Source organism: Pituophis catenifer, unplaced genomic scaffold (genome assembly GCF_029215685.1).
Source record: "Pituophis catenifer annectens isolate HBS135680 unplaced genomic scaffold, rPitCat1.0.hap2 SCAF_12, whole genome shotgun sequence".
Taxonomy (NCBI): Eukaryota; Metazoa; Chordata; class Lepidosauria; order Squamata; family Colubridae; genus Pituophis; species Pituophis catenifer.
This window is the reverse complement of record NW_027256892.1, coordinates 20892380-21035004: the sequence shown is the minus strand read 5'-3', so window position 1 is coordinate 21035004 and position 142625 is coordinate 20892380. Positions and strand designations below refer to the sequence as shown.

Here is a 142625-nt window from a genome sequence, read left to right as displayed (position 1 = left end):
GATCTTTGTTAAGCTGACGAGCCTGGAGCCCTCTACACAAGACTTCAAGCCTGTAGACATGACGTGAGTTTTTTTTTTTTGCTCTGGAATCTCAAGATGGTATTGTGAGTTTGTGAAGCCCAACGGGTGTTGAGGGCGTGGAATCGAGCAACGCTAAATGTTCTTTCCCTGAAGATAATAGACTTAATCTGCAAACATTTCACTCTGTGTCACGAAATCCATCCAACAGAGAACTTTTCCTTTGGCTGCAGGACTATTTCCAGAGCCAAGTATGTCTCCGAGCTTGCTTACTTCGGCCTACGACTGTTGTGTTCCCCACTTCACAGCCTAGGAGACAAGGTAAAGATTGTGTTCATCCATATTGTTCTTTGTTGGATTCTAAATGCATGGATCTATAAAACTCTCCTTTCTATGGAAGTGGCCACGGAAATCCAGCTGTCTCTTAATAGGAGATCTGGTGGCTTCTCCTCCTCATTTTCTTCTTCTTCTCCTCCTTCTCCTCTTCTTCCTCCTCCTCCTCTTCTCCTCCTCCTCCTCATTTTCTTCTCTTCTTCATCTTCTTCCTCCTCCTCTTCTTCTCCTCCTCCTCTTCTTCCTCTTCTCATTTTCTTCTTCTCCTCTTCTTCCTCTTGTTCTCCTCCTCCTCTTCCTCCTCCTCCAACGATATGGCTCTGCACGTCACCTGTGGCACACGTGCCATAGGTTCGCCATCACGGATCTATTCCCACCCCCCCAAATCTGATGTCTAGGATCATCAGGGAAGCAGGTATGTGGTAATGATTTATTTTATTTTTTTTGGCCAATTTTTTTCAATCTCTTTCCAAAACTAAAACTCCTACCATCACTTCTTTAGTTTTTCTGCTAGATGGAGCTTTAATACTGCTCTGCAGGCTTGGCTGGTGGGTGTTTTACAAACAGGGAAACGGTGCTAATTTTCCAGAAGCATTTTTTTTTCGTGACCTTTTGACTTCAACAACCCTTCCAAAAATTCTTTTCCTTGACTTCCTGCCCAAATCCCCCCCCCCAAAAAAAGGCAGAAATGCTGAAATAAATGCTTCCTTTTGAAAAATATTGTCTTTATAAAAGATTGCTTTAATAACAGGGAGTGCATTGATTTAGGGATGGGGACATTGAACAAGAACAGAGCTAGAAATAATCGTGTTTTTCTCTTTTTCTCCTGGGTTTTTTTTTTCCCCCTCAAAAAAAGCGGAAGAAGTATAGCATGCCAGCCTGAAACCTGTTCTACAGAGCTTTCTAAAATAGGCTAAATAAAACAGATAGTATGATTTGTCCTCTGCCTGTATCTCAAAAAAGTCTCAATCATTCGGGCCAAAGGTGTCTAAATGTAGAAGGTGACTCTTGTAGCAAAGCGGCTAATTTAACTGAGATAAGTGGGACTTTTGTTGTTGTTAGTCACGAAGTCGTGTCCGACCCATCGCGACCACATGGACAACGTTCCTCCAGGCCTTCCTGTGCTCTACCATCCTCTGGAGTCCATTTAAACTCGCTCCGACTGCTTCAGTGACTCCATCCAGCCACCTTGTTCTCTGCCGTCCCCTTCTTCTTTTGCCCTCAATCTTTCCCAGCATTAGACTCTTCTCCAGTGAGTCCTTCCTTCCTTCTCATTAGGTGGCCAAAGTATTTGAGTTTCTTCTTCAGGATCTGGCCTTCTAAAGAGCAGTCAGGGTTGATCTCCTCTAGGACTGACCGGTTAGATCGCCTTGCAGTCCAAGGGACTCACAGGAGTCTTCTCCAGCACCAGAGTTCAAAGGCCTCCATTCTTTGGCGCTCAACCTGGGACTTTTGTTACCTTTGTAGAAGGAATCCCCAGCTGTCTGTTCTCCCATTTTTTTTCCTTTCCCTTCCTTCCCTAGACTTTGCGCCAAGTGTTCTATCAACTTCTCAGGGTCATCCTGATGCTGCCAGGGAAAGAAGGCGGCGTCTCTCTCCCCATCCCTTCTCAGATCATCGATGCAAGGAAACTGGCCCTCAAGTTCCTCAGGTAAAACTCCACCTGCCTGTTTTCACTTCTTCTGCATCTGTGCAGAACTGCTTTTTGGGGAATGATGGAATAGAATGGAATAGAATAGAATAATGAATGGAATGGAATAGAATAATGAATGGAATGGAATGGAATAAATAGAATAGAATAGAATGAATGGAATAGAATAGAATAGAATAGAATAGAATAGAATAGAATAGAATAGAATAGAATAGAATAGAATAGAATAGAAAAATGAATGGAATGGAATAGAATAATGAATGGAATGGAATAATGAATGGAATAGAATAGAATAGAATAGAATAGAATAGAATAGAATAGAATAATGAATGGAATGGAATGGAATGGAATGGAATGGAATGGAATGGAATGGAATGGAATAATGAATGGAATGGAATGGAATAAATAGAATAGAATGAATGGAATGGAATAAATAGAATAGAATGAATGGAATGGAATAAATAGAATAGAATGGAATAGAATAATGAATGGAATGGAATAGAATAGAATAGAATAATGAATGGAATGGAATAGAATAATGAATGGAATGAAATAGAATAATGAATGGAATGGAATAGAATAGAATAGAATAGAATAGAATAGAATAGAATAGAATAATGAATGGAATGAAATAGAATAATGAATGGAATAGAATAGAATGGAATAATGAATGGAATGAAATAGAATAATGAATGGAATGGAATAGAATAATGAATGGAATAGAATAGAATGGAATAATGAATAGAATGAAATAGAATAATGAATGGAATGGAATAGAATAATGAATGGAATAGAATAGAATGGAATAATGAATGGAATGGAATGGAATGGAATAATGAATGGAATGGAATGGAATAAATAGAATAGAATAGAATAGAATAATGAATGGAATGGAATGGAAAGGGACCTTGGAGGTCTTCTAGTCCAGCTCCCTGCTCTAGCAGGAGAACCTATACCATTTCAGATAAGTGACTGTCTAGTCTCTTCTTAAAGTGAGTTTGGCTCCGTTTTACGACTTTTCTTGCTGCCGTTGTTAAGTGAATCATTTCAGTTTGATAAGTTAGTAACACGGTTGTTAAAGGGAACCCAGCTTCCCCCATTGACTTGGCTTATCGGAAGGTCGCAAAACGGGGATTCGCACGAACCCCGGGGACGCCGTGGCCATCATAAATATGAGTCCGTTGACGAGCATCTGAATTTCGATCGCATGACCATGGGGATGCTACAAGGATTGTCAGTGTGAAAAACGGCCACTAAATGAACTGTCGTAAGTCGAGGACTACCTCTATTTGCATCTCTCCTATCTAGCTCTCTGACTGAAGAACTGAAAGAAGTTGCCTTCCCCGTACTGAGGATCTTGCTGCAGCATATTTGTGTCAAGGTGAGGTGTGTTCTTTACCTTTCTATCAACCTGTTGGTTTGGAGGGGGTGGGACAGGGATGGAGGAGAATTTTCCTGACAACAGCAGTCAACCGAGAACTGATGACTTGGAGTAAATGTTGGAGAAGTTTGAAGATTTTTTTTTTTTTTTTTTTGGGTAAATATTTTTTATTATTTTTCAAACATAAGCATAAAATATAACTTTCAAGAGCAAAAACTCGATCCGGTCATAGATGGTTATACCACGCTTACATTTCTTTGACTGACTCCATTCACAATTTCCCATTGCATCTTTAACAGGTAAAAGTTCAAAACATAAGAAGAATAAATTTTAACATAAATTCTAACATCCTTATCTATATAAATCTATTATATCAATACAATTTTAATTTCATATTTACTTTAGCTCATTTGTGTCTAAGTATCAATCCTGCTTATATCTGGTTCTTCTCCACATTGTCTTTATCATCTCTTTTACCATCAGTTGCAAACTACTTTTTAACAATATTCTAATCTCTTATTCTAATTATTAACCACAATTTTATCACTTCAAATCTTAATTTCAAATACAATACATCTCCATTTTTCTTACCATTTATACAACAAAATTCCAACTACATTTCTTAGACTCTTGACCCATTCCATCAAATCTTGATATCTTAAATTTTATCATTACTTTTACACATTTCAAATTACACAGATTCACCCCTAAAATTTTAAGATTTTCTTGGGCATCTTTTAAGTTTCTCTTCTGGCTGTCTTTGCATCCTGAACTCGGGTCTTGATTTTAGAGTTGCCCTTTAATATATGTGAGGCAGCAAACTCCAAAAATGGGGGGGGGGGAAATAACTCAGAACAGATCTCTGGTATTTGACATTTCCATTAGTGGGTCTTTTGATTTAAAAAAACCTCTGTCCCATCAACCCCTTTTATCATTCTGGCTCTGCCATTTACATGGTTCTTCTTTTCTCCACTGTACCAATCAGGGATTCGCATTAAAACTATTTTAATAATTCAATTGAAATATTAATTAGCATTAAAACGGAGATTCATTTGGGGTGGCCATCTCACTGGGATCTTCTTTCATGAATCAGTTGCAGCAGAAAACAGAAAAAAAATATATATACACAAATACTTAAGCATTACATATATATATATCTAACGCTTAAGTAATTCTTAAAGTAGGAAAAGGATATTGAAAATATATTTGAGAGTACTTGTATTAAGAGAAAGTTAAAGAAAAGGATGTACCAATTTAAAGAAAAACTGTTAAAAATGATATTTAGAAAAAAAAATTCTATAAGGGTAGTTTGGAGGTAGGGATCTAAACGTAATACTGAAATTTAAAGTTTGTATGTTAAGCCAAAGACAAAGATGTATTAGAAAGTTTTGATTTAAAAATTAAAAAAAAAAAAAGTTTAGTACTTAAAAAAGAAGGGTGAAAAAAGAATTTTTTTTTTCCTTTTCTTTTCCAGTAAGGTCAAAGATTTGAAAGACTACAATGAATTTTGTAAAGAAAAATGGTGACAGTTGACAAAGATTACTAGGTGCCAATAGAAATACACATTATTTCCGTAGCAAGGAAGATAAAGCAGGAACGGTTCAATTGATTATTTTATTCCAAGAGGAAAATTTGTTTTCATTTGGATATCACTTCTGGAATTTGTGCTTGTGAAGACAAAAAAAAATGAAACTTTGACTTTGGTTTTGTTGATTAGAAATATTTGGCATTATAGGAATGGTTAGTTATATGTTAATGTGTAAAAGCAAAAAGTTGAGTTGGAGTGTTTTTATCTTGTACTGTGCTAAGAAGAGTTGGAAGTTAATGCCCCATTTTTTCTTTCTTTTTTTTTCTCTTTCCCTTTGTATCTCACACCCTCTTTTCCCCACTCCTTTTCCTTCCCTTAATTTCCTATTTTTTCTTCTTCTTCTTTGTATTTTATATAATTTTTTTTTTAAAAAAAACCTTAATTGAAAAAAAATAACATCTAGTAACCAGCTCTGTGTGGTATTCACTGCGATGGAACATCTCACTTCAGCTAAATTTGATCGCTCCCTTTATGCCTTTTCATTCCAGGTTCCGGATAAATCCGAATACCGGACCTACGCAGCGTTGTCTTTGTCCCAGTTGCTTTACAAACTCCCTTGCGCTGAGCATGCCAGATTCATTGCTTGGCTGTATGGATACTCCCGCAATAATAAGGTGAAGAAATGAACCCAATGAACAAATTTTGGAATTTCCAACCTCATCCAAGAAAATCAAAACGTTACCAGAGTGGATTCTGCAGCCGACAGAATTTATCCTTTAATTGATTAGCTCCTTCGCTATGCCAGGGGTCCCCAACCCCCAGGCCACGGCTCACTACCGGGGATTCGGAACCGGGCCACGCAAGTAGCGGGCCAGTGCATATGCAGCTCAGAGTGGTGCAAACGGCAGGCCGGCAGACGTATACATCAGAAGTGGTATTCAGCAGCTTCTGACCAGTTCTGGTAGTGGAAATTTTGAGTAGTTGCGGAGAACTGGTAAATACTACGTCTGATTGGCCCAGCCTCCAGCTGCCTCCCGAGTCCCAGCTGATCGGGAGAAAATGGGGATTTTGCAGTAACTTTCCCCTGGAGTGGGGAGGGAATGGAGATTTTACAGTATCCTTCCCCTGGAATGGGGTGGGAATGGAGATTTTACAGTATCCTTCCCCTAGAGTGGGGTGGGAATGGAGATTTTGTAATATCCTTCCCCTGGAGTGGGGAGGGAATGGAGATTTTACAGTATCCTTCCTGTGGAGTGGGGTGGGAATGGAGATTTTACAGTATCCTTCCCCTGGAGTGGGGTGGGAATGGAGATTTTACAGTATCCTTCCTCTGCCACGTCCACCAAGCCATGCCACGCCCACCAAGCCGCACCCAAAGAACTGGTAGTAAAAAAAATTTGAATCCCACCACTGATATACATACATGCGCAGCTCAACTTCTGCATGTCAGGGTGTGCACACATATACGTGCTGGCCCGTCATTTGCACAAATCGAGATGCGCGCGCTGGCCAGCTGCTCGTGTGGCCCGTTTCCCCACTCCGCACCTGTCGGGCCACCAAGCCACAGAGGTTGGGGTCCGCTCCGCTATGCGACTTCCGAGGGGGATGAGGGGTTCAAAAATGTGAAAAATAAATGAATATGAGCCACGGTGGCGCAGTGGTGAGAGTGCAGTACTGCAGGCTACTTCTGCCGGCTGCCTGCAATTGGGCAGTTCAAATCTCACCAGGCTCAAGGTTGACTCAGCCTTCCATCCTTCCGAGATGGGTAAAATGAGGACCCAGATTGTTGGGGACAATAGGCTGACACTGTCAACCGCTTAGAGAGGGCTGGAAAGCACTGTAAAGCGGCATATAAGTCTTATTGCTGTTGCGGGCAAACTCTGCCCACAGCCACAGTTCGATTCTGATCAATTCAAGGTTGACTCAGCCTTCCATCCTTCCGAGGTGGGTAAAATGAGGACCCAGATTGTTGGGGGCAAAGATGCTGACTCTGTCAACCGCTTAGAGAGGGCTGTAAAGCACTGTAAGTGCTATGGCTATGGCTAATATACCTCTTATTTCCTTCCATAACAGACTTCCTACAGGGTATTTGCACTCGATGTGGCCTTGGCTTTGTTAGAACATCCAGAGCGGGTTCAGGACGTCGTTTTGACCGAAGAGGAGCAGGTGTTTCTGAAACACAAATTCCTGGTTCAGGTCATGATCTTCGGCCGGTGTTCGGACAAAGTGCCCACCGTTCGCAGCAAAGCCCTGTCCAGCTTCGCTCAGTGCCTGGAAAACAAAGTTGTCTCAAACGTACAGGACATTCAAGAGCTGTTGCATGGCAGTAAGTATGAGCTCTCAAAAGATAACCGTTACGCATATGGCAGTAGCACTTAGACCAGTGGTTCTCAACCTGTGGGTCGGGACCCCTTTGGGGGTCGAACGACTCTTTCACAGGGGTCGCCTAAGACCATCGGAAAACACATATTTTCAATGGTCTTAGGAATAATTTTATGGTTGGGGGTCACCACAACATGAGGAACTGTATTAAAGGGTCGCAGCATTAGGAAGGTTGAGAACCACTGACTTAGACTTAAATACCACTTCACAGTGCTTTTACTGCCCTCTCTAAGCAGTTTACAGAGTCAGCCTATTCTCCCCAACAGTCTGGGTCCTCATTTTACCGACCTTGGAAGGATGGAAGGCTGAGTCAATCTTGAGCCAGTCAGGATCAAACTCCTGGCCATGGACAGAGTTTGCCTGCAATACTACATTCTAACACTGGGAGGGAGGGAGGAAAGGAAAGGAAGGAAGGAAGGAAGGAAGGAAGGAAGGAAGGAAGGAAGGAAGGAAGGAAGGAAGGAAGGAAAGAAAGAAGGAAGGAAGATAGCAATTGCAGTTAGACTTATATACCGCTTCACAGTGCTTTGCAGCCCTCTCTAAGCGGTTTATAGAGTCAGCCTATTGCCCCCAACAATCTGAGTCCTCATTTTACCCACCTCGGAAGGATGGAAGGCTGAGTCAACCTTGAGCCAGTCACAATCAAACTCCTGGCCGTGGGCAGAGTTTGCCTGCAATACTACATTCTAACACTGGGAGGAAGGGAGGAAAGGAAAGGAAAGGAAAGGAAGGAAGGAAGGAAGGAAGGAAGGAAGGAAGGAAGGAAGGAAGGAAGGAAGGAAGAAAAATAGCAATAACACTTATATACCACTTCACATGGCTTTTACTGCCCTCTCTAAGCGGTTTACAGAGTCTGCATATTGCCCCCAACAATCTGAGTCCTCATTTTACCCACCTCGGAAGGATGGAAGGCTGAGTCAACTTCGAACTGGTCAGAATCGAACTGTGGCTGTGGGCAGAGTTTGCCCGCAATAGCAATTAGACTTATATGCTACTTTACAGTGCTTTAAAGCCCACTCTAAGTGCTTTACAGAGTCATCCTCTTGCCCCCAACAATCTGGGTCCTCATTTTACCCATCTCGGAAGGATGGAAGGCTGAATCAACCTTGAGCCTGGTGAGATTTGAACTGCCAAATTGCAGTCAGCTGGCAGTCAGCAGAAGTAGCCTGCAGTACTGCACTCTAACCACTGCACCACCGCGGCTCTTATACCCACGTACACACACATATACAACACAAGAGAAACATCACGGTCTCGTTCGGATGTAGGCATATACATGGCGAAAAAGAAAAAGAATCCTGCAAATTTACAAGACGGATGGCATCAGGTCACATGACCCTGCAACCGTCATATATATACATGCCAGTTGCCAAGCACCTGAATTTCGACCCAGTGCAGTGTAAGCTCGGAAAACAATCATAAGTCACTTTTCCGGCGCTAATGCAACTTTGAACCGTCACTGAATGAATTGTTGTAAGTTAAGGACTACCTGTACAATTCCCTGCCATGAAGGGCTGTTGAAGTTTGTCGCTGCTCTGGTGTGAAATTCACAGGTGAACGGAGTAACTCATCCTTTTCATTTGTCTTCCTCTACAGCAGCTTGTTCTTCGGTCATGGATGCAAACACCCCTGCTGAAACATTCCTAACCAATGTGGAAGGTAAATAGTTTAGCCCCATGATGGCAAATGTCAAGTTTCCGAAAGATGCCCTAATTAATTCATGAGCCATGATCCAAACTTCAAAGGAAATACATTCATTTATTAGGAGCAACATTCCGGCAATACTCGGATGCAGTTAGGACTGATCCCACATAGATTTACGTTCCCCTATGACCCTGTCCCTCCCCTCCTCTCTGGCCATGTCATAAATCACATTCTCCAATTACCCACTTTGGCTGGCTGTGAAACCTAACACCCTCCTTCTGATTGCGGTCAGGAAGAATGTATGGAATGCACTTCAGTTCTTCCTCCCTCCTGCTCATGGCAACTTGAAAGCTTTGCAAGTTGACAGCAAACCTATGGCACGCGTGCCAAAGATGGCACGCAGCGCCCTCTCTGATGGCACGCGAGCCTTCGCCACAATTCAGCTCTGTTGTGCATGCGCGCGCACCTCCTGTCGGCCAGCTGGTCTGCTGTGTATGCGCAGGGGGCGTGCATGCATGCATGGCGGGCAGGGTGCATGCAGGGGTTTGCGCATACATGCACAGAGGGTGGAATGCATGCACGGGAGCGATGCACACATTGCATTTTGGGGGGTTCAGGCGCGCGTGCATTTGCGCTAACGTGCGTGCTTTGGACGTTCGGTCCGGAAAAGTTTAGCCATCAGTGGTCTAGCCTGCTAAAAGACCAGCCACCGTGTGCTGTCCCATTCTTTCCTCAATGTTGAAGCCTGTTTGAAATATTTCCTGGTGGAAAGAGATCTCCAAAACAAAAAAAAAATCAGCTTCTTTGAGCAATTGGTTTGAAAAACCAAAACCCTGAAAACCTCCCCCTGGATTTTACGATCTTCAAGAGGGAGCCATTTTAGGATCGTTCGGCACCGTTAAATAACTTTTGGAAAAAATTAGGAACTCGGTTGAGTTGATCATCGTTCTGGGAGCATCCGTTAAGACTCCTCTGTTTCATTTAACCCACCCGTCAAATCTCCTTGAGTAAATATAGCATCGTTTGAAATAATGCGGCTGGTGGTGCAGTCAGTGCCCCCCCCCCGTTTCTTCTTTCTCTTCGCCAACTGTTTCCCACCTTTAATTCTTTCTCTTGAAGATGTGTCACAGTTTTGTCACTCTAGCAGCCGAATAACGCAACATCGGTTTCGTTTCTGAGGCTGCGGCGTCATATTTCTGCCTACACCTTTGAGAATTTTCCCCAGTTGGTTTAATCCCTGCCCACTCCTGTGAGTAATAAATCTGCTTGCCTCGATTCTCGGTTTTCTGTAATAACTTATTGAGGGGGCTTCTTTTAAAGGTCGTACCAGCCATCAGCTGAAGACATTCCCAACCTTCAAAACCATCGAAGTGACCCACGAACGGGACTCCACCGGGTTTGACGGTACGCCGGGTTTAAAAATGTGGTGTGTCTTTCCCTGTATTGTCTTTAAAGAAAGAGAGAAGAAGGGAGACGATAATTTTATGTGATGTTTTAACTTCGGTTTGAAGAAAGAATGTCAGAAGATGGAGGAAAGGGGAAAGGAGGAATTTAGGAAGAAAAGGACTGAAAAAGATGAGGGAATGTTGTCCCAAAGGTGCTTTTTTTCAAGAGGCAACTGGACTTTTGGGTTTTTCTTTGAAGATGTTTCACTTCCCATCCAAGAAGCTGCTTCAGCTCTGACTGGATGGTGGGGAATGGAAGGATTTATACTCCTTGAGTATAAAGGAGTATAAAGAAGTATAAAGCCTTCCATTCCCCACCATCCAGTCCGAGCGGAAGAAGTTTATTTATTAATTAATTTATTAATTCAATTTGTATGCCGCCCCTCTCCGAAGACTCAGGGCGATGAGTCTTCCTCGATGAGAGGCGAAACATCTTCAAAGAAAAACCAGAAACTCCAGTTGCCTCTTGAAAAAGCACCTTTGGGACAACCATGACCTGGATGACTGAGAATCTCCATAGACATGAGAGAATGTTGAAGAGCAGATCCAGATCTGGAGTTACATGAGTTGCCCAACATACCAAATTTGAAAAAAAATAAATAAATAAAAAGTAAATAAATAAAAAAAGCTGTAGGGTTGTTTTGGCCAAAGATTTGAATTATTAACTTATAAGGTAAAGGTAAAGGTTCCCCTCGCACATATGTGCTAGTCGTTCCCGACTCTAGGGTGCGGTGCTGATCTCCGTTTCAAAGCCAAAGAGCCAGCACTGTCCGAAGACGTCTGTGGTCATTCCTGACTTGACTACTGCAATGCTCTCTACATGGGGCTCCCCTTGAAGTGCACCCGGAAGCTCCAACTGGTCCAGAATGCGGCCGCACGAATAATTATGGGAGCAACATGGCGCTCACATGTAACACCTCTTCTACGCGAGCTGCACTGGCTTCTGGTGGCCTTCCGAGTGCGCTTCAAGGTGTTGGTTCTTACCTTTAAAGTACTCCATGGTTTAGGACCTGAGTACTTACGAGACCACCTGCTGCAACCAATAACCTCCCACCAACCAATACGCTCTCACAGAGTAGGCCTACTCATAGTACCATCATTAAAACAATGTCATCTAGTAGTTCCAAGGGAGAGAGCCTTCTCTGTGGGGGCACCTACTCTTTGGAACAAAATACCCCCTGGAATACGAATAATCCCAGATCTTCGCACTTTCCGACATGCCCTGAAGACCTTTCTGTTTCAACAAGCAGGGCTAGCATAAACATCTAAATTCTATGCCAAGGTCTTAGCAGATACACCAAGTTGGCTCAATTTATTATTTACTGTTTATAAAGTATATATATGAAATCTTAATCTGTTCACCGCCCTGAGTCCTTCGGGAGAAGGGCGGTATAGAAATTCAATAAATAAATGAATGAATAAATAAATAAATAAATAAATGTGGCCGGCATGACTAAATGCCAAAGGTGCATGGAACGCTGTTACCTTCCCACCAAAGGTGGTCCCTATTTTTCTACTTGCATTTTTTACGTGCTTTCGAACTGCTAGGTTGGCAGAAGCTGGGACAAGTCACGGGAGCTCACCCTGTTACGCAGCACACTAGGGATTTGAACTGCTGAACTGCCAACCTTTCAATCGACAAGCTCAGTGTCTTAGCCACTGAGCCATCATGTACCTTTTATTAATTTATAGACAGCTTCAAAAATTGGGTCCCAGGGCTGGAAATCGCCCACCCTGTCTTGAGTAAATGTTAAATGCTTCTGATGCTCAACTGAGCACATGGCAGTTTTGAGAAATCTCCCTATTTTCCCTATTCAACAGGAAAAGAAATCATGGCCATCCTGAGGCAGAGAGCTATAGACGAGAAGACTAATGTGAGGAAATCAGCCCTCCAGGTAGGCATCTCACCTCTTCTGCTCCTGTCTAGGCCGATCAAAACCTGCAAGAGGGTACAATTTTTCAATGGTTCCTTTTAACCAGCGGCCACTAACTGGTGGTCGGTGGACCTACTGGTGGTCCACGAGAAAATTTTGGTGGTCTGCTGAAAAATTATTTGCATTTTTTATATTGCACTAAATCAGGGGTCCTCAAACAACGGCCCCTGGGACAGATACATGCAATGAATGTTTGTGTTGCTGCAGAGAGTCTCCTCTTTTTTTTTGGGTAAATAACTTACCCATCTTATCCCGATGCTGCCAGTGCTAAGGATCAGCCTTCTGCAATGCCCAGACTGTTGTCTGTTTATTAAATTTATATCCCGCCTGGATTGCTTTCAAAATAACTCAAGGCAGTGAATACAGATAGTACTCCTTCTTCCTCTTCTTTCACCCTCCCTAACAGTAACCCTGTGAGGTGCGTTGGGCTGAGAGAGAGAGAGAAAGAAAGAGAGATTGGCCAAAGTCACCCAGCTTGGTTTCACGCCTAAGGCAGGACTAGAACTCCCAGTCTCCTGGTCTCTAGGTCAGCACCTTCACCACTGCCTTATTATAGTTACAATTTTTTATTAATTCGTGCCTAAGGCGGAACTAGAACTCCCAGTCTCCTGGTCTCTAGGCCAGCACCTTCAGCACTATGCCATTATAGCTACAATTTTTCAATTGATTCGTGCCTAAGGGTAGGACTAGAATTCACATTCTCCTGGTCTCTAGGCCAGTACCTTCGCCACTGCCCCATTATAGCTACAATTTTTCAATTGATTCGTGCCTAAGGGTGGGACTAGAACTCCCAGTCTCCTGGTCTCTAGGCCAGTACCTTCGCCACTGCCCCATTATAGCTACAATTTTTCAATTGATTCGTGCCTAAGGGTGGGACTAGAACTTCCAGTCTCCTGGTCTCTAGGCCAGTACCTTCGCCACTGCCCCATTATAGCTACAATTTTTCAATTGATTCGTGCCTAAGGGTGGGACTAGAATTCCCAGTCTCCTGGTCGCTAGGCCAGCACCTTCGCCACTGCCCTATTATAGCTACAATTTTTCAATTTATTCGTGCCTAAGGTTGGGACTAGAACTCCCAGTCTCCTGGTCTCTAGGCCAGCACCTTCGCCACTGCCCCATTATAGCTACAATTTTTCAATTGATTCATGCCTAAGGGTGGGACTAGAACTCCCAGTCTCCTGGTCTCTAGGCCAGCACCTTCGCCACTGCCCTATTATAGCTACAATTTTTCAATTTATTCGTGCCTAAGGTTGGGACTAGAACTCCCAGTCTCCTGGTCTCTAGGCCAGCACCTTCGCCACTGCCCCATTATAGCTACAATTTTTCAATTGATTCGTGCCTAAGGGTGGGACTAGAACTCCCAGTCTCCTGGTCTTTAGGCCAGCACCTTCGCCACTGCCCTATTATAGCTACAATTTTTCAATTTATTCGTGCCTAAGGTTGGGACTAGAACTCCCAGTCTCCTGGTCTCTAGGCCAGCACCTTCGCCACTGCCCCATTATAGCTACAATTTTTCAATTGATTCGTGCCTAAGGGTAGGACTAGAATTCACAGTCTCCTGGTCTCTAGGCCAGTACCTTCGCCATTGCCCCATTATAGCTACAATTTTTCAATTGATTCGTGCCTAAGAGTGGGACTAGAACTCCCAGTCTCCTGGTCTCTAGGCCAGTACCTTCGCCACTGCCCCATTATAGCTACAATTTTTCAATTGATTCGTGCCTAAGGGTGGGACTAGAACTCCCAGTCTCCTGGTCTCTAGGCCAGCACCTTCACCACTGCCTTATTATAGTTACAATTTTTTATTAATTTGTGCCTAAGGCGGTACTAGAACTCCCAGTCTCCTGGTCCCTAGGCCAGCACCTTCAACACTGCCCCATTATAGCTACAATTTTTCAATTGATTCCTGCCTAAGGGTGGGACTAGAACTCCCAGTCTCCTGGTCTCTAGGCCAGCACCTTCACCACTGCCCCATTATAGCTACAATTTTTCATTGATTTTACTAGCCCTATATCTCTTTGTACTCCCTTGGTCGACCAGTTGGAGGCCAAGTATCTCAGTTCGGTGTTTGTGACTCCACTCCCATTTTATTTTTTTAAACCCTTGCAGTATTCTGGCTTTGGCTGCCGTTGAGCAGAGTTTATGGTTAAGGTTTAAAGCCTGCTGTTCCATCACCTGCTAGAGAATAAATCTGGAATCTCTGCGAAATGCAGATGTTCATTACTGAAATTGCCACCATCCTTCTTCTCTCTGCCTCCTCTTCATTTACTCCGTAATTTGTAACTAAAGGTGTATAAATACATAACCGGCGTTCCTCGTGGGCCATATGTCTAAATCAGTCCAATTGTTCTCTTATCGATATCAAGAATTCCCCTCCCTGGAAGTGACAGTGAGTAAAAAACGATGGGTGGGCGGAGTGAAACGTGACCTTAACTTAGGCAAATACTGTCTCTCCTGCCCAGAGATTTATTACTCGGTAATGAAAGTCGTAAGCTTGAATAAATCACTTTTAAACATTTAAACCGTCCCGTGTTTAGAATATTTATAGGGGTATAATGAATTTGGATGGCGAGCTAATGAATGAGCACTCATCTGAATGCAAAGTGGCACAAAATCCTGGTTTCTCTGAATATTGTAGATTTCGCTAGTTTATTTTACGGCCTTGATGCAGCCCCTCCCCCACAATTGGCAAGAAAGAGAGGTGGCCATTATAAGGGCTATGGAATTATATATCAGCAAAAGCTTTGTTCCTCTTTTGATCATCAAATTTTACAACTCACTATATTGCCAATCTTTGGCAGTGCTTCTCTCTTTGTCTATGGAGATTCTCAGTCATCCAGGTCATGGTTGTCCCAAAGGCAGGGGTGAAATCCAGCAGGTTCTGGAGAACTGGTAGCGGAAATTTTGAGCATTTCGGGGAACTGGCAAATACCACTTCTGGCTGGCCCCAGAGTGGGGTGGGAATGGAGATTTTGCAATATCCTTCCCCCAGGAGTGGGAAGGGAATGGAGATTTTGCAGTATCCTTCCCCTGGAGTGGGGTGGGAATGGAGATTTTGCAATATCCTTCCCCAAAGCACCTTTGGGACAACCATGATCTGGATGACTGAGAATCTCTACAGACTTCCAACACTGGAAGATTTGAAGAAGAGATTGGATAGTCATTTATCTAAAACGATATAGGGTGTAATGATATCCTGAACTGTGGGACAGCAGGTTTCCTGAGCAGGGGGTTTCCTGAGCGGGGAGTTGGACTACAAGACCTCCTTACAGAAGTCCTTTCCAACATCTTCTGTTATTCATAGAACATATGTAAAGATGTCAATTTCTCTGGCTCAGATTTCCTATTGTCCGTATACCTCACATTCCATACAAAACGAGAACCAGATTTGAAAACAGCTTCCTATAGTTTGGTCTTTTGTTTGGTCTTCTGCTCTGAGTTGAATTCCAAGATCAGCTTTTTTTTTCAACTCTTTGGGTTTTTATCAAAAATGGCTACAGCTGAGGAAAACGTATCCTATTGATCCCTTTCCCATCTCTACCTCTTTCACTCTGTTGTTTGATGTCCAGGTGTTGACCAGCATTTTGAAGCACACCGTGGTCCCGTGCACCTCAGAAGACCTGTCCACCGTCCAGGATCGTTGTCGTGATCCGGCTATCTCCGTCAGGAAGTTAGCGCTGCAGTCTATTACAGAGCTCTTACAGGTAACGGGGTAACTTTTGACCCCTTCTTAGCCTTCCCTTCCCCCAAATCCTAGGACAGTGATGGCTAATCTTTTTGCCACCGCGTGCCAAAAGCGGGGATCGTGAGGGGGGGTGTCGCATGCACGCATGCCCACACCCATAATTCAATGCGCCATCCCCCCGCGCATGTGCACATGACCTCCTCCCCGCATTCACCCCGCTTATGGCATGCGATGGCATGGTGGGATTGGAAGGCCCATTTTTCGCCCTCCCCAGGCTCCAGAGACTTTCTAGGAGTCTGGGGAGGGTGAAAACAGCCTTCCCCACCCCCTTGGAGGCCCTCCGGAGGCTGGAAACAGCCCATTTCCTGACTTCCGTTGAGACCGGAAGGCCTGTTTTTCACTCTCCCCAGGCTCCAGAGGCTTTCTAGGAGTCTGGGGAGAATAAAAATGCCCCGCCTCCCCCCGGAGGCCTTCCGGAGGCAGGAAACAGCCCATTTCCCGACTTCCGGTGGACCCAGAAGGCCTGAAAATCAGCTGGCCAGCCCGTGTATGCATGCTGGAGCTGAGCTAGGGCAATGCTCAAGGATATGGCTCGCGTGCCATAGGTTCGCCATTACGGTCCTAGGAGATTATACTAAATCCTTGGAATTTGGGACCCAGGGCCCAAGGTGTTTGACAGAGCCCCACCACTGGCCCTGCCAGTGGCCAGTGGATCTGGCAGCAGATTCGGACAGTGAGGAGGTTGGGGAGGAACATGGGCCAGTCCTGGAGTCTGGGGAAGGCTCTGTGTCGGAGGCAGAGATGGGGCCAGAGACGTATGCCAGTTATCAGCTGCCTTTGGAGTCAGACATCAGTGAGGCAGATGAACAGCTGGAGCCTGTTCCCAATGTGCGCATGCGCAGAGTTGCCAGATGAAGGGAACAGCTAAAGAAGAAGGGTTGACTCAGGAGTAAGGCCACAGGTGGACGATGAAGGGCCCCTCCCAGAGGGAATAAAAGAGGAGCGAAAGGGGAGTGGAGTTTGCAGGAGACAATTAGTTCATTCCTGCATTCTTGCCAAGTATTGCGGCCACTCTCCAAGCCTGATAAAGGTCGGTAATTGTGAACTATCTTGAAAGAGGAGAAGGAGAGAAGAGAAGACTTTGCTGGAGAGGAATTCACTGTCAATAAAATAAAAGGGGTTTTTGTCCTGACGAGGACTTAGCTTCGTGGCTTGGGAAAGCTTAGTTCAAAACACTAGCTCTGTTGAAGGCCTCTTTAAGTTTCTTCAGCTACTGTGCGTTTTTTTTAAATTTTTTATGTCTTTTATTTTTAAACGTTCTTTTGAAGTTGCACCCTGCCCAAGGTCATAGATATGAGGTGGGCATTAACAGATTAATACAGTTGGAAGGGACCTTGTAGGTCATCAAGTCCAACTCTCTACTCAAGGCAGGAGACCTTATACCATCCCGATCAAATGAAGGAATTGATCCGTTAATCCATACTATTGCTGATCTCTGCTTCTAATGATTCTGGCTCCCAGAGATGTATGACTCAACACTGGTCTAAGAAGATACACTTCCTGCAGTAGTTTTTTTCTGTAGGCTTTTGGCCTCATCCAACATGGCTGCCAAGAAGATTCTAGAAAGAGTGCAGAGAAGAGCAACGAAGATGATTAGGGGACTGGAGGCTAAAACATATGAAGAACGGTTACAGGAACTGGACATCATGGCTAGTCTAGTGAAGAGAAGGACCAGGGAAGACATGATAGCAGTCTTCCAATATTTGAGGGGCTGCCACAGAGAAGGTCAAGCTATTTTCCAAAGCACCTGAAGGCTGACAAGGAGTAATGGATGGAAACTGACCAAGGAGAGATTCAACCGGGAAACAAGGAGAATTTTTCTGACAGTGAGAACAATCAACCCATGGAACAGAAGTTGCCTTCGGAGGTTGTGGGAGCTTCATCACTGGAGGATTTCAAGAAGAGACTGGATTGGGGTCTCCTGCTTGGGCTCGGGGTTGGGCTAGATGACCTACAAGGTCCCTTCCAGCTCTATTAAATCTCAGCACGATTCGCCACGTGCGAATAGGCGGGCCATATAAATTTCCAAAAATCAAAATAAAATAAACCCGATTGGCCAGCCGAGCTTTCTAACCAGCATCTCTTCTCCTTCTTCTTACAGTCACAACCGAAGAACCTTCTGATGCAGAAGGCCTGGCTCATGGGCGTCATCCCCGTCGTTATGGACTGCGAGACCTCTGTGCAGGAGAAAGTCCTAGAGTGCGTAGATCACCTCTTGCTCCAACAAATGAAGCCCTGCCATAAATTCACGCATCAAGACAAGGACCAAGTACTAGCTTGGGATCTCCTTACCTTGCTCACAAAAGAGAGTCAAGAGCTGAGGTAGGGTTTCTAACGTCTGGCTGAGCCCAGAACCCTCCCCCTCTAATCATAGGCACAATATCTCAAAGCTGCTATTTAAATATATATATATATATATTGATTTTCTATTAAATACATTTTTTAAAAATTTATTTTTTAATTTGATTTATATGCTGCCCTTCTCTGAAGACTCAGGGCGGCTTACAATGTGCTCAGCAATAGCCTTCATCCTTCAACTCGATTTAAATCAAATCCACCCTGATTCCATGGTCACTCTCTCTCTCTCTCCCTCCCTCCATCTCTCTCTCTCTCTCTCTCTCTCTTTCCTCGCTCCCTCCCTCCCTCCCTCTCTCTCTTTCTTTCTTCAGATTTTACAGAAAGCAAAATAAGGGATGAGGTGCCGTTTCTGGAATGACAGGAACATATGCTGAATTAAAAACAGCGTCTGTTTATTAGTCAATAGCGTGTAACAGCTTCTGAAATAGAACATGTTGTGTTAGGATGGCTGATACCATCAAACCAATCCTAATTTTGGCCCGTGGATGAGACACTTGGAATTTTTAAATTGCCTGGGAGGTTTTCTGAATCATTTCAATATTTTTCGCCCTATTTTGAGACAAGTGAAAATGTGTACGGGAGGAAGACAGGTTTTTTGGCACGGAGGAATAACGTTTTTGAAGTTTAAAGGGTCACATGGGTGACGCATGAGAAAGATGAAGGAACTAAATCCAGATATTGCTTAGTCATGAAAAAAAAAAAAGCATAGAAAATGTCTGACGTGCCAAAATTTAATTTCGGAGCCTCGGGTTTCAAAATCTGCTTTTTGTGAATCTTTCGGTTAATCTGATAAACAGATTGTATGAACGTTGCATATTACTTTGAAGAAGGCTCTGGTAATCTGTGTGAATAGAATAGAGTAGAATGGAATGGAGTGGAGTGGAATGGAATAGAATAGAATAGAATAGAATAGAATAGAATAGAATAGAATAGAATAGAATAGAATAGAATAGAATAGAATAGAATAGAATAGAATAGAATTCTTTACTGGCCAAGTGTGATTGAACACACAAGGAATTTGTCTTTGGTGCATACGCTCTCAGTGTACATAAAAAGAAAAGATACATTCGTCAAGAATCATAAGGTGCAACACTTAAGGATGGAATGGACCAGGGGTAAAATACTCCCGGTTTGGACCGGATCGCCCAATCCGGTAGCGATGGCAGTAGGTGGTTCGGAGAACCGGTAGCAAAAATCCCTGCCCGTCCCAGGTGAGCCGCGCAATCATCAAAGGCTTTTTTTAAAAAAAAATTTTAAAAAGCATTTTTTTTCTACAACCTCTTCGGCTGAAAAAAATGCTTTTAAAAGTTTTTTTAAAAAAGCCTCTGATGATCGCGCGGCTCAGCTGGGATCGTCAGAGGCTTTTAAAAGTTTTTTTTTTTTTTTTTACAACCTCTTCAGCCCAAGAGGTTGTAGAAAAAATGTTTTTAAAAGAAAAAAAAAGCTTCTGACGATCAGGCAACTCAGCTGGGATCGTCAGAGGCTTTTAAAAGCATTTTTTTTTTTTTACAATCTCTTCGGCTGATTTTAAAAGTAAAAAAGAAAAGTTGCCCATGCCCACCCAGTCACATTATCCCCCACCAAGCTATGCCCACAGAACCAGTAGTAACAAATTTTACATTTCACCACTGGAATGGACCCTTCTGTAGTTCTTTGCACCTTGGCCCAGAGAGATTAAAAACAGCTCCTGCCTTTGTTGTAAATTAAGCTAGACTCCTGTAGTTTGTGAACCCTAAACTTTGAATAGCATGCATTAGCAACAGCACTTAGGTTTATATACCACTTTGCAGTCCTCTATGAGCGGTTTTACAGAGACAGCCTCTTGCCTCCAACAATCTGGGTCCTCATTTTACCCACCTCAGAAGGATGGAAGGCTGAGTCAACCTTGAGCTGGTCAGGATCGAACTCCTGGCAATTGGCAGAATTAGCCTGCAGTGCTGCATTCTAACCACTGGGAAGGAAGGAAGGAAGGAAGGAAGGAAGGAAGGAAGGGAGGGAGGGAGGGAGGGAGGGAGGGAGGAAGGAAGGAAGGAAGGAAGGAAAATAGCAATAGCACTTAGATTTATATACCGCTTCACAGTGCTTTCCAGCCCCTTCTAAGAGGTTTACAGAGTCAACATATGGCCCCGCAACAATCTGGGTCCTCATTTTACCCACCTCAGAAGGATGGAAGACTGAGTCAACCTTGAGCTGGTCAGGATCGAACTCCTGGCAATTGGCAGAATTAGCCTGCAATGTTGCATTCTAACCACTGAAAAGGAAGGAAGGAAGGAAGGAAGGAAGGAAGGAAGGAAGGAAGGAAGGAAGGAAAATAGTAATAGCACTTAGATTTATATACCGCTTCACAGTGCTTTCCAGCCCCCTCTAAGTGATGTACAGAGTCAGCATATGGCCCCCCCAACAATCTGGGTCCTCATTTTACCTCGGAAGGATGGAAGGCTGAGTCAACCTTGAGCCCATCAGATTCGAAGGAACTTTGAGCTGCAGTACTACATTCTAACCACCAGGGCTCCTAGTTACATTCAATACATCCATCCTACATTAGGATTTATTAAAATAAGCTAGCTTCATTAATCAAACTCTTTTCATGCATCTTAGTTAAAAGAAAAGGTGGCAGTTTTTCTGGACAAAACGAACAGCAAGCTAATGGAGTTTGGCTTTCTGGCAATGGTGAAATTCAGTGACCGTGGCATCCACCGAATGCAAAAGGCCCTTATGATTGATTGTTCTCTCTCTCTCTCTCTCTCTCTCTCTCTCTCTCTCTCTCTCTCTCTCTCAGCCGCTATTTAAGCAAAGCTTTCCACATTTTGGCTCAGAAGAACAAATTCTCCTCTTCGTTCATTAACGGCGTCATTTCCCATACCGAAACCGAGCGTGCCGCGGCTGCTTGGATGTTATTGGCAAAAGTGGCTGGTTCTTCACCCAAGTTGGACTATTCCAAAATCATTGATGCCTGGGACAGCATCAGCAGGTGAGTGAAAATTCCCACGAAAGCGGGAGTGAGCATATGGCTGGAGTTAAATATGGCAATCAAGTGCTTCCTCTGGTTTTGGCCTAACACACAGGGCTCCAAACCTAGAGACTGTCAACCCTGAAGCTGACCTGACCGAGGTCATTTTGAGGCTTTAGTGTTGCCACGCTGGAGCTGAGGGATAGGGAGAGGGGGAATAGAGATAGCTGGGGTTTTATTGTTGTGGCCCGTCAGTGGCCTGTGCAGTTAGTAGCTGATTCTGACAGCGAGGAGGCTGGTGTGGTGCTGCGCCAGCAGCCTGTGCAGCTGGCGCTCGAGCCAGACAATGAGGAGGCTGGAGAAGATGTGGTGCCAGAGGCGGGGATTCAGCCAGGGCCTTCAGAATCTCCAGAAGCTCCCATAAGTGAAGAGGAAGAGAAGGAGGAGCCTCTTCTCGACGCACGGGCATGCAGAGCTGTTAAAAGGCAGGAGTGGCTCCTCAGGAGGAGGTCTCAAGTGTAAGGCTTGGGGCTAATTGGCCACTCCCCTAGCCTATTTAAGGAAGGACGACGACTGAGGCAATTTGCAGGAAACAACTTCGTTCATATTCCTTTGCGTCTTGATTCCAGAAACGTTTGATTCGGCTCTTGTTTCTCGTCAGTTTTCCTGCAAATTGCTTCTGGGCATTCTGAAACCACAGTAAGATTACAGTTATCTGAAATACTGTGCCTCAGAATTGAGTTATTATTCTTTGGATTCTTGTCGGCTATTAATGAAGTTAAATTAACAGCCTTTCTTCAGAAAAGACTGATTTAAACTGTACTTGTGTTCGAACAACTACTAAGAAAGCTCATTAGTAGTCCTTAATTAGTAAACTAAGGTTTGTACGGATTTTGTGTGCGCTGCGTTCTTTGGGGTCCGTAGCTGGGGCAGAACATTTATAGCCAAAACAAAAGACTTTCTCCTGGGAACCAAGGACATTCCCACAGGTGGTTGGAGAGAGGAGGAGTGAAGTTACAAGGCAACCAGACGATGCCTTGATTGGACCATGTGACTGATTGTTTGGGGAAGGAGGAAAACTTTTACTTTTAATTGGGTGAAAACTGCGGGAACATTCAGAGTCGGTTTTCACCAGCCTGTGCCAATATGATATATCCAATAAAACTATTCTTTGAGGAATCTACCTGCCTCGGAGTTCTGTTTGCTATGGGTGTATTACTTGGAACCCTGACAGCGACTTTAAGACTTGTGGACTTCAACTCCCAGAATTCCTCACCCTGGCTGAAGAATTCTGGGAGTTGAAGTCCACAAGTCTTAAAAGTTGCCAAATTTGGGGACCCCTGGCCTAGCATGTTGACCCCAGCCCTTGGTTTACGGCCCAGAGTCAAATGAGCCACGGCACAACATATGAATCTAGTTGCTTTCATTCATTCATGAGAAGTGGGATCATTCATCATTTCATTCTTCTCCATTGTTCCAGACAGCCCGAAGCCAACCTGGAGACCATGGTGCACATCCTCAGCGTGATTGGAAGTGTTGCCAGACACCTGCCTAGCAGCACCCAGAGCAGGCTAATGAGTGAGAACTCACTAAACAGTCATTTGGGAGGGTACTTTTTCTTGTGGTTTGCGGAGCTGGCAGCAGTCGGACAGTGAGGAGGCTGGGGAGGAACATGGGCCAGTCCTGGAGTCTGGGGAAGGTTCGGACGAGGGCTCTGCATCGGAGGCAGAGAGGGGGCCAGGGCCATCTGGTAGTTATGTGCTGCCTCCGGAGCCTCTGGAATCTGACATCAGCGAGGCAGAAGTACAGTGTGAGCCTGTTCCCAGTGTCCGCATGCGCAGAGTTGCCAGAAGGCAAGAACAATTAAGGAGAAAAAGGGTGACTCAGGAGTAAGGCTTGGAGTTGATTGGCCCCTCCCATAAGGAGCAAACGGACATGAGCCTTTGCAGGAAGCAATTAGTTCATATAGTCAATTCAAGCTCAGAAGTCCGTTTGACTCTGTGCTAAATTTGGCCTTGCAAAACTAATTGGCAATTAGGTCTCTGGCAGCGTTTCAAGGGAGATAAAGGTGGGTTGCTTATCAACATTACCCTGAACGACTGTGTCAACTCGAGCAGACATCTGTCGGAAACTTCCCAGACTGTTTGTGAATCGTTACGGGCTGTGAATGACCATAATTCACAGCCGTCTCAACAAAAGAGGTTTTTTGGAGACTAAAATTGTGATTTATGCTTTCTTGGGAAGCTTAGGTCAGAACCCTTTTCTGGAAGCAACGGTCTCTCTTATGCAATCTTCTTTGTGATGAGGGGGAAGGGCTGTCTATGCCCCCCAACACCCATTTGCTCAGGGGGGGTTGGCCTTCTTTTGCAGATGATCTCAAATGTTGGCTGCAGGACTTCCGGTGTCCTTTGGAGGCGATCAGCTCAACTATCGAAACTCTGCAGAAGCTTAGCCAGGCCGTCACAGATGCCCCAAAGGAGATGCAGGTGAGACTCGCCGAGTCTTCTTCAAAAACTGTGGATTTTCTGTCCCAAAGGTGCTTTTTTTTTCAGGAGGCAACTGGGACTTCCTTGTTTTTTTTCTTTTGAAGACGTTTCGCTTCTCATCCAAGAAGCTTCTTCAGCTCTGACAGGATAGTGGGGAATGGAAGGATTTATTCTGTCTGTATCCTTACGATTTATATTGATTGTTTCCTAGTATGATTTGATTGCTTATTTGTACCCTTTGACTATCATTAAGTGTTGTACCTTATGATTCTTGACGAATGTATCTTTTCTTTTTATGTACACTGAGAGCGTATGCACCAAAGAGAAATTCCTTGTGTGTCCAATCACACTTGGCCAATACAGAATTGTAATCTAATCTAATCTAATCTAATCTAATCTAAAAATTTACTGAAATTCCATCCATGTCATGTTTGAACAGGAGCTGCTGAACAACATGTGTGGAGATCTTTTACCGACCTGTGAGCAATACATCTCAAAAATAGTCCTCAAAGAATTTGGCACGGAACAGCTGCAAGAGGACGTCTTGGTAAATAAAATTAGCGGGGTTGTGAGTGGTTAAACTCTGAATATCAAATTTGGGGGTTCAGCCAGCCCACCGGAGGAAGCCTTAATAAAAGATTGGTCAAGGCAACCCCTTCTTTCCATTTTTTTTAAAAAATTTGATTTATATGCCACCCTTCTCCGGAGACTCAGGGCGGCTTACAATGCGTTAAGCAATAGCCTTCATCCTTTTGTATATTTATACAAAGTTAGCTTATTGCCCCCACAAACTGGGTCCTCAATTTACCTACCTTAGAAAGGATGGAAGGCTGAGTCAACCTTGAGCCTTGGCGAGATTCGAACCTGCAGTAATTGCAGGCAGCTGGTCTTAATAACCAGCTTAATAACAGGGTGCCTTAGACCACTGTACTACCAAGGCTCTTTAGCTAGACTTTCACCGAATCATCATCATCATCATCATCATCATTTAATGATCCTATAATCCCTTACGGGATGGAGTCTGGGCAATTGAATGGAGCTAGCAGAGTGTTTTAATGGCCGGATGCCTTTCCTGTTGTAAATGCAGAGTTTTGTTTATCAGTTACATTCTCAGTATGCCCTGAGAGAGAAATATCTGCCTCTACCGAACTCACAGCCTCTTGATTGGGAGGCAAGAGCTCTACCTCTAAGCCACCGCACCACTCTTAAGACTTTCACCAAATCGTATTTTACTACCCATTGTAGGATTCTCTTTACAATTGATGGCTTTGTTTCGTTTGGCAGGTGAGGCACCTCTTCACCTTGGGTGAGATTGCGCAGCTCTGTCCAGCCAAAGTGGACAAACGCGTCTTCTTGTTGATCCAGTCCCTCTTGGCTAGTCCTGACAACATGGAACAGTGTAAGCTCTTCCTCCTCCTCCTCCTCTTTCGGATGACCACCTTGCAGAGGGCGTGGCCTGCCTCCTATCCCCAAAAGTCCTTTCTTTATTGTGTGTGTGTGTGTGTTGTCTTCTAGTGTCCAGTCCTCCGGAGAATGAGGACCTCCCGGCGTCTCAACCGTTGTCGCAATTCCAAGGTTCCGTGATGCCTTCTACAGTCAGAGCACATGCCTTCATTACTCTGGGTAGGACACCTAGGCATTTGGGGGGGGGGGGCAGGAAGGGGGTGGGAGAGGGGAGAAGGCTTGCCATATGCCCTCTTTTCTTTTCTCTTAACGCCCACTGACATAGCGTGTTTGCATACCTTAAAATTGTATCCTCTGGGTTTCCATTTCATCTGAGTCCATGATGAAATGAAGATAACAGACAGCAAGACAATCACAGAATATATATTCTGTGTTTGGCCTTCTCTTCTCTTCTCTTCTTTTCTTTCCTCTTCTCTCCTTTCCCCTCCCCTTTTCTCTCCCATATCCTCTCCTTTACTCTCCCGCCCGCTCCCCTCCCCTCCTCTCTCCTCTCCCCCATCCTCTCCTCTCCCCTCTCCTGCATCCTATCCTATCCTCCACTCTCCTTCTCCTCTCCCTTTCCCTCTCCTCCCCTCCCCTCTCCTCCTCCTTCCCCTCTCCCTCTCCTCTCCTTTCAAAATTAGTTGAATTAATTTATTAATTTGTTTATTTATTTATTTGTTTGTTTATTTATTTATTTATTATTATTATTTATTTATTTATTTATTTATTTATTTATTTATTTATTTATTACATGTATTTATATGCCGCCATTCTCCCGAAGGACTCAGGCCAGCGAACACAAGTTAAGAAACAAGTACAATAAAATCCCATTTTAATCCAAGTAATTAATTAATAGTAAATAATAAAATGATTTCTTATCCCTCCCAAAATATGAAATAATAGTCTCCGGTGAGTTCCTATGGCATTTTAGGCATGAAAGCTTGCTAGATGACTTTGGGCCAGTCACCAGGAGACTGGGAATTCTAGTCCCACCTTACACGTGGCAGGTGTGCTGGGTAACTTGGGGCAAATTGCTTAACGCATTGTAAGCCGCCCTGAGTCTCCGGAGAAGGGCGGCATATAAATCAAATTAAAAAAAAAAAAAAAATCACCAGGAGACCGCGAGTTTTAATCCCGCCTTAGGCATAATAGCCAGCTGTATTAAAAGTTAAAAAAAAAAAAAAAAAAGAGCTGGCCACGCCCACCCAGTCACATTACCACCGCCCCTAAGCCACGCCCACAGAACCGGTAGTAACAAATTTTACATTTCACCCCTGCAGGAAAGCTATGCCTGCAGCACGAGGACCTGGCGAAGAAGTGCATCGCGGCCTTGGCTCGCGAGCTGGAGGTGTCCAAGGACGTGGCCATCCGCAACAATGTGGTGATTGTGATGTGCGACCTCTGCGTCCGCTACACCACCATGGTGGACAGGTATATTCCCGACATTGCCATCTGCCTGAAGGATCCGGAGCCATTCATACGGAAACAGACGCTCATCCTCCTTACGAATCTCTTGCAGGTGAGGGGAAAGCAGAATGTCGGAATTTAAGCTTCTTCATTGTCTAGATTGGGCGTGCTCAGCTTTCAGGAAAATGTAGCACAGGGTGTTGAATTCATATTTTGTTGTTGTTAGTTGCAAAGTCGTGTCCGACCCATCGCGACCCCATGGACAACGTTCCTCCAGGCCTTCCTGTCCTCTACCATCCTCTGGAGTCCATTTAAGCTCATGCCGACTGCTTCAGTGACTCCATCCAGCCACCTCGTTCTCTGCCGTCCCCTTCTTCTTTTGCCCTCAATCGTTCCCAGCAGGTTCTTCTCCAGTGAGTCCTTCCTTCTCATTAGGTGGCCAAAGTATTTGAGTTTCCTCTTCATCATAATCAAAGTTAATACCACTTTATAATGCTTTGGTAAGACCTTATTTGGAATACTGCATCCAGTTTTGGTCTCCATGATAAAAAAAAAAAAAGATATTCAGCCTCTAGAAAAAGTGCAGAGAAGAGCAACAAAGATGATTAGGGGACTGGAGGCTAAAACATAGGAAGAACGGTTGCAGGAATTGGGTATGTCTCAGTGGTGAAATCCAAATTTTTTTACGATCGGTTCTGTGGGCGTGGCTTGGTGGGCGTGGTGTGGCTTGGTGGGCGTGGCTTGATAGGCATGGCAGGGGAAGGATACTGCAAAATCCCCATTCCCTCCCCACTCCTGGGGGAAGGATATTGCAAAATCAACATTCCCACCCCACTCTGGGGCCAGCCAGAGATGCTATCTGCCGGTTCTCTGAAGTACTCAAAATTTCTGCTACTGGTTCTCGTTGGCTGCTTTAGTGACTCCATCCAGCCACCTCGTTCTCTGCCGTCCCCTTCTTCTTTTGCCCTCAATCGTTCCCAGCATCTTCTCCAATGAGTCCTTCCTTCTCATTAGGTGGCCAAAGTTTTTGAGTTTCCTCTTTAGGATCTGGCCTTCTAAAGAGCAGTCAAGGTTGATCTCCTCTAGGACTGACCGGTTTGATCGCCTTGCAGTCCAAGGGACTCGCAGGAGTCTTCTCCAGCACCAGAGTTCAAAGGCCTCCATTCTTTGGCGCTCAGCCTTCCTTATGGTCCAACTTTCCCAGCCATACATTGCAACTGGGAAAACCATAGCCTTGGCTATACACACTTTTGTTGGCAGGGTGATGCCTCTGCCTTTTTTGTATGCTGTCTAGATTTGCCATAGCTTTCCTCCCCAGGAGCAAGCGTCTTTTAATTTCTGCTTCTGCTTTCACCTTTCAGCCCCAATCACAGGGTGCTACATTTTCATTAGGAACAAAAACCTGGAATTCACCTTTCCTAGCATGGACTCAGGACAAGCGTCCAGTTAATTCAAAGATGCCATCTTTGAAAACCTAAAAAAAGCTTCTGAAAAGGGGAAGATGCAGGGAGGGTTTGGGAAAACGTTTATGGCTTTGAGCAAATGTACATATATATATATATTGTAGGGAAGACAATATCCATCTTTTCTACCCAAAGGGCTAATTGTTGTGCTGTTTTGGTTTGATTAGGAAGAATTTGTGAAATGGAAAGGCTCTCTCTTCTTCAGGTTCGTCAGCGTTCTGGTGGATCCCAATCCAGAAATTGCCAGGTAAGGAAGGTCTTTTGGGAAGTTGGTAGGGTTCGAAACTTGGTGGTGTCTCCATTCCTTCTGAAAATCTGGCAGAAGGTTCCAGCTAAGCCTTTTGTCCTTCAGGCGGTTTTTAGAAATATAGATCTTCAGTTTCTTCTTTCTTTCTTTCTTTCTTTCTTTCTTTCTTTCTTTCTTTCTTTCTTTCTTTCTTTCTTTCTTTCCTCCCTTCCTCCCTCCCTCCCTCCCATCTTTCTTTCCTTCCTTTCTTCCTCCTTCCCTCCCTCCTTTCTTTCTTTCTTTCTTTCTTTCTTTCTTTCTTTCTTTCTTTCTTTCTTTCCTCCCTCCCTCCCTCCCTCCCATCTTTCTTTCTTTACTTCCTTCCTTCCTCCTTCCCTCCCTTCTTCTCTTTCTTTCTTTCCTTCCTCCCTCCCTCCCTTCCATCTTTCTTTCCTTCCTTCCTTCCTCCTTCCCTCCCTCCTTTCTTTCTTTCTTTCTTTCCTTCCTTCCTTCCTTCCTTCCTTCCTCCCTCCCTCCCTCCCTCCCTCCCTCCCATCTTTCTTTCCTTCCTTCCTTCCTTCCTTCCTTCCTTCCTTCCTCCTTTCCTCCCTCCCTCCGATCTTTCTTTCTTTCTTTCTTTCTTTCTTTCTTTCTTTCTTTCTTTCTTTCTTTCTTTCTTTCTTTCTTTCTTTCTTTCTCTTAAGTCTTGCATGTATTAGGGTGCTAGAGAAAGCAGACATTATCTTATTAAATCAAGTCAAATATCTATTACAGTCATAAACCAGATAACTCTCCTTCCTTCCTCCCTCCCTCCGTCCCTCTCCTTCTCTCAGCTCCCACATCCTATCCTCTCCTGCATCCTCTCCTCTCCCCTCCTCTCCTCTCCTCTTCCACAAGAATTCTTAAGCCCTCTTCTCTAGAGTGATTAGTGAGACTGGGAACATCTTTCAAGAAACAAACAATTTTTAAAAACGCTGACGATACAGGGAGCCAACTATTTTTTCCTTTCTCCACAGTATCTGAATTTAGGATGATATTATCCCATATCTTTCCAGCAGGGGGAAGTACAGCCTTATATCGTTCGCCTTCGCTTGGCTGAAATCTAGTTTAGATTGCTGGTGTTTGATTAAAAAGCAGGAGGTGTTGATACCCGCTGTTTTATTTATGCTCGGGATAGTTCTTTAAACAAACACTTGGCAACTGTACTTGTAGGGCTTTTCAGTCCATTGTGTAAACTTGCATCAAAGTACAGTAAAAATAACAATGGTTCCAGAGTCTGTGTGGGATTCTGTGTACAGAAAGAGGAGGAGAATGCATTTTCTACCATGGCACATGCCCCTATTTTTAAAGGAATCCCCAAGTATGAAGAACGGTTGCAGGAACTGGGCATGGCTAGTCTAGTGAAGAGAAGCACCAGGGGAGACATGATAGCAGTCTTCCAATATCAGGGGCTTCCACAAAGAGGAGGGGGTCAAGCTATTCTCCAAAGCACCTGAAGGCCAGAGAAGAAATAATGGATGGAAAGTGATCAAGGAGACATTCAACCTGGAAATAAGGAGAAATTTCCTGACAGTGAGAACAATCAACCAATGGAACAGAAGTTGCCTTTGGAAGTTGTGGGAGCTTCATCACTGGAAGCTTTCAAGAAGAGACTGGACTGCCCTTTGTCAGAAATTGTGTAGGGTCTCCTGCTTCAGCAGGGGGTTGGACTAGATGACCTACAAGGTCCCTTCCAACTCTGTTAATCTGTAAACTGTAACGTCAACGGGGGAAAACCAGTTTCACTTAACAACCCTATGACTAACTTAACAAAATGCAGCAAATCACTTTCAATCATTGCAAGGAAGGTCGTAAAATGGGGCAAAGCTCACTTAACAAATGTCTCGGTTAGCGACAGAAACGCGGGGCTCAATTGTGGTTGTAAGTCGAGGACTGCCTGTATGAACCTTTCGCCCAATAAGATTTAATTTTCCAACTTCCCTACTTCCCTTTTGTGTTCCCTCTTGCAGTTTCACCCTCCTCACTTCAAAAGTCTTGTTTATATACAGTAGTGGCCAAAATTGTGGAAAACCTTTTGGGAAAAAGTGTATTTTTGAGGTTTGATGGCTAATAGCACCATTTTTTATTTTTTATTTTGAGTTTCAAGATAATCCTATTCCACTGCTGGAATGGCCTGGGAATAGCCCAGACCTTCTTAACCCAATTGAAAATCTATGGAACCAACTAAAGAAACTTGTTAGTCAGAAGCAACCCAGCAAGAAAACCCAGTTCATAGAAGCAATCATTCCATCTTGGTTTCACATGATAGCAGCTGCAGAACTCAAAGACTTGGTTCACTCCATGGGAAGACGTTGTAAGGCCGTCATTCATGCTAAAGGTTACCCAACTAAGTATGAACTGATATGGTGATCATTTTTGTATATCTCGTTTTTTCTACGTGTTTCACTTTTCTTCTTTATACTGTAACTGCTATTCTAATAGCAAATCCTTCATAAAGGTTATTGCATTACATTCTTGATTAAATTATCTTTCCACTGATATATAATTTTATGGTACTACTCCAAAAAAAAAAAAAAAAAAGTGGTGTTATTAGCTAGTTTTAGAAAATACACGTTTCCCAAAAGGTTTCCACAATTTTGGCCGCTATTGTAATTAAATTAAATCTGTAGCCATGAACGTCTCCTCTGAGGAACTATATGTAAAAACTACCCAGCTGAGAATGGGAATATTGTTCAATAAAAGTCCACACATCGGGCTGGGAACAGGGGAAAAAAAATATTCATTTTCTTTCTCTTTAAAAAAACAACAACAAAATCCTAAATATTGAGGTTCTGAGATCAGACTCAAGGCAAGTAGACTCGGTTCTTAATAAGATTTAGTTATCGTGAGTGACTAGTTAATTACCTCAAACATTGTAATTACTGACGGTGTTTACTGTTCTATGGAGTTATTTCTCCCTTTAATTATGCTGGATTATAATTAGAAGGAAAATTGTAGGATGAGCCCTCAAAGCTTTTGCTAAAGAGTTCAGGGTAAGGGAAGGGCACCGAAACAGGCTGCCTGGATTTTAAGAATATTTTAAGCAAGGCGATTCACTGGAGGAGATTTTCCGAACTGGGAGAGGAGAGATCTCGGGTTTCAACACAGCTCTGATTTATGGTTGCTTTGGTGTCATGCCACTGCCCTCCCCCCCCCCCCCTTAGCATTGTGCCAGCATCCTTAATGTAGAGAAGAGTCCGCAGCTCTTATTTATTTATTTATTTATTACATGTATTTATACCGGAATACCGCCAATAGCCTCTCACCGGCCGGTACGCTCTCACAGAGAGGGTCTCCTCAGGGTGCCGTCGGCCAAGCAATGTCGGCTGGCGACCCCCAGGGGGAGAGCCTTCTCTGTGGCGGCACCTGCCCTCTGGAACGACCTACCGCCAGAGATACGCACGATACCAGACCTCCGGACTTTTCGTCGGGCCCTGAAAACCCACTTATTTCATCTAGCCGGGCTGGCTTGACCCCATCCTTGCGGTTTTAAATTTGAAATTGGTTTTAACTGGGTTATTTTAAATTGATGGCCAACATTATTTAATGTTTTTTAAACTGCTTTTAAATTTTATATGTTGTGTTTCACCGTGGCTGTTCACCGCCCTGAGTCCTGTTGGAGAAGGGTGGTATACAAATTAAATAAAATATATAAATGAATGAATAAATATGCCGCCATTCTCCCGAAGGACTCAGGGCGGCAAACACAAGTTAAGAAACAAGTACAATAAAATCCCATTTTAAACCAAATAACTAATTAATAGTAAATAATAAAACCCGGAATCGGAGTCAGCCTGTTTGTTTGAAGAGCCAAGTCTTCAGGTCCCGACGGAAGGAACGGAGATCAGGAGCTAAGATAAGTATCTTAGTTGATACTTCATGGGAAAAATTAAGCGGCTGCTACTCTAGCAGACCGTGTTAAAAAAAAACAACAACAATCAGGATTTCGCATCCAAAGGTCCAGTAATATTGGATTCCCTGAGTGATAGTGGATTCCAGAGGTGGGTTTCAGCAGGTTCTGACCCATTCTGGAGAACCGGTAGTGGAAATTTTGAGTAGTTCGGAGAACCGGCAAATACCACCTCTGACTGACCCCGCCCCCATCTATTCTCTGCCTCCTGAATCCCGGTTGATCGGGAGGAAATGGGGATTTTGCAGGAACCCGGACAGGTGTTTTCTTCAGTGCTGTCATTTTCTTGGCCCTTCTTCCCTCTCCAGCTTTGTCAGGTTCTGCTTGGTGCATCTCCTCCTCAAAAGGAATCCGGTCATGTTTTCTCAGCACTTCATCGAATGCATCTTCCATTTCAACGGCTACGAGAGGCACGAGAAGTACAACAAGTTCCTCCAGAGCGAAAGGTCGGTGAATATTGTTTATTTGCATCCTGCCTTGCTTTCTTTTTACAAATAACTCAAGGTGGCGAACCTACTTTCCTCTTCCTATTTTCCCCACAACGACAACTCTTGTGAGGTGGGTTGGGCCAAAGTCAACCAGTTGACTTTCCTGGCTGTGGCGGGACTAGAACTCACAGGCTCCTGGTGATTGGTTCAAAGTCACCCAGTTGGCTTTCATAGCTAAGGCAGGACTAGAACTCACAGTCTCCTGGTGATTGTCTCAAAGTCACCCAGTTGGCTTTCATGCCTAAGGCAACTCACAGCCTCCCACTTTCTAACCCAGTGCCTTAACCACTTAGACCAACCTGGCTTGAAGCCTAGTTGCTAGGAAGAAAAGAAGAAAATCAGTCTGGACCATGCATGAGAAGAAAAGGGCTGAAGCTGGAGACAGATGAGAAGCCTGGGGACAGGAGACATTCTCTGATTCTAGAGAAGAGGGCTTTCGAGGTAGCTCAGAGTTCACAGTTCTTTTTAGCTGAGAATCAGGGTTGAGTCTTTGAATAGGGGCGGGGGGTGGCAGGCCACGTTCTTAAGAACTGGTGGGGCCAGGATGGAACCTTCAGCTGAATTGAAATGAAATTTAATACACTGAATACTGTATTTTTGGGGCTATAAGAGGCACCGGAGTATAAAACGCACCAAGATTTCAAAGAGGTAAACAAGAAAAAAATAAGTTTTTGCCCTCCCCGGGCCCCAGGAGCACTCTGCAGGCCTCCGAAATCCTCTGCAGACCTTGTTTTCACAAAAACGGGGGCCTGCAGAGTGCTCCTGGGGGCTGGGGAGGGCAAAAACGCCCCCGTTTTCATGAAAAACGAGCCCGTTTTTGGCCTCCCAAACACCCCCCCCCATGTGTCGCATTTTTGCCCTCCCCAGTCCCCAGGAGCACTCTGCAGGCCTCCCAAACCCTCTGCAGGATCCGTTTTTTCGAAAAACGGGCCTGTTTATGGCAAAAACGGGACATGCAGGATGAGGTTTTGGGAGGCCAAAAATGGCTGTATTCGGTGTATAAGACGCACCAACATTTCCACCCTCTTTTTGGGGGGGGGGATGCATCTTACATTCCGAAAAGTACGGTACATTCCCTCCCCATGCATTTAATTATTTTCTCCTGCCTTTCTATGAACAATTACAAGGGCTGGTTGTTTCAGAAAAAAATTGCACTGGGGAGAGCCTCAGGTTCAGTTGTCCAGCTGTCAGGTGCATTTTCCCCACAACTCCACCTTAACAATCCTCAGGGGCCTCTCTCTCCGGCCATGAGTGAATGGAGGGAGTGGCTCTTTGCGTGTCTTGCTCAACTCCTGGATTTTGTTTCTCTTGCAACAGGGAGAAGAACCTCTTTTCCCTGAAGGGCAAAGCCAACAAAGGGCCCCGGATGCAGATCTACAAGTTCCTCCTGGAGCATTTTACCGACGAACAGCGATTCAACATCACCTCCAAAATTAGCCAGAACGTCCTGGGTATGGCTGAAGTTTTAAAGCAGGGATCCCCAACCCCCGAGTCGTGGCCTATTTGCAACCGGGCCACGGGCTGGTGCATACGCACTTGCACTCAAGCTGTGTGTGCATGCCGGTTTGTGCTGCCCGGTTCCCTCTCCTCACTCAAGCTGGGCTGCCAACCTGCAAAAGATGGGGACTGTGCTATTCAGCAGGTTCTGACAGGTTCTGGAGAACCGGTAGCGGAAATTTTGAGTAATTCGAAGAACCGGCAAATACCACCTCTGGCTGGCCCCAGAGTGGGGTGGGAATGGGGATTTTGCAATATCCTTCCCCCAGGAGTGGGGAGGGAATGGGGATTTTGCAGTATTCTTCCCCCAGGAGTGGGGAGGGAATGGGGATTTTGCAGTATCCTTCCCCTGGAGTGGGGTGGGAATGGAGATTTTGCAATATCCTTCCCCTGGAGTGGGGAGGGAATGGAGATTTTGCAATACCCTTCCCCTGGAGTGGGATGGGAATGGGGATTTTGCAGTATTCTTCCCCCAGGAGTGGGGAGGGAATGGGGATTTTTTACTATCCTTCCCCCAGGAGTGAGGAGGGAATGGGGATTTTGCAATATCCTTCCCCTGGAGTGGGATGGGAATGGGGATTTTGCAGTATCCTTCCCCTGGAGTGGGATGGGAATGGGGATTTTGCAGTATCCTTCCCCTGGAGTGGAGGGGGAATGGGGATTTTGCAGTATCCTTCCCCTGGAGTGGGGTGGGAATGGAGATTTTGCAGTATCCTTTTCTCCATCATCTAGGCAAAGGGTGTCAAACTTGATTTCATTGAGGACTGTATCAGGGTTGTATTTGACCTTGGGGGGCTGGGGTGGGCGTGGCCAGGGTACGTGTGGCCAACTCAACGTCACGCGTATCGGGGGCGCCTGTGGCGGCCCGAGCGCTCTGCCAGCGAAAACGGGCTCCCGAGCTCCGTTTTCGGCTGCAACGGCCTCCTGCAACCCTCCGCCAGTGAAAATGGAGCTCAGGAGGACCCTCCCGAGCTCTGTTTTTGCTGGCAGAGGCACCGCAGGCTGGTCCCTTGCTGTTTCCAGGGCAGCCCCGTGGGCCAGATCTAAGCACCCCGCAGGTCAAATTCGCCCCCCCCCCCCGGGCCTTGAGTTTGTCCCCTCTGCTCTGGGTCATGGTCATCCCAAAGGTGTTTTTCCAAGAGGCAACTGGACTCTCTGGTTATTATTATTCCTTCTCATCCAAGAAAGCTTCTCAGCATTTCATATTCTCCCTTTCCTTTCTCCAAAATCTGATGGCAGCCTGCTTTGTGGACGGCGTCCTCCCGCTCAATATGGAAGCCAGCCAGCTGCTCTCGGATACCTTTGAGATCTTGAGCTGCAAAGAGATCAAGCTCTCGGCCATGAGATCCAGACCAGAAGAAGACATCCAACCGGAAGAAGATGAATTGGCCATGGCCAATGCCGTCATGCAGGTGGCCCAGAAGAAGCTGATTTCACAAGTGAGTCTTAAAAATAGCGCCGCCTGGAGTAGGTTGTTCCCTTTTTTACTTGCCCCAGAACAAAATAATTGGCAGTTTCCAGTGGGAAGAGACCAGAGGTGGGTTTCAGCAGGTTCTCACCAGTTCTGGAGAACCGGTAGCGGAAATTTTGAGTAGTTCGGAGAACCGGTAGTAAAAATTCTGACTGGCCTCGCCCCCATCTATTCTCTGCCTCCCAAGTCCCAGCTGATTAGGAAGAAATGGGGATTTTGCAGTATCCTTCCCCTGGATTGGGGAGGGAATGGAGATTTTACAGTATCCTTCCCCCGCCACGCCAACCAAGCCACGCCCTCCAGGCCATGCCGCACCCACCAAGCCACGCCCACAGAACCGATAATAAAAAAAAATTTAAACCACCACTGGAAGAGAGACGCCTCACTTCCCATCTTGCTCGTCATGTTACAAGTCACCATTATTGGAAACGTTCTCATTTTTCATTTTTTTTATTACTTTATAATATAGCATACAACGAAATGCAAAAATAAATAGTAGAAGTTTGGAAAGAGAAGGGGAAGGTGGGGGAAAGCAAGGGGAAAAAAGGAAAAAAATAAAGGCATTGACTTCCGACTCCCTTTGGTGGAGTAGAATAAGGCATTAAGATCTAACCTCAGCTTTTTACTTTGACATAATAGTATAAACTACCGTATTTTCCGGCGTATAAGATGACTGGGCATATAAGACGACCCCCTACTTTTCCTGTTAAAATATAGGGTTTGGGCTATACTCGCCGTATAAGACTACCCCTCTTCCAACGCACACCAAATAAAAATTAAAAAACATCAGATTTGATTTCAATATGGTAATTTTAATTCAAATGCTTATGACACGCAGGTACTTAGCAGGAAAACTGTCACTTATAAACATAAGGCTGTTTGTCATCAAACATGTCAACATAAAACAGTGCAATTGGATTAAACTTTTCCTAATTCACTCTAAAGCTGAAAGGAAGGATAAGACAATAAACCCATGGGAGCTGCCATGCTGTTTGTTTTCTAAGCTGTCAACCAAACTGGAACTGATGATGATAGGAGGAAGATAACAAACAATAGAGCGCAAGTGCCGGGCAAGTCCCTGGCGAGTCAGCAACTCCCATCATAACTGCAAGCTATTTTTACAGGTTTTGCTGGCGGGACAGTTTCCCTTTAAAAGCCTTCAAAATCCTCCTGTTCGTCATCTGATATCATAAGTACATCAAGGACATCTTGTGATACATTTGTAAGGCAGTCATCATATGGCTCTAATTCCGTATCAGATGGTATGGTCTCAGCTTCGGCTTCCTCTTCATCTTGCCACAAGTAGTCGTCCTCCATACCATCTAATGAATTTGATATGCCACACTTCTTGAAAGACTTGATTACTGTTTCTGCATCAATATCATTCCAGGCTTTTATGACAAACTTGCACAAAACATCCAACTGTGGAGCACGCATGTTTCCTCCTTTTGTGAATGACTTTTCACCGCTAACCATCCACTCATTCCACTGTTCTCAAATGCAATCTTTAAATGGCTTGTTTAGGCACACATCCAGTGGCTGTACCAACGATGTCAATCCTGCAGGAATAACTGCCGCATCTGTGTTTATTCTTGCAAGCCTTTGCTTGGTGCTGGGAGTTAAATGAGCCCTGAACATATCCCACACCAGTAGACTACGTTTTTGAATAAGTCCACCTGGTCGCCTGCTCCATATATTATCAAGCCATAGCTTTACCCCTTCTTCATCCATCCAGCCTTTTTCATTCACATGTACAAAACAACCAACAGGGAACTTTAGTTTCGGCATTGTTTTTCTTTTAAAAATAATCATTGGTCTCAGTTTGGAGCCATCAGCTGTGCATGCTAGTACCACTGTAAAACTGGACTTCTCATGTCCTGTTGTTTTAATTAAAATTGTTTTTTCACCTTTTGGATGGACAGTTTTATTTCCAATCATATCAAAATTCATTGGAGTTTCATCCATATTTCCGATACTACTTAACGCATAGCCATGTTTCTTGCGCTGTTTTATTACATATCGATGGAAACTATTTACTTTGGCATCAAGATCTGCAGGTAATTTTTGTGCAATTTTTGTCTTTTGCCTCAGAACCAAATTATGCCTTTCCAAGAATCTAGTACACCAGGATACAGTGGCCTTAAATCTGTTGCTGTGATCTGGGTTAGATTTGGCCCACTGAAGTGCAAACAAACGTATTTTATTTCGTGTAACTACATAACCGTTTTGGCGATGCTCATTCACCATGTCTGCTACATGTTTTTCAAGTTCTGGCCAATGTGGGGTGCCTCTTCTTAATGCACACTTACCCCTTGGCATACTCTTTAATGCTTTTACATTTGCTTTCCAGTCCCGAACCATCTTTTCTGTTACTCCATATTGTCTTGCAGCAGCACAGTTATTATGTTCCATGGCAAAGTTTACAACTTTAAGTTTAAAACTGGCTTCATATTTCTTTCTTCTTGCTGGTGGAGCCATGATGGGGTCTTGACTGTTATATTTGTATACTATACTGTATGTACTGTTGCTGTACTGTATGTATTGTTGCTGTACTGTAGAGAAAGGTAATGGGCTACGCTACGTGTAGTGGCAAGAGGGCTATTTTGTACCAGGTTTTTTTCCTTCACCCATGCAGCCTTGTCGAGATCCGCACAGCTTCATGAATCTGAATTGCTGGCACTGATTGATGACGCTAAGGAAGCGCCGACAACATTGACAGGAAGCTGTGCCGATCTAGTCAAGGCTGCGTGCTGCTGAATGCTGGAACCAGCTGGTTGCTGAGCGGAGCTTCTCCCAGACATCTAGGGGGATATTACCGACGCTCCGACTTCCCCAGCTGACCCCCACTGATGGCGAGCCCCACCGGTCTGGGGAAGTCAGAGCGTCGGTAATATCCCCCTAGATGCCTGGGGGAAGCTCCGCTCAGCAACCAGCTGGTTCCAGCATTCCAAGGCGATTCCAAGGAGGTCCACGGTGAAAGCGGCGCCGCGGTCGACCTGGGCCAGCGCCTTGCACACCTGGCTCTGCGTCTCCATTATGAGAAGCCCCATGCGACTTCGCATGTCTCCGCCCCAGTCGCGCAGCTCTCGCAATCCGCTCACCGGAGGAGCCATGAAGTGCTCGCACCGCCTTGCCAGATCTTCCTCGTCCTCCTTTCCCCACAGCTTTTCCCGTTGTAATTGCTGCTGCTGCTACCGCCGAGGCTGCTCCTTCATCTCCGCCCACCGCACCAGACCCAGCCCGGCCAGCACCGCCGTGGCTCCCGCAGTCCAAGCGGATCGGCGCCCGGGCTCGCAGGCGAAGGGTGGGAGTGCGCAGCGCACTTTCCTGGCTTGGCGCCGATCCGGACGGCTGCAGAAGGAACTGGGCACCGGCTGTCATGTCTTTTCTGCTGTGCCGGGTTCGGCACCTGGGCTCCCGGGGTTTAAGCCTTTGGGCCGGCCCGTGCTGCTCCAGGATGTTCGCTTCGGGCTCCTTGGAATTGCTGCTGGGCGCTTCTTCCTGTTGGGGCGATGGTGAGTGGCTGCGAGCCTGGAAGAGGTGGTGAAATGCAGAGCAATACCTCGTGGGGAAGGAGTCCGCCGTGGCTCCCGCAGTCCACTCACCATCGCCCCAACGGGAAGAAGCGCCCAGCAGCAATTCCAAGGAGCCCGAAGCGAACATCCTGGAGCAGCACGGGCCGGCCCAAAGGCTTAAACCCCGGGAGCCCAGGTGCCGAACCCGGCACAGCAGAAAAGACATGACAGCCGGTGCCCAGTTCTCTCTAATCGGTAAAACCCAAAACCAAAGTTTCATTTTTTTTTCCTACCTCAAGCACAAAGTCCAGAAACGGTTTCCAAGTGATTCCTGGAAATGTTCTCAAATACTCAAAGTTGATCCCATCTCTACGAAGGCTTTCCTCATTGTTTTTATTTCATCAAGCTGGCCTGGCCTAAATCTTCTCCTCTTTTAAATTTAAATTTTAAATACAAATTTTAATCTGTTTAATTATGGGGTATTTTAAAATTCAGCCAAATTATTTAATTCGTTTTAATCTATTTTAAATTTTGTATCTCTGTGTTTTATCTTCTGGCTGTTCACCGCCCTGAGTCCTTCGGGAGAAGGGCGGTATAGAAATTTAATAAAATAAATAAAATAATAAATAAAATTGTGTGCGCTCTCCATTGTTTGGGGGTAGATAGCCTTCTTCGCCTAAACGTATCTCTCCGTGTTCCATCCGAATTCTAGGTCCAAAAGAAGAATTTCATCGAAAACGTCATCCCCATCATCACATCGCTGAAGAGCTTGTTGGAGCAAAGCAAACTCCCAGCGTTGAAGGACCTCATGAGCTACCTCCGGGTAATCTTTCTCAGCCGGAGATACGCCATTAAAATTTGAGTCAGGGGGCAGCACGTTCCTGAAGCTCGTGGGAAATATTGCTATCCCATCTGGAGAGTGTGTGGTAGTGGCACGTTCCACCATGCAAGCCAAGTGTAGAGATAGTCAATCTGATTTAGCTAAGACAATACTTTATTTATTGGCGCAGTGCTTTGAATGCAGGCTAATTCTGCCAACTGCCAGCAGTTTGATTCTCACCAGGCTTCACCAGGCTGTCTAAGTGTCTTAGACAGTAAGTCTAAGTGCTATTGCTTATAGAAGTGTTTTCAACTTTGGCAACTTCATGGGTGAACTTCAACTCCCAGAATTCCCTAGTCACCTCACAGGGTTGTTGTTGCGGTGGGGGAAGATAGGAGGAAGAAGGAGTCTTAGCTATGTTGGCCACCTTGAATTGTTCAAAAATTAATAAAGGCAGGATATATAAACTAAATAAATAAATAAATAGACTCAAATCAGTCCAGAAAACTCAGGAGTGGGCTGCTGGGGGTTTTGCAGGGGTTCGGGAGAACCTCTAGCTAAGATTCTGTGCAGTTCGGAGAACCCCCAAATCCCACTCCTGGCTTGCCCATCCCATCCCTCCCCTCCCAGGAATCCCCACACAGCCCGTTTTGGATGCAGGTAAGTGCAGGACATGCACAGAGGCACAGGAAGGGTGAAAAACGGGCCTACCAGAAGTTTGGAAAGGGCCTCCAGAGCCTGGGGAGGCCACTTTCGTCTTCCCGCAGGCTCGAGGAAAGCCTCCGGAGCCCGGGGAGGACAAAAACACCCCATCCCCCCGGTGTGGTGCAGGAGGCTGACTAGGCCACGCCCACCATGGTCACGCCCACCCAGCAACCAGGCAGAGAACCCCTTGCTAAAATTTTTGAAACCCACCCCTGAGAAAACCCGACCAGCGATCCCCTTCCTGCCCTCTCCCAGCTCTTTCGCTTTTATTTTTTTGCTTTCCTCCAGGAGGTGATGCAAGACTATCGCAACGAAATCAAGGAAGTCTTCGCCCTGGACAAGCAGCTGGCGGCCGAGCTGGAGTACGATATGAAGAAGTACGAGGAGCAGCTGGAGAGGGAGGCTGAGCAAGACCAGGAGCTGAGCGTGGATCGCGTGGAAGGCCACAACACACTGATGGCCAGGCCGGTACGGATCTCCTGTTCGGCTGTGGTTCAAGTCCCATTGAGCCAGTGGTGAAATCTAAAATTTGTTACTACCGGGTCTGTGGGCGTGGCTTGGTGGTGGTGGGGATAATGTGACTGGGTGGACGTGGCCAATTTTTATTTTTATTTTTTTACTTTTAAAACGATTTTTTCTACAACCTCTTCGGCGAAGAGGTTGTAAAAAAATGCTTTCAAAAGGCTCTGATGATCCCAGCTGAGTTGCCTGATCGGCAGAGGCTTTTTTTTCTTTTAAGTGCCTCTGACGATCAGGCAACTCAGCTGGGATCGTCAGAGGCATTTAAAAGAAAAAAAGGGTTTTTTTTTTCTTTTAAAAGCCTTTGACGATCCCAGCTGAGTCGTGCGATCATCAGAGGCTTTTTTTTTTTACTTTTTAAAGCATTTGTTCGGCGGAAGAAGTTGTAGAAAAAATGCTTTTAAAAGTAAAAAAAAAAGCCTCTGATTATTGCACTGCTCAGCTGGGCATAGGGGGGAGGGGCAGGGATTTTTGCTGCCGGTTCTCCGAACCACCCGCCTCCATCGCTATCAGATCGGGCGATCCGGTCCGAACTGGGAGCATTTCACCCCTGCATTGAGCTCACTTTGAAGCCATTAGAATTAAAAGCACTTTTTAAAAACTTTTTCCCATGAAGTGGAGTGGGGCGTTATACAGTCAACTTACCGCCACCATTGAGTCCGTAATTTATGGTGCTACTAAGCAAGTCGGTTGTGAAGTGAGTTTTGCCCCATTTTATGACTTTTCTTGCCACGGTTGTTAAGGGAAGCTGGTTTCCCCATTGACTTTGTAGTATAGTCTTTATTGTCATTGTACGTCATATATACAACGAAATTGGTTGTCGGAAGGTTGCAAAAAGGGATCTCGTGAGCAGGGACACTACGACTGTCCTAAATATGAACCAGTTGCCAATATCCTAATTTTGATCATGTGACCACGGGGATGTTGTGATGGCCGTAGGTGTGAACAACGGTCTTCAGTCATTTATGTCAGTGTTGTGGCCCGTCAGCGGCCTGTGGAGCTAGTAGCTGATTCCGACAGCGAGGAGGCTGGTGTGGTGCTGCGCCAGCAGCCTGTGCAGCTGGCGCTCGAGTTGGACAGTGAGGAGGCTGGAGAAGATGTGGTGCCAGAGGCGGGGATTCAGCCAGGGCCTTCAGAACCTCCAGAAGCTCCCTTAAGTGAAGAGGACAAAGAGGAGGAGCCTCTCCTCGATGCACGGGCGCGCAAAGCTGCCAAAAAGCAGGAGTGGCTCCTCAGGAGGAGGTCTCCTCGAGAGTAAGGCTTGGGGCTAATTGGCCACTCCCTTAACCTATTTAAGGAGGAACGCCGACTGAAGCAATTCGCAGGGAACAACTTCGTTCACATACCTTTGTGTCTTGTCTTGCTTATCTTATCAGCTTCCTGCAAATTGCTTCTGGGCATTCTGCCAACCATAGTAAGCTCAGTTATTATTCTTTGAATTCTTGGTCGCTGTTAATGCAGTTAATTAACAGACATTGTAAAACACTGGTTTAGTTTAATCTGCTTCGCATCTGGATTCTCTGCAAAATTGTTTCTGGGCTTTCTGCCAACTCTAGTAAGACTGTGATTACCTTATCTTAGAAATCTGGTAGGCTGTTAAGACAGTTTATTAACAGCCTTTGGTTGATAAAGACTAAGTTACTTGAGTAAAATAAGCTTTGTACAGAGTTTGTGTGTGCTGCGTTCTTTGGGGTCCGTAGCTGGGGCAGAACAGTCAATGTCGTTGTAACTTCGAACGGTCACTAAACAGGAACAGAGTTGGAAGGGACCTTGGAGGTCATCTAGTCCAACCCCCTGCTCATGCAGGAGACCTTCTAGGCCGCCTTTAGGTGTGAAAGCCAGCGAATGGCTGTAAGTCTAGGATTGCCTGCAGGGCATTGCAGCCGTGACTTCTGAAGGATTTCTCCCCTGAAGCCAGAGCAGGTCATCGGGGGCAGAAAGCAGCTGTGCAGAGGCCATGGCATCTGGATTTGGCACATCTGGTTATAGCAGCTTTAGATTTCCTTCTCTTCTCCCCATTGTATTGGATTTTTTAAAAATTGTAATTTCCAGCCAGCATGTTTGGGGAATGATGGGAATTGTGCTCCAACATACCATATCCTGTTTCCGAAAATAAGACCCAACTGGAAAATAAGCCCTAGATTGATTTTTCAGGATGCTCATAATATAAATATAAAGCATACTAAAAAGCAGAGATATCACCCTGCCAACAAAAGTGCGTATAGTCAAGGCTATGGTTTTCCCATATTTACTTCATGTGTTATCTATATATATAAAAGTGAAAACCACTCATACATTAATCACGAAATCTCCAGAACCGTAAAGCATACAAACTTGAAATTTGCCACGTATGTTCGTCTTGGCTTCTAGGTGCTCACTAAGAAAGGATTTTTTGAAATGACCATCAGAGCATTAGTATTTCCTACATTATTATTAACACGCTCTGATGCTAAGGAGTTCTACTCCCACTCCCTATCTGAAAAGAAATCTGTTCCCAATGCAAAACACAAGCAGAGGAGTTTCACTTTCAGTTTTACTTTCACAGCAGGAAACAGCTTTACTACAGAATAATTGAGCTAAGCCATGCCCAGCCTCCTTCTTGCTCACACAGCAAATAATGTTTGAGTTTCCAAACACCCCTCAACCCGCTCACACACTGACAGGATGCTAGCCAGATGAGTACCAATGGATGCTGCGGACTGGGACATTCTGCTCCCCTCCGCCTCTGTTCCAACTGCCAGTTGCATTATATTAACACACTCTGATGCTACGGAATTACCCATTCTACATTAAGTTTCAGGGTGTCAGTGTCAATTTATCAAGCCCAAGCACATAGTTTTGTAGCGAAGCACGGGCGTCCATCTAGTATTATATATAAAGAGAAGTTAATGAATCCTGCTGAATCGGTTACCTGTGTGTGCTTTCTGGATTTGATTTCTGCAACAAACATACCGCAATGGTCCTTTTAGCCCCTTTCTGTTTTCTCCTTTAAATAACAGCCTTCCACCTTGGGGAGGACTTCACATCCTCGGAATCAGATGGACGAGGCCTCTCCGCTTGCCCAAAGCAATTCTCCACCTCTGCGGTCTCCTCTCTCGGCCCTGCCTATGTTTACCGTTCCCGGGCCGGGAGCCACGAAGCAAAGACCCAGGTACCCTTCTGGACCCCTCCCCTTCCTTTTCAGCACGTGTTGCATGAAAACGCGCTTGATCTGTTTCCCACGGAGCGTTTATAATACCGACTCCGCCACTCGGCAAGGGAGGCTGGAAGCTCCAAGGGTTGGGATGAAAGGGCCGGCCATGCTCTGTTTGTTCCCCTCGTAGGAATTTGTCCCTGAGTACTTTCGCCATCCTCAACTCCGCTAAGAAGGCCGCTGAGGCCATGAAAGTGAAGCGTGGCAGGAGCATGGGCACCAGGCTGGAATCTCTGGGGAGCGGACAAAGCGATAAAGGTAGGTTGTTCCCCAACCAGCTTGGTCTAGTGGTTAAGGCACCAGGCTAGAAAATGGGAGATGGGGGGTTCTAGTTCTGCCTTAGGCATGAAAGCCAGCTGGGTGACTTTGAGCTAATCACCAGGAGGCAGGGAATTCTAGTCCCACCTTCGGCCTGAAAGCCACTTGGGTGTCTTTGAGCTAATCACAAGGAGGTAGTGAATTCTAGTCCTACCTTAGGCATGAAAGCCAGTTGGGTGACTTTGAGCTAATCACCAGGTGCCAGGGAATTCTAGTCCCGCCTTCGGCATGAAAGCCACTTGGGTGTCTTTGAGCTAATCACTAGGAGGTAGTGAATTCTAGTCCTGTCTTAGGCATGAAAGCCAGCTGGGTGACTTTGAGCTAATCACCAGGTACCAGGGAATTCTAGTCCTGCCTTCGGCATGAAAGCCACTTGGGTGTCTTTGAGCTAATCACTAGGAGGTAGTGAATTCTAGTCCTGCCTTAGGCATGAAAGCCAGCTGGGTGACTTTGAGCTAATCACCAGGTACCAGGGAATTCTAGTCCCACCTTCGGCATGAAAGCCACTTGGGTGTCTTTGAGCTAATCACTAGGAGGTAGTGAATTCTAGTCCTGTCTTAGGCATGAAAGCCAGCTGGGTGACTTTGAGCTAATCACCAGGTGCCAGTGAATTCTAGTCCCACCTTTGGCATGAAAGCCAGTTAGGTAACTCTGAGTCAACCATCAGGAGCCAGTGAATTCTAGTCCTTCCTTAGGTAAAAAATCCATCTGGGTGAGTTTGAGCCAATCACTCTCTGTCCGCTGAACTCACATCTCAGGGTTGTTTTCGTTGGGGAAATAGGGGGTGGAAGATATGTTGCATATGTTTCCTGCCTTGAGTTATTTGTAGAAATAATAAAGGCAGGATAGAAATCAATAAATCAATAAGTAAAGAGAGTGTAGAAAGCTAGGGGAGAGGGCTAACATACTGCGGATATTTTCTGAGGCTAACATTATCTTTTTCCCCCCTCCTTCTTAGCTTCCTTTTGCAGCCTGAACCGACCGTCTTCCATAACCAACGGACCCTTGGAAGGCCGTGCGATCAGTACTCCTGAACGTAAGTGTCTTTTTAAAAAAAAAAAAAATCCCTATTTTTGTTTGAAAATCTCCTTGCTTGGAGGAAGGGCAGCTCGATTGCTCCCGAGATACTCTTAATTTGAGCATTGCCTTCCCAAACATACATCTCAATGCCACTGGCAGCCAGTTCGAAAAGGACAAGTGAGGTTTCAAATAGAATAACAGAGTTGGAAGGGACCTTGGAGGTCTTCTAGTCCAACCCCCTGCTTAGGCAGGAAACCCTACACCACCTCAGACAAATGGTTATCCAACATCTTCTTAAAAACTTTCAGTGTTGGAGCATCCGCAACTTCTGCAGGCAAGTTATTCCACTGATTAATTGTTCTGACTGCCAGGAAATTTCTCCTTAGTTCTAAATTGCTTCTCTCCTTGATTAGTTTCCACCCATTGCTTCTTGTCCTGCCCTCAAGGTGCTTTGGAGAATAGCTTGACTCCCTCTTCTTTGTGGCTGCCCCTGAGATATTGGAACATTGCTATCATGTCTCCCTTAGTCCTTCTTTTCATCAAACTAGACATACCTAGTTCCAGCAACTGTTCTTCATATGTTTTGCCTCCAATCCCCTAAACATCTTTGTTGCTCTTCTCTGCACTCTTTCTAGAGTCTCAACATCTTTTTTACATCATGGCGACCAAAACTGAATGCAGAATTCCAAGTGTGGCCTTACCAAGGCCTTATAAAGTGGTATTAACACTTCACATGATCTTGATTCTATCGCTCTGTTTATGTTGGCTTTTTTGGCAGCTGCTGCACACTGCTGGCTCATATTTAAATGGTTGTCCACTAGGACTCTACTCAAGGATGCCCTACCAGGTGCCTTTTCAATTAGCATTGTTTATAGTCACCCTTTGGAGTCGCACAATTCGTGACATTTTCAGGAATACGTTTTAAAATGCTTACTTGGCACCCGAGCCAACATCTCTGCGCGTGTCCCAAAGCACTTCATGTTGTAATTGTAGTAACTAGAAGTGCAAATGAAACTTGCAGAAAACAAGCATATATAAATTGCAGCAGTGAGGCCACCGGGCCTTCAGATTCTGATGGCACCAAAGAGGAGTTTTGCATTTTTGGATGTTCAGTGGAACTCATCACCATGTACAAATGGACCTAGCAAACAACTCAAGGTGGTGAGAAATATCTAGCATACCTTCCTTCTCCCACTTTCCCCGTAACAACAACCCTGTGAGGTGGGTTGGGTGAGTGAGACTGACTGGTCCAAATTCAGCCAGCTGACTTTCAAGGCTAAGGCAGGATTAGAACCCACCGCCTTCTGCTTTTCTAGTCTGGTGCCTTCTAACTAGACCAAGCTGGCTCTCTTAGGTCATAATCTTTCTTAAATATGTGTTTAACTCCTCCTTTCCCCCTTTGTTATTGTTAGCAATAGCACTTAGACTTATATACCGCTTCACAGTGCCTTACAACCCTCTCTAAGCGGTTTACAGGGTCAGCATATTGTCCCCAACAATCTGGGTCCTCATTTTACCGACCTCGGAAGGATGGAAGGCTGAGTCAACCTTGAACCGGTCAGGATCGAATTGCTGGCAGTGGGCAGAGTTAGCAATAGCACTTAGACTTACATACCTCTTCATAGTACTTTACGGCCCTCTCTAAGCGGTTTACAGAATCGGCATCTTGCCCCCAACAATCTGGGTCCTCATTTTACCGACCTCAGGAGGATGGAAGTTCTGAGTCAACCTTGAGCCGGTCAGGATCGAACTGCCGAACTGTGAGCAGAGTTAGCCCTGCAGCACTGCATTCTAACCATTGCACCACCACATGTGGTTGGCTGGTTAAGTGACCTTCCTTGGTGAAAAGGCCAAGTATAAATGTAATAACTGCAGAAAAAACAATTACTACCAACCCGCCTTCCATTGAGGACCTGTATACTGCACAAGACAAAAAGAAAATATTTACAGACCCCTCGCATCCTGGACATAAATTGTTTCAATTTTTGCCCTCAAAATGATGCTATAGAGCACTGCACACCAAAATGACTAGACACAAGAACAGTTTTTTTCCCGAACACCATCACTCTGCTAAACAAATAATTCCCTCAACACTGTCAAACTATTTACAAAGTCTGCATTACTATTAATCTTCTCATCATTCCTATCACCCACCTCCTCCCACTTATGATTGCATGACTGTAACTTGTTGCTGTATCCTTACGACTTATATTGTTTCCTAGTATGATTTGATTGCTTATTTGTTCCCTATGACTATCATTAAGTGTTGTACCTTATGATTCTTGACGAATGTATCTTTTCTTTTATGTACAGAGAGCAGATGCACCAAAGAGAAATTCCTTGTGTGTCCAATCACACTTGGCCAATAATGAATTCTAATTCTAATTCTAATAAACATTGAGTTTTCCCTGTCAGCGTGCACTCAAGGTTGTGCATTTTTATTTTTCCAGAGTCCATTAACAACGTGACCTTCGGAGCCGGAGTCAGCCAAATTAGCCTGAACCTCACATCATCTTGTAAAGGCAGGTGCAATTCCAATTTTGTTATTGTCTTTTTTTTTTTGGAAAAACTAAGCGTGGAAAAAAAAGGCAACCTCACTATAATACCTCTTCTGTTCCTCCTGCAGTCAAAGAGGAGCCAGAAACCTCACAGGAACAGATCATTTGCTTGACCTCCCCAGATAAGTTGTGAGTATAAATGAAATTGTACGTGTCTTTTTGCACTGCCCTTCTTCCCCACGATCGGTGTGTGTGTGTGTGCCTAAGGATGGGTTCCATTTTAAAAAGTAAAACTAAAAAGCCTTCCCCCATCTCATAATTCTTATTAGCCCCAATTTTATATTTCTTTTAGCTATGCGGTCATCTTATGCTAGTTTTAGAGTATAATAGGATTAGCACTTAAGATTTATTTACTGCTTTACAGCCCTCTCTAAGCGGTTTAAAGAGTCAGCCTATTGCCCCCAACAATCTGGGTCCTCATTTTACCCACCTCAGAAGGAGGGAAGGCTAAGTCAACCTTCCACGTTAAAATCCAACGTGTAGATTTCATTTCAAGGAGAGAGATTCTAAGAGCCATAAATGGTGCAGTGGTCAGAGTGCAGTATTGCAGGCTACTTCTGCTGACTGCCGGCTGCCTGCAATTTGGCAGTTTGAATCTCACCAGGCTCAAGGTTGACTCAGCCTTCCGTCCTTCCGCGGTCGGTAAAATGAGGACCCAGATTGTTGGGGGCAAGAGGCTGATTCTGTAAACCGCTTAGAAAGAGCTGTAAAGCACTGTGAAGCGGTATATAAGTGCTATTGCTATCTGTCTTCCTTCCTTCCTTCCTTCCTCCCTCCCTCCCTTCCTTCTTTCCTTCCTTTGCAATAGCACTTAGACTTATATATCACTTCACAGTGCTTTACAGGTCTTTCTAAGCGGTTTACAGAGTCGGCCTCTTGCCCCAAACAATCTGGGTCCTCATTTTACCCACCTCGGAAGGACGGAAGGCTGAGTCAACCTTGAGCCTGGTGAGATTTGAACTGCCCAATTGCAGGCAGCTGGCAATCAGCAGAAGTTAGCCTGCAGTACTGCACTCTAACCCACTGCGCCACCGCGGCTCATGATAGGTCTCCACAGGTTCTCCTCTTTCTTTCTTTTTTTTTTTACTTCTTTTCTGCATTCTCTCGCAGGTTGCCCCAGCCTCCACAATGGAGGGTGAATTCTCCAAGAAGCAGCAGTCCATCCAGTTTAAGTCTGCGGAGATCCAGCCGTAAAACGTCCCGACGACCAACGAAATGACTGTTTTCCTCCCCAGCAAGAATGCTTCTTGCCTTACAAGTAGAATCATGTTTCTAGAGCACTCTATGCACCTTTTGGAAGATCATCGATCGATGCCTCCTAACTCTGTTTTTTATTCTCCCCGTGTCATGCTTGCTTGCTTTTATAATCGGTGTGCTATAAATAATCTGTTTAGTAGTACTGCAACTGGAAATAACCTATTTCTTCATGGCTAGACAAACCTCCCCCCACCCCCCTGTATTTTGTTTGACACGTGGATGTCCTCTGGAGTAATTGTGTTGATTGTGGTCCATGAAGCACTTATAAGTCTGGGACCAGCTTTGGCGATGGACACCTATTGGCCCCCCATTCTAAGTCTTTCCCGCAGCCAACATCTAAGCACTAAGATTAATTTCACATCCTCGTTTTGCATTGGTGGAAGGATGGTGAAATCTAAGGTCGTACGGAAGAAAGACGTCGTTCCATACGGCAGCGTCTCCGGTCTAGGCCAGACCATGCAAATGTGGGGAGAAGCTTGGGGTGGCGGAGGGATGGGGGTGGGTGGGGATGAGTCTCCTGGAAGGATTGCAGTGTTGAAATTTCACACCGTAATTCCTCCCCCATAAAAATGATTGCACAGTCATCAGTCTCTTGCAATTCAAGAGGATTGCAACCTCATAAATATCCCTGGAACTGAATCCATATCTTCTGCAGAGAAAAGGATGGCTGAATCTCCCGAGAGGAGGGGTCTCCAACCTTGGCGACTTGAAGACTTGTGGACTTCAACTCCCAGAATTCCTCAGCCAGCAAAGCTGGAGTTGAAGTCCACAAGTCTTCAAGTCGCCAAGGTTGGAGACCCTTGCCCCTAGAGACTCACTGTCTGCTGACAAAGCCTTGAGTTGATCCAACAGATTTCCAAGGGGGTTGGGGGGGAACCCTGTTCTTGTAAAGACCGCTTAGCTTCAACCAGGAATCTCCAAATCTTGGCCAATTTTAAGACTTGTGGACTTCCAACTCCCAGAAATCCTGAGGAATTCCGGGAGTTGAAGTGCCACAAGTCTTAAAAGTTGCCAAGTTTGGAGACCCCTGGCTAAACCATCATCACATGTCAGGGACTATATGACTAGCTTAACCCTGGTGTGAAGATTATTTATTACATTCGTACCATGTCCTTAATTTTAACTATATGCAGAATAAATACTTTTGCGAAACTCCAAATGCCACTGCTTGTTTTGAGTCAGAACTTCATGTCTCCTTTCATTCTTTTGTTAATCTCACTGGGAAAGAGCTTGAGGAAATGCTCGTCCAAGGGTCCCAGTGAATTTGTGAGAATTTGAGAATTTTTTTTTCCTATACAGGGGGTTTATTTGAAGGAGGGGATGACAGACGTTGAGTTGTGTGGTGGTCCAAGCAATGTTTTGGGATGAAGATCAAAGCATTCTATGTAAATGTTGGATTTGTTTCCTTCCTATCATTGTCCCACTAGTGGGGTCCATGTTTGTTTAATCAACTGAGTTGATTGATTGGTTGAGGCAGGAATTGACTGGCCGGCTTGTACCCTGAGCTTGACATCATGAGCTGACAGTGACTGGCCTGTCAACCAGCCAACTTACATGCCTAAGAACTCATGGTCTCCTGGTGATTGGCCCAAAGTCATCCAGTCAGCTTTCATGCCTGAGATGGGACTAGAACTCACTGTCCCCCTGCGATTGGCCCAAAATCATCCAGTCAGCTTTCACGCCTAAGGTGGGACTAGAACTTGCCGTCTCCTGGTGATTGGTCCAAAGTCACCCAGTCAGCTTTCATGCCTAAAATGGGACTAGAACTCCGCCTGTTGGTGATTGGCCCAAAGTTACCCAGTCAGCTTTCATGCCTAAGGTGGGACTAGAACTCACCGTCTCCTGGTGATTGGCCCAAAGTCACCCAGTCAGCTTCCATGCCTCAGGGAAGACTAGAACTCACCGTCTCCTGGTGATTGACCTAAAGTCACCAAGTCAGCTTTCATGCCTAAGGTGGGACTAGAACTCACCATCGCCTTCACCATTGAACCAAACTGGCACCCTATGTAAACATAGAATAAAAACTCATCTCCAATTAGAAGAATTATAGAGAAAATTATAGTACAGAAGGCTAGAACAAAGTTCCCTAGTCCAGCATTACCAAGGCTGCACCCAGCCTTAAATCCTCTGCAGTTTGTTGGTCCTTCAGAGTCCCTCTCGGAAATCTTTTAAGTTCCAAACATTTTCAAAGAGCGTACTTTAGGATTAATCCTTTCAAGAGCATCTTGTCAACTTCCCGGGTGTCCCCAGTTCTATTTCTATGTGGTCAAATTGGAATTTAGGCCAGCGCTTCATTTCAAGGAGATGCGGTGGCTAAGACGCTGAGCTTGTCGATCTAAAGGTCAGCAGTTCAGCGGTTTGAATCCCTAGTGCCGTGTGATGGGGTGAGCTCCCGTTACTTGTCCCAGCTTCTGCCAACCTAGCAGTTTGAAAGCACGTATAAAATGCAAGTAGAAAAATAGGGACCACATTTGGTGGGAAGGTAACAGAGTGCCATGCGCCTTTGGCATTGAGTCATGCCGGCCACATGACCATGGAGATGTCTTCGGATAGTGCTGGCTCTTCGGCTTTGAAACAGAGATGAGCACCGCCCCCTAGAGTCGGGAACGACTAGGACATATGTGCGAGAGAAACCTTTTATCTTTTACCTGCATTTCTGACAGCAGGGACACGAGTCTCAAAAGCCATGTCTTTTTTCTCTCTTTTTCCTCTTGATATATCATGTACGTTTAAAGCAGGAAAATTTTGAAACCGTCTTTTGGAATCCAATCCACCTTTTCCAATTGTGCAACATCTGGGTACATGAAATATATTTTGGGGGAACAAAGAATTGCTTTACAAGGACTGCAATGAAGACATGCATTGGCTCGGTTGACAAATATGTGGAAGGGAAAGCATCTTTTATTATTAACATACAGGTTGAAACCCTTTCTGGCGATTGCCTTCTATCTTCCTTCTACTTTCGCATTACAAAAGAAGAGTTTAAGACAGGGGTCAGCAACCTGCGGCTCCGGAGCCGAATGTGGCTCTTTAAGCCTTCTGCTGTGGCTCCCTGTTGGATGATCCCACCACTGGCTGGCCCCACCCCTCACCCTCCCCTCCCAGTCACTCCTCACCTGGCCTAAGAAGGTAAGGGCGATAGCGGGGGATGGAGAAGCGGCCGGGACAGAGACAGATACAGGGAGAGGGGGAGGGGGAGGGAGAGAGGGAGGGGGAGGGAGGGATGTCAAAAGGGTTTTGTGGTTCCCATTGTTTTTTAACAACCGGTTCTCTGCCCTAATGACCAGCTGGATAGGTGTGGCTAGGGGAGTCATGTGACTGATGAAATGAGTGACGTCAAGTTGGCCACACCCACCGTGGTTTTGTGGCTCCTGGTGTTTTCTTTTCTGTGGGAAACGGATCCAAATGGCTCTTTTGAGTGTTTAAGGTTGCAAACCCCTGGTTTAAGAGAATGGAAGATCCACCCCACCCCACGGTCTTGTAAGAACCACCGAAGATTTGGCGGAGATCCCTGGAGTTTGAGAGATTTACTCTTTTGTTGAGTCTTCCCTGGTGAAAGATGATCATACTGAGGTTGGAGAAATGATCGCGAGTCCATTGGCTGGAATTTATTGCTGAAAGGAAAGGAGCAAAGCGCTGTCACCACTTACCCGTGCTTTTAACCGATCCAATGTCTCAATTTTTCAGTTGTTTTATAAGAGTTCTTTGGTGAAGATTTAGCGGTCTGGAGATAGTTCTTAAATCTTTGCTTTCCCCCTTTTAAAAACAATTCAGCCAGACGCAAAAAAAAAATATAGACCCTTGTCAACCATAGTTCTTACTTATAAGGGAACATAATGCTCTTTGAAGAGCAATGTACACATTTCACTCCAAAGTCTTAACATTGTCTCCCTTGCATTGTAGTTTGGTCAGTTGCAAACGAGAATTCTTTTCATCCATCCACCCACATCAACCCATAACTGTCCATCACATATTGTTCATTGTGGGCAGGCCAAGGCATGTGATGTTGTGACTCAGGCCCAAGTAGGTAGTAATCGACGCAAACAGTTCCAAAACAAATAGGCTTTTATTAGAACAGCTGAGAATGAACTCATTCTCAGCGTCGTCCAAACTAAATTAAAACAAACTCTTCATAACACAAATTCTTCAGTCTAATCACCAACCTTGGTATAATTAGGCAAACTGCCAAAGGCTTCTCTTGGCAAAAGTTCAAAAGCAGAAGATGCCAACAAGAGATAAGTGCAGCAAGACTATCAACGTTGTTTTCCAACAAAGAGCCCATGAGCCGTTGCTGGTCTTTTAAGACTTATGGGAGGGGCCAATCATCTCTTGGCCCTACTCCTGAGTCGTCCTCTTTGCTGTAGCTGCTCCTGCCTTCTGGCAGCTCTTCTCATGCATGCACTAGGAGCAGGCTCCTCCTGTTCCTCTGCCTCTCTACTGTCAGCCTCTGGAGGCTCAGGAGTCCACACCTCACTCCCCGATGGCCCTGGACCCATCTCTGCCTCCAATGCAGAGCCCTCATCCGGGCCTTCCCCAGCCTCCAGGATTGGCCCATGTTCTTCCTCAGCCTCATCGCTGTCCGACTCCACTGCCAGCTCCGCAGGCTGTTGGCGAACCACAACATGTACACCATACCAACATCCACCTAGGTCCCATTTGCTGATGGAAGCATTTTTTAAATTATTTTAACAACCCTGTAAATCCCTTGCATCTGAGTGGAATCAGGGCAATTGAATGGAGCTGAGCGTTTGCTAGCCGGATGCCCTTCCTGACACCAATGCAGGGTTCACAGCAGGTATTTTTCACGTTGCGCTCAGAGAGAGAAATATCTGCCGCTACCTAGGATCGAACACACAGCCTCCTGATTGTGGGGTAAGAGCTCCACCTCTAGGCCACCACATCGCTCCAGCTGATGGAAGCAGTGACCAAGGTAAAACAGATCCAGGTTTGTGATGCGATGTTCACCTGGAGGCACACGTCTCCTATCAGAGGTTGGTGCCCGTCAGCTTTACCATCCTCCTGTATCACACAATCAAAACCGATGCGCCAGGACAGAGATGGAAATAATCTGAACTTGCGCGTGCTTTTTCCTTAGGTGTGTGTACCAATATGGCTTCAAAGTCCTAGTGAGATTTGTTTCTCACCCCATAAAGGATTTGGAATAAATCAGAGGTGCTATTGAGCAGGTTCTGACCAGTTGTGGTGAACCGGTAGCGGAAATTTTGAGTAGTTCGGAGAACCGGTAAATACCACCTCTGACTGCCCCCACCCCCATCTATTCTCTACCTGCCGAGTCCCAGCTGATCGGGAGGAAATGGGGATTTTGCAGTAGCCTTCCCCTGCCACGCCCACCAAGCCACGCCCAGCATGCCATGCCACACCCACAGAACCAGTAGAAAAAAAATTTGAATCCCACCACTGGAAGAAATACTTGATTGTTCTTAACTACTGTTCAGGAGCTTGTGCTAAAGATAAGGAGAAGAATGTAACCACAGGTACTCCTCTTCTTACAACCGTTCACTTCGTGACCGTTGGATGTTACAACAGCACGGAAGAAGTGGCTTACTCCCCAAAGTCATATGATCAAAATTCAGGTGCTTGGCAACTGGCATGTGGTCCTCAATTTACGACCTCAATTGAGACCAACATTTAAGACAAATCTGTTAAGCGAGTTTGGCCCCACCCGTTTTACGACTCTTCTCGCCACGTTTCTTCCGTGAATCGCTGCCATTCTTCAATTAGTAACCCGGTTGTTAAGCGAATGAATCACTGCAGTTGTTCAATTAAGTCAAACCGTTATTAAGTGAATCTGGCTTCCCCATTGACTTTGCTTGTCAGAATATCGCAAAAGGGGCATCACCTCACCCCGGGATACTGCAACCGTCATAAATGTGAGTCAGTTGTCAAGTGTCCAAATGTACATCATGTGACCATGGGGAAGCTGCAACAGTTGTAAATGTGAAAAACAGGCGTAAGTCGCCATTTTCGATGCTGTTTGAACAGTCCCTAAATGAACTATTGTATTGTGGTCCGCCAGCAGCCTGCGGAGCTGGCAGCTGAGTCGGACAGTGAGGAGGCTGGGGAGGAACATGGGCCAGTCCTGGAGTCTGGAGAAGGCCCAGATGAGGGCTCTGCATCGGAGGCAGAGATGGGGCCAGGGCCATCTGGGAGTGATGCACAGACTCCGGAGCCCCAAGTCGGGCAGCGGAGAGGAAGAGGAACAGGAGGAGCCTGTTCCTAGTGCGTGCATGCACAGAGCTGCCAGAAGGCAAGAGCAGTTAAAGCAAAAGGGACGACTCAGGAGTAAGGCCAGGAGATGATTGGCCCCTCCCATAAGGCTTAAAAAAGAAACAAAGGCACTTGGGCCTTTTGTAGGAAAGCAACGTTGCTAACTCTGTTTCCAGTCGGCATTTCTTGTTTGTTTCTGAACTCTGTGGGGCTTTGCCAAGGCCGGCCTTTGGCAGGGTGTCAAAGAAGATAAAGGTTGGTGATTATCCCGAAGGACTTTTTTTGCAACTAATTGGGACTCAGCTGGGAATGAACGTAATTAAGAGCCTTGGTAGTACAGTGGTCTAAGGCACCCTGTTATTAAGCTGGTAATTAAGACCAGCTGCCTGCAATTATTGCAGGTTCGAATCTCGCCAAGGCTCAAAGTTGACTCAACCTTCCATCCTTTCTAAGGTAGGTAAATTGAGGACCCAGTTGTGGGGGCAATAAGCTGACTTTGTATAAATATACAAAAGGATGAAGGCTATTGCTGAGCACATTGTAAGCCGCCCTGAGTCTCCGGAGAAGGGCGGCATATAAATAAAAAAAAAAAAAATTCTCAGCTGTTACAATAAAATAGGGTGGTTTTTTTTGGACTAATTGTAATGACACAGTAAGCCTAGGTCACAACATGTTGTAAGTCGAGGACTATATGTACTTACAACAATTGCATTTCCCGGGGTCAACCAACCTTCCCAGCCAGCTTCTGATGAACAAAGTCAAGGATGGGGGTGGACTGGATTCACTTAACAACTGTGGTGATTTGCTTAACAACCAAGGCCAAAAAGGGTCATAAAATCAGGCGTGACTCACTTAAACCACCTCGCTTAAGAACCCAAAATTCTGTTTGTGCTCGTAAGTTGAGGATTAACCATATTGGTTCAAGGTTGACCCAGCCTTCCGAAGTCGGTCAAAGGAGGACCCAGATTGTTGAGGGCGAGAGGCTGACTCTAAACCGCTTAGAGAGGGCTGGAAAGCATTGTGAAGTAGTATACAATAGTGGCCAAAATTGTGGAAACCTTTTGGGAAAATGTATTTTCTAAAACTAGCTCATAACACCACTTTTTTTGGGTGGGGGGAGTAGTACCATAAAATTATATATCAATGGAAAGATAATTTAATCAAGAATGTAATGCAATAACCTTTATGAAGGATTTGCTATTAGAATAGCTGTTACAGTATAAAGAAGAAGTGAAACACGTAGAAAAAACGAGACATACAAAAGTAATCACCATAGGAAAAACGAGAGATACAAAAATTATCACCAAGTCAGTTCATACTTAGTTGGGTAACCTTTAGCATGAATGACGGCCTTACAACGTCTTCCCATGGAGTGAACCAAGTCTTTGAGTTCTGCAGCTGCTATCATGTGAAACCAAGATGGAATGATTGCTTCTATGAACTGGGTTTTCTTGCTGGGTCGCTTCTGACTAACAAGTTTCTTTAGCTGGCTCCATAGATTTTCAATTGGGTTAAGAAGGTCTGGGCTATTCCCAGGCCATTCCAGCAGTGGAATAGGACTATCTTGAAACGCCAAAAAAAAAAAAAAAGTGGTGTTATTAGCCATTAAACCTCAAAAATATTTATTAATTAATTCAACTTACATACCGCCCTTCTCCCCAGGGGGACTCAGGGCGGTGGACAGCCAAACTTAAAACACATGTAGTACAAAAGTTAAGAAAAAACTAAAATAAATTAAATCATTGGCATTTCCAATTTAAAATCCCAGATCTGCAAAATCGAAAAGTTCCCAATTTAAAACCCAAGAATCAATAAAATCGAAAATTTTAAAACCCCATTAAAACCATTTAAGCTAGGCCAGCGTGTTGGAATAAATAAGTCTTCGGGGCCTTTCGGAAGGCACGGAGGTCCGGGATCAGTCGTATTCCAGGAGGTAGCTCCTGGAAATACACTTTTCCCAAAAGGTTTTCCACAATTTTGGCCACTACTGTATAGATCTAAGCGCTATTGCTAAGTGGGAAGAGAGGGAGGGAGGAAGGACCGTGATGGCACAGGGGTTAGAATACAATATTGCAGGCTAACTCTGCCGACTGCCAGCAGTTCAATCCTGACCGACTCAAGGTTGACTCAACCTTCCATCCTTCCTCGGTTATTAAAATGAGGACCCAGACTGTTGGGGGCAAATATGCTGATTCTGTAAACCGCTTAAAGAGGAATAACTAAACTTCATCCATGCACAATCAAAGTAACCTCACAGCTCTACCCTATGCAGGGATCCTCACCATCAACATTAGCACAAAAATTGTCCAGAATGGCAACTTTATATATGAAAAACATTCTCAGCAAAGTTATATGCAATAACATTAGTACAAACCGATTTTAAGTATTTACAATGTGTTTTTGCGGGAGACCTGTTTGTTAAAAGAGATTCCACTGGTGCATTTTTGAGACCCAAAAGACTCCTAATTCTCTGGAAAGCGTTTCTATAACCAACATAACGAAGTCGATTTTGAAAGCGTTGGCGTCCGTTACAAATTTAACCGGGATTAATTGACCCAACTTCGGTGGAAGGAATTTTTAATGGACTCATCCCGTGCCACTAACAGTCCTTCCTAAGAATCTGAAATTCATCACCCCCTGTTCCTTAAACAAATACGTTACAATACAAATACGTTACTGAGCCTTGCCAACTCTGGCACAGATGGAGGGTTTGTAGCACAAATCATGCCACCTTAAATTGCCAACCTGTTTGGGTTCCTATGGACAAATCTCTGCAGCTATACAATTGGCACTTCAAACCTTGGAAGAATCTTCCCCATAGGCCAGGGGTCAGCAACCTGCAGCTCTGGAGCCGCATGTGGCTCTTTTTATCCCTCTGCTGCAGCTCCCTGTTGCTGGTCGGCTCCACAATTGATAGGGCTTTTGGTTAGGACAGGTAGAGGAAAAAGGATGCCGTGCTAGGAGGGAACTCAATGGTGGGGGAACCGACTTCGAGTCAGCAGAGGAAAAAGGAGGAGACTATGATGGAGGAACCAGATCTCCGGTCGGCTCCAGAATTGAACGGGGGCTTCTGGTTAGGACCTTTGTGGCTCTTTGAGTGTTTAAGGTTGCCGACCCCTGCCATAGGCGATGAATAATTTTGCCGAGCAGTCCCCATCCTCTTCACTGCCAAACAATCATGTGTGACAACAGGCATCTTAACTCACCGCTGACCTTCTGGGATCTTAAATTCTCTAGCAATAGATAACTCTTCTAACATATTCTGCCACTCTTTATCATATTCCGCATTGAGTGGAGCTCAAGACCTGAGAGCAAAATGGGAAGATCACACTGCGGCTCAAGTTGAGTTGACCACCTCAACTTCATCCTGGCCCAAAAGACCGTGCCTAGACGCCCTGATCCTGCTTAGTCAACAAATTTTTGAAAGTCTACGGAGAATCGAAATTCCTTGAACCTGCTCTCTAGCATTCAGCACTTACAGTTTTGCAAAGAGGATGGTCCAACTGTTAGATTAAGTCTTCTTGGACTTCTAACTTGCTTCTAGTGGTCAACCATACCTGTTAATCCAGGTTAGGAGTGTAACAGTGTAGATCAGGGATGTCCAAACATGGCCACTTTAAGACTTGTGGACTTCAACTCCCAGAATTCCCTAGCCAGTCATGCTGCCTGGAGAATTCTGGGAGTTGAAGTCCACAAGCCTTAAAATGGCCAAGATTGGACACCTCTGGTGTAGACTTATCCCAGAGACAAGAGGTATTGATTCTTCGTTCTCCACTAAATATTCTTCATTCTCCACTAAATATTCTTCGTTCTCCACTAAATATTCAAGGATTTTCTTCTTTCTTTTGGGTGTCAGAGAGGCAGCCTTGGAAAAGGGTTAGTGAACACACTAAGGCAGAAGGGAAAGCCATTTTGATCCAGAAGGCAACCTTAAAAGTTGACAGGGAGAAAGAAAACATTTTGGCAGTGGATAAAACACCTTGCTTTGGTCGAATGCCGAGGTAGCCACGGTTAAAAATCAAACCAAGTTTGCTGGATTGGGGCACCTTGTGAAAGCTCCCCTCCCCTTAATTTTAGTGCCACTTTACCCTTGGAATTTAAAACTGTTGAATAGAAACGAAATGCACCAATGACTTCTCAACTTCCTTAAAAAAGAGAGAGAGAGAGAGAAAGCAAACGATCCAGTGTGTTGGATATTCTAAGGCAGATTAATACAGAAGGTCAACCAACCCAGTCCTACATCTTCGTAGGTAATAAACAAAATAATACTGTCTCCGTTCAGAATTAAGACTATGAACCTGGAGGCTGAAAAAGTCATCCCTAAAAAATAGCCTGTGTTTTGGGGGAAGGAAAAAGACATTTTTTTCCATCACAGCAAATCATATGAAACCTTGTTGTAGAACAGGGAATATCCAAGCGTGGCAACTTTTAAGATCTGTGGACTTCAACTCCCAGAATTCCCCAGCCAGCCATGCATGCATGGACAGCTGGCTGGGGAATTCTGGGAGTTGAGGTCCACAGGTCTTAAAAGTTGCCAAGGTTAAATACTCCTGCTGTAGATCAGAGAAGGCTACGGCTGCTGTGGGAATTGCTAGAAGTTGCTTGCTTGCTTATCAGCCAGATAAGTTGGCAGCTCCAATGCTTGCCCGAACAGAAAAATTAGAGAGAGAATTGCAGATTTAACTACACTCCATTCCCTCATTCCTCTTTTTCATCAATGGACAAGATAAGCATTTTCACCAGTGGGATGTTCGAAAAGGGAGACGAGGCATAAGGTCAGAGTCTCCTCCAGTTTTGGCTGGCTAAATTACGGACCTTCATTTGAAAACCGCTGTACGGTTTCCCCTTCCCAAGGCCTAAAGCGCCCATCCCAGATTTAGAACTCAGTAACTTTGGAGCACCCCTCAAATGATTTTGGGGGGTTTTCTCTTTTGGGCATCTTGTCGTATCTCAAACTCCCTTCCACTTGACAAAATAATTCAAAACACATTCAATGCCTTCCCTTTATGCTCTTTCTACTACTACCGTGTTTCCCCGAAAATAAGCCCTCTCCCGAAAATAAGCCCTCCCTGAAAATATTTAAACGTATGTGCAGCCGGTCCCCGCTATTTCCTCTGGTTAGGGAGACAGAGCTGGAAATCAGGTAAGACGGCAAGAGGTGCCCCGTCTTGCTCCACGCACCCAAAAATAATAAGACTTCCCTGAAAATAAGGCCAAGCGCTTATTTCGGGGTTCAAAAAAAATATAAGACAGGGTCTTATTTCCGGGGAAACACAGTAGTTGGGCATCGATCGTGCCCATATTTTTCTGCAGAGGGGAAAGTAAATCTTCAATTACCTACCCCATGAAAAGAAATAAGTGTTTTGCCACGCTGCACTTTCGGTTAATACTGATACGGTTGTTATCAGTACCGGAAAGCGTGAATTGGAAACCTTGTAAAATTCACTACGTTATTACAATTAACACCGTTTGGCCTACCAACCTATTTACATTTTAAATTAAAAACAAAAAAGGACTTTAAAAAAAAAAAGTAATCCAAATACATCTTTGCCAAAAAAAAAAAAAAAAACAACCCCAACAAAAAAGAGAGAAAAATAATTAGACTGCAGAATTCTACAAACGAAAGAAGAAGAACAATAGAAAAAAAAAAAATTCAGTCTTCGGTCCCGGGAACCAGATCGAAAAGTCAGAAGAGTTGGCTTTTTTGTTGCGGTGTCGCTGTCTGTCTGTTGATGTTGTTATTGTTGTCTGTTGTTGCTTAGCAATCCGAAGAGATGCTCGCCACGCGGAACCCGGCCTGCCAAAGGCCAGATCGAAGCCTGCCTAAAGTAGACGAGAGCGATGAGAAAGGGATGGGGGGGGTGCAGAAGTTCAGAAGTTGGCGATGTTACGTTCGTGGAAGCGTAGAAGAGGCAGCTTCTTGCAACCTTGGGAGTGATTCCCCGGAGGTTTTTAATCGAAGCAATTTTTCTCCCGCCAAAGATTGAAGAGATGCTGTCCTCGGTCTCCTGCCTCCCCCGGAGAGAGACCTGTGGGGTTGGCAACGGTCGCTTCTGAAGTGGAAGACGGCAGTTTTGGCAGTTAAAAAAGCCGGGGTTTGACTTTGGCAACAACCCCCCAAAAAAAAAATTTGTTTGTTCATTTTAAATAAAACAAAAACCAACCACGAGCCCATTTCGCCCGCGTGCCTGTATAAATGGTTTAGAAAGGAGTAAAAAGAGACACGGTGTACACACACACGTCGACGATGGCACCCTGAAGGGAGGGGAAGGTATACCTGCCCTCTTGCTCTCGCCGCCGGGCCAAAATCCAAATGTCTCTGCCGTTTCATATCACAAAGGAGGATTTGTGTCTAAAGTCACCCTGTATAAAAAGACACGGCACAGCATGTTAAAGGAGGGGGGGAGGAGGGGAAGTTTGCATTGGTGCGTACCTCCCTCCTCTGCTTTACCCAAATGACCGCATTTTTCAGAGTATAAGATGCACCAGAGTATAAGATGCACCTTAAGTTTTTGGGGAGGAAAATAAGACAAAAGCTGATTGGCAGGTGGATCGGCCTCCCGGGAATACCCCCAATCAGCTGTTCCCAGAGGTGAATTTTAGCAACAGGTTCCTTAGTTGTGAGCTCCGTGCCTTGCTTTTTTTGTTTGCTTTTTTTTTCTGCCTCTGAAACTCTGTTTCAGAAAAAAAAAATTCTGCCTCTGAAAGCCTCCGAAACAGAGCTTCAGGAAAAAAAAGCCTCTGAAGCTCTGTTTGGGGGCTTCTTTTCTGAAGCTCTGTTTGGAGGCTTCTTTTCTGAAGCTCTGTTTGGAGGCTTTTTTTCCTGAAGCTCCGTTTGGAGGCTTTTTTTTCTGGAGCTCTGTTTGGAGGCTTTTTTTTTCCTGAAGCTTCGTTTCTGATGCTTTTTTCAGCCTCTGAAACCTCCGTTTGAGAAGTTGGGCAGGGCTACATTCGGAGTATAAGACATACCCAGATTTTCACCCTCTTTTTTGGGGAAAAAAGGTACGTCTTATACTCCGAAAAATACGGTAAACCAAACTCTTCTGGAATGAAAAAAGAGTTCAAGAGCTGTCGCCCAACAACGGCCAACAGATATAGCTCGCTTGGCCGATGGCCCAAGGAGGCTAAGGGTTCGGGTTTTTTTCCAGCATCTGCAGGATTTGCAAAGAATTTTGGTAAAACTTTGGCTGGGTTGACCCATTGAGTCAGGCCTTCCGAAATAGATTTGATTTTAAGTCTTAACGTTTTGTGTGAAAACTCAAGCGCCGCATTTTTTAAATTGCAAGAGTTCAATCGAGCCACTTCTCTTTGAGCTCGTTCGCTTCCTTGAAGAAGTTTTATTACCCAGCTAGGTAACACCATCAGTGCTAGAAGGAAGTGGGGTGTGTGGAGTGGAAAAGGAGGGGGGAGGAAGAGGAGGATTGTGGGATCTTTGGTACTCTCTGAGCTTGTTTTCTTGCAGATGTTTCATGACCCAGTTAGGTAACATCATCAGTGCTAGAAGGGACTTGTATATAAACAGAGAGCAAACCCCCCCACTCTTTTTTTAGTACTGATAATGTTACCTAGTCGGGTCATGAAAAGTCTGCAAGAAGACAACCAAGCTCAGAGAGCACCAACGACCCCAAAATTCAACCCTGAGCTATAAATATTCCCTTCCGTTGATAACCTCGTCTTTATTTGGGTATCTACGGTTAAGCAAACTAAGCCACATAGACCAATGTTTGAACCGAACCACGGTCTTTCCCTTGTTCCTTCCTTAGGCACTCCTAGAATTCTACTTCCCTTGGACTCGGAACAGAGGTGGGGTTTTAATTAGCAATCTTGAATAGGAATAGTGGATCCATCATGAATCTTCCCGGAAAAGCTGCATCCTTAATTAAGCTGAGCAATGCTTTGGATCTGATTTCCAAAAGGTATTTTGGAGAAGGGGAGACATGAATGCAGCAACTGTCTGCCACTTGTTAAAGCAGCTGCATCCCCTGCCTATTTTTTTTTTTTATTTTATTTTTTTTTGAGAATTACAGAGAGGTCCTTCAGCAGAAACAGAGACACAAGCGCAGCATGCTTCAAAACACAATTTGGAAATCAAATCCGAAGTCCTACCCAACATTTACCCCCCAAAGGAACGAAATTGTGTTATCTGGTAACGTTGCTATGCTCTGGCATAGCTCTTCATCTATTTTTCTTGGGATGGGGAGGAGAAGACAGTCATTGCCCATTGGTCTAAGAAGATTCCCCCCTTACCTCCTCATCTGTGTGAATATAGTTCACGCCTTCTGGCTTCGTTGGAGTCTTGTAGCTGGGAAGGGAAGGCAATGTTTAGTTGGACCCCATCAGTTAAAGAAAACAACTGTATCTCCTCCTTTGTAGGAGAAGGACAGGCATAGCCAAGTGGGGGTGGAGTGAAGAGAGGAATCAGCCTAGAGTCCTTACGTTCCCACAAATAGTCTAAACCCAACCCCTTTTGAATTCTGTTAACTTGCATCTAGCGCCAATGTCGTGCTGGCCATTAGTTGATAGATTCTTATGTATAGATAGATCTGCACAGGGGTGAAATCCTGCAGGTTCTGAAGAACTGGTAGCAGAAATTTTGAGCAGTTCGGAGAACTGGTAGTGGAAATTTTGAGCTGTTTGGAGAACCGGTAGTGGAAATTTTGAGCTGTTTGGAGAACCGGTAGAGGAAATTTTGAGCTGTTCGGAGAACCGGTAGCAGAAATTTTGAGCTGTTCGGAGAACCGTCAAATGCCATCTCTGGCTGGCCCCAGAGTGGGGTGGGAATGGAAATTTTGCAATATCCTTCCCCCAGGAGTGGGGAGGAAATGGGGATTTTGCAGTATCCTTCCCCTGCCACGCCCACCAAGTCACGCCTACCAAGCAACACCACGCCCACCAAACCACGCCCACAGAACCAAATTGTATTTCACCACTGGATCTGTACCTACAACCGCTTTATCATTTAGTAAAAAGTAACTCTTTGCAGTTTAATAAGGCATGGTTTCCCCTCTCCCAATAAGGATCAGTTGAATTCCATGACATAAACCAGAGGTATCCTTGGCAACTTTAAGACCTGTGGACTTCAACTCCCAGAATTCGCTAGCTAGGGAATTCTGGGAGTTGAAGTCCACAAGTCTTAAAGTTGCCAAGGTTAGACACCCCTGATCTAAACAATTCCTTTCAACTTTGGTTCTATTGTGTTAAAAATAATTGCAAAACTCCCTTTATTTATTTATTGAATTTATTGAATTTATTTATTGAATTTATTTATTGAATTTGATGGACATGAACAAAATATGTGTAGTCAAGGTAAAAATCGTATCAAAGATGTGTCAGAATATTCATGGCTGGGAAGACATGGTAACAAGGTCAGCCAATGAATAGGCATAGCAACTGGGTCAGCCAATGAGGACTATTTGGAAACAGAAACTTAAGCTAGAAGTCTGGGCGTGGCTTAGCTGTGCTGAGCTCTGATTCTGTGCTGAGAACTAAACAAGTCTGGTCTTGTCTGTCTGCTGAATTGAAACTGAAAGTAGTTTTGTTTGCTGTACTCTGCTTGTGTTTTGCTTGTAACTGCTACCACGTTGGAAGAGTCTGCTGTTGGTATTGTACATTTATTCACGTGTTATTATGTATATAAAGAGAAGTTAATGAATCCTGCAGAATCAGTTATCTGTGTGTGCTTTCTGGATTTGATTTTTGCAATGAACTCGAACAAGATGTACATGAAATATGTAAAAATGTGCAGGATGTACATAAAATACGCCAAGGACCTCCAGACGAATTTGCTAAAAGGCCCAATTTCAGATGTGGTCCGCCACATTTGAAATTCATTGAATTAACACTGAAATCAAGATTTCCTCCATGTGATTTTGGGGGTTCTCCTGTGCTGAACCCAAAAGTGATTTTTTTTTCAAGAGGCAACTGGATTTTCTGGTTTTTCTTTGAAGATGTTTCGCTTCTCATCTGAGAAGCTTCTTCAGCTCTGACTGGATGGTGGGGAACGGAAGGATTTATACGCCTTGCAGACAGCTGGTCATTTGCGTTCTTTTCAGGGAGTTGTTGAGGCCACTTGGAGGTTTGTTTGCATCCTCAGGGTCACCTGAGTGGGTGTGGAGCCTTCTTGGAACTGCTGAAAGGACTGTGTTGTAGATTGGAGATAGGTGATGTCGCATCCCTCCCCCTCTTTTGAGAGAGGGCTGTTCAATTTTGTCATAGATGGCTTCTTCGATAAGCCTCCAGATGGCCTCAACAACTCTCTAAAAAGATACAAACGACCAACTGTCTGCAAGGAGTATAAATCCTTCCATTCCCCACCATCCAGTCAGAGTTGAAGAAGCTTCTTGGATGAGAAGCGAAAAGTCTTCAAAAGAAAAACCAGAAAATCCAGTTGCCACTTGAAAAAAAAAAAAGCATTCTTGACGTGGATGATGGAGAATCTTCAGACTTCTGTGCTGAAGTTACAAAGACAATCCGAAAAGGGAAATCCTTGCAATTTCAGTTTTTCCCGAGAGAAGACGGAAGGTCACAGAGAACCACCAGCTTCGACGCCTGAGTCAGCTGAATAATTTTAAAAAAAGAACGGTTATCGCTTTTCGCTGGGGTTGGCATGCTTTTTCCTCTTCCTGGCGTGTTATTTCCTGTTAGGGCTAATTCTGAACGCATCTGTTGCTTTGGATTTGGGACTTAAAGCTGCTGGTTCAACAGATACGTCTCATTTCCTTTCAGCCAACAGAGAGCTCTAAGGAAAGAGGAAATTTTCTTGCCCAATGCCAATAAATTCAGATTGATTGGTTGGTTGATTGATTGAACCTGGCCTAAAGTGACATGGTCAAGATTTTTTCTCGGCTCTCTATCATCCTCCCTAAACTGGCTGTTTAGGTTGATTGATTGATTGATTCGTTCATTCATTCATTCATTCTTTTGCAAGGGCCAACATTTAAATCTGACCCAGTGCTGAAATCCAATTTTTTTTACTACCGGTTCTGTGGGCGTGGCTAGGTGGGCGTGGCAGGGGAAGGATACTGCAAAACTCCCATTCCCACCCCACTACATGGGAAGGATACTGCAAAATCCCCATTCCCTTCCCACTCCTGGGGGAAGGATATTGCAATATCCGCATTCCCACCCCACTCCAGGGGAAGGTTACTGCAAAATCCCCATTCCCACCCCACTACAGGGGAAGGATACTGCAAAATCCGCATTCCCTCCCCACTCCTGGGGGAAGGATACTGCAAAATCCCCATTCCCACCCCACTCCAGGGGAAGGATACTGCAAAATCCGCATTCCCTCCCCACTCCTGGGGGAAGGATACTGCAAAATCCCCATTCCCACCCCACTCCAGGGGAAGGATACTGCAAAATCCGCATTCCCTCCCCACTCCTGGGGGAAGGATACTGCAAAATCCCCATTCCCACCCCACTCTGGGACCATCCAGAGGTGGTATTTGCTAGTTCTCCGAACTGCTTAAAATTTCCGCTACCGGTTCTCCAGAACCTCTCAGAACCTGCTGGATTTCACCCCGTTCTAACCCAACATTGCTAAAGTGACATAAAAATCCTGGTCAAGATTTTTTCTCGGCTCTCTGTCATCCTTCCTAAACTCACTTTTTTTCATTAATTCATTAATTCATTAATTCATTAATTCATTAATTAATTCTTTTGCAAGGGCCAACATTTAAACCTGTTCCAATTCTGCTAAAGTGACATAAAAACCCTGGTCAAGATTTTTTCTCGGTGCTGTCACCATATACAATATCAGCTTTGTTTCACCCAGCGTAAAACCCTTAACTATACCCAATAAGAACAATTGTGGAGATTATTGATAGGCCAATATTGGAAAAATGATGCTACGCCCACTGTTGAAGAATGGACTTTGAAGATGGCCAATTTTGCAGAGATGGCGAAGATTTCAGCATATCTAAAAGATCGGACTCAAGAGACTTATGTATAGGAGTGGAAGAAGAATGAAAGCTATTGCTTAACGCATTGTAAGCCGCCCTGAGTCTCCGGAGAAGGGCGGCATATAAATCAAATTAAAAAAAAAAAAAAAGTGGATAGATTATGTACAGAATAAATATCAAACTAGGAAATATCAGATAGCTTTTAGCTGAATGTATTATATAGGGATAGAATAATTGAATGTTATTTACGAAGAAATGAATAGCACACAGGGGGTGGAATAGTTAGGGGTTATAGTATTATAAAATGTGATTTGGATTTGGATTTCATCTTGAGGAAGTCATGGGGGGAGGGGAGGGTTAGGGAGGGTTTGGGGGGGGGAAACCGAGGGGAAAATGTATTTGTAAAACTTTTTAAATAAATAAATAAAAAAAGATTTTTTCTCGGCTCTCTATCATTCTTCCTAAACTCGCTTTCATTCATTCATTCATTCATTCATTCATTCATTCATTCATTCTTTTGCAAGTGCCAACATTTAAACCTGTTCCAATTCTGCTAAAGTGACATAAAAACCCTGGTCAAGAATTGTTCTCGTTTCTCTAAAACGCAGGATTAATGACATCCAATCCTGTTTCTTTTGGCACCTTTCCAGACTGAATTTCTTTCTCTAAAAGTTGCATTTCTAGTCACTTCCAGTACAGCATCCAGTGCTTTTCTACCAAAGGAGGATGGAAAAAAGAAAAAAAAGAAAAAAAAACTTGTTCAGGAAGGGAAGATTTCCGAGCGACACACTCAATGTTTTTGGAGTGCTTCTGTTTATAACATGATTTGCCAGTGGCCATGTTTCTTCGTTTTCCTTCTTATTATGAGTAGCACAAAAGAAATATTATACCCTGCCATGTGCGCACGTATTTCCTTTTTGTTCACAAGCCCAGCGCTCGACAATTATGTTGTACCTGTTTCCATTTTGTTTGTTGTGGACAAAGAAACCGTTTCTGTAGGCACAGCAGATTCCCACTGTTGTAAGAGACAGAACAGCCAGCACCACCAATACTCCGATCACAATCCCAACAATATTAAGGTCGTCTGCAGAAGGAAAAGGAGCATCAGATGACATGTCCCCGTTTCCTAAGTGCCCTACTACGCCAGAGGATTCTGCCTTCAGGGTCCCGACTACCAAGCGGAGCATCTATCGCCAACAGAAAATCTTAGCCACCCAAAGTCATTGGATATGTGATGGGTGGGAAAGGAAAGAAGGGAAAGGTAGAGGGAGGGGGAGGGGGAGGGAAGGAAGGGGGAAATGAAATGGAGAGGAGGGGAGGGGAAGGGAGGAGAGGGGAAGGGAAGGGGAAGGGAGGGAAGGAATGGAAAGGAGGCAGAGAGGGAAAGAGAAAGAAAGAAAAAAAGAAAGAAAGAAAGAGAGAGAGAGAGAGAAGAAAGAAAGAAAGAAAGAAAGAAAGAAAGAAAGAAAGAAAGAAAGAAAGAAAGAAAGGAAGGAAGGAAGGAAGGAAGGAAGGAAGGAAGGAAGGAAGGAAGGAAGAAAGAAAGGAAGGGGAGGGAGGGAGGTAAGGAGGAAAGAAAGAAAAAAGAAAGAATAAAAGAAAGTCAGAAAGAGAAAAAGGAAGGAACGAAGGAAGGAAAGAAAGGGAAGGGAGGTAAGGAGGAAAGAATGAAAAAAGAAAGATAATAAAAGAAAGTCAGAAAGAGAAAAAGGAAGGAAGGAAGGAAGGAAGGAAGGAAGGAAGGAAGGAAGGAAGGAAGGAAGAAAGAAAGAAAGAAAGAAAGAAAGAAAGAAAGGTAAATAAATAAATAAATTTGGGCTGTTTACTATAGGCTTGTTCAGCCATTCCTTGATTGGGGTATTATTTACTTGATTGTTGGTCTGATATTAATCTTGGAATTAGTCTATGCCCATCTGGGGGATGACTGTTGGTGGGGAGGTGTTTTGGTCTATGTGTTCCCTTTTTCGCTTGCTGATTGTCCCTTCTGCATCCTATGTAGGTATTGTTTCTGTCCCCGTGGCTAATTTGTCAGAGTGCCAGGCCTCTAGATAATTCCCTAGCATTTTTTTTTTTTTTGGACTTGGCTTGTATCTACGATGATCACTTTCCCAGTTGTAACTATGGCTACGTTTGTCCATACATTGGGGAAACTAAAAAGCTTTCCATCGTGTCTTCTGAATGCTAGCTGGTGTTCGTGGACGCAGTTCGTCTCATATAGCGGAGTTTTCTCTTACGCAGAGATGAGGCTGAGATAGGGAGGAGGAAGGAGAGTCGAAATGAAGGCGAGCGCGACAAGGCAGGAGAAGCAGGATGCTTCTCGCCTAACGACCGCAACTTGGGCTACCAAAACGGTCGTTGCTTGGTCACGCGAGGGACTGCTTCCCGGAGGGACGGAAATTCCAAACCCAATTCAGGTCGTACAGGTCGAGGACTACCGGTGAGCTGAACAGGACCCTGCCCGCCTCACTCTCTGACGCGAGAACGTTGCCCCTGCTACTCACAAACTTCCATTTCTATCCCCTCGCACCAGGCTTCTCCCACGACGTTCATGGCTCTGCAGTTGTAGCGACCCGTGTCTCCTTTGTGGACTTCTTCGAAGGCCTGTGCAGAGGAGAATCAGGGTGAGTGTTTCCTGCGCTTGGGAGAATTCGAGGTCCCTAACGGAAGCCCCCACCTGCAGGAAACCCTTGCCGTTCTGGATCACGGCTTGGGGGGAAGGAAGCGTGTGTTGCATATTTGCAAGCTTCCTGCCATTACAAAGAGAAAAAAAAAGAAGGAAGGAAGGGAAGCCCTGTTTGTAGAAAAAAGAAACAAAGGAAAGAACAGTTGAAGTCGAGATTTCTTTCTTCTTCTTTTTTCTTTATTGCCATGCTAGGTTTCCATATGTTTCCTACCAAGGGAGCCACCTCTATTTTTGATTCCGTGCTGTACGGAATTGAAAGCCTATTAAAAGTTGGGCTTTTGATTCACTGGACAGAATCATAGATATCAGCCAGTCCTGTCCATAATATTCTTCCCCGTCGGAATTGCAAAAGTTCTTTTATCACAGAGGTGGTATATAACATAACAGTTTATCAATAAAAGGAAAGGTAAAGGTTCCCCTCACACATATGTGCTAGTCGTTCCTGACTCTAGGGGGCGGTGCTCATCTCTGTTTCAAAGCCGAAGAGCCAGCGCTGTCCGAAGACGTCTCCGTGGTCATGTGGCCAGCATGACTAAATGCCAAAGGCGCACGGAACGCTGTTCCCTTCCCACCAAAGGTGGTCCCTATTTTTCTACTTGCATTTTTTACGTGCTTTCGAACTGCTAGGTTGGCAGAAGCTGGGACGAGTAACGGGAGCTCACCCCATTACACGACATTAGGGATTCGAACCACTGAACTGCCAACCTTTCGATCGACAAGCTCAGCGTTATTAGGACCAGCTGCCTGCAATTACTGTAGGGTTCGAATCTCGCCAAGGCTCAAGGTTCCATCCTTTCATCCTTTCTAAGGTAGGTGAAATGAGGACCCAGTTTGTGGGGGCAATAAGCTGACTTTGTATAAAATATACAAAAGAATGAAGGCTATTGCTGAGCACATTGTAAGCCGCCCTGAGTCTTCGGAGAAGGGCGGCATATAAATCAAATTTTAAAAAAAAGCGTCTTAGCCACTGAGCCACCACATCCCTTGAGCCACCGCGTCCCTAGTTTATCAATAGAGGAGACTATTAGTAGCTCAGGGTTGAAGGTCTCTGGGCTTGGTGGTTTTCTTGCAGGCGTTTTGCTGTCTGAATAGGTAACATCATCAATGCTAGAAGGGAGTGGAGGTGTGAAGTGGAGGAGAAGGAGGAGGAAGAGGAGGAGGAGGAAGAGGACAAAGAGAAGGAGGACAAGAAGGATAACAATGACTGTGGGATCCTTGGTGCTTTCTTGTTTTCTCGCAGACGTTTTATGACCCAACTAGGTAACATCATCAGTCCTAGAAGGGGATGGGTTTGATGTCTTTTTATATACTAGTGGTTTACCCTGTCAGTGTTGGTGGGAGAGGATAGGCAGAGCAAGTATATAAACAGAGAGCAAGCCCCACTCCCTTCTAGCACGGATGATGCTACCTACTTGGGCAGTGAAACTTTCGCAAGAAAACAAAGTTCAGAGAACACCAAGGACTCTACAGTCATTCTCCTCCTCCTCCTCCTCTCTACACACCCCATTCCTTTCTAGCACTGATCTCGCTACCTAGTCGGGCAATGAAACGTCTGCAAGGAAAAAACTAAGCTCAGAGAGCGCCAAAGGACCCCATATTAACAAAAACAAATACAAAAAAAACCATGTATGCCCTTCCCCCTGAATAGGGTGAATTGAAAAGTCATCTATATAAAGTGTTAATACCACTTTATAAGGCCTTGGTAAGGCCACACTTGGAATCCTGCATTCAGCTTTGGTCGCCACGATGAAAAAAAGATGTGGAGACTCTAGAAAGAGTGCAGAGAAGAGCAACAAAGATGATTAGGGGACTGGAGGCTAAAACATATGAAGAATGGTTGCTGGAACTGAGTATGTCTAGTTTAATGAAAAGAAGGACCAGGGGTGACATGATAGCAGTCTTCCAATATCTCAGGGGCTGCCCCAAAGAAGAGGGAGCCAAGCTATTCTCCAAAGCACCCGAGGGCAGGACAAGAAGCGATGATGGATGGAAACGAATTAAGGAGAGAAGCAACTTAGAACTAAGGAGAAATTTCCTGACAATTAGAACAATTAACCAGTGGAACAACTTGCCTCCAGAAGTTGTGAATGCTCCAACAATGGAAATTTTTAAGAAGATGTTGGATAATCATTTGTCTGAAGTGGTGTAGGGTTTCCTGCCTAACCAGGGGGTTGGACTAGAAGACTTCCAAGCTCTCTTCAGAGTTATCCTTCCTTCCTTCCTTCCTTCCCCATCACTGGGACCACCTCCAAGGTCCCTTCCAACTCTGTTATCCTTCCTTCCTTCCTTCCTTCCTTCCTTCCTTCCTTCCTTCCTTCCTTCCTTCCTTCCTTCCTTCCTCCCTTCCCTTCCCTTCCCTTCCCTTCCCTTCCCCTTCCCTTCCTTCCTTCCTTCCTTCCTTCCTTCCTTCCTTCCTTCCTTCCTTCCTTCCTTCCTTCCCCATCACTGGGACCACCTCTGTTATTCTATTTCTATTTCTATGTTTTCCAAATCCTTCTTCAAGTTAAGGACATCCCCCCCCTCCCCGCAACCTGCTTCCCCTTGTCCTCACCCCCGACTTACCAACATGCCAGTTTTGGGGTTCACTGTAAAGGAAGAATTCTGGAACTTAGTGCTGGCTTTGGAATCCAAGGGCAACGTCTCATCGTTACGGTACCAGCTGTAGGTAGGCTCTGGAAATCCTTCCTTCTCTTGGCAGTACAGGGTGGCTGGTTTCCCCACGGGGACGGAAGGGGGCACCCGACATTTGGGGGCCACCGGCTTCACTGCAGGGAAAATGGTAGAAGATGAGGTGCATCAGACGGAACGTGCCTGCATCACCCACTCTCTGGCTTAGTGTTCTCTGGCGTGGAACGGAGAGGATTACTGGTCGTCCTCGCTTTAATGTCCAGTCACACAGCAACCATTCGGAGTTACGACAGTGCCCAAAATGGCTGCTGCACGAGAGGTCATAAAAACCAGGTCCTGTCATGTAGATGCTTCATGTTCTGACCCAGCTCCCCAAACACGACAAACCCTCTGAAGTGAACTCAAAAGATTCCTTTATTAGGAGCGCCAGCAGCCCCGGGGAAAGTTTCTCTCTCACCGCAGGCTAACAAGTCCGTCTGGCTGGGAGATGGATAGTTGTCCGCCACATCTATTCATCTCTGCCCCCTGCCTTTTATCCTCAGAGCTAGGGTGGGGCTTTGCTAGCAGAGGTGGCTCTTCCATCCCAAGGACCGGCCCATAGATTTCCACTGCTCTCCTCTCCTCTGCCTTCTGTGCATCCACATGTCAGGCACGGGACCCAGCTGTTCCTCCTCCTCCTCCTCATCAGCCACCTCCAGACCTGGTAACTGCTGACTCTCCATCTGAGGGCTGACAGATGACCCAGGCTCTGCCTCTGTCTCTCTCTCTTCCATTCCCTCTTCTCCCTCAGAGCTCTCAGGTTGCCTTGATGCTGACCCTGACTCCCACGCCTCCTCCTCCTCCTCTGATTCAGCTGTTAGGAGGGGCCAGCGCCCGACAGGCCACAACACTTCAACTTGCAACTATTGTAACGCAGGACAGAAATTCTAGGCTCCTTTACAGTCATAACTCAAGGACCACTGTACTTCTGAGCCAGCTTTGGAAAAGGTCATTTGGGAAAAGTCAGAAAATCAACAGTATCAATACATGCTGTGGAATATGTAGAAGCAGATTTGTGCCTTTCATTTTTTGGGAGCTCCATCAAAGCTGCGTTATCTCACGCCGAGCGATGAACTCGAGATCATATCGAGATGGCCCTCAAAGCATGTGATCTAGTGGATTTATCACCTGCGAGGTGTGAGCGTCGGCCCCCAGGTTGCTAAGAAGCATGCTCCTCCCACGTTCAGCCTGCCAGACTTATCTGCACATCCCGTTAAACCATGGTTTAATGCAAGAGATACAAGCAGCGAGAAATGGGTGTCAGCCTTGCAATTAACATGCTACATTCTCCTATCTCCTCTATATAGCCGGGATCATCCAGGCAGCATTTAATTCCATTTTCTCCATCTTTGGACTGATCTGAGATTGTGGTTTGCAGCAAACTCCGATGGGCTCCAAAAACAGGTCAATGTCAAACCGTAGCTTTATTCTCAAGCTGGGTGAAAACAAGAGTTCATCACAAAGCCACAATCGCGGTTCCAGATCGGGGTGAAATCCTCTGAAATCTGCTACCAGTTCTGTGAGTCTGCTACCGAGTACGCGCTTCGCTTGAAGCTTTCCAAGTCTGCAAAGGTAAGTAGAACAGCGAGGGGAGGGGGGATCTGTTGTGCCACACGATTTAGATTAGCTAAAAAGCAGGAATTCCGACGATTCTAACTAATATAAATCGCACGTCACAGCTGATTGTCACCCAGCTGATTGTCGGAAATACCGGCTCACCGAACCGGTAGCGTTTTTTTAACTATCGGTTCGCCCGAACCGGTCCGAACCGGTAGCATTTCACCCCTGTTCCAGATGCCACCAAGGAGCAACGTTTGGAGAAAGCAGAGACACAATCCTGCCAAAATCTTTCAGGCGTACAGGACAGGACAGGATCTGGGTTGAAGGTCCTTTTGGCAGCTTCTCTCTGTTCATGCAGATCAACCCAACCATGATTTTAGTGGACACAGAACCACATTTCATACCTTCACGAAAATTTCCTATTCAACAGTCTGCAATCCCAGGGAAGAAAAACCAGAAGATAAATTACTCTCAGCCGGGGAAGATTAGAACGCTTTTCATACCAGGAGTGGAGTATTCATTATCACTCCTCATTCCTAGGCTGGAAGTTAAAGACATCCAACTGAACGGATAAAGGATTTACAGGACAAGCTTAGCTGTATAATATTAATCTCACGGGGCACCAGTTGGTCAAGTTATTAATCTGGTTCAGTCGGAAAAGCTACACAATACAAAGAACACACACAAACACACAATAGCTTTGGAAAGTCCATGAGTCCAGGTAAGGGGTGGGATCTACCTCCCCATCAGACCCTCTCAGTTGTTGGGGAGAGTCTGTTGCTGAAGAGCAGAGGGACATTGAGCACAACAGAAAGACCTGGATTTGCAGTGTGTAACTTAAGTTATCTGTCCTTTTTCTGAGGACCAGGTAACATTCTGGCGAGTACGAGTGTACACACAGATACAAACAAGGAAAAAAAGGGAAAGTAAGAAAGGAAAGTAAGGCCAAGATCTGGGGTGCTAATGAAGTATTTAATGACTGTAGTTCACCTCGTTAGAAGTCTGGTTTGTGGCTGGAACACACGTTATAGTCAAGATACTCTCCCCCCCCTTCTCTCTCTCTCTTTCACACACACACTTTTTTCTCTCTCTTTTTTCTCTCTCTCTCTTTCTCTCTTTCTTTTTTCTCACGTTCTCTCTTTTCCTTCCTCTTTCTTTCCCTTTTTTCTCTTTCTCTCTTCCTCTCTCTCTCTCTTTCTTTTTTCTCACTCTTTCTCTCTCTTCCTTCCTCTCTTTCTTTCCCTTTCTTTCTTTTTTCTTTCTCTCTTCCTCTGTCTCTTTTTTCTCTTTCTCTTTTTTTCTCTTTCTCTCTCTTCTTCTGTCTCTTTCTTTCTCTCCCTCTTTCTCTCCCTTTGTCTCTCTTTCTTTTTTCTTTCTTTCCCTTTCTGTTTCTTTTTTCTCTTTCTCTCTTTTTTCTTTCTCTTTTTCTTTCTTGTCTTTTTCTTTCTTTCTCTCCCTTTCTCTCCCTTTGTCTCTTTCTTTTTTCTCTTTCTTTCCCTTTCTCTTTTTTTTCTCTTTCTCTTTTTTCTTTCTTTTTCTTTCTTCTGTCTTTTTCTTTCTCTCCCTCTTTCTCTCCCTTTGTCTTTCTCTTTGTTTTTTCTCTTTCTTTCCCTTTCTCTTTTTTTCTCTTTCTCTCTTTTTTCTTTCTCTTTTTCTTTCTTCTGTCTCTTTCTTTATCTCCCTCTTTCTCTCCCTTTCTGTCTCTGTCTCTTTCTTTCTCTTTCTTTCTCTTTCTCTCTCCCTTTCTTTTTCTTTCTTCCTCTTTCTTTCCTTTTTCCTTTTTCCTCTTTTCTTTTCTTCTCTTGTCCATTTCTTCCTCTCTCTCTTTTTCTCTTTCTCTCTCTTCCTCTGTCTTTCTTTCTTTTTCTCTCCCTCTTTCTGTCTCTTCCTCTTTTTTCTCTTTTTCTCTCCCTTCTTTCCCTCTCTTTCTCTCTCTCTCTCTCTCTCATGCACACACACTTAAAAACTTGCTTTCCACACTGGATTCCTATACAAGGGACACAGGCATGGCCTATGAAGCTTAATCCAGGTTTATATCGTGAAACATACCGTGAACAGTGAGGTTAACGTTGATTTCTGCGACGAGATTGGCATCGTCGGGTGCTACGACCTCACACCGGTAGATCCCCTTGTCAGCCCGGGTGACGTTGTAAATGGTCAGGGACGTCCTGCTGCTGAGCTGGGCCCGGTTTGCCCATTCCCCTAAGGGTGGAGGAGAAGCAGAGGAGATGGGCAGCCTGAAGACCCCAGTAGACAGACAGTCCTCGACTTATGACCACAATCGAGCCCAACATTTCCACTGCTAAGGGAGACAGTTCTTCAGTGAGTTTTGCCCCGTTTTATGACCTCGTTTTGCCACACTGCGAATCGCTGCGACTGTTAAGATAGTCACACAATCGTTAAGTGAAATCTGGTTTCCCCATTGACTTCGCTCTTTGGAAGGTCACAAAAAAGGGGACCCCCGGGACTGCGACCGTCAGAAATACACAAACCAGTTGCCAATTTTGATCTCGTGACCACACACGAGGCTGCAGCGGTGGTGTGAAAAACGATCGTAAATCGCCTTTTTTTTTCAGGCCCGTCGTAACTTTGGATTGTCACTAAACAAATGGTTGCAAGTCTAGAACTACCTGTACTTTATTCAGTGATTGACTGAGTCAGCGTCTTCATTTCTAATACTCAGCAAAAACAACCCTCCATGGTTCCTGGATGTCCCTAACAAAGCTCGGGTGATTTTTTAGGCAGGAGTGGAGAAGAAACTCAGTACCAGGTTCCCACCAGCATCCTGTTGTGGCCCGCCAGCGGCCAGCAGAGCTGGTGGCAGATTGAGACAGTGAGGAGGTTGGGGAGGAACATGGGCCAGTCCTGGAGTCTGGGGAAGGCTCTGACGAGGGCTCTGCATCAGTGGCAGAGAGGGGGACACGGCCATCGGACAGTTATCAGCTGCCTTCAGAGTCGGATATCAGTGGGGCAGAAGAACAGCTGCAGCCTGTTCCTGTTGTGACCGAGGCCCACGTAGTGATTACCAAAAAATGCTTTGAAAAGCCTCTGACGATCCCAGCTGAGCTGCGCGATCATCAGAGGCTTTTTTTTTTTTTGCTTTTAAAAGCATTTTTTCATCGGAAGAGGTTGTATAGAAAAAATGCTTTTGAAAGTAAAAAAAAAAAGCCTCTGATGATCGTGCGGCTCAGCTGGGCATGGTGGGGGGGGGGCGCAGTGATTTTTGCTACTGGTTCTCCAAACCACCCGCCGCCATCGCTACCGGATCAGGCGATCCGGTCCGAACCAGGAGCATTTCACCCCTGAAATGAGGTCCTGATGCGCCAAAGAAAGACCCTCTCCAACAGCTTCCTACCTTGCACCTTGCCGTCAAAATACACGTAGGTTGTGCCTTGGCTGCCGATTTTCTTCCATTCGATTCGAGGGTTTGCTGTTTTGGTGGCAGTGATAATGCAGGACAGTTCAGCCTCTGCAAAGACACACACAAAAGATGTCACAAAGCGAAGGGGAGATAGATGGCAGGTCAAGACAGTATTTTAATATTTGTATTGTGTGTTTTTAATTTTGGCTGTTCACCGCACCGAGTCCTTCGGGAGAGGGGGCGGTATAAAAATTTAATAAATAAATAAATAAATAAATAAATACATAAATAAATAAATAAATAAGACAGAACAAGGTTGTGGCTCCCCGATGCAAGTGGATTTTTCAACCCCCGTGGCTTCCAGTTAACATGGCTGTGGGCTGGTAAAAAGGGTGCCAAGCCAGACACCGGCTAGGATACGGTTGTGCTCTTTTGCTCTCCCCTCACTTACGTCGAAATTCTTCCACCACCGGATTAATATTTTTAGAGATCAGGTCTATCGCCAGGACTCTGTAGCCTAGGAAGCAAACGAGAGGCAGGTTAAGAAACATGAAAGGCTTCTCAACGGTTAAACACGTTTAAACTAAATCAGGTCAGGTTGGAGCTAGGCTGGCCACGAGGCTCCATTTAATAGGAAATTAAGTGGAAAGTGTACTACCCGGTGATCGTTTTTGTCCTCACTAAATGTTCTTACTACAATTGGTGAGAACTGCATTGCTTTTGACAGGATATATGGCCATGGTGGCGCAGTAGTTAGAATGCAGCGCTGAAGACGATTTCCGCTGTTCGGCAGTTCGATGCCGTATCCCTTCCTCTCTGTTGAGAGAGGGCTGTTCAATATGGAATGGAATGGAATGGAATGGAATGGAATGGAATGGAATGGAATAGAATAGAATAGAATAGAATAATGACATAAGAATAGAATAGAATAGAATAGAATAGAATAGAATAGAATAGAATAGAATAGAATAGAATAGAATAGAATAGAATAATGAAATTACAATAGAATATATATTGGAATGAAGAATAGAATAGAATAGAATAGAATAGAATAGAATAGAATAGAATAGAATAGAATAGAATAGAATAGAATAATGAAATAAGAATAGAATAGAATAGAATAATGAAATTACAATAGAATATATATTGGAATGAAGAATAGAATAGAATAGAATAGAATAGAATAGAATAGAATAGAATAGAATAGAATAGAATAGAATAGAATAGATATTGGAATGAAGAATAGAGTAGAGTAGAGTAGAGTAGAGTAGAGTAGAGTAGAGTAGAATAGAATAGAATAGAATAGAATAGAATAGAATAGAATAGAATAGAATAGAATAGAATAGAATAGAATAGAATAGAATAGAATAGAATAGAATTCTTTATTGGCCAAGTATGATTGGACACAAAAGGAATTTGTCTTCGGTGCATAAGCTCTCAGTATACATAAAAAATACATTCATCAAGAATCACAAAATACAACACTTAGTGATAGTCATAGGATACGAAATAAGCAATCAAAATCACACTAGGAAATTAAATAAAACAATATAAATCTTAAAGATACAAACAACAAGGTTATAGTCATAAGTAGGAGGAGATAGGTAATAGGAAGGATGAGATGATGAATAGTAATACAGTTTTAGTAAATAGTTTGACAGTGTTGTAGGAATTAGTTGTTTAGCAGAGTGACGGCATGTGGGGAAAAAACTTTCCTTGTGTCCAGTTGTTTGGATTATTTGGACATGGCCTCTTGGACCCCTCTTTCAGACCAGCGATCCTCTCTGTCCGAAATATGGATTTTGTCGCCTTGCAAAAAGAGTGGCCTGTGTCTTTTAAACCATGGTTTCTGCACGATGAGCCAGCCCTGCCACAAGAGTTCTTCCACGATCCTCTAAAATTAGATAACCTGCAAGTCCCGTCCTGTCCCCCCTCCCCCCCAACTCGACTGCCGGAGGTGCCACTGTTAATCAGGATAATCGCCAGGGTGTAACCCCGGCTGTCTGGAGGCACGCAGGTAACAATGCCGGTAAACAGCCTGAGTTACACTCTTGCAGCTGTAGCTTTTTTTTAAGCTGAAAGAAGAAGATCAGCAATTTGCATTGTCTTAATTTTTTTTTTCATTGGCCTCTTTCTCGTGGCCAAGTCCCCGTTCTCCTGCCCTCCTTCCTTGCCCCCCACCCTTCCCTAGCTCTGATGGAGCTGCTGGCAGAAGCCAGGAAAGACGGAGCAGATGGCAAAGATTAGGGACAGGAAATTCTACCATCGGAACAGACAAAGGGTTTTTCCGCGTGTGTTTCCCTGTGTTTGTGTGCGTGAGAGTGTGCAATTCGATGTGAACACGTCATTTCTCTGCCCTTTCTTTGGGATACGCTCTGGACGGAATGGGACAACTTGCTACAGCCAACTCTCCACGGACAACTCAACAACGGTCAACTGGCCATAGGACAATCGATCAATTCAATTTAATCATTTAATCAAATTTTAAAAATTGTTTTAATTTTGTCGTTCAGATTTCCTTTTGTCCCTCCTTTGGTATCCTTTCTTTAATTATTCCATCCCACCATTTCTTTAATATCAGTGTAACTCTTTTCCCGCAGGGAGCTGGCTGTGGCGAATTGACCCTTGTGAGTTGATCGTGGCGAATTGGCCATGGTGAGTTGACGTGTCGAATTATTCTTGTGAGTTGGCCATGGTGAATTGACTTTTGTGAGTTGGCCATGGTGAATTGACTATTGAGAGTTGGCCATGGCAAATTGACCGCTGAGAGTTGGCCATGACAAGTTAGCCATAGAAAATTGACTGTTGTCGAGTTGGCCATGGTGAATTGACTCTTGTGAGTTGGCCATGGTGAATTGACTATTGAGAGTTGGCCGTGGCAAATTGACCGTTGAGAGTTGGCCATGATGAGTTGGCCATAGCAAATTGACTGTTGTCGAGTTGGCCATAGCAAATTGATTGTTGTCGAGTTGGCCATGGTGAATTGACTATTGAGAGTTGGCCATGGTAAATTGACTCTTGTGAGTTGGCCATGGTGAATTGACTATTGAGAGTTGGCCGTGGCAAATTGACCGCTGAGAGTTGGCCATGACGAGTTGGCCATAGCAAATTGACTGTTGTTGGGTTGGCCATGGTGAATTGACTATTGAGAGTTGGCCATGGTGAATTGACTCTTGTGAGTTGGCCATGGTGAATTGACTCTTGTGAGTTGGCCATGGTGAATTGACTATTGAGAGTTGGCCGTGGCAAATTGACCGCTGAGAGTTGGCCATGACGAGTTGGCCATAGCAAATTGACTGTTGTCGAGTTGGCCATGGTGAATTGACTATTGAGAGTTGGCCATGGCAAATTGACCGCTGAGAGTTGGCCATGACAAGTTAGCCATAGAAAATTGACTGTTGTCGAGTTGGCCATGGTGAATTGACTCTTGTGAGTTGGCCATGGTGAATTGACTATTGAGAGTTGGCCGTGGCAAATTGACCGTTGAGAGTTGGCCATGATGAGTTGGCCATAGCAAATTGACTGTTGTCGAGTTGGCCATAGCAAATTGATTGTTGTCGAGTTGGCCATGGTGAATTGACTATTGAGAGTTGGCCATGGTAAATTGACTCTTGTGAGTTGGCCATGGTGAATTGACTATTGAGAGTTGGCCGTGGCAAATTGACCGCTGAGAGTTGGCCATGACGAGTTGGCCATAGCAAATTGACTGTTGTCGGGTTGGCCATGGTGAATTGACTATTGAGAGTTGGCCATGGTGAATTGACTATTGAGAGTTGGCCATGGTGAATTGACTCTTGTGAGTTGGCCATGGTGAATTGACTCTTGTGAGTTGGCCATGGTGAATTGACTATTGAGAGTTGGCCATGGCGAATTGTCATAGACCCACACTGGAGCGTTCAGCCCAAGAGGTGGAATCCGGAGGACAATACCTCTTTTCTTACCTACATACCCATCCTCACCAACATGTACAGGTAGCCCTCGACTTACAACATTTCGTTTTGCGACCGTTCAAATTTACTCCTGCACTGGAAAAAGTGACTTACGACCACTTTTCACGCTTACAACCTTTGCAGCATCCCCCCCACGGTCTTGCGATCGAAACTCAAGATGCTTGACAACTGACTGGCATTTGTGATGGTTGCATTGTCTCCGGGGTCACGAGATTTACCATTTGCGACCTTCTAACGAGCAAAGTCAATGGGGAAAAACCCAATTCGCTTAACAACCATGTTACTAACTTAACCACGGTGGCGCTTCATTTAACGACGGTGTCAAGAAAGCAGGGCCAAATTCATTTAACAACTATCTCACCCAGCAACAGAAACCCTGCGTTCAATTATGGTCGTAAATTGAGGATTATTTGTATGCCCTTATAAATAGAATAGAATAGAATAACAGAGTTGGAAGGGACCTTGGAGGTCTTCTAATCCAACCCCCTGCTTAGGCAAGAAACCCTACACCACTTCAGATAAATGGTTGTCCAACCTCTTCTTAAAAACTTCCAGTGTTGGAGCATTCACAACTTCTGCAGGTAAGTTGTTCCATTGATTAATTGTTCTCACTGTCAGGAAATTTCTCCTTAGTTCTAAGTTACTTCTCTCCTTGATTAGTTTCCACCCATTGCTTCTTGTCCTGCCCTCAGGTGCTTTGGAGAATAGCTTGATTCCCTCTTCTTTGTGGCAACCCGAGATATTGGAAGACTGCTATCATGTCTCCCCTGGTCCTTCTCTTCACAAGAGTAGCCATGCCCAGTTCCTGCAACCGTTCTTCCTATGTTTTAGCCTCCAGTCCCCTAATCCTCTTCGTTGCTTTTCTCTGCACTCTTTCTAGAGTCTCAACATCTTTTTTACATCCTTGATGAGATAATTGGCTATAATGTGGATTGGAAACCAGAAACGTTTTTACTGGGGATATTGAACAGAACTTACAGCAAAGAAATTAGATATTGGATTCTGCATATAATTACAGCGGCAAGGATAGTCTACGCACAGTCCTGGAAAAGTGAAAAGACCCCAACAGAGGAAGAAACAATTAAGAAAATCCTGGAATTGTGCGGAGATGGATAAATTAACGAAAGAAATAAAAGAAAAGGAAGATACAGAATATTATCAAGTATGGACTAAGTGGTATGAGTGGCTCGAGATTAGGGAAAGTAAATGTGAATAAACGATGGAGAGAAGAAGGCGACGAATGCGGAAAACATTGTAAGTGAAGAAAATTAAAAATAAAGGGACGATAAAGATCATGATAATAAAGGATGGGGGAAATGGGGAATGCATATAGTAGAAAGTAAGAGGAACAAAACTGATATGTAAAAAGAAACACGTATCACGTGTTTGTGTTTTGTATGTTGTGTTGTGTTGCTGCTGTAAAATCAATAAAAATCAATAAATAAAAAATACTCCTTGACATACAACCGTAACTGAGCCAAGAGTTTGGTCATAAGTCGTGATAGTTGTAAAGCAAGTCACCCTATGTCGGGATGCGATTTTACAATCTTTTTTTTTTTTTTGCATCAATCACTTTTTTCGCCCCCCTGTGCTATTCTAACTTCAAACGGCCACTAAACAAACGGTCGTAAGTCTAAGGTTACCTCTATAGGGGTGAACTTGAATCTATTTCTGGCTTCCCTGAACTGGGAAAGGATCCAAAAGGTGCTATTTGTGTATGATTTGACTCCGAAGGGTCAAAAGAATTGGAAGTTTTAACTGGCACCTTCCAGGGCTAATATAAATCCTCCAACATGCCAAAATGCAAGAAAGGAAGAACTTTTGATCCAAGAACAATAATTGTCAGCGTTTAGCAACTTCGAACTGCATTCCAAGGAATCATGAAAAGGAACTACTGCGGTCTATATTTTTTAGCCAGCAACCTTCACTTCACCTGGTAGCAGGGGAGAAATGTGTTACTACCGGTTCTGTGGGCGTGGCTTGGTGGGGAGGGTAATGTGACTGGGTGGGCGTGGCCAACTTTTTTTTTTTTTTTTAACTTTTCAAAGCATTTTCTCTAATGCTTGAAAAGCCTCTGCCGATCAGGCAACTCAACTGGGATTTATTATTATTTATTTATTTATTTATTTATTTATTATTCAAATTTCTATACCGCCCTTCTCCTTTCGGACTCAGGGCGGTGAACAGCCAAAATAAAACATTTATACATAAAGTACGATTAAAAATAGATTTAAAATAATTAAATTTGGCCCATAGTTTAAAATTTATCAATTTAAAATCCATTGTCAGAGACTTTTCAAAGTATTTTTTTTATCACCTCTTCGGCCAAGAGGTTGCAGGAAAAAATGCTTTGAAAAGCCTCTGAGGAACTTTTAAAAGCATTTTTTTCGTCGGAAGAGGTTGTAGAAAAAATGCTTTTAAAAGTCAAAAAAAAAAAAAAAAGCCTCTGATGATCGTGCGGCTCAGCTGGGCATGGTGGGGCAGCACAGGGATTTTTGCTACCGGGTCTCTGAACCACCTGCCGCCATCGCTACCGGATCAGGTCCGAACCGGGAGCATTTCACCCCTGCCTGGTAGTCTTCTTACTTCTCCATTACTGCAGGAAGTCCTCGATTTACGGCCACAACTGTGCCCGATTTTTCTAAGCGTTGCTAAGCGAGACAGTTGTTGAGTGAGCTTTGCTCAATCTTTTGAGAGATTTTATGACCTTTCTTTCCCCAGGTGCTAAGTGAATCACTGCGGGTTAAGTTATTATTCATTTAGGAAATGTGCCGTATACTTTTCGGAGTATAAGACACACTTTTCCCGCCCCTAAAAGAGGGTGGAAATGTTGATGCGTCTTATACACCGAATACAGCCATTTTTGGCCTCCCAAAACCCCGCCCCACGCGTCCCGTTTTCGCCAAAAACAGGCTCGTTTTTCGCAAAAACTGGGCCTGCAGAGGGTTTGGGAGGCCTGCAGAGTGCTCCTGCGGGGTTCTATTTCTCTCTGTGGGCACAATGAGAATTTATCTGCTGGATAAAATTCCGCACTGGCGACTGGAAAGGCATCCGGCCATTCAAACACTCTGCTAGCTCCATTCAGTTGCCCAGACTCCACCCCGCAAGGGATTCTGGGGTCCTTAAAAGGAGATGATGATTGATAGCTCTTTATAGAAATGGCTTTTTCATATTACTATGGGAAAACCAAAAAAACTGTGATTTGATGCTAATGCCTCTGCAACAGAGAGAGTTGGAGGTCAATGCTTCTTTTTCTTTCCTTTTCCCTACTTTTCCTCACTTTTCTTTCCCATTTCCCTCCTTGCTACTCTTTTATTTACTTTTGTATTTTGCATTTTAGAATACTTAATAACCAAGGGTGGGATTCAGATCCTTTAGCAACGGGTCCGTTGCCCTGTTGCTGGGTGGGCAAGGCCATGGTGGGTGTGGCCTAGTCGGCTGCCTGCATCATGGAGGGAGGCCCGTTTTTCACCCTCCCCAGGCTCCAGAGGCTTTCCTTGACCCTCCGGGAGGACGAAAACAGCTTCCCCTGGGCTCCTAGAGGCCCTCCAGAGGCCAGAAACAGACCCGTTTCCGGACTTCCGAGAGGCCCCTTTTTCGTCCTCCCCAGGCTCCAGAGGCTTTCCTTGAGCCTCCAGGGGGCAAAAACAGCTTCCCATGGGCTCTGGAGGCCCTCCGGAGGCTGGAAACATGCCCGTTTCCGGACTTCCGGAACCTCTGGTAGGCCCGTATTTTGCCCTCCGTGTGGCCCCTGCACTTCACTGAAATGATGAATAGGCCGTGTGGAGACTCCTGGGAGGGGCAAGGCAGGGTGGCAGGGGCGGAGTGGGTGTGGCCAGCCAGGGGTGGCATTTGGGGGTTCACCAAACCCCAGCGATCCTTGGCTAGAGGATCAGCCAAACCCTGCCGAACCCCTAGTTGGGTAAAAGATTTAGAAACAGATATTACAGAACAGGAATGGATTTTGAATTGGAATTGTAGAATAATGAGGACCTTATCAATAAGAATAAAAGAGCATAGTTATAAAGTTATCTGGAAATGGTACCTGTTCCCAATAAGATTTTATTATTATTATTATTATTATTATTATTATTATTATTATTATTATTATTATTATTATTTATTAAATTTATATACCGCCCTATTCCTGAGGGACTCAGGGTGGTGAACAGCGAACGATAAAAATACATGTAATACAGACGTTAAAAAAAATATGAATAAAATATAAAATATAAAATGAATTTTATAAAATATAAAATGAATAAAAATGCTAGCAAGTTATGTTGGAGATGTAAAGTGGAGAATGGGACATACGAACACATGTGGTATGGATGTCGTAAAGTGAAATATTTTTGGTTACGAATAGAAGAATCTAGTAAAATAATTAAAAAGAAGGTAAAGTTGGGAGTAGATACCATCCTCATATTGAAGTTGAATGACAAGGTGTTAACAATTGATGAAAGAGAGCTTGTAAGGATATTGGTCATTATAGGACGAATTGTGATTGCAAGATACTGGAAATTGAATATTGAATACAAAATAAATGAATGGTTTAGAGAAGTTTGGAAAATTGCTCTTAATGATAAATTAACGTGTGATATAAAATGTGATATAAAAGAGCCTTGATAGTACAGTGGTTTAGTGCACCCTGTTATTAACACAGCTGCCTGCAATTTCTGCTGGTTCGAATCTCTCCAAGGCTCAAGGTTGACTCAGCCTTCCATCCTTTCTAAGGTAGGTGAAATGAGGACCCAGTTTGTGGGGGCAATAAGCTGACTTTGTATAAAATATACAAAAGAATGAAGGCTATTGCTTAACGCATTGTAAGCCGCCCTGAGTCTCCGGAGAAGGGCGGCATATAAATCAAATTAAAAAAAATAAAATTCAAAAAAGGACTATTGAAAGAAAATATATTTTGGAGGATATGGCAACCATTTGTGGACAAGCAATCGGGAACTTGGAAGAAATAATGCCAGTGCCAATGCAGAGAGAATTTTGGAAGACCTGAAGATGAAGAAAAAATTCCTCCGCTTCTCCCTATTTTATATTATACACTGGGTGTGATTTTGTGTTTTGTCTTTAATTAAAATTTAATTAAAAAAAATAAAAAAAAAATAACTTAATTTTAAAAGTTTTTTTTTAAAAAAAGCTGAGGCTAGAAGAAAATGTAAGCCAAAAGATGGAAAACTCAAAAGAACTTGATTTATTTTCCTCCCTCCTTGGCCGAAATTCTTCGTTAAAACCTCGCCCTGGGCCGGAGTGCATTCTTTGGCCGAACCAAAGGAACAAAGGAAGATTAAGCCATTCCTAGATATTTTTTTCCTGGATGGACGGGGGATAAAAAGAAAAACAGCATATTTGTGCCAAAAATAAATATATCACCCCCCCAAAGAATCAGCAATGGGGTTGAGAGAGAGAGAAGCAAAACGAGGTGGGGTTGTTTAGACATTCTTAAGAGGGAAGAAAAAATAAAATCCCAGTTCCCGCACCCTGAAATAACTTCAGAAGATGTAAGCATTTCTTATCGGACAGGCTGTCCATCCTCCTTTCCTTAAAATAGCAAAATAATAGTCCGGTGACTGTTTTTTTTTTTTTTTTTTTTGGGCAGGGGAAGAGTTAAAAACAGCCTCCCCTAAAGCGGGAGTCAAACCCCCGAAGCATTCAGCTAAGAAGGCAAATTCTTCTCATCCTGGAGCCATTTCTTTTCTCCGCCTCTATTTTTAGACAGCTATTCCCCCCCCCCACAAAAAAAAAATATGTGATAAAGATTCCCTCCGATAGATCCACGTTCCAGGACTTGGTTCCCAGCTCGGGGTCCTTCTGGATCCTGGACATCACACTGAGCCATCATTGAAATAGTAAAAGACACAAGGCTAACTACATTGCAAAACTCCCTGGAGCATCTCAATCACAAAACCCCAGAACCAGGGGTGGGCTGCTGGGGGTTCGCAGGGATTCGGGAGAACCTCTAGCTAAGATTCTGTGCAGTTCAGAGAATCCCCAAATCCCACTGCTGGCTGGCCCTGCCCACCCCTCCCAGGAGTCCCCACGCAACCCATTTTGGATGCAGGTAAGTGCAGGACACGCGTGGAGGCTTGGGGAGGGTGAAAAACAGGCCTACCGGAAGTTCAGGAAGGCTGGAAACGGGCCCATTTCTGGCCTCCAGAAGGCCTCCGGAGCCTGGGGAGGCCGTTTTCACCCTCCCGAAGGCTCGAGGAAAGCCTCCGGAGCCCGGGGAGGGCAAAAACACCCCCCCACACACTGTGGTGCAGGAGGCAAACTAGGCCACGCCCACTATGGCCACACCCACCCACACCCACCCAGCAACTGGGCAGAGAACCCCTTGCTAAAATTTTTGAAGCCCACCCCTGCACTGAGCCCCCACCAAAAAAAAAAACAATTTACCATCCCAATTTTGGATTAAAACTCCAATCAAAGTCTTCTCCAAGTCGCACGCTGTTCCTGCTCTTCTTGACATTAATATAGACCAGGGGTCTCCAACCGTGGCAACTTTAAGACTTGTGGACTTCAATTCCCAGAATTCCTCAGCCAGCAAAACTGAGGAATGTTCGGGTTCAATGGTGGTCGTACGTCGAGGACTTCCTGTAATATGGTTGAGTTTCCCATCACAGTTGGGAACCCCGAGATGGTCGACCAAGCAGTGGCAAATTCGAAAGATCCCCGCGGGTTCCTGGTGGGTACAAAGGCAGGGTGCATTTCCGTTGACATTGGCATTCTGCTGCCCAACATCAACATCCGACCACGATCAGAACGAGTGCGTTAAAACTCGGTTAAAAATAGACGAAAGCAATACAGTCAATAGGCTCACAGCCACACTAAAAACGTCCCCCAGACAGAAGGCCTTCGCTTAAGCCTTGCTCTCCGCCCCGTCTAATCTTCCTAATCAGGGTCACCGCCAAGAATGTTCCACCCTCTACGTCGACCAGCTTCCAATCTCAGCGTCGGCTCTCGGCCAGCTCCAGCAATTGATTAAACAGGCTTTCAAATCTTTCTGAAATACATCCAAAAGATCCTCGCGGCCAAAAGGACGAATTCGGCCCCGGTTTTGAAAAGCCGAAGCGCTGAAGGACGCAAGAACAATTACAAAAAAACAACAACAAACAGATGGAAAAGCAACACAGGACAAAGCTGGAAGGGACCTTGGAAGTCTTCTAGTCCAACCCCCTGCTCAATTAGGAGACCCTAGACCAGTGATGACTAACCTTTTCCGGACCGAGTGGCCAAAGCGCGCACGCATGGGTGCAAATGCACGTGGGCCCGACCCCCAAAATGCAATGTGCGCACGGCCCCTGTGCATGCACCCTGCCCCGCCCCCCTGCACATGGGCGCACGGTCCCCATGCATGCGTGGCAGGGACCTGAAGACCAGGTGGCCGGCAGGAGGCGCGCGCATTTGCAGTGGAGCTGAACTGTGGCGACGGCTCACGTGCCATCAGAGACGGTACTGCGTGCCACTTCTGGCATGCGTGCCAGAGGTTCGCCATCACGGCCCTATACTTCCAGTGATGGGGAAGGAAGGAAGGAAGGAAGGTGGGAGAGAAGAAGGAAGGAAGGAGGGAAGGTGGGATGGAGGGAAGAAGGGAGGGAGGGAGGGAGGTGGGAGAGGTTCGCCATCACGGCCCTATACTTCCAGTGATGGGGAAGGAAGGAAGGAAGGAAGGGAAGGGAAGGGAAGGGAAGGAAGAAGGAAAGAAGGTAAGTGGGAGACAAGAAGGAAGAAAGGAGGGAAGGTGGGAGGGAGGGAGGGAGGGAGGGAGGGAGGGAGGTGGGAGAGGTTCGCCATCACGGCCCTATACTTCCAGTGATGGGGAAGGAAGCAAGGAAGGAAGGAAGGTAGGTGGGAGAGAAGGAAGGAAGGAGGGAAGATGGGAGGGAGGGAGGGAGGGAGGTGGGAGAGAAGAAGGAAGGAGGGAAGGTGGGATGGAGGGAAGAAGGGAGGGAGGGAGGGAGGTGGGAGAGGTTCGCCATCACGGCCCTATACTTCCAGTGATGGGGAAGGAAGGAAGGAAGGAAGGAAGGAAGGGAAGGGAAGGGAAGGAAGAAGGAAAGAAGGTAAGTGGGAGACAAGAAGGAAGAAAGGAGGGAAGGTGGAAGGGAGGGAGGGAGGTGGGAGAGGTTCGCCATCACGGCCCTATACTTCCAGTGATGGGGAAGGAAGCAAGGAAGGAAGGAAGGAAGGAAGGAAGGAAGGAAGGTAGGTGGGAGAGAAGGAAGGAAGGAGGGAAGATGGGAGGCAGGGAGGGAGGGAGGTGGGAGAGAAGAAGGAAGGAAGGAGGGAAGGTGGGATGGAGGGAAGAAGGGAGGGAGGGAGGGAGGTGGGAGAGGTTCGCCATCACGGCCCTATACTTCCAGTGATGGGGAAGGAAGGAAGGAAGGAAGGAAGGGAAGGGAAGGGAAGGAAGAAGGAAAGAAGGTAAGTGGGAGACAAGAAGGAAGAAAGGAGGGAAGGTGGGAGGGAGGGAGGGAGGGAGGGAGGTGGGAGAGGTTCGCCATCACGGCCCTATACTTCCAGTGATGGGGAAGGAAGCAAGGAAGGAAGGAAGGTAGGTGGGAGAGAAGGAAGGAAGGAGGGAAGATGGGAGGCAGGGAGGGAGGGAGGTGGGAGAGAAGAAGGAAGGAGGGAAGGTGGGATGGAGGGAAGAAGGGAGGGAGGGAGGGAGGTGGGAGAGGTTCGCCATCACGGCCCTATACTTCCAGTGATGGGGAAGGAAGGAAGGAAGGAAGGAAGGAAGGAAGGAAGGAAGGAAGGGAAGGGAAGGGAAGGAAGAAGGAAAGAAGGTAAGTGGGAGACAAGAAGGAAGAAAGGAGGGAAGGTGGAAGGGAGGGAGGGAGGTGGGAGAGGTTCGCCATCACGGCCCTATACTTCCAGTGATGGGGAAGGAAGCAAGGAAGGAAGGAAGGAAGGAAGGAAGGAAGGTAGGTGGGAGAGAAGGAAGGAAGGAGGGAAGATGGGAGGCAGGGAGGGAGGGAGGTGGGAGAGAAGAAGGAAGGAGGGAAGGTGGGATGGAGGGAAGAAGGGAGGGAGGGAGGGAGGTGGGAGAGGTTCGCCATCACGGCCCTATACTTCCAGTGATGGGGAAGGAAGGAAGGAAGGAAGGAAGGGAAGGGAAGGGAAGGAAGAAGGAAAGAAGGTAAGTGGGAGACAAGAAGGAAGAAAGGAGGGAGGGAGGGAGGGAGGGAGGGAGGGAGGTGGGAGAGGTTCGCCATCACGGCCCTATACTTCCAGTGATGGGGAAGGAAGGAAGGAAGGAAGGAAGGAAGGAAGGAAGGAAGGAAGGAAGGGGGGTGGGAGAGAAGGAAGGAAGGAGGGAAGATGGGAGGCAGGGAGGGAGGGAGGTGGGAGAGAAGAAGGAAAGAGGGAAGGTGGGAGGGAGGGAAGGAGGAAAGAAGGAAGATAGGTGGGAGAGAAGAAGGAAGGAAGGAGGGAAGGTGGGAGGGAGGGAAGAAGGGAGTGAGTGAGGGAGGAAGGTGGGAGAGATATATATAATTATCCCACGACGTTATTATAATATATTACATAATATTATATTTTTATCTGCCCCCTTTAAAAAAAAAAAAAAAACCAATCTAACTCAAGATGTCCAGCATACCTAACCCTCTTTCCTGCCTCCCATTTTCAATGCAACCCCGAAGCAAACGGACTAACCAGGGCAAGTGAATATCCCCTCCACCCATGAGGGACTGGACAGCTGGACATTCGGACCCACACCCAATCCCTGACCTCATCCTCTTTCTTTTCATGCTGTCAACTTCTGAACCCTCCTGCCCTGGGAAGCCTCTTGCCAGAGGCCATTGGCAAGGAAAGCTCAATCCCATTACAGACGGGGAGCTAATGCAACCTGACCTCCCCTTAAGGTAAATCGCGATCACTCCCAACCCAATCGGAGCTTGCTTAGAATAACGCCTCGGTGGCTCCAACTCACCCCGAGTAAACCTGGTGTAAAACTAAACGCACTCCGGCCGATTTCTTGATTCTCAGCTTTCTGGGTTTTTTATATTAAAAAGGAAGGCAAATAAAACTTTGACAAGGTTTTATAACCTTCCTCTGGGCCTGTTGTGTGTCGAATGCAATGTACTGTATTCTCCCGGGGCTATTTTAAAAGAAATGTTTTGATTTTGATTTGTGTTGGTAATGCCTTGGTTAGGTAAGGCTACGCTTGGAATCCGGCATCCAGTTTTGGTCGCCACGATGTAAAAAAGATGCCGAGACTCTAGAAAGAGTGCAGAGAAGAACAACCAAAATGATTTGGGGACTGGAGGCTAAAACATATGAAGAACGGTTGCAGGAACTGGGCATGGCTAGTCTAGTGAAGAGAAGGACCAGGGCAGACAGGATAGCAGTCTTCCGATATCCCAGGGGCTGCCCCAAAGAAGAGGGAGTCAAGCTATTCTCCAAAGCACCTGAAGGCAGGACAAGAAGCAATGGATGGAAACTAACCAAGGAGAGAAGCAACTTAGAACTAAGGAGAATTTTCCTGACAGTTAGAACAATTAATCAATGGAACAACTTGCCTCCAGAAGTTGTAAAATGTTCCAACACTGGAAGTTTTTAAGAAGATGTTGGATAACCATTTGTCTGAAATGCTGTAGGGTTTCCTGTCTGAGCAGGGAGTTGGACTAGAAGACCTCTAAGGTCCCTTCCAACTCTGTTTTCCTTCCTTCCTTCCTTCCTTCCTTCCTTCCTTCCTTCCTTCCTTCCTTCCTTCCTTCCTTCCTTCCTTCCTTCCTCCCTCCTTCCCTCCCCCCTCCTTCCTTCCTTCCCTCCCTCCTTCCTTCCTTCCCTCCCCCTCCTTCCTTCCCTCCCTCCTTCCTTCCCTCGCTCTTTCCTTCCTTCCTTCCCTTCTTCCTTCCTCCCCCCCCTCCTTCCTTCCCTCCTTTCCTCCCTCCCTCGCTCCTTCCTTCCTTTCTTCCTTCCTTCCTTCCCCTCTCCCCCCTCCTTCCTTCCTTCCCTCGCTCTTTCCTTCCTTCCTTCCCTCCCTCCCTCCTTCCTTCCCTCCCTCGCTCCTTCCTTCCTTCCCTCCCCCTCCTTCCTTCCCTCCCTCCTTCCTTCCCTCGCTCTTTCCTTCCTTCCTTCCCTTCTTCCCTTCCTCCCCCCCTCCTTCCTTCCCTCCTTTCCTCCCTCCCTCGCTCCTTCCTTCCTTTCTTCCTTCCTTCCTTCCCTCTCCCCCTCCTTCCTTCCTTCCCTCGCTCTTTCCTTCCTTCCTTCCCTCCCTCCCTCCTTCCTTCCCTCCCTCGCTCCTTCCTTCCTTCCCTCCCTCCCTCCCTCCTTCTCTCCTTCCCCCCCTCCCTCCTTCCTTCCTTCCCTCCTTCCTTCCCTCCTTCCTTCCCTCGCTCCTTCCTTTCTTCCTTCCCTCCCTCCCTCCTTCCTTCCTTCCCTCCTTCCCCATCACTGTAAATTTTTAAGAAGAGATTGGAGAACCATTTGTCTGAAATGGTAGGGTCTCCTGCTTAAGCAGGGGGTTGGACTAGAAGACCTCTAAGATCCCTTCCAGCTTTGTTATTCTGTGTTGTTTTTCCATCTGCTTTCTCCCCCTCTTTTCTTTTTTTTTTGTAATTGTTCTTGCAGTGAGTGGCTGATATTTAGCGCAAAGACAGGCTGTGCACTGAATATCTATTCCGACTGCACACATTCAGGAGCGGGCTAAAAGGGGAAGGGTTGTATTGCAGAAAGTCCGAAAAGCCATTTAATGAATTAGGCCCTAAAGAAACTCAAGAGTTTAAGCTGACTTTGGAGAGTCCTTGTCGTGGGAACCTCTAACCACAGTCAGCTGAAAAAGCACATTATTGTGCTTTTTGCTGGACTCACTGCCAAGGTCTGGCAAGGCAAAACATCTGTTCTGAAGCCCGATTGGCTGCGGCAATCAAACCCCGCCTTCCCGTGCAAGCCTGGCCAACAGGGAGAAGGCTTGTGACGTCACGAAGCCTTGCCAATACTTGCCAAGAACAAGGAATCATGGGATAGATACTAAGGCATTGTTGAAATCAGTGGCCTTTTAAACTTCCTGCTCTTCTCGTCCCACTTTTAAAAATTTTGGAGCTTTGGCTTACATAGGGGTATATTGATCCACAATTACCGTCTTCAGAAATAAAACCGGTGCATTCACGGAATATATGGATCGATTGAATCATACAAAAAAATAATAATAATAACCAAACTAAACCCCTTAGATATTAGCACAGATAAAAGACAGCTGATAAAAAAAAAGTTATGCATTTGCTTGAGAAAAATAAATAAAAAGAAGATTCTTTTTTTTTAAAAAAAAAAAAACTTTTTCCCTCCGCAAATATATTTAGCAAATATCTGACCGATTATTTTGATTTTGCAGATCTCTTTTGAGACTGAGTCCTCCAATCAAAAATGCTGCTTTTGATAGTGACTTGAGTCCAATTCATTGGCTGCCAATAAGAAAATCTGGATGGGGTTCAAAGTTCCCCCTCCCCCCAAACCCCCCCCCCCAACCCTAAACAACCTCAATGGGTTGAGCACTGACCTTTGATAAGATTTCTGCATGAATTCTTCATCCTCAATTTACAACTGTTAAAAATTGGGGGTTACTGCTTAAAAAAGGATTTATGACCCGGATCCAATCTGGATGGTAGCCCTGCCACCTGTAGTCACATGACTGGTCTTCGGATGCTTGGCACCTGGGACTGCAGTTAAGCCCATTAGTAGCATCCTGTTGTGGCTCTGTTGCCTGAGCCTGGGCTATCGACAGATGCAGACTCTGAGAGTGAGGGAGAGGAGTTGGCAAGGCCTCCTTCTCCAGGACCCTCCTCTCTGGCAATGCCTCCGGAGGACACCGAAGGCCAAGAGAAAGGCCCAGAGCCAAGCACGTCCCCGCAGCTACAGGTGGAGAGCGATGAAGGAGATAAGTGCTGGCTGGATCCTCGGCAGAGGCGCAGGGAGAAGCGTGCGCAGCAGAGGGGAAGGCATGCCAGAGATTAGCTGAGTCACTGGACCACACCCCACAGGGTATAAATGTGGGTGTGGTGGCCGGTTCAGTTTGTGACAAGCAAAAACTAGAAATAATTCATGATCTCTGCATTACTGGACTTCTGCCTGCCTTGTCGGACTGCATTTGGACTAATCCTTGTATTGCTGAAACTTTGCCTGCTTTATCGGAATGCTTGCAGTCTAATCTTTGTTTTGTGTGAGTAAAGTCTGAATTGAGTGTGGCTTATTAACTCCAGGCCGTCTGTGGGGGTGCATGTGTGGGACGGGGATAGAACACATCCCATGGTGATGACGGGACCACATTTTAGGACGATTTTGCAGAAAACAGGCCTTTAGTTCTGGGTTTTTTGACCAAACTGCACCGTAGCAAACAATGGGTTTACTCACTTCACAATCCTGGTGCTCACACTTATGACTGCCACGTTCATTTAAAGACCACCACCACAAAACAAACAAAGAAACAAAAAAAAGTGAGACTCAACCATTTTACAAGCATTGTGATTTACGACCGATAGTGCTATTCAGCCGGTACTATCTGGTTTTGTGTGAACTGGTACTGGCGTCTGCGGGAAGCTCCGCCCACCCGCCCGGACATCATCACACCCATTTTTGACGCTCTACACATGTGCACGCTCCAATTTGCGAACCGGTAGCAAAGGTAGGTGAATACCACTCCTGCTTATGACCCTAGTGGGCTGACTCCATTACGGTTCTAACCTGGGGACTGTCTGTAATGCACATGCTCCCCTCTCTTCCCAGCTAGCCACAAGGACAAGAACCACAAGTGAGCAGAGGTGTTGTGGTCCGCCAGCAGCCTGCGGAGCTGGCAGCGGAATCGGACAGCGATGAGGCTGAGGAAGAACATGGGCCAGTCCTGGAGGCTGGGGAAGGCCCGGATGAGGGCTCTGTGTCAGAGGCAGAGATGGGGCCAGGGCCATCGGGGAGTGAGGTGCGGACTCCAGAGCCTCCAGAGATTGATAGGAGTGAGCCAGAGGAACAGGAGGAGCCTGTTCCTAATGCACGCATGAGAAGAGCTGCCAGAAGGCAAGAGCAGCTCAAGCAAAGAGGACAACTCGGGAGTAGGGCCAAGAGATGATTGGCCCCTCCCATAAGGCTTAAAACAGACCAGCAACGGTGTTTGGCTTTGCCAAAAAACAAAGTTGGTAGCTTCATCTTCTTCTTCGTCTACGTCTTGCATTTATTTTTATATCTATGACTTCTGAATGTTTGCCAAGAAAGGCCTTTGCCTAATTGGACCAAGGTTTGCGATAGGACTGAGGAATTTGTGTTGGGCGGAATTTTAATTTAGTTGAATGACGCTGGGAATGAAGTAATTCTCAGCTGTTCGAATAAAGTTTGTTTGTTTCTTCACGGACTGATTTTCCTACTACTTACTTAGGCCTGGGTCACAACAAGACGTGACATCGGAGCTGAATGGAGATCAAGCAAACTCTGGGGACGAGCCACACGGCATGTGCTCAGGAAGAGGCAACAGAAGCATTGTTAGGGGAATGGCAATTGTCCCCCCAAAATCTTTTGAGGGGACTTCAAAGGACTTCTCCCTTCCCTTTCCCCCCTCCTAGAAGAGGGGATTTTTTTATTTTTATTTTTAAAGCCTATTAAATCACCCAGAAAAATACGGCATACTTCACTTAATCGTCCAAGGAAAGATTGAAGGCAGGGATGGTATTCACTTACCTTCCCTACCGGTTTGCAAATATTTGTGCTCCGCTCGCACGTACCAACTTCCACGCATGCGCAAGGCCTCAAAAATGGGACGTCATGACGTCCGCGCGGGTGGACGAGGCATCCCGCAGTCGCCTCTACCGGATATAACCATCTGAATACTACCACTGATTGAAGGCAAATGAGGTCCAGGCAAGAGAAGAACATCATGGCTTAAAAATCTGAGAGACTGACTGGTTTGGACAAAACTCAGTCAGCAGCCCTTTTTGGTGCGGCTGTTGATAAAAATGGGATCGGCAACATGATCGGCAACGTCCGATGACGGTTAGGGCACAACAAGAAGATTAAATCTCCTGGGGAAATTTAAACAAGGGACCTCCCCCAAGTCTCGAAGATGAAAGAATCTCCACAGGGAGAAGTGAGGACAAATCCTCAAATGCGTGCATGAAGTTCAAAGCCACCTGCCCACCTAAGAATCGCCCCGGGGGGGGGGAGATCGGGGGTGTGGGGGGAGGAAGTTCCCCTCCCCAAAGCCTCCCTCCAGGCAGGACCTCTGCAAACTTCTTCCTCAGCAGCTACATGAAATAATAATAATAATACAATAATAATAATACCTTTCTCGGTGTGACTTTCTCGGATTTTATTCTGTGAGATCATCCCTTTCTGGAGATAAACAAGAGTTCTCTGGAAGGGTGTGTTTGGAGATTTAGTACCCCATGGGGCTCGGCGGGCACACCGTTCAAAGAAATTCAAACCGTCGCTAAGCGAGGACTAGCCGTACCCTTTAAATGGTTTGGCTGGAGAGCAGAGGAGCATCTGGACAATCGTCTCTGCTTTTCGTCTTACCGCAGAGGGGGTCCAATCTTCACAACCTGTGGACGGGTGACAACGTGCAGACCTCCTGGCTGGAGTTGAAGACCTGCGGACGTCAACTCCAGACAGCTATGCTGCGGAAACCTGGGAGTTGAAGTCCACAAGTCTCAAAGTTGCCAAGGTTGGAGACAAGGATGGGCCAAGGTGAACCTCAATCCTGTAGACCAGGGGTGTCAAACTTGATTTCATTGAGGGCCATATGAGGGTTGTGTTTGACTTCGGGGGACCAGGGTGGGTGTGGTCAGGGTTGGCGTGGCCAGCTCGACATCACTCGTGTCGGGGGCACCTGTGGTGGCCAAGTGCTAAGGCAGGACTTCCCTCAGTCCCTCCTTCACTCTCATTATAATCTCCTTCCTTCCTTCCTTCCTTCCTTCCTTCCTTCCTTCCTTCCTTCCTTCCTTCCTTCCCCTTTCTTCTTCCTTCCCCTTTCCTTATTTTTCCTTCCTTGCACTCTTCCTATCTTTCGTTCTTCTTCTTTGTCTTTCTTCTTTCCCTTTCTCCTTTCCTGTCCCTTCTTGCATGCTCAGATACAAAAGGGGAAACATTTCTCTTTTTGTTCTGAGTTTGTTTTGCCAGCAAAAACAGGGCCACGCGTGCCTCCCCGAGCTCTGTTTTGGCTGGCAACAGGGTGCAGGAGACCGTCGCGGCCGAAAACAGGGCCCCGAGCTCTGTTTTGGCTGGCAGAGGGTTGCAGGGGACCATTGAGACTGAAAAAGAGCCTGGGATGGCCCTCCCGAGCTCCGTTTTGGCTGGCAGAGGCACCGCGGGCCGGTCTTTTCCTGTTTCCGGGGGGGGGGCGTGGGCCAGATTGCCGTGGGCCAGATCTAAGCACCTCGCGGGCTTAGACCCTCGTAGACCCTCATGGTCTTTCCAGCGCGAATTCGCCTTTGCATCTTCTTGACGGCGAGAAACCTGCTTTTCCAAACTTTTTCCTTCTCACCTGACGCTCCCGAGGGGTACGAGCAACTGCTGAGTTTTTGCTCAGCTGCCTGCGTCGTCGAGCAAGCATTTTTCTCCCTTTGTAATTATCTTTAGCCCAAACAGTGGCATATGTTCTTAAAACAACTCTCTGGGATCAACTCCTCAGTCTTCCTAAGGTGAAGGACCCAATTACCAACTCTTTCCCAGGCTAATCTCTCTCCGAAATCTACAGACGCGGCAACAATTTGTTTTCAAATACCTGCTCAGCCTCCAGGCCAGAAGCTTTGAAGAAGAAAAGAAAACAAGGTTTGCGCCGCCAACAATCCATCACAATCAGCCATTTTTTGCATCGACGGATGGTTGATATGCAGAGATTAAGAATGTAACAAACTGCCTTTGCCAGTTCAGGCCACCCGCAGCATCTAAAGAGGGGGAACCCCATTTTCTGTTTCCCTCTTGGAACCCCCCCAGGCACCCCGATGTGGAAACAACTTCCCGACGGGCGATTTCCCCTTAGGAGTGTCAGCCCCTTGCAGATAGAGTGCTCCTGCATTTGGAAGTTCTAGTCCCTCCGAGCAGAACTGCCCCCCCCCTCCAAAAAAAGGAGCGTCAAAAGAGAAATGTTTGAGAAATGTTTCCCAAAATCCTTTGGATCTGGAGGAAAACAGCGGGGAGATAATAATTATCTACTTCTGGAGAAGGTTTGCCGGAGATAAAAATAGACACCGCCGGCTTGCTAGCATGAGGGGGGGAGAGAGAGTTTATTATGAAATGCTAATTTTAACTGTGGTTTGAGCTGACCAATTTTATTTTCTTCTTCTTCTTCTGTCAGGCAAAATCCTGTCTTCTGCTAGGCAGCGAAACCTGTGCGGTTTCATCCAAAGTAAGGCTTCTCCAAGAATGAGATCCTACCCGGGGGGGTCACAAAAAGCTGAGGAAGGCTTATTATTTTTGTTTTCTATCGGATCCGGTTTGCAAATTAAAGAGGGAGTAGTGCCAATTCAAACTTTCTTCATTATTTTGCCTACGGTGGGAAGTGTTTGCATGGCAAAGTGTGGGAGCCCCGTTTTTATTATTTTTTTTATTTATTAATTTATTTATTAATTTATTATTAAATTTTTATACCGCCCCCTCTCCCGAAGGACTCAGGGCGGTGAACAGCCAAGATTAAAAAAACATATAATATAAACATTAAAATACATTTAAAAGAAAAATTAAATCCAAAATGGCTCCCCAATTTAAAACACCTTACCCATAACCCTATAATTAAGACAAATTTAAAATTTCCACATTTAAAAGGGGGAAGATTTAGGCCAGGCCGGCTTGATGAAATAGAAGAGTCTTAAGCGCGCGGCGGAAGGTGCGCAGATCTGGGATCCTCCGTATCTCCGGGGGGAGCTCGTTCCAGATCGTAGGTGCCCCCACAGAGAAGGCTCTCCCCCTAGGGGCCGACAGCCAACATTGTTTGGCTGATGGCACCTGGAGGAGCCCCTCTCTATGGGAGCGTACTGGCCGGTGGGAGGCTGTTGGTGGTAGCAGGCGGTCCCGCAAATAACCAGGTCCTAAGTTTTTGGCTTGGACGGCCTCCTGGAGCACTCTGTGGGCCAAAATGGGGTCGGGGGCCGGCCCCATTTTGGCCCGCAGAGTGCTCCAGGAAGCCGTCTATCCCATCTCTACCCACCCACCCCTGCGGCTGGCCAGGGGAGAACAACAATGCTGATCTGGCCCTTGAAGAAATCCAGTTTGACACCCCTGATCTAAACTTTTAGCTTTATTCCTGGGGCACGGGAGCGATGACACACATTTATTTAGAATTTTAGGGAATTGTGGTCAGATCAGAAAGGCGGTGGCTTTTAACTTTCTCTATTCTGAGTTTACGGAAGCCTCTCCCTCTTGTATAGGTAGTCCTCAGCTTACCACAGTCCGTTTAGTGACCATTCAAAGCAGTGATGAAATGTAAAATTCGTCACTACCGGTTCTGTGGGCGTGGCTTGGTGGGGGGGAGTAATGTGACTGAGTGGGCGTGGCCAACTTTTTTTTTAAAAAAAAAATCTTTTAAAAGCATTTTTTCTACATCTTCGGCCGAAGTGGTTGTAGAAAAAATGCCCTTTAAAGCCTCTGACGAATCCAGCTGAGCCACGTGATCATCAGAGGCTTTTTTTTTCACTTTTAAAAGCATTTTTTCGGCCGAAGAGGTTGTAGAAAAAAAATGCTTTAAAAAGTAAAAAAAAAAAAAAAAAAAAGCCTCTGATGATCGTGCGACTCAGTTGGGCATGGAGGGGGGCGGGGGCAGGGATTTTTGCTACCGGTTCTCCGAACCACCCGCCACCATCGCTACCGGATCGGGCGATCCTGTCTGAACCGGGAGCATTTCATCCCTGGTTCAAAGTTGCAATGGCAGTGAAAAAAGTGGCTGTATATTTCCGTATATTTCCCAGATTATGGAATGTATTTCCTTAGTCCCCACCCCCACCCCCCGCAGTTCCAGTGACTCTTTATTTTCCATTCATTTTTTTCACTTCGGGAATATGGGAAGAATGTATAAATTTATGTAACCGTGTTAGAAATATTTCAGACTGTAAACACACACAAACAAATGCCCAAAACTCAACACAAAGTAAATATAATTATAATACTCACAGTTCACACGAAGGGACCCAATCCACATCACTTGATTTAATCAACCCCTTCTCCGGGGTCAACACATACACACGTCCACACCTCCTCAAGTGTCACCCTAAAATCGGCACGTACACACACTTCCACACCACCCAGGACACGCTCCCCTATAAAACATTTTCTCTGCAGCTTCCCTCCCATAGGCAAAGCTTTTTGCTTTGGGGAATAAATAATTCTCCTTTCTTTACAGCTGTTCTGGATTTCATTTTTATTTATCCTTGCGCAACCCCGGCTCGAGTGGGAACCCCAAATTATTCATCTGACAGGGAGTTTAAAAAATTTGGTAAGGAAAAAAAGGAAAAAGGAAACTGAAGTGTTGAAGCGGGCAAGAGACGATGGATAGAAGATTTTTATTTTTTGTTGTTCTGACTTGCTCTTCTTTTTCTCTCTCTTTCTTTTCTTTTTTTAGGTAGGTGACCTGACTAGAAGTTAGGTAGGATAGAAAGAAAAAAAATTTTTTTTAAACAAAGGGTGACATGATTAAAAGTCAGAATAAGAGATAGAAATAAGAGAAGGGGGAATATTAGTGTATACATTTTTATATAATAAAATAAAAGTAATGACAAGAGAAAACGTGGAATAATTGACTAATGATAGACTACAACTTAATATAAATGTGTATTATTATTAGAAATATATAAGTTGATTGAATGTAATAGCTATGTTTAATTCTACTAGTTTTATTTGTATTAGAAAGTATGACACCCAGGTGCCACACTGTTCATGGATTGATATGTTTGTAAAAAATTTTTTAAAAAAACCTTAAAAAAAATTTGGCAAGACACGTTGAATATTTGCAGAAATAGGGAGGCCAAGCGCCACTTAAAATAAATCAAACTTAGTGACGTAAACAAAATTGGAGAAGATTTTTGCACCACCTTCTTTTATTAGAAATCCAGCAGGGGGGGGGAGGAAGGGTTGGAGGAGAGGAATGGGACATATTTCTAAACTATGCACCATCGGCCTAATTCTCTGGGAGCGAAGAATCAGGAAGCTGAGCAAAGCTAATCTTCCACGAATCTACAGTAAAGAAAGCATTGTTTCTGGGCACCGAGTAAAAGGAGGCTCTTATCTTTTAGATTTTTTTTCCCTTCCCCCCCCTTTTTTTTTGGAAGCCTTGAAACAGGAGACGGGTCTGTCCAGCAATGCAAATGTGGAAAAATCAAGACTTTAAAATGCATACACTACAAGAATGCATTTTAAGAACGCCCTTCCGAGGGTATAATCTAAATATATTTGCAATTCTGCGAGGAACGTTAATTTTGTAGTATTGCCCAGTGGCCTTGAGGCCTTCTGCTGCGAAAATAGGCAGGTCATTATTTTTATTTGCTTTTAGTACTGATGACCTGAAAATTAATGGATGTCCGTCCAGATTTATTTCTGTAGGACATCTGGGAGCCACTTCCTATATCTCTAAAAAGTACTACCACAACTCATGCCTTCTCGTTATGGGGTCTCCTAAGGCTAATCGGGGTAATGGTTAGGATGCCGAACTACCGCTGGAGAGAGCTAATTCACAGGGTTAGTCTTAAGAAGACAACATGGAAACTTTGCCTAAAGCGGAACTAGAACTCACAGTCTCCTGGTGATTGGCTCAAAGCCCCCCAGCAACTTTCATGCCTAAGGTAGGACTAGAACTCACAATCTCCTGGTTTCTGGCCTAAAGTAGAACTCACAGTCTCCTGATGATTGGTCCAAAGTCACCCACCCAGCTTTCATGCTTAAGATAAAATTAGAATTCAGTGTCTCCTGGTTTCTGGCCTAAGGCAGGACTAGAACTCACAGTCTCCTGATGATTGGTTGGTCCAAAGTCACCCAGACAGCTTTCATGCTTACGACAAAACTAGAATTCATAGTCTCCTGGTGATTGGCCCAAAGTCACCAGTTTGTTTTCATGCCTAAGACAGGACTATAACTCACCGTCTCCTGATGATTGCTCCAAAGTCACCCAGACAGCTTTCATACTTAAGATAAAACTAGAATTCATAGTCTCCTGGTGATTGGCCCAAAGTCACCAGTTTGTTTTCATGCCTAAGGCAGGACTATAACTCACCCTCTCCTGGTGATTGGTCCAAAATCACCCAGCCAGCTTTCATGCTTAAGATAAGACTAGAATTCAGTGTCTCCTGGTGATTGGCTCAAAGTCACCAGTTTGTTTTCATGCTTAAGTCAGGACTATAACTCACAGTCTCCTGGTGATTGGCCGCAAGTCATCAATTAGGTTTTCATGCCTAAGGCAGGACTAGAATTCACCATCTCTGGTGATTGGCCCAAAGTCATTTAGCCAGCTTTCATGAGTAAGGTGGGACTAGAACTCACAGTCTCCTGGTTTCTAGGCCAGCGCCTTCACCACTACACCATACTGGCTCTCCAATACCATTCCAGAAATCGTTGAACGTTTAAAGTACAAAGAGATCTCTTTGTCCTCAACCCTTCTGCAACCCAGGAGAATTTTTTCGGCACAGCGAATCCCAGGAAAGGCATTCCGAATCAGAGCGAATAGCTTATCCCACTCTCCGTCCTGGGCTACAACTCAAAGCGGGCTTTAGAAAATGTTTGAATGCATTCCTAGCCGGACAGGAGTGCAATCAGCTGTGAAACGGGACTTTTGAATTTACAACATCCATTTCTGCCTCAGCACACACGCACACAGGACTAAATTGTAGGAAAGCCGGCGGGGAAAGAAGGGGAGTCTGGGTGGGAGTGATGACAAAGGATGCCAAGGGAAAGAGAGGTAGCATTTGCTAGGAAGCAAAACTTAGCACAACTTTCGCCAAACTCCTTTGTTGTTGTAAGCTCCTATTGTTTGTTTGTATTTCTCCCAAACTTCGTTGTAGGTGAATTTACCAGCTTAAGGGCAGTTACTCAAGGGAAGACGAGTCTAGGAAGGCTAGTCTAGTGAAGAGAAGGACCAGGGAAGACAAGACAGCAGTCTTCCAATATTGGAGGGGCTGCCACAGAGAGGAGGGGGTCAACCTGTTTTCCAAAACACCTGAAGGCCAGACAAGGAATAATGGATGAAAACTGATCAAGGAGAGAGTCAACCTAGAAACGAGGAGAAACTTTCTGACACTGAGAACAATCAACCAATGGAACAGAAGTTGCCTTCTGAAGTTGTGGGAGTTTCATCACTGGAGGCTTTCAAGAAGAGACTGGACTGCCATCTGTCAGAAATGGAGTAGGGTTTCCTGCTTGGGCGGGGGGTTGGACTAGATGACCTACAAGGTCCCTTCCAACTCTGTTAATCTGTAATCTGTAACTTCACAGGCCTAACTTCTGCGCCACGCCAAACTTTATTCCTCATGGACATCCGAAGCCATGTGGGATGGTCAAGAGGGTGAAACAATGATGACGAGGATCCGCAAAGTCCACCATTAAGCCTCAGGAGGGATAGAAAGAAAAGACACCATCGGGGAAAGAAAGTTGAGCAGTTCGAGGAACGGCTCTTTCGACTTTGCTTCTTAATGCACCAGCAAAGACTTGGCACAAACACGCACGCCATTCTCCGTGAACTCAAAGCCATTTACATAATAAACAACACGGCTTGGAGAAGATGTCCAGAGACAGCTTGCTAGTATCACACATTCTTCGCCAGAGCTAGGAAGGGGGTGTAGGGTGGGGGAAATCAATTCTTACACAACGTGACAAGCTTAAGATGTGTTTACAACTCTAGGAGAAACTTCACATTTTGCTTTGGAATGGAATCAAAGCAACAATTCCATGCAACCGATTTGGGCCTTTTATCAACCCTTTCCGTTCCCCTTTTCGATTTAGGAGCCTTAAGCAGGCCAAAATCCACTAGGCCGGAAAAAGCCAACAGGACCGACCACAAGCGTGGACAGCTGGCTTTGGACCACTTGCTTCCTTGAGAGACAGCTGGATCTCTGTAAAAAGAGGGGATTGTCTAGGGATATTCTGATGAGAATGCTACAAAAAGGCTTTTGTGGCCATAAAACCTATTTGGGTCTTCGGAGAATCCCAAAACTCTCAGCTATTTGAGGGGGATGCGACCCACAACGGAATCTGGAGGAGCAGGTGAAGTTCTCAAGAAGTTAAGACTCATCATGAAAGAGTGTGTGGTTGAATTTGACCGGGCAGGAAAAAGGTTTAAAACCCCCCCACAATTTTTAAGGTAAAAAGATGTCCTTATATACGTTGTGTACGTATATATTCATGTAGTTGTCATGGCAACACAACAGAAGCAGTTTCTTTCGGCTTCTTCTGGGATGTCCTTTGCTTGCCTACATCTCAGGAATTCCTGCTAGTGGTTCCCACATCCCTGGGACTAAACGCATCTGACCCTACTTGGCTTCCAAGGCCAGAGAAATCTCCCTAAATAAATTATTTATTCCTTTATTAAATTTGTATAAAGTGATCCGGTGACCCTGAGTGGTTCATAAAATGAAAAAAAAAAAAACCCACAAGGAAAAAAAGTCATAATTTTAAAAATTTATTTTTAAATTTAATTTTAAATTCATTTAAAAAACTTTTAAAAATAAAAAATAATAGGTGCAAAAAAGGCGGGAAAACTGGACACCCACAAAAAATAATAATGCACATTTACTTGATGTACCTGAACCAAATTAACCTGCTCGAATTAAAGACTGCAAACTACAGCTCCAGGGATAATAATCACAAACGGTTAAAACTTTAGAAGAGACTGAAAGTCAGAAATAATTTTCCGCAAGGAGTTTCTGACCATCAACTCGGTTCCTTCCATTTTTATCCACTTTTGGTCTCGTGTTTTCATCGCAACAAAACTTCTTCGCACTCAATTGATTTAAAAGAACGATCGGGGAGACGGGTTAAGAATGATTCCCTCTATATTTTTATTAGGGATTTTACCAGAAATGTATAATAAAGAATTGAGATATTTAATTGTGAATGTTTTAACAGCGGCTAGAATTGTTTTTGCTAAAAATTGGAAAGGTGAGAAGATACCTACAGATGATGAAGTTATTAAGAAAATTATGGACTGTGCTGAAATGAGTAAATTGACATTTGAAATTAGAGAACAGGAAGATAAACAATGCTATTTGATATGTGATTTGTTTTACCAGTGGCTAGATAATAAAGCATGGAGATGAAGTATGAAATATGAAATTAATGTAATGATAAAATATATGAAATGTTTTTTTCTTATGGAGTTAAGCCTTTGTTAAATAATGGCTAAATGTGTATAATAATATAAAGGGATATACAAAACTGTTAAATAAGAGAAATTAAATAATTGGTAATTTTGGATATGGGATTGTGCACAAAAGAATTTTAACTGATCGACACACTTTCTGTGATTGTATTTGAATGATGGGTGGTTTTATGTTTTGTTTTTGTTTTAAATAAAAAAAAAATTCAAAATAAAAAATAAAAAATAGAATGATTCCCTCTGAAATCAGCAAGCCAAAAGCAGATTTATCATGTCTGAAACCGATTCTTGCATCGCTCTTGTTTTTTCCCCCCGTTTTATCAGCCTACAAATAAAGAGTTCTCTGATGTTACGTCCCATTGATTTTATTACTATAAAATGCTTTTTTTGGGGGGGGGAGAAAAACCAGCATGAACAAACTTCAATTAATTTTTAATTGCTTGTGCCAAAGCTTTCTCTCTCTCCGTCTCTCCCCTGATCGCATTCAAACACCATTTGCTCTGTTTTAAAAACCAGAGATGCCTCACCTTATCGCCAGACTGGGTTTTCGAGCAGCTAACAGCTCGCTTAAAACAAGCCTAAAATATCACATAAAAGGCTAAGCCAATAATAACAGCAGACAAGCAGCAGCCGTGAAATTAATAAGCAAGATCTTTATGCCTTGACATCAAAGGCCTGGGAGATTAGCAACGTTTTAACCTGATGCCCAAAGGATTGTGGTGTTGGGCCAGACGAAGGTCTCTGGGAAGGAATCCCACACAACTCAAAACTGGGTTTTCAAGAACTGCGGTGAAGCTGGAGAGGTCAATGTGGTAGCTTTTAAGTCCCAGATCACTCTGTGGGTGGCGATTAAAACCAGCACGGCAAATTTTGCAAAGGAAGAAATTAGAAGTCGGTAACACAATCCACAAAGGGACGTGGTGGCTCAGTGGCTTAGACGCTAAGCTTGTCGATCGAAAGGTCGGCAGTTCAGCGGTTCAAATCCCTAGTGCCGCGTAACGGGGTGAGCTCCTGTTACTTGTCCCAGCTTCTGCCAACCTAGCAGTTCGAAAGCAGGTAAAAAATGCAAGTAGAAAAATAGGGACTACGTTTGGTGGGAAGGTAAAAGCGTTCCGTGCGCCTTTGGCATTGAGTCATGCCGGCCACATGACCACGGAGATGTCTTCGGGCAGCACTGGCTCTTCGGCTTAGAAACGGAAATGAGCACCGCCCCCTAGAGTCGGGAACGACTAGCACACATGTGCAAGGGGAACCTTTACCTTTACCTAACACAATCCATCCCGACAAAATATATTGGACGGGTCGGTTAAGAAAATAGTGCACAATTCAAAACTCAGAACTGGGCGGTAAGTCCGCTCGGAAATTTGTTCTAATGATTAGCCTGCTGGAGGAATTAAAGAAGAAGAAGAAAAAGAACATATCCCTAGTCCACAGGGTTTTTGCTATCATACCTTTGCTCTCTGATTCAGGCGGTGCTTTGGGTCTATCTTAGGATAGCCTGGCAAATCAGGGTTGGTTAAGGAGAAGCAAGAACTGGAAATCAACATTTCAGTATTTCATCAGTGGATATTAGGGAGCCGCTTCCTGCTGTCATGTTCTTTTTTTTTTTTTTTTTTTTTTACAGAGAGCCACTCACAGTCCCTGTGGATTCGGATGGCCACAGAACTGAATAAATATATAAGTGGTTGAAATGTATTTGAATATAAGTAGTTCGGGTTGGTAGTTGGGCTGTTGAGCTGAGTTCCGAGCAATTTGCAATTTGGTGGCAAACGTTTCATCACCATTTGAGGAGATGTCGTCAGTGTCCTTTGAATTGTGCTCCTCTATCTGTCAGGTCTTTCAATACCTTTTTATGTGATGCAAATTACATAACATCTACACTAATTTGCATCACATCAAAAGGTATTGAAAGACCAGCGCTTGGACAGATAAACACAATTCGAAGCGCACTGACAACGTCTCCTCGAATGGTGACAAAATGTTTGCCACCAAATTGCAAATTGCTCGGAGTTCAGCCCAACTATGTAAGTAAATAAATGAATTCATCTCCCATTCTCCCCAAATCATTGTATTAGTAGGCAGCTGTGTGAGATTGTGATCAGTCATACAGTCCTCTGTAAATTTTGCAAGGAAATATATAAACTTGTGGTCCCTGGAAATGATCATCAGGAAGTCTGGGCTATTTCCTTAATGAACTCATTTTCTCAATAGGAATTGGCAAATTCCAAACCACAACACTAATCTCATCTATTTGTTGTATTTGTTCCAACAGGCGGGGCTAAACATACGAACATGTGAATGATTTTTTAAATGTTATCTAATTCTGGGTTTTATTTAATTGACCAAACTAAGTAATAATTTTAATTAGCAATTTTATGATGTTTGTGTGTCTATATTTTTCTTGACTGTACACCACCTTGAGTCCTACGGGAGAAAGGCGGTATAGAAATATAATAAATAAATAAATAAATAAATAAATAAATAAATAAATAAATAAATAAATAAATAAATAAATAAATAAATTTACCCAGGGACATCTATCCTCTGAGCAGTGGTGGGTTGCCCCCGGTTCGGACCGGTTTGCAAGAACCGGTAGTAAAACTGGCGGGAAGTCCTGCCCACCACCCCAGATGTCATCATCAGCGATCTGCACATGCGCAGAAGCAAGGCGCGTGTGCGATCCTGTTGCAAACCGGTAGTAAAGGTAAGTAGACCCCACCCCTGCCTCTGTGGTAGAAAGTGTGTACAGTAGTGGCCAAAATTGTAGAAACCTTTTCGGAAAAGTGTATTTTTGAGGTTTGATGGCTAATAACACCACTTTTTCTTTTGGAGTTTCAAGATAATCCTATTCCATTGCTGGAATGGCCTGGGAATAGCCCAGACCTTCTTAACCCAATTGAAAATCTATGGAGCCATCTAAAGAAACTTGTTAGTCAGAAGCCACCCAGCAATAAAACCCAGTTCATAGAAGCCATCATTCAATCTTAGTTTCACATGATAACAGCTGCAGAACTAAAAGACTTGGTTCACTCCATGGGAAGACGTTGCAAGGCCGTCATTCATGCTAAAGGTTACCCAACTAAGTATTAACTGACGTGGTGATAATTTTTGTGTATCTCGTTTTTTCTACAGTGATCATTTTTGTATATCTCATTTTTTCTACGTGTTTCACTTTTCTTCTTTTTACTGTGACTGCTATTCTAACAGCAAATCCTCCATAAAAGTTATTGCATTACATTCTTGATTCAATTATCTTTCCATTGATATATAATTTTATGGTTCTACTCCAAAAAAAAAAAGTGGTGTTATGAGCTAGTTTTAGAAAATAAACTTTTCCCAAAAGGGTTCCACAATTTTGGCCACTACTGTATGTTAGCTGAAAACTCCCTTAGAGCAAAACCCACTCAAGCTGCCCTATCTGGCCCTTTATTAATAGCCCCAAACCCCAAGCAAGTCCTAACTCATTCATGAATGGAATTAGCAAATGTTTTTGCAATTAAAGCTGCAAGCATTTGCATGGGGCCCCCCAGAACAATGAGTGTCTCTGTTGCCAAGTGAGGAAGGATCCAATATCAGCTACTACTCTGAGCTGGCCAAGCTGCGCATTCCTAAATCTGTCGTCCTCAAGATAAGCACAGATACACTTAGAAGATTGGGGGGGGAGGGGGTGGTTATCCCATTATAGAAAAATCCACATTTTTGTATAACGGGACAGGAGCAAGGATTGTCTCCTGCAAAGATGATAAAGAACGCAAACCATTGGGAAGGGCCAAATATCACACACACACACACAGATAGCACCTCTTTGCATTCTCCAAGTGTTAAATATGTGTACATTCGAAATGGCGTACAGATAGAGGAAGGCTGGCCTTAGCAAAGTTTCCAGTCTTGTTGTTTTTTCTGGCTTTGCTTTTTATTCAACTCCCCAAAATAGTTTTGAGCGAAAGCAAATGGACTCTGTGTGCCAGCTGTTCTTTTTAAAAAAAAAAACAAAAAAACCTGATTTTTTATTTATTTATTTATGAGACTTGTTGAAGAATAAAATACAAATGAAAATGAAAATAGTGCGAAAATGAGGGAGGGAAAAGAGAAAAGAAAGATGTGTAGGATTCAGGGGGGGAAAAAACCAAAAGAAAAGCATCGATGCTTTTGTAACACGGTAGAACCTCATTAATAACATCACAACCTCGACTTTTTTTATTGTTTACATACTTAAAATGCACAGGCAGTCCTCGATTTACGAGCACAATCGAGCCCAAAATCTCTGTGGTTAAGTGAGACATTGGTTAACTTGAGTTTTGCCCCTTGTCCCTTGGGAGTTGGGCGGCATAGAAATGCGATAAATTAAATTAAATTAAATTTCACGACCTTTCTTGCCATAGCTGTTAAGCGAATCACTGCAGTTGATAAGTTAGTAACAACAGTCGTTAAGGCTTCCTCATTGATTTTGCTTGTCAAAAGGTCCCAAAATGTGACCCCGGGACATAGTAACGGTTATAAGTATGAAGCAATTGCCAAGCATCTGAATTTTGATCATATGAGCATGGGGATGCTAGGTCATTAAGAGTGAAAATGGTCATAAATCACTTTTTAGGGTGCTGTTGTAACTTTGGTAATGGTCACTAAATGAACTGTTGTAAGTTGAGGACTACCTGTAGTAGCCGCTTCTATAACAGCCTATGCCAGCTTGTAAGTGGCCACACTCGGAGTAAAGGACAAAAAAAAGGGGGGTGATTTGGGGCCAGTTACTATCGCTTAGCCCTATTTCTTGAGGCTGCTGTTGCAAATGCCATTCAAAAACAATTTTGGGACTTGATAAAAACAGATGGGAGAGAAAGGTTAGGAAAATAATAATCTTAGTTCGGCCATTCCTCCACCTTTTGCACGCAGTTACAGAAAAAGGGGAATAAATTGGTGGGGAGGAAGACGCCTCCAAAGTACTTTACAACTCCACGAAATCCACAATCAATAAAAATAATCGAACGGAAGCACAAAAGGGCCTATCACCAAACCTTCCATCTTCCTTCCTTCCTTCCTTCCTTCCTTTCCTTCCTTCCTTCCTTCCTTCCTTCCTTCCTTCCTTCCTTCCTTCCTTCCTTCCCTCCCTCCCTCCCTCCCTCCCTCCCTTCTTCCATCCTCGCTGCCTTCCTTTCTTCCTTCTTTCTTTCCCTCCCTCCCTTATTCCTTCCTTCCATCCATCTTCCATCCTCCCTCCCTTCCTCCCACCCTTCCTTTTCTTCCTTCCTTCCATCCTTCCTTCCTTCCCTCCCTCCCTCCTCCCTCTCTCCCTTCCTTACTTTCGTCCTTCTTTCCTTTCTTCCCTCCCTTATTCCTTCCTTCCTTCCATCCATCCATCCACCCTCCCTTCTTTCCTCCCTTATTCTTCCTTCCATCCATTTATCCTCCCTCCATCCCTCCTTTCCTTCCTTCCTTCCATCCTCCCTTCCTTTCTTCCTTCTTCCCTCCTTCCCTTATTCCTTCCTTCCATCCATCCATCCATCCTCCCTCCCTTCTTTCCTTCACAAGAACGTACATTTTCTACCAACTCAGGAAAAGCTCCCCAGGACACCCTCCAATGGTATAGTCAGTGGAACAACTACGGAGGAGGGTGTGAGTGTGGGTGTGTAGGTCTGGCAGCTACTTTAGGAGTTACTCCTGAGCCAGGCAGCAGGCAAAATATTTACAGCATTCAGCGCCTTTGTTTTGTTCGAAAACCCACAATCACCCAACTCGCAAATCTTTTTTGTTCAGGCCTTGAAAAGAGCAACAACAGCAACAAAAAAAAAACTTTTCCTTTTTCTTTCCAAAGCAGCTACAACTCCTTTCCCTTTGTCCCAGATGCTGGACCAGAGAAAAGTTTTCCTTTCCTTACACCCCTTGTAAGACACACAAACACACACACAAAACACACAACACACACCAACCCTTGAGGGAAGCACGCCTAGGGGCCTAAGGTCTCAGGAACTCTCTGCCCAAGGATGATGGGTTAGGGAGGAAAAACTCCCCAAAGGACCCCCCCCCAACAATCCCCCACTCCCCAAGACACGCATCTCCTAACTTTGCAACTGGTGGATGCTGCAAACAATAGGAACTCCCGGGTGTGGGGGAGGGAGAGAAAGGGGGCTGTTAAGACCGGGAAAGAATGAGACCCCCCCATCCTCCCCTTTTTCTTCCCCCCCCCCGGCTTGGAAAGACCCCGCCCGGGTTCTCCTTTGGGTCCGCCTCGCCTCCTTTCCCTCCATCGAGGGATTTCCCCCCCGTTTCCCACCCATCCGCATTACACACAACCACCCGGGCGAGACTCACGGAGCAGGACGAGGAGGAGGAGGAGGAGCAGCAGCGCCGGCCGCCAAAGCGCCATGATGCCGAGGGACTCGGGGCGTCCGTTCTCGCCGGGCCGAGCTTGCGCATTCCCCGCCTGGCTTGATCCCAGCGCCGGGTGGGAGGAGAGACGGAGAGAGAGAGAGAGAAAGAGGGAGGCCGCGGAGCAGGCGGGGAAAGGAAGCCCGGGCAGAGCCGGTTGCTAGGCGACCCGAGATGCTGGTCTCCGTTGCCCCGGCAACCGCATCCCCGGCCGCGCGGCGGGGATGGGACCGCCTGGAGAGGATGCGGGGAGGGAGGGAGGGAGGGAGGGAGGGAGGGAGCCAGCGCAATTTAAAAGCTCGGTTAGTTAGTTAGTTAGTTAGTTAGTTAGTTAGTTAGTTAAACTGATTTCCCCGGCCCTTTCCTTAATTAATTAATTAATTAATTATTTAATTAAACAGATTCCCCTGGCCCTTTCTTTAATTAATTAATTAATTAATTAAACAGATTTCCTGGGCCCTTTAATTAATTAATTAATTAATTAATTAAACAGATTCCCCCGGCCCTTTAATTAATTAATTAATTAATTAAACAGATTCCCCCGGCCCTTTAATTAATTAATTAATTAATTAAACAGATTCCCCCGGCCCTTTAATTAATTAATTAATTAATTAAACAGATTTCCCGGGCCCTTTCTTTCTTTAATTAATTAAACAGATTCCCCCGGCCCTTTAATTAATTAATTAATTAAACAGATTCCCCCGGCCCTTTCTTTAATTAATTAATTAAATAGATTTCCCGGGCCCTTTCTTTCTTTAATTAATTAATTAAACAGATTCCCCCAGCCCTTTAATTAATTAATTAATTAATTAATTAATTAAAAAGATTCCCCCGGCCCTTTCTTTCTTTAATTAATTAATTAAACAAACCTTGGAGCCTTGGTGGCGCAGCAGACTAATGTGCTGTTAACTAGCACCAGCTGCCTGCAATTACTGCGAGTTCAAATCTCACCAGGCTCAAGGTTGACTCAGCCTTCCATCCTTTCCAGGTAGGTAAAATGAGGACCCGGATTGTGGGGGCAATACGCTGACTTTGTATAAAAAAGAACACCGCTTTGGGGGGGGGGGGTCCGAAAGCCCTACTAAGCAGGTATATACAAAAGTATGAAGGCTATTGCTTAACGCATTGTAAGCTGCCCTGAGTCTCCGGAGAAGGGCGGCATATAAATCGAACCAATAAATAAATAAATAAACAGATTCCCCTGGCCCTTTCCTTAATTAAGGAAAGGGCCGGGGGAATCTGTTCTTATTTGGGATCTCATCTTGGTTCCACCCCTCCTTACAAAAAAACGGACTTGAAAGCTTCCTACCAAATAAAATAAAATTTAAAAAAAAAAAGAAGAAGAAAGAATATTTGTAGCTCCGGGGTTGAAATGAGGGGACTTAGGGTGCTCTCTGAGTTTAGTGGATGGTTTTTTGTGTGTGTGCAGACGTTTCATGACCCAACTAGGTGGCATCATCAGTGCTAGGAGGATGCGGGATTTGCTGTCTGTCTCACTACCTCCTAGCAATGATGTTACCTAGTTTGGTCGGGAAACATCTGCAAGAAAAATCATCAAGCTCAGAGAGCAGTAAGGATACCTAAGTCCTCTCCCTCCCTCCCTCCCTCCCTCCCTCCCTCCCTCTCTCTCTCTCTCTCTCTCTCTCTCTCCAACCCATTCACAGAGTTGTTCTTGCGACGAAAACAGGAGAATAAAGGCGTATTGTGTATGTTTGCTGCCTTGACTTGTAACTTTATGACTATAACTTTGTTGCTTGTATCCTAGCGATGTATATTGAAATTGATCATTTCCTAGTATGATTCGATTGCTTATTGCACCGTATGACTGTCACTAGGTGTTGTACCTTGTGATTTTTGACGAGTGTATCTTGTCTTTTTATGTACATTGAGAGCCTATGCACCAAGACAAATTCCTTGTGTGTGTTGTGACCTAGGCTTACTGAGTCATTACAATACACAATTAGTCCCCCAAAAAACCCTATTTTATTATAACAGCCGAGAATTACTGGGAATTCATTCCCAGCTGAGTCCCAATTAGTTGCCGATCGTCTTTGGGAAGAAGTCCTTTGGGATAATCACCAACCTTTATCTTCTTTGACACCCTGCCAAAGGCCTTACTTGGCAAAGCCCCACGAAGTTCAGAAACAAATAAGAGATGCCGACTGGAAACAGAGTTAGCAACGTTGCATTCCTGCAAAAGGCCTTTGTTTCTCTTTTAAGCCTTATGGAGGGGCCAATCATCTCCTGGCCTTACTCCTGAGTCGTCCCTTTTGCTTTAGCTGCTCTTGCCTACTGGCAGCTCTGCGCATGCGTGCACTAGGAACAGGCTCCTCCTGTTCCTTTGCCACTCTGCTGTCCGATTCTGGGGGCTCCGGAGTCCGCGCATCATTCCCAGATGGCCCTGGCCCCATCTCTGCCTCCGACACAGAGCCCTCGTCTGGGCCTTCCCCAAGTCCAGGACTGGCCCATGTTCCTCCCCAGCCTCCTCACTGTCCGACTCCACTGCCACCTCCGCAGGCTGCTATTGGACCACAAGAGTGTGTCCAAGAGAGATCCAATAAGCTTGCCTGCTGGAGAAAAAGTATGGGGTGACTTGATGCTACAAATATATTTTCTTTGACATGTGGCTTTCAAAAGAGATCATATAAACAAGTGTAGTCCTTGGATTGAAGACAGTTCTCCACCGTTGTTCTAAAAATACATAAAGACTATCTGTGGGAGTTGTGTGATACTTAAAGGTAAACCAGCAGCTCCTTAAATGGGTACTTTCGATTATTTATCAATGGTGGGAAGCGAAGGGGCTATAAACAGAAGTCAAAGGTTAAGAGCTCTGAGTTAATTCAAGAGACAAGAGCCTAAGATCCAGTCGCCTTACAACAGGGGTTACGATTGCAAACCATTCAAGATATGTGTGAGTCTGATAGATACCCAAGTTGTACTCAAAGCAGTGAAAAATAAACACATTAGATCTGGATGTTTACATGAGTAAGATCTAACAGAATAGCTGAGAATTTTCACTAACAACATTCCTGGGTTTTGTCACTGCGCAAATAAATCTACGTTACAGAAACATGAATAAAAGGGGGAAAAAGGGAAGCCTCTCAAACTGGACTTATTGATTATATTGTCAGACACATGTTTTTGAAGAGTTCCTGGTAAACTTCAGAAAAAAGGATATTAAGACATACTGTATGTTCTTCGATCCTCTCTCTCTTTCTCTGCTAAACACCTAATTCTCACAGAGCTGCCTAATGTTTGCGTATACTTACCCGTGTAGCATTCATTCTTATTATCTTCTTTATTCACACCTTTTATTGGTGGTATTATTATTATTATTATTGGTTAATCTTTAGTGAGATTCACAGCCTTTGAGGCTGGTTAATAGCTCAGCAGCTCGAGTCCTAACCAAGGACCTAGGAAGTGTTAAGGTATCGTCGGAGGATGTAAGCTGTTCTGAGTAAGGTGGTTTTTTGTAGAGTCAAAATGTTCAAGTCCAGCAATTTTAGAATTTCTAAATAGCGGGGTAGCCCTTTGGGTATTGCTCCAAGGGCTCCAATTACAATCGGGAAAACACACAATTTCTTTTTCCACAGTCGCTCAACTTCAATTTGCAAGTCCCGGTACTTTGTGATTTTTTCTTGTTGCTTATCTTCAATCCGTGCATCACCAGGTATTGCAATGTCAATGAACCATACTTTTTTTTTTCAACTATTATTTTTAATATTGATTTTCTTTTTTATTATTATTATTATTATTATTATTATTATTATTATTATTATTATTAACATTAGCATTAGCATTAGCATTAGCATTATTAGCATTATTGTTATTCTGTTGCTTTGCATGTACACTGAGAGCTTCTGTACTGGAGACAAATTCCTTGTGTGTCTAATCACACTTGGCCAAATAAAGTATTCAGTTCAATTTCTCTCTCTCCCTCCCTTCCCCCCTCTCCATAGGTCCCAGCATTTTGTAAGCTCGCTCTATCTATCTATCTATCTATCTATCTATCTATCTATCTATCTATCTTCTATCTATCTATCTATCTATCTATCTATCTATCTATCTATCTTCTATTTATTATCTATCTATCTATCTATCTATCTATCTATCTATCTATCTATCTTCTATCTATTTACTATCTATCTATCTATCTATCTATCTATCTATCTATCTATCTATCTATCTATCTATCTATCTTTCTATCTACCTACCTATCTATCTATCTATCTTTCTATCTACCTATCTATCTATCTATCTATCTATCTATCTATCTATCTATCTATCTATCTATTATCTATTATCTATCTATCTACCTACTGACCTATCTATCTATCTATCTATCTATCTATCTATCTATCTATCTATCTATTTCTACCTATCTACCCACCCACCTATCGATCCGTCCAATCCAGGGGTGGGTTCTACTTACCTTTACTACTGGTTTGCAACAGGATTGCGCTCACTCGCTTTTGCGCATGCTCAGAAGCTTTTGCACATGCGCAGATCACCAATGACGACATCCAGGGCGGTGGGCGGCACCTCCCACCGGTTTTACTACCGGTTCTTGTGAACCGGTCCGAAACGGGGGCAACCGACCACTGATCCAATCCACCCCCACCCTCTGTCCTCTTTTTACACTGCTAAATTTTGACCTAAACTCTGCTGTTCTCCCTGCCTTTTTGCTTATCTATGTTCTAACAAACAGACTTCTCATTTCTCCAATGAATGGAATGACAGTAGCTGAAGTTATCTGGATGAAAGGGCCGGCGGTAAAGATGCTTTAGTAATTGTCTGAGATATTCCATCACCGGTCTTTTCCCGATCTGTCACAGCCTCTATAGGAAACCTCACTGCAGTGGGCCACAGTAATTGGGAATTCTGCATCTTGAAATCCATCAGGAGAATAAGATAAGATTGCCTGGATAATGAATGATTTGATCTCAGCGAAGTAACAGGGTCAATAAGAAAAATGCATCCTCCGGTCCACCCCCCAGTGGGTGGAATTCAATTTTTTTTTACTACCGGTTCTGTGGGTATGGTGTGGCTTGGTGGGCGTGGCTTGGTGGGCATGGCAGGGGAGGGATACTGCAAAATCTCCGTTCCCACCCCACACTCCAGGGGGAAGGATACTGTAAAATCTCCATTCCAGTGGTGGGTTTCAAATTTTTTTACTACGGTTCTGTGGGCGTGGCTTGGTGGGTGTGGCATGGCTTGGTGGGCGTGGCTTGGTGGGCATGGCATGAGAAGGATACTGTAAAATCTCCATTCCCACCCCACTCCAGGGGATGGTTACTGCAAAATCCCCATTTCCTCCCGATCAGCTGGGACTCGGGAGGCAGAGAATAGATGGGGGCGAGGCCAGTCAGAATTTTTACTACTGGATCTCCAAACTACTCAAAATTTCCGCTAACGGTTCTCCAGAACTGGTCAAAACCTGCTGAAACCCACCTCTGCTCCATTCCCACCCCTCTCCTGGGGGAAGGATACTGCAAAATCCCCATTCCCTCCCCACTCCTGGAGAAAGGATACTGCAAAATCCCCATTCCCACTCCATTCCTGGAGAAAGGATACTGCAAAATCCCCATTCACACCCCACTCAGCGGCCAGCCAGAGCTGGTATTTTCCGGTTCTCCAAACTACTCAAAATTTCCGCTACCGGTTCTTCAGAACTTGTCAGAACCTGCTGAATTTCATCCCTGCCACCCACCCACCAACCCTCCCATCGAATTCTTGGCATGATTCTCCAAAATATTTCACAGCAAATGTGATAAAAAAAAAAAAAGAAATATGGCACCAATGAAAGGGATGGGTGAACTATCAGCTGTTACCTCTCTGTTCAGTGAAGGAAATAGACAGGTTGAGTTTCATTTCTTGATCTCGACACGAAGCAAACTCCCAAAAGTGCAAAATTCTCCATCCGTTCCTTGATTTTTTTTTTTTTTAACATGCTGTGCTTTGATAAGGAAACAGCTTTCCAGGCAGCCTGACCTCAGGTCAGGCTGAGATATGAAATCCTGGGTGTTTCAACAAAGCCTCTTGAAGGGTACTTCATGGCAGATTCAAGCTAGAAAACGGGAGTGATGAGAGGCCCAAGATTAAGAGAGATCGCATAACTCATTTGTTTTTATTTGGTTTATCTTCATTTTATTACAAAGACCTTGGGCTGCCCGAGTCATCAGAGGAAAATATTGTTTAGTATGGTGTAGCTGTTCAGATCCCAGGAAGAAATGCCTCTCTCTATGCATCCCTCAGCTGAGTAAGAAAAGAACCTCTAGCTAAGATTCTGTGCAGTTCAGAGAACCCCCAAATCCCACTCCTGGCTGGCCCTGCCCACCGTGCCCTGCCCCTCCCAGGAGTCCCCACGCGGCCTGTTTTGGATGCAGGTAAGTGCAGGGCACACACGGAAGCTCAGGGAGGGCGAAAAACGGGCCTACCAAAAGTTCGGGAAGGCCAGAAATGGGCCCATTTCTGGCCTCCAGAGGGCCTTGGGAGCTTGGGAAGGCCATTTTTGCCCTCCCGGAGGCTCTAAAAAAGCCTCCGGAGCCTGGAGAGTGCAAAAACGCCCCCCCCACCAAGGTGTTGTGGATTAATTAGACCAACACAACTTTTCAGGGTTAGCCAGAGACATTGTATATTGCGCAATAGGTTCAAAGCTCTGTACATGAAGCGTTGAACAAAGACAGAAATTAGGTACAATGGTTTTTATACTCTTCTAAGACAAAAGATTCTGTTAACTCAGCAGTTCATATGATCATATACATTTGTCATTTTTAATTGACATTTCCTAATTACTAATTTCCTAATTTCATATTATTCTTTGCCAACAGTCATAATTCTTCCTGTAAATTACTGAAGCATAGATTCAAATTATCTCTTGTTGATATTACATGTGGTCATCCTTTGATCTGTTTTAACCTTCAAACAAATATCTCTATCTCTGGCAACTGAGGGGCCCCTCTTGTGACTGTTTCTACTTCAAAGGAATTCTCTGCCTTTCAACTGGAGATAATTGGCTTCCCTCAAACAAGCACATTTCCTTTCTTACAATACTATGAATAAAGAGGGCCCTTCAGTGATCATCCAGCTGGATCCGCATTTACGTACATTAAAGGTGCAGGAGGTCGATTAGGCCACGCCCACCATGGCCACGCCCACCCAGCAATCGGGCAAAGAACCCCTTGCTAAAATTTTTGAAGCCCACCCCTGAGTAAAGGGATCATAGATTTCATTTAAAAACAACTGAAAAGTGAAACTTTCTAGGGAGCAAATATGTTGGACTATACTACCGGTAATCCAGCTGGATGCGAATTTTAGGTGTTGCCATCTAGCATATGGGAAAAGTGGTTATTCTAATCCCTTCCATGAATTGGCGATAAAGCTTAGGTTTGATCTGTTGGTGGATTTATACAGGCAGTCCTCGACTTACGACCAGAATTGAGCCCCAAATTTCTGTTGCTAAGTGAGACAGTTGTTAAGTGAAATTCGACCCGTTTTACAACCTGCCTTGACACAGTTGTTCAGTGAACAACTGCAAAATCCCCATTCCCTCCGCACTCCTGGGGGGAGGATACTGCAAAATCCCCATTCCCATCCCACTCTGGGGCCAGCCAGAGGTGGCATTTGCCGGTTCTCTGAACTGCTACCGGTTTCTCCAGAACCTGTCAGAACCTGCTGAATTTCACCCCTGCTCCAACTCCACAATTATGTGACTCTGTGAGTAGATCGGAGTCTTAATACGAGATCTCAGCCTTAGTGCATTTCAGCCTATCTGTCAGCCTTAATGCTCCCCCATGTGGTCACCTCTTGTCATTCATGCTCTGCTCCAAAGCATTGATGCTCCTTCTTTCCTTCATGTCAATGAAGGGATGACCAAGCGGCTTACCAGCCATGGACAGGCAGTCCTCAACTTATAACAAAGTTACAACAGCACCGAATACACCAATTAAACTGATAACACCAATTAAACTGGATGGACTTTGGAAAAGAATTTATAAACGCAATTAAGACGATATGTTAAAAACTAAGGATGCGGTGGCTCAGTGGCTAAGACACTGAGCTTGTCGATCGAAAGGTCGGCAGTTTAGCGGTTCGAATCCCTAGCACCACATAACAGGGTGAGCTCCCTTGACTTGTCCCAGATTCTGCCAATCTAAAAGCAGGTAAAAAATGCAAGTAGAAAAATAGGGACCATCTTTGGTGGGAAGGTAACAGCGTTCTGTGCGCCTTTGGCGTTGAGTCATACCGATCAAGTCTGGCCGTAAATTATGTGGGGTCAGAGTTGGCTTCACTTGGAAGGTGCCAACAAGAAGCTCCTAATAAATAACTGGATTTCTTTTGAAGCTTGACTAGAGGCTCATGATTTAATTAGGGCATCCGTTGGAATCCTGACACTGTGTAGTTTTCGGCTAGAGAAACTGAAATGTAATATTTTCAGCAACCAGCGGTAAGACTTCCGAGCGGGTTTAAGCATCTTTCTGTGTGTTCTTTCCAGATAAACTAAATGGCTTCTCAAATGTGCTGAGTCCCAAAATGACCTCATTGTACCTTTTGTTGCCTTTCTGAATAGGACTTGCAGCTTGAAAAAATTGACAGCTCTCTTCTCATCAATGCACTTCAGATACTTGTATTCAGATACTTGTATTTAACTCCTTCCTGAAAATTCCGGCCAGTTTATAAAAGACCACGAGTGAATCTGCAAATGTTTGTACAGAACTCTCTGTCTATCTTTAGCAGCTATCAGTCATGGAGAGACATTCACCAAATCTCTAAAGTGTTGTTAGTTACTGATTTTCTTTGATAGCATCTGGATTTTTCAAGCATTAGCATGAAAACAGCTGGGTGACTTTGGGCCAATCATCATGAGATGGTGAGTTCTAGTCCCGCCTTAGCCATGAACGCCAGCTGGGTGGCTTTGGGCCAATCACCAAGAGACAGTGAGTGTTGGTCCCACCTTAGGCATGAAATCTGGCTGGTTGACTTTGGGCCAATCACCAGGAGACGGTGAGTTCTAGTTCTGTCTTAGCCATGAAAGTCAGCTGGGTGGCTTTGGGCCAATCACTAGGACATGGTAAGTTCTAGTGCCACAATAGACATGAAACCTGGCTGGGTGACTTTGGGTCAGTTTGTCTCCGTCCATCCCACCTCACAGAGTTGTTGTTGTGAGGAAGATAGGAAGGAGGAAGGAGTGTTAAGTATGCTAGCTTCCTTGAGTTATTTACAAAAAAAAAATACAATAAACTTGGGTTGAAAATTAAATGACATTAGAAAGAAGAAAGAAAGAACAAAATGAAGAAAGAAGGAAAGAAAAGGAAGGAAGGAGAAGAGAAAGAAAGAAAGGAGAGAAAGAAAGAAAGGAGAGAAAAGAGAGAGAGAAAGAAAGGAGAAAAAGAAGAAGGAGAGAAAGGAGAGAATAAGAAAGAGAGAGAGAAAGAAAGGAGAGGAAGGAAGGAAGGAAGGAAGAAAAAAGGTACAGAAGGAAGAAAAAGGAAAGGAAGGGAGGAAGGAAGGAAGGAAGGAAAAAAAGAAAGAAAGAAAGAAAGAAAGAAAGAAAGACAGACAGACAGAAAGAAAGAAAGAAAGAAAGAAAGAAAGAAAGAAAGAAAGAAAGAAAGAAAGAAAGAAAGAAAGACACTCTTAGTCCAGGGTACTTGTATTCCCTATGCCGGCTGCACATTCAAGATGGCACATTTTTACCCAGATGACAGGCATGACCTCCATCTCGCTGGCTAAACATGGGCTTCACCAAAGTTTAAGGCCCCCTATTCAATCCCCAACCTATTTTTCTTCCCATCTTCAGCCGAGATCCAAAGAGCTCCCGCTATTGTGTCTTTCCGTAATGATGCTGAGACAGGTGGCAGAGAGGTGAGAGAAAGAGCTGCGCGCGTGTCAGGAGGTGGACCTCTCTCCTTCCCCTCTTCAGACACAGAAGCAAATTGCCACCTCGATCAGCAGGAGGGGTTGCGTCCATCACCCTCCATCAGCCCCTGAGTGATGTTTTCAGCGACAGCTTCATTCAGCTTAATTATGGCATCCCTTTCTTCCCTTGTCAGCGTCAATTCCGGGTGTGTTTATCATTGTGTCATTGTCAAATCTGTAAGAGCGGCTGCCTGGGATGGTTCTCCATCAACTGAAAAAATATTTTCTTTTGCCCTCCTCTTGCCTACTGGCAGCTCTGTGCATGCGTGCACTAGGAACAGGCTCCTCCTATTCCTCTGCCTCTCTGTTGTCCAACTCTGGGGGCTCTGGAGTCTGCGCCTCACTCCCCGATGGCCCGGGCCCCATCTCTGCCTCCGATGCAGAGCCCTCATCTGGGCCTTCCCCAGACTCTAGGACTGGCCCATGTTCCTCCCCAGCCTCCTTACTGTCCAACTCCGCTGCCAGCTCCTCAGGCTGCTGGCAGACCACAACACCTCCTTCTGCTAGAATTTGCTCTGCAGTCCAGCTGGGCCAGAGAGCTGCTCCTCTTGTAACCATATCCTGGGTAGCAGAGCCATACCTGCTTGTATTATTAATCGTGTTGGGTATATCAGTTGTCCTGCATCCAAAAGGTTTTGGAAACAGATCCTCTGAACAACCCCTGTTGTCGGGCAGAGATCTGTACGAGTTATACAGCCTGAAGTGGAAACATCTCCAAGTGCAGATGAGTTGTCTAAGGAATCCACTGTGCACCAGTTGCGCCCATCCATAGACCAGGAGGCTCTGTTACAGTCACTCATCATGACCTCTTGTGATAAGATCTGACCCCCTACTGCAACAAGATCTACATGGAGATGCCCTTGAAAAGCACGTGGACGTTTCAAGTGGTGCAAAATGCAGCTTCAGGGTTAGGGTTGAATATTCGACACACATAACACCACAGCTATTTATTTATTATTGTTTATTTATTGGTTCGATGTATATGTTGCCCTTCTCCGGAGACTCAGGGTGGCTTACAATGCGTTAAGCAATAGCCTTCATCCTTTTGTATATACCTGCTTAGTAGGGCTTTTTTGCCCCCCCCCAAGCAATGTTCTATTTTATACAAAGTCAGCTTATTGCCCCCACAAACCGGGTCCTCAATTTACCTACCTTAGAAAGGATGGAAGGCCGAGTCAACCTTGAGCCTGATGAGATTTGAACTTACAGTAATTGCAGACAGCTGGTGTTAATCACAATGTTATCAGTCTGCTGAGCCACCAGGCTCTATCTATCTATCTATCTATCTATCTATCTATCTATCTATCTATCTATCTATCTATCTATCGCCATCCATCTCTATCTCTATGTCTGTCTGTCTTTCTGTCTACCTCTACCTATCATATTTATATATATCCATCCATCTCTATGTCTGTCTGTCTGTCTTTCTTTCTGTATCTATCTGTCTGTCTATCTGTTTTTCTGTCTGTCTATCTGTCTATCTCTACCTATCTACCTATCTACCTATCCAATTTCTATGGACGCCCATCTCAAACAAGTGACCCTGGGTGGCGAACAGTCATAAAATGAATAAAAATAGTTACAATATAGTATAAAATTGAACATATATGGCAACAGGGGGGAAAATGTCACCAGAAATGTCAATATACCCAGGAAATAGAGCCATTCACATACTTGGGGTCTCAGGCCTGGGTACAGAGCCAGGTTTTCAAGGCCTTATGAAAAACCCACAGGGTTGGGGTCATCCTTAACTATAAACGGAGAATGTTTTGGTGGTTTCAGCAGAGAAGGTATGTCTCCTGGTTCCCGCCAGCCGGCATAAGAGCTGTGGTGGCGCAGTGGTTAGAGTGCAGTACTGCAGCTACTTCAGCTGACTGCTAGTTCAGCAGATCAGCGGATCAAATCTCACCAGGCTCAAGGTTGACTCAGCCTTCCATCCTTCCGAGGTGGGTAAAATGAGGACCCAGATCATGGGGGGGGCAAGAGGTTGACTCTGTAAACCGCTTAGAGAGGGCTGGAAAGCACTGTGAAGCGGAATATAAGTCTAAGCACTATTGCTATTCCTTGATGGGACCAATAGCATGTCCAACCTGCCTGAATTGTATTAGAAAAAGATGGTCCCTCTCATAGACTGGTCCCATGCCATGAAAGGCTTTAAAGGGGACAACCAGTACCTTGCCTTGCACCCAGAAACATGCAGGAAACCAATGCAGCTCATATAGGAGCTTTGGTGGTGCAGCGGACTAAAGTGCTGTTAAGTAGCACTTAGCTGCCAGCTGCCTGCAATTACTGTGAGTTCAAATCTCACCAGGCTCAAGGTTGACTCAGCCTTCCATCCTTCCGAGGTAGGTAAAATGATCCAACTGGAAGCCATTGAATCAATCCAGAGTGTCGACAACATCCATGCTCTGGAGTAGAAACTGACTTTACGCAGATCTATTAACTGTACGCCCCTTGGAAAAGCCACTGAATCTCTCTGACTATCCTTTCACCCGTTTTTCTAGCTCCGTCAACGAATGAAACACTCATTTTTTTTAACTCTCCAATATCCTGGCTTGGAGAAAGAAGCTGTGATGGAGTTCAACCAGTAGAGGGAACCCATGTTTATTAGTTGCATTGGTAAATCAGTTTGTGTATGTGTGTGTATCACTACATCCATCAAAATGGACAGACCTCCATGGGAATCAGTCCAGTGAGATTTTATAGTTTCATTTTCCCCTCCCTAAAATCAACCTAACTCAGAAAGTTAATTTGATCAGAAGTTCATGGTTATGAAGGCTGCCAAGGGTATTCTTCTCCGGTGATTTGGCAATATCTAATCTTCCCCCCCCCCCACTCCTGCACAGTGAAAATGCCCAGAAGCGTAACAGGGAAAAACATTGCCAGCTCGGTTTTGAGATATCGAAAGAAGTCATCAGAATAGTTGATCAAAGTACAGGCATCCCTGCCTTAGATCCAGGCTAGCAATCATAATACGGGAAGTTCTCCAAGGTAGTTTTGGCTCATAAGGCACGAAACATCCTAGGGGTCTCCTTCGTTTTGGCAATATAATAGAAACCAGTCTCTATCATGAGCCCCGGTGGCGCAGTGGATTAGAGTGCAGTACTGCAGGCTACTTCTGCTGACTGCCGGCTGCCTGCAATTTGGCAGTTCGAATCTCACCAGGCTCGAGGTTGACTCAGCCTTCCGTCCTTCCGAGGTAGGTAAAATGAGGACCCAGATTGTTGGGGGCAAGATGCCGACTCTGTAAACCGCTTAGAGAGAGCTGTAAAAGCACTGTGAAGCAGTACTGTATATGTGTAAGTGCTATTGCTATTTGCCATCTTAGAATTTTAGAGTTGGAAGAGGCCATTGAAACTATGGTTCAGCCTTCTGCTCCATGCAGGGATCCAGCTTAAAATATCCATGATAGATGGCTGTGAAGCTTCTACCTGAACATGTGCAGTGATGCGGATCTCACCACTAAGCCAGGTACTTCAGTCCATTGTCAAAAAGGTTGCCTTGCTAAAAAGATTATATATCTCTATCTCTATCTCTATCTCTCTATATCTATCTATCTATCTATCTATCTATCTATCTATCTATCTATCTATCTATCTACTGTATCTATTAGCTATCATCTATCTATTATCTATCTATCATCTATATCTATTTATCATCTATCTATCTATCTATCTATCTATCTATCTATCTATCTATCTATCTGTCTATCTATATCATTATCATCTAACTATCTAACTATTTTTCTATCTATCTACAGTATCTATCTATCTATCTATCTATCTATCTATCTATCTATCTATCTATCTATCTAACTAACTAACTATCTTTCTATCTATCTATTCAAAAGAAAAACAGGGAGTCCTTATTTTATGACCACAACTGAGCCCCAAATTTCTGTTGCTAAGTGAGACAATTTCTAAGTGCATTTTGTCCCATTTTACGACTTTTGGGAGCGAATTGGGCTCCCCCATTGACTTTGCTCGTCAGAAGGTCGCCGAAGGGGATCACGTGACCCCGGGATACTGCAACCGTCATAAATATGAGACAGTTGCCAAACATCTCAATTTTGATCATGTGGCCATGGAGATGCCTAAGTCTGAAAAATGGTCATAAGTCACATTTTTGTGACTTATTGTGCAGTCCAGTTGCTTCTTGGAAGCTTCCAGTGATGAAGCTCCCACAACTTCCGAAGGCAACTTCTGTTCCATTGGTTGACTGTTCCCACTGTCAGAAAATTTCTCCTCATTTCTAGGTTGAATCTCTCCTTGTTCAGTTTCCAGCCATTATTCCTTGTCTGGCCTTCAGGTGCTTTGGAAAATAGCTTGACCCCTTCCTCTCTGTCGCAGCCCCTCAAATATTGGAAGACTGCTATCGTGTCTCCCCTAGTCCTTCTCTTCACTAGACTAGCCATGCTCAGTTCCTGCAACCATTCATCGTATGTTTTAGTCTCCAGTCCCCTAATCATCCTGGTTGCTCTTCTCTGCACTCTTTCTAGAGTCTCCACATCTTTTTTATTGTGTGGTGACCAAAACTGGATGCAGGATTCTAGGTGTGCTCTTACCAGGCATCATAAAGCGGTAATATCACTTCTCGTGGATCTTGATTCTATCCCTCTGTTAACGCAGCCTAGGATTGTGTGTTGGCTTTTTTTTGGCAGTGCCTTGTCAGTGCTCGTATGGAGTGGGGTTTGCCCTCATTGTATGCCCCAGAGGTTTGCCCCGCCAGCATTGATGGGCCATGTGATCTCAACACTGGCAGAATCCATCTTACAGCGCCCATTGAAACCCCCCTCTTTTTACATACTGGAGCAACACGATTTTCTCTCATTGAGCGAAGGGGAGAGGAAGTGGGCAGCCAGTCAGGGAATTGAATTTATGTCCTCCCCTCACCCCCCAAATGCAGCCCCAGGAGGGGCGAGGCAGTGTGCATTAGTGCTGCAGCATGGCTTGGCGATAGCTTCTTAGCCTGTGTCTTTTGAAAGACAGAGAGTTACAGTTCATTACAGTTATCTGCAATGAACCGTGATAAAATCCCAACCTAGTAATGCTCGGAAATTCAGCGAAACCTTATGTTTTCATGCAAAAGATGTCATGTTCGGTTGGTCCTCACCGCCTGCAGGAAAGGACAAGACGAAACGCAAAAAAAAAAAATTAAAAAAAAAATGCCACTATGGGCTTTAATTGTGATTTAGTGAATAAGCCGCAAGGGACTACCTTCAGCCAACATGCTAATGCATGCACCACGGTTTATAGCTTGCAAATCCTGGATTCAGCAATGCAGGAAGCCAAAACGAAGCACAGGTTCGTGCTTACAGGTTAAAAGTGTTGCTTGGCCAAGATTTCACGTTGTGGGACCTGTTGGTAAATGATTTGCTGCGGCTGAATTTTAGGACTTGAGAGCACAGATGCGGAGAGGGTAGAGGAATGCAGCAGGCAGGGGTGGACGTCCGGTTGTGACATGGAGGAGAAAGTGTGCTATTGAGCCCCAAGGATGGGTTTGTGATGCTTTTAGAAGTGTTCCTCAGCCATTCCATTCTGCCTTTGTGGGTGTTTGTTCCATCCCTGGAGGATTTTAAGAAGAGAATGGACAACCGTTTGTCTGAAATGATATAGGGATTCTTGTTTTGAGCAAGAGGGATTGGACAAGAAAGACCCTTCCAACACTGTTATTCTGCTGATGGGTTTGGCTGTGAAAGAGGGAGAGGGAGACAGAGAGAGAGAGAAAGAGAGAAGAGAGAAAGAGAGGGAGACAGAGAGAGAGAATGAGAAAGAGAGAGAGAGAGAGAATGAGAAAGAGACACAGAGAGAAAGAGACAGAGACACACACAGAGAGAATGAGAGACAGAGAGAGAAAGAGAGAGAGAATGAGAAAGAGAGAGAGGGAAAGAGAGAGAAAGAGAGAGAGAATGAGAAAGAGAGAGAGGGAAAGAGAGAGAAAGAGAGAGAGAGAGAGAGAGAGAGAGAAAGACAGAGAGAAAGAGAGAATGAGAAAGGGAAAGAGAGAGAGAAAGAGAAAGAGAGAAAGAGAGGGACAGAGAATGAGAGAGGGAAAGAGAGATAGAGTTAAAGAGAGTAAGAAAGAGAGAGAGAGAGGGAAAGAGAGACAGAGACACACAGAGAGAGAATGAGAAAGAGACAGAGACAGAGAGAGAAAGAGAGAGAGAATGAGAAAGAGACAGAGAGAGAATGAGAAAGAGAGAGAGGGAGAAAGAGAGAGAGAAAGAGAAAGAGAGAGAGAGAGAGAAAGAGAAAGAGAAAGAGAGAAACAGAGAGAGAGAGACACAGAGAGAGAATGAGAGAAAGGGAGATAGAGTTAGAGAGAGTAAGAAAGAGAGAGAGGGAGGGAAAGAGAGAGAGACAGAGACACACAGAGAGAGAATGAGAAAGAGACAGTGACAGAGAGAGAAAGAGAGAGAGAATGAGAAAGAGACAGAGAGAGAATGAGAAAGAGAGAGAGGGAAAAAGACAGAGAGAAAGAGAGAAAGAGAAAGAGAGAGAGAAAGAGAAAGAGAGAAACAGAGAGAGAGAGAGCACAGAGAGAGAATGAGAGAAAGAGAGATAGAGTTAGAGAGAGTAAGAGAGACAGAGAGAGAGAGAAAGAAAGAGAAAGTGAGAGAGAGGGAAAGAGAGAGAGAGAGGGTGAGAAAGAGAGAGAGAGAGAGGGAAAGAGAGAAAGAAACAGAGAGGGAGAGGGAGAGGGAGAGAGAGAGAGAGAGAGAGAGAGAGAGAGAGAGAGAGAGAGAGAGAGAGAAAGTGCCTTCTGTTCCAGAGCTTTGTACAGATAGTCCTCGACTTACAACAATTTGGTTAGTGACGCTGAAGTTACAACTGCACTAAAAAAAATGACTTATGGCCATTTTTCACACTTGGGACCATTGCAGCCTCCCCATGATCACGCGATCAAAATTTGGACAACCGTCCTGTACTTATGACGGTTACAGTGTCCCCCGGTCACTGCAATCTCCTGTTTTTGCACCCTATCAGACCAGCAAAGTCGATGGGGGAAGCCAGATCCACTCAACGACTCCATTGCAAACAGCCGCTGTGAGTCACTTCAGCGTTGCGGCAGGACAAGTCGTAAAATGGGGCAAAACTCACTCCACGATTGCCTTGTTTAGCCAAGGACATTTGGGGCTCCCCTGATGAGGTCATACGCCGAGGACTCCCCGTACCTCCAACCTTTGGCTCAAGCGATTCTAGTTTTTCTAACAATGTTTTTAGCATTGGGAGAAATGCTAAGGAAGTAACGGATGCCGCTCGGAAGGGATGCAGGAGCATTTGCTCCAAGTGTCAAGCAGGTTTGATCCAGAACAGTGCGGAAAGCTCCTTCGGGGGGTGGAGGGGGGAGGAGACATGACGTCATCCTTGCTTCTGCCATTGGTTGAAACCTGGGGGAGGCGGGTCTGGGAGGGGACACACAACAAGAGGCCGAAGCAGGCAGATTCCCTGCTCTCCGGCAAGCAAGCGAGCCTTGTAGCCTGGCAGGCATCTCCCCCCCTCACTCTTTTCCATCTCTTTGGGAGGGTCTCGCAAGAAGCCGGGGTGCCTCCCTCCCTCCCTCCCTCCCTCCCTCTCTCTCTCTCTCACATTGCATTAACTTATCTGTTTGCTGTTAAGTAGGATTTCAAAAGGATGTGATTGCTGAAAAGGAGAATGTAAGGCCTTAAAGGAATGGGGGGAGGCAGGAGAATATGTGAAGCTAATCTGGACCTGACCAATTTTGCTGGATAAGAGAAGTGTACCAGCACTTACTTCCTCTCCTCCTCTCCTCTCCTCTCCTTTCCTTTCCTCTCCTTTCTTTTCTTTTCTTTTTCTTTTTCCTTTCCTTTCCTCTCCTCTCGTTTCCTCTCCTCTCTCCCTCCCCCTTCCTCATTCCCTGACTAGATGACCACAAACCAGGGTCTTCTGGACTTCCCAATACCCTGCTCAAAGATAGTAGGACTCAGAGCATTGATGCCATTACCCTGCCTTATTACTCTTCCCTGCACCTGCCCTGGCATACAAGCTATCGGGTCATATTTTTCCAATTATAACCCCAATATAACCAAGATAATACTGTGTTGATTTTTTCCCTTTCCCCTTTTCCCAACCTGAATTATCCTTCTCCTTCTATTCCTCCTCCTCCTCTTCCTCCTCCCCCTCTTCCTCTTCCTCTTCTTCCTCCTCCTCCTTCTCCTTCCTCCTCCTCCTCCTTCCTCCTCTTCCTCTTCTTTCTCCTCCTTCCTCTTCCTCCTTCTCCTCCTCTCCTCCTCCTCCTTCTCCTTCTCCTTCCTCCTCCTTCTCCTTCCTCTTCTTCCTCCTCCTCCTCTTCTTCTCCTCCTCCTTCTTCTATTCCTCCTCCTCTTCCTCTTCCTCTTCTTCTTCCCCTCCTCCCCTCCCCTTCCTTCCTCCTCCTTCCTCTTCTTCCTCCTCTTCTTTTCTTCCTCCTCCTTCTATTCCTCCTTCCTCTTCCTCTTCCTCCTCCTCCTCTTCTCCTCCTCCTCCTCTTCCTCCTTCTCCTTCTCCTTCTCCTTCTCCTTCTCCTTCTTCCTCCTCCTTCTCCTCCTCCTTCCTCCTCCTTCTCCTTCCTCTTCTTCCTCCTCCTCTTCCTCTTCTTCTTCTCCTCCTCCTCCTTCTATTCCTCCTCCTCCTCCTTCCTCTTCCTTCTTCCTTTGCCTGCTCCCTGCTCCCTTCTCTCTTCTTTCTTCCTCTCCCTCTTCTTCCTTCCTTTCTTCCTTCCTTCCTTCCTTTGCTGTGCAGATTATCTAATTTATGAAATCTCGTTGCAAACTTTTTTTTCCTTTTTTGGGGGTGAGTCACCATTTTTTTGGAGGAGTACAAAGAAAGGGGCTGCCTTCCCACCATCTCCAGCTGGTGTCCTATGACTAACGGGGATAAGTCTCTAAGAAAGAAGGAAGACCGTGTAAACCTGAAGGACAGCAGCTCCTTTTTTTTTTTTTCATCTGCTCACCCACACCCTCTTGCACCCTCCTCTGTCACGCTGCTGCAGCCTTTCGACTCGTGTTTTTTCTCTGCCTCTGATCTTCTTTATTATCCTGCTTGAGTCACATTCCTCCACCTCCAGTCCGGGGTGAGTTGGCCGCCTCCTCTTTATGCAACGGCAACTTCCAAAAGGTGAAGGCATCTCTTGAAGGAACACCGGTCCAGAAATCTGAGAAGGAGGAGGTCAAGAAGGAATTACCTGGACATTTCCCAGATGATATAAGGCCAAATTTTTCACCCTGGGAGATCCTGGTTCAAGAAATCGTCTTGCCTCTAGGAGGCTTAATAAGAGGCGGCAACAGATGTCTCGATAGTAGATATGGGTGGAACCAGGAGTTGGCTACTGGGGATTCGCAGGGTCTTCGGGAGAACCTCTAGCTAAGATTCTGTGTGGTTTGGAGAACCTTCAAAACCCACTCCTGGCTGGCCCCACCCACCCCTCCCCTCCCCTCTCCTCCCAGGAGTCCTCACGTGGCCCGTTTTGGATGCAGGTAAGTGCAGGGTGCGTGCGGAGTCTCGGGGAAAGTGAAAAACAGGCCTACTGGAGGTTCAGGGAAAAAGAACGGGCCTCCGGAGCCTGGGGAGGCCATTTTCACCCTCCCGGAGGATCAAGGAAAGCCTCTGGAGCCTGGGGAGGGCAAAAACACCCCCACCCCCACCGTGGTGCAGGAGGCTGACTAGGCCACGCCCGCCAAGGCCATGCCCACCCAGCAACCGGGCAAAGAACCCCTTGCTAAAATTTTTGAAGCCCACCCCTGAGTGGAACATGGACTTCCCAGAACATCATCCCGGAGATGACATCTCTGTTGGCCAAGCTGTGGTTGGAGCATCCTACGATCCCTTGTAAGTGTCAACTAGGAGGCTCTGAGCTCTGAGGGCTAGAATTTGGTGAATTGATCCTCCAATTAATTTGAGTGAAGGAATGCATCAAATTTTTGGCACATAGCGGCTAAGTTCCCTCAACTTCAACAAAAGCAAGCCAACTGCGTGACATGACCATCTGATGCATACAACTCGGCCGAATTGTGTTCTCCTTGATTTGGGCTTCAACATGGCGGTTTGCAAAGTATGGTTTGTGGTATAGCGTGATGTGTAAACATCAATTGTCCTGGGAACAGCATTCCTGATAATTTTATTTATTTATGTATTTATTTATTTATTGGTTCGATTTATATGCCGCCCTTCTCCGGAGACTCAGGGCGCCTTACAATGCATTAAGCAATAGCCTTCATACTTTTGTATATACCTGCTTAGTAGGGCTTTTTGGCCCCCCCAAGTGGTGTTCTTTATTATACAAAGTCAGCTTATTGCCCCCACAATCCGGGTCCTCGTTTTACCTACCTCAGAAGGATGGAAGGCTGAGTCAACCTTGAGCCTGGTGAGATTCGAACTTGCAGTAATTGCAGGCAGCTGGCAGCTAAGTGCTATTCAACAGCGCTTTAGTCCGCTGCTCCACCAAGGATAATCACATGCAAGAGAAAATAAATTGGTTTATGGCTGATTGATAATGAAGTATCACAGAACTAAGAAGCCCTGATTTCGAGACCAGAGTGCAAGAAACAACTCACTACTGGAAGTAGCATGTTTGCGAGGGTTCCTCTGTCCCACCTCTTCCCAAGCAGGAAGTCCATTAGCCATGATATGATGGTCTAGTCAGGATTGTTTACCAAAAAACAACAACAACAGCCACCCTTGTCAATCAAAACCAGAGCAAGAACATTTTGGCTTTTTCAGTTGGCCATAAGTCAATGAGCAAGTGATATACCCACCTACCCACACATCTTTCCTGGTGTATAAAGCTCTGAGGACTGATATTAACAGAGAATGTCCAAAAATAGGATCCTAAACATCATGGGGGGGGGGGAATGGGTAGTAGGATGTGGTTAAAAAAAAAAAGTCAAATGGCAAAGGACATAATAAAGATCACACCATATTGGCCGCCATTTTGATTCTCAACCATACCTTTTAGATACTCCTGATGGGAAGGCTTAAAAGATGAGAGAGAGGGGGAGAGAGAGGGGTGGAGACAGAGAGAGGGGGAGAGGGAGAGAGAGAAAGTGTGTGTGAGAGAGGAGAGCGGGAGGGAGAGAAGGGAAGGGAGAGTGGGGAAGAGGAAGGGAGAGAGAGAAGGAAAGAGAGAGGGGGAAAGAGAGGGAGAGAGAGAGAAGGAAAGAGAGGGAATGAGAGGGAGAGGGAGAGGGAGGGAGAGAGTGGAGAGGGGAAGAGAGAGAAGGAAAGAGAGGGAGAGAGACGGGGAGAGGGGGGAGAGAGAGGAGAGGGAGAGGGAGAAAAGAAAAGAGAGGGGGAGAGGGGGAGGGAGAGAGAGGGGGAAAGAGAGAGGGGGAGAGAGGGGGAGAGAGAGGAGAGAGGGAGAGAGAGAAAGAAAGAGAGAGGGGGAGAGAGAGGGAGAGAGGGAAGGAAAGAGGGAGAGAGGAAGAGAGAGAGGAGAGGGGGAGGGAGAGAGAGAAGGAAACAGAGAGAGAGGAGAGGGGAAGGAGAGAGTAAGGGGGGAGAGAGAGAGAACGAGAGAGAGAGAGAGAGAGGAGAGAATATAACATGAAAAAAATGGAAAGATGGAAAAAGTGAAATAGAATGCTGCAGTTGCCTTTCAGGGAAAGAAGATAAAAATTTATAAATCTTTGCCAGTTTTCAAGAGAACCCCTTTGTAAGAGAATCGAGGTCAGCAATTGAATCCATGGTAACAAGGGGTTCTGCCAGATTCTGGTGGGGCTCAGGATTAAAGGGCAGGGGACTCTTAATCTTTAAAGTTTACATTTTGAATGTTTCCAAGTTTGAAAATCACGGGCATAAAAGAAAATAAAGTTGATCCCGGGGGGGGGGGGAAGCGAAGGAAGGAGCCATTGGTGGTCATTGGTGATAAAAGTGTTGACGGGGCTTGTGGGAAAAATTATCTGATCCCAAGGAAGGGAAAGAGTGAGAAAGAAACTCAAAGGAAGTCTCTCTTGATTTTGTTCGGCATAGGACCGACAGGAACTTCTGCAGGCGTTCGAGATACTCTTCTTCTACTTTACTCCAGTAAAAAGCATTCCTGCCATCTTTTCTGTGCCTGTTTGGTCTACTCAACTTGGTCTACTCAAAGAGCTGACACAACAGGGAGGCAATGGGCAATGATTTCCATGTTTCCCTACCATAGACTTTGATTGTTGTATTTGCTTGGATCTCAGTTAACACATAAATAGAATAACAGAGCTGGAAGGGACCTTGGAGGTCTTCTAGTCCATCCCCCTGCTTAGGCAGGAAACCCTACACCACTTCAGACAAAAGGTTATCCAACATCTTCTTAAAAACCTCCAGTGTTGGAGCATTCACAACTTCTGGAGGAAAGTCTTTCCACTGATTAATTGTTCCCACTGTCAGGATGTCGGAAGTTAGCACCCACCCCGCTCCTAGAAAAATGAAATATTCTAGGAAATATTAAAAAGGCAGAATGTTTCCCCTAAACGAGAAATAGAAATCTTAAGACAGAAACTCAGCCCCAGCTCCCTGCCCCCAGCAGATACTTTGGTTATTTACCAGACAAAAGGCTGGGCCAGCTTATCTACAACACAAAAGACATGGACCTCGGGGGCATGATAGGATTAGCCTTCACTCAAGATTCAAACCAGGACAAAGCCAAATTTTTTTTTTAAAAAAAATTGATTTATATGCCGCCCTTCTCCAGAGACTCAGGGCGGCTTACAATGTGCTCAGCAATAGCTTTCATACTTTTGTATATTTTATACAAAGTCAGCTTATTGCCCCCACAAACTGGGTCCTCATTTCACCTACCTTAGAAAGGATGGAAGGCTGAGTCAACCTTGAGCCTTGGAGAGATTCGAACCAGCAGAAATTGCAGGCAGTTGTGTTAATAACAGAGTGCGTAGACCACTGTACTATCAAGGCTCTTATTAAGCCATAATAAGAATTGCCCCTTCACTATATCATCACCCAGCAAGATTCAACCAGGCCTGGGACACAGCCTACAAAGTTAGCTAAGATCCCTGTCCCCTCGGAGTCTGACAGCCAATGGGATACATTTCTTGTACAGGAACAGGAAACTCTAAGGCAGGGCCTAAGAAAGTGTATAAATATATCCCTCTCGCCACTCCATGTGCTCTTTTTTGACCAGGATCCAAAAACCCCATGTGGTCCAGTCCACCATTAAACAATCTTTCCAAGCAGTCTCTATGTTTCCAATTTCTGTAGAAAAGCAAAAAGGTGCTTCTAAGAAACAGTCTTTGGAGGATGCTAAGCGTTGGTATCTGTGTTGTGGCCCGTCAGCGGCCTATGTGGATTGTAGCTGATTCTGACAGCAAGGAGGCTGGTGTGGTGCTGTGCCAGCAGCCTTTGCAGCTGGTGCTCGAGTCAGACAATGAGGAGGCTGGAGAAGATGTGGTGCCAGAGGCGGGGATTCAGCCAGGGCCTTCAGAACCTCCAGAAGCTCCCTTAAGTGAAGAGGATGAAGAGGAGGAGCCTCTTCTCGATGCACGAGCGCGCAGAGCTGTTAAAAGGCAGGAGTGGCTCCTCAGGAGGAGGTCTCCTCGAGAGTAAGGCTTGGGGCTAATTGGCCACTCCCCTAGCCTATTTAAGGAAGGACGACGACTGATGCAATTTACAGGAAACAACTTCGTTCACATTCCTTCTAGTCTTGATTCCAGAAACGTTTGATTTCGGCTCTTGTTTTTCTCTTATCAGTTTTCCTGCAAATTGCTTCTGGGCATTCTGCCAACTATAGTAAGATTACGGTTATCTGAAATACTGTGCCTCAGAATTGAGTTAATGAAGTTAAATTAACAGCCCTTGTTCAGAAAAGACTGATTTAACTGTACTTGTGTTCGAACAACTACTAAGAAAGCTCATTAGTATCCCTTAATTAGTAAACTAAGGTTTGTACGGACTTTGTATGTGCTGTGTTGTTTGGGGTCCGTAGCTGGGGCAGAACAACTACCGGTCGCAGAGGGATTGCTCATGCATGCTCGCTTTGCTCACGCACGCACCTTGCGCAGATTGCTCATGATGACATCCGGGGCAGTGGGCGGGGCCTCCTGTTGGTTTTACTACTGGTTCTCACTGAAGTAGACATACTCAATTCCAACAACCGTTCTTGGCATGTTTTCTTTCATTTCATCAATAAGAGTCTGCTACTGCAAAATTGCCATTCATGTTATGTAATGCTCAATACATTATGTCTTGACATGTTTTGTTTTTATATATGTGTGATTGTTTTTTTGTGTTGTTTTTAAAGACAAACTGTTGAATAATTTTTTTTAAAAAAAGAGTCTGCTTTGTCAAATGCAAATGAATAAATAAATAAAAATATAAATAAAAGATGCATAGGTTGGTGCATGGAGGAAAAAGAAGGAAGTCTTCTAACAGTTCATCCTTCCTCTGCCATCAATGAAATGTGGACCTCGGTTCAGTCTAGGGCTGTGATGGGCAATCTGTGACACACGTGCCCGAAGTGGCATGCAGAGCCATGTCACCTGGCATTCACAGCATCGCCCATTCCTCTTCTGGGTTTCTGGCATGCATGCATGCCCGACAATCAGCTAGCCTTTTTGCATGCGACAGTGCCAGAAACTAGAAAAGCTTGTTTTCCATTTTTCTGTGTCAGCATGTGCATTGGCCAGCTGATTGTTGTGTGCACATGCGGGCCAGAAACCAGGAAAAGTAGCTGGCTGAAGCCGCAAGTTCAGTAGCTGAAACCAGAAATTCATTTTTGGGTGTTCGCATGTGACCTGGGCAGCTCCTCTTCTGGGTTGCGGCCCAGATGCGCAAACGCTTCCTTTTCGGCACTCGGTGCCAAAAAGGTTCGCCGTCACTGGCCTAGGGAGAAGGATACCACCCTTGCGAGACTCCAGAAGAGAGACTCAAACCTTGTTTTAGCCTCCAGTGGTGGGATTCAAATTTTTTTATTTCTGGTTCTGTGGGTATGGCTTGATAGGCATGGCAGGGGAAGGATACTGCAAAATCTCCATTTCCATCCCACTCCAGAGGGAAGGATACTGTAAAATTTTCGTTTCCACCCCACTCCAGGGGAAGGATACTGCAAAATCCCCATTCCCTTCCCACCCCACTGGAAACCTGCTTTCCAGCTCCGTTCTCCTGTGCAGGGCAACAAAAGAAGACCCAGCCAATCAGCTGGGACTCGATCAGCTGGGACTCGGGAGGCAGCAAATAAATCAAGGGCAGGGCCAGCCAGAGGTGGCATTTGCCGGTTCTCCAAACTACTCAAAATTTCGGCTACCGGTTCTCCAGAACCGGTCAGAACCGGCTGAATACCACCTCTGTTCCAGTCCCTTAATTATTACCATTTGCTTACAGGCTTGGTTGCTTGTTGTTGTTGTTGTTGTTGTTAGTTGCGAAGTTGTGTCCGACCCATCGCAACCCCAAGGACAATGTTCCTCCGGGGCTTCCTGTCCTCTACCATCCCCTCACTCACTCACCTCAGCTCACTCCTACTGCTTCAGTGACTCCATCCAGCCACCTCCTTCTCTGCCGTCCCCTTCTTCTTTTGTCCTCAGTCTTTTCCCAGCATTAGGCTCTTCTCCAGTGAGTCCTTCCTTCTCATTAGGTGGCCAAAGTATTTGAGTTTCATCTTCAGGATCTGGCCTTCTAAAGAGCAGTCAGGGTTGATCTCCTCTAGGACTGACTTGCTTGTTCGCCTTGCAGTCCAAAGGACTCGCAGGAGTCTTCTCCAGCACCAGAGTTCAAAGGCCTCAATTCTTTGGCACTTAGTTTGGTTGCTTATTTGTGGATTAATTTTATGGGATGGAATTTTTTAAAAAAACTCATCTATTTTTCCCCATAAAGATCAGTCAGCCAGCTGTTTAGACTGGATTTGGCATTTTTGATCCACCTATCGAATCTTCTCTAGGACTTGAAATAGGCAGAGGCTGCAGTTTGATGGTGTTAAAAGTCCCATCTCAGGATGTAAGCCCTTCCATGCAAAGCTGCCTTTTGCAATTGACCGATTGGGATTTTGTCAATGCCGATAGTGCTTTTTTGAGTGGTGCTCTGGTTGTTTGGGGGATTGCACCCAAGGCACCGATTCCTATTGGTACTATCTTTGCTTTTTTGGGGTGTGTGTGTGTGTGTGTCACAGTTGTTCTATTAATGTTGCTGTTCTTTTCCAGGTTGCGTGAATGCTGCTATTGACTTGCTAGAAGGCAGAATCTGGAGGTGGATCATGTCACAATCTTTGCCTGAGAATAGCAAATATTCATGGGTTGGAATCGAAGCGTTAAGCAAAGGAAACAATTGAAACAAACAAACAAACAAACAAACGATTTGTCCCTGCGCTACTTTAGATCTCCCCACACAACCCACTCTTATTCAAGCAACCAACCTATTTATTTTTAATCCCCTGAAAGCCGCCTTCTTCTTTTTCTTCTTTTTCTTCACTTATTCATCTTCACCTTCCTACGTATCTCCCTACCTTTCTTCTGATGGGGGAAGATTATTGCATGACTTGTAATTTCTATAAAGGGATCACCCCCCAAAAAATGTCAAGTGATGTTAAACGCACTTTAGAATCCATTCCACTTTCTGTCGTCTGTACTTCTCTATCCATTTCACTTGCTAAGAATCCCGGCGTTATTAACTGCCATCGATTGGCTGGGAGTAAGCTGTATTTTCTCCTGCAAATAGAAATTCAGGACAGGAGCATTTCTGAGGGAGGACACCCTCCCTTCCTAAGGATCTCTTAATAGATCCCATTTTGTTCAATCTTTCATTGATGGCGAGGAGTAGAGAGGAAAGGAGGCATTGCAGCTCTCTCTTATGGGAAGAAGGGAAATGAAAGTCACTGCATGAACCGGTCCCTGTGACAGCACCAGTGACTAGTTGACTGGGTCAAGTTTCAAGAAAGGTGGGCATTTGGAGATGGCATTCCCTAAATCCTGATCCTTTTCTGCTTATCCAGACAGGGCAGAATCATGGCATCAATGCTCTGAGTCCCGCTATCTTCGGGCAGGGTATTAAGCAGTCCAGAAGATCCTGGTTTTTGGGTTGTGGTCATCTAGTCAGGGAATGAGGGAGGGGAAGGGAAAGGGGAAGGGGAAGAGAGTTGAGGAGAGGAGAGAAGGAAGGAAAGAGGGAGGGAGGGAGGAAGGAAGGAAGGAACGATGAGAGAAGGAAGGAAGGGAGGAAGGAAAGAAGGAGTGATGAGAGAAGGAAGGGAGGAAGGAAGGGAAGGAAGGACGTAAGGGAAGAAAGGGAGGGAGGGAGGGAGGGAGGGAGTAAGGAAGGAGCAATGAGAGAAGGGAGGGAGGGAGGGAGGGAGAGAGGAAGGAAAGAAGGAAGGAAGGAAGGAAGGAAAGAAGGAAGGAAGGAAGGAGCAATGAGAGAAGGAAGGGAGGGAGGAAAGGAAGGAAGGACGTAAGGGAAGGAAGGGAGGGAGGGAAGGAGGAAGGGAGGAAGGAGCAATGAGAGAAGGGAGGGAGGGAGGGAGGGAGGGAGGGAGAGAGGAAGGAAGGAAGGAAGGAAGGAAGGAAGGAAGGAAGGAAGGAAGGAGAGATGCTGAATTGACACATTACCTCACATCATAATGTGAGCAGCAGGCCAGAAATAAACAAAGCATGCATTCAAAGGTCAAAAGACTACTTCCGAGCAGATTTCAAGAAGAGTCCAAAAGTAACCCTAACATAGCCCAACGTTGAGCAACATAACAATCTTCCCATACCAGGAACGAAGACCCCAGTTCTCAACGAGGGGAAACCCCGAGGTTCCAGAAGAAAAGGGGAACCGATCTGTTGGGAGGAGAAGACCCTGCCTTGCCCTGAAGAATGGGGGCTTGGTCCCAGAACAATTAGGGACAAGAAGGGCAAGGCTGAAGGAAGCCACGTGTGCCTCTGAACTGCCCCATTGAGGTTTCTTCTTCGCAGTCAATAAAGCCACGGCCAGCTCATTTATTTATAAGCTTGATAAAAAGCCAGAGCAAGTGCTTGGCTGAGGAAGCTCATTCTTGACACAGCTCGCCATTGTCTGTTGTTTCTCTGGCAGCTTTCCATCGTTCCGGAGATGCCCAACCCTCCCATCCTAACCCAGCAGCTGGGAGAAATGCTTTGGCAAAGAGGGCACTAACGGAGCAGCTGCTGAGATGGAGAAACCAGGGAACCTTTGCACGCTGAGCCCTGTACAGCTTCTCCTGGGCCCAGGAGGAGGCAAGGAGAGAGGGCTTACCCGCTTCCATTCCCAAGGGATGGTTTGGGGGTACTGGTGGGAGGGATTGGAGGGTCCATAAATTGTAGCAATGCTTCAGGAGAAGGTGATCAAAGGTTGGCTTTTTATTTTATTTTATTTTTTGCTTCAAGATATCTTGGGAGACGTTCATGAACCAGCTGGAAGCCTATTCCATCTTAACCAGGGGTGGGATCAGGGGTGAAATCCAGCAGGTTCTGACAGGTTCTGGAGAACCGGTAGCAGAAATTTTGAGTAGTTCGGAGAACTGGCAAATACCACCTCTGGCTGGCCCCAGAGTGGGGAGGGATGGAGATTTCACAGTATCCTTCCCTTGCCTTGTCCATCAAGTCCCACCAAGCCCACCAAGCCACACCCACAGAACCGGTAGTAAAAAAAAATTGGATTTCACCACTGGGTGGGATTCAGAAATTTTAGCAACCGGTTCTCTGCCAGGTTGCTGGGTGTGTGTGGCCATGGTGGCCGTGGCCTACTCGGCCTCTTGCACCATGCAGGGGGTGTTTTCACCCTCCCCATGCTCCAGAGGCTTTCCTCAAGCCTCTGGGAGGGCAAAAACAGCCTCCCTTGCGCTCCAGAGACCCTCCGGATGCCAGAACCAGGCCTGTTTTTGGACTTCCGGTATTCTGGTAGGCCCGTTTTTTTGCCCTCCTAGAGCCTCTGCACGGGCCCTGCACTTACCTGGCATCCATAATGGGCTGCGTGGAGACTCCTGGGAGACGCAGGGTCGGGGGTGGGGTCAACCAGTCCTTGCAACTACCGGTTTGGTGAACCAGATTAAAATTAACATCTGGTTCACCCAAACTTGTCCGAACCGGCTGAATCCCAACCTTGATCATAACCCTCAGAGGAGTGAATTTTAGTTTTGGTTCACAACTCAGGAAATAAATATTTGCTTTGGATTCAGAATGTCCCATGTTCACTCTCTGGGCTTTCTAAGGAGTGCGTGAAATGTCAGCCTGAATCTGGGAGTTTTTTTAAAACAGATTAACAGAGTTGGAAGGGACCTTGTAGGTCATCTAGTCCAGCCCCCCTGCCAAGCAGGAGACCTTACACCATTTCTGACAGATGGCAGTCCAGTCTCTTCTTGAAAGCCTCCAGTGATGAAGCTCCCACAACTTCTGAAGGCAACTTCTGTTCCATGGGTTGATGGTTCTCACTGTTGTGGCTGGTTCATTCAACAGACTAACCCGTAATGTAGTTTGAGGCTTTAGAATGTTACGCCAACTTTCCTGATTTCCATACATGGTTTATGGGATACATTTGTATGAATTTAGGTAGTTGTGATTTAGTTAACATATCACCGTTAAATTATAGTTTAGCGCAATGGATGAAGTCAGACTATTCACCATACTTGCTTAGACGGGACAATCTGAATTTCCGAGTTAGTGTAACAGATTAAGTCATGGTTTATTTAGCCACGACTTGTCAAATTGTGCATCCAACCTCTTCGTGTTCATGCAATGTAGGAGCTGGATTCAGACAAGACGTCTAATGGAAATTTTCAATCATCCAGGTCATGGTTGTCCCACAGGTGCTTTTCCAAAATGCAATTGGACTTTCTTGATATTTTTCCTTGAAAACATTTCGCTTCTCATGCAAGAAGCTTTTTCAGTTCATTTTTCACTGAAGAAGCTTCTTGGATGAGAAGAAAAAGATCTGCTTCTTGACTCTGCCAGCTGAAATTCCTTGGCTGGTTCCGTCTGCAGGAGGCCCTTCCTGCCAGAACATCTGAGACAAGCTGATCTCATTGGAGCAAGAGGATACCTCTGTCCAGTGGTGGGATTAAAATAATTTAACAACCGATTCTGTGCCCTAATGATTTCTTC

The 142625-nt window shown here is 45.1% G+C and overlaps 2 protein-coding genes across 2 annotated transcripts in view; one reads left to right on the top strand and one right to left on the bottom strand.

Moving 5' to 3' along the window:
• NCAPD3 (non-SMC condensin II complex subunit D3) overlaps positions 1 to 50150 on the top strand; it is a 53393-nt gene extending 3243 nt beyond the window's left edge. The window contains exons 3-32 of the mRNA XM_070952310.1: positions 2 to 63; positions 252 to 339; positions 1875 to 2002; positions 3311 to 3383; positions 5460 to 5585; positions 6985 to 7237; positions 8890 to 8952; positions 10258 to 10341; positions 12204 to 12277; positions 15883 to 16017; positions 18160 to 18380; positions 21196 to 21387; positions 22847 to 22944; positions 23737 to 23852; positions 24292 to 24399; positions 25137 to 25251; positions 25368 to 25475; positions 26579 to 26817; positions 28336 to 28415; positions 32652 to 32789; positions 34149 to 34282; positions 35568 to 35767; positions 40027 to 40137; positions 41128 to 41307; positions 44358 to 44509; positions 44682 to 44809; positions 45828 to 45905; positions 48340 to 48411; positions 48516 to 48576; positions 49558 to 50150. Of these exons, the coding sequence (XP_070808411.1) occupies positions 2 to 63; positions 252 to 339; positions 1875 to 2002; positions 3311 to 3383; positions 5460 to 5585; positions 6985 to 7237; positions 8890 to 8952; positions 10258 to 10341; positions 12204 to 12277; positions 15883 to 16017; positions 18160 to 18380; positions 21196 to 21387; positions 22847 to 22944; positions 23737 to 23852; positions 24292 to 24399; positions 25137 to 25251; positions 25368 to 25475; positions 26579 to 26817; positions 28336 to 28415; positions 32652 to 32789; positions 34149 to 34282; positions 35568 to 35767; positions 40027 to 40137; positions 41128 to 41307; positions 44358 to 44509; positions 44682 to 44809; positions 45828 to 45905; positions 48340 to 48411; positions 48516 to 48576; positions 49558 to 49666 (3726 nt within the window). The 3' untranslated portion in view covers positions 49667 to 50150. The remainder of the gene's footprint in view (position 1; positions 64 to 251; positions 340 to 1874; positions 2003 to 3310; positions 3384 to 5459; positions 5586 to 6984; positions 7238 to 8889; positions 8953 to 10257; positions 10342 to 12203; positions 12278 to 15882; positions 16018 to 18159; positions 18381 to 21195; positions 21388 to 22846; positions 22945 to 23736; positions 23853 to 24291; positions 24400 to 25136; positions 25252 to 25367; positions 25476 to 26578; positions 26818 to 28335; positions 28416 to 32651; positions 32790 to 34148; positions 34283 to 35567; positions 35768 to 40026; positions 40138 to 41127; positions 41308 to 44357; positions 44510 to 44681; positions 44810 to 45827; positions 45906 to 48339; positions 48412 to 48515; positions 48577 to 49557) is intronic.
• An 11975-nt stretch (positions 50151 to 62125) lies between these two features.
• On the bottom strand, positions 62126 to 112694 carry JAM3 (junctional adhesion molecule 3). Its single transcript, XM_070952320.1, has 9 exons — positions 112640 to 112694; positions 78555 to 78620; positions 78098 to 78211; positions 76792 to 76944; positions 73078 to 73280; positions 70334 to 70433; positions 68787 to 68916; positions 64180 to 64234; positions 62126 to 62295 (listed from the first exon to the last, which is right to left on the bottom strand). The coding sequence occupies exons 1-9, from the start codon at positions 112692 to 112694 to the stop codon at positions 62260 to 62262; spliced, it is 912 nt and encodes a 303-aa protein (XP_070808421.1). The 3' UTR covers positions 62126 to 62259.
• Positions 112695 to 142625: the final 29931 nt, after the last annotated feature.

What these genes read in the sequence shown, in the direction of transcription:
- JAM3 (XM_070952320.1), bottom strand. Translation starts at nt 112,694, where the DNA reads ATGGCGCTTTGGCGGCCGGCGCTGCTGCTCCTCCTCCTCCTCCTCGTC. An exon ending in CCTCCTCCTCGTCCTGCTCC is followed by an intron (nt 78,621 to 112,639) that starts GTGAGTCTCGCC and finishes TTTGCTTCCTAG; the next exon opens with GCTACAGAGTCCTGGCGATA. An exon ending in ATATTCACACAGATGAGGAG is followed by an intron (nt 62,296 to 64,179) that starts GTAAGGGGGGAA and finishes CTTTTTATACAG; the next exon opens with GGTGACTTTAGACACAAATC.